The following is a 144,179-nucleotide window of genomic DNA, read 5'->3' as shown; positions in this document are numbered from 1 at the left end:
CTGGAATCAGAGCTATCTCTGCAGTAAATGTTTTTGAGCTTAGTTGATAGTTTTTGACCTATTTAGATGTATTTAAGAAAAATAATTGTCTTACAATGCTACCAGTTTCTTCTGTTCACAAGAAAGATTTTGTAGCTTTAATTAGATTTTGCATTTAAAACTGTCACTCTTACATTTATGTTAAATATCTTGAATTGTGCTAACAGGTGATGTAATTAAATTACATTTACATTACAATTAAATGAAAATATTTTCATTCATAAAAACTGAATGAGAATAGAAAAGCAAGAAAACATGTTATGCAGAGAAGAAGCTGCTATTGCTGAGACAATGTTTGGATGAACAGTATTTGGATGATGAACTAAACACATTTTTTAATCTTATGCTGTGAAACCCAGAGTGATGAACAGAACAGTTTAAGAATGTCTTGCCAGAAGTATTTAGTATGATCACCTTCTGGTTACGTCTTCCACTAATATGATGAAATAGGCTTCTTAATTTTATTTAGGTCAAAACTATCAGGATCAGGGATTTTATCTTTTTCTGTATCTGTATTGTGCCTACCACATAGTATTCTAGGTACCTACAATATTATCTATTACAAAAAATAAAATATAGTTATTAGTTAATAATTATAATATATACCAGATCACTGAATTACTTCTACCAAGAACTAAGTTTTAAAATTGGCTTTATTGAACTTACTAAAATACCTGCATTAACTCCAGTTTTATTATTTCTGTTTTTGGAGATAAGGTTAGAATTCCATAGCAACTGATTAAAAAGTTGCATTATTAATATAATACATGTCTCTTTTTCTCTAGCTTTTCTTTTCTTTTTTTCTGGTTTGTTCCTGACCTCCTTTCATTTCTTTTTCCAGTTTATAAATTTTTCCTCTCTTCTTGGCAAGTGGAACAAACTTGTGGCCTGGAGACTTTAAAACATACTCCTGTAGCCATGGATTTCACATACCTAGCCTCTGTCTGCACCACATTTCAACTGAAAAACTACACTGAAGGAAATATTTCTGGAAATTTTTATGAACTAAAAGAACTTTACAGCCATTTCTAATTGCCTGGTGCTGGTACTGAAGGATGAATGGGTGTCAGTAGGCAGGACACACCAACATGCCTCTGCCAGCTCTGTTAACACTTGTATGAGACACTGCAGAGATTCAAGAGCAGAGCAATGAGACAAAAAGAAGCAGAGCAGAGCACAGCTCTGCTTTGCTTTACTATCCACCCTTTTTTTTTTTTTTATAAGACTGTCAAACAGAGGGAAAGAAAGTGCTTTCGTTAAACAAACCAGTGAATGGCCATTTGTTGACCAAAATTTTCAGTCTTCCTCACTAGGCACAGCTTCCTTAACAGCCTTCACACGTGCTGGTGCAACACCACAGGAGCACCCAGCAGTAGGAGCTGCAGTTGCTCCACATCATCCATTGGTGGATCTGAAGTTCCACACTTCTCTAAAAGAAATCTATATTCAGGTGGGTGGCTACATCCCTATGGATCAAGTAATGAATTACTATTTCATTGTGGCAGTGCAGTGATAAGGAAAGCAGTCCATGACAATCTGATTTGATATATAGGGTATGGTTTTCTATTGTTAGATTTTATGACCCCCATCTACACTTTGAGAGTCCTAATTTCTCCCAACAAAACTGCCACAGGACATCCAGTAAAGTACTTTTCAAGAACTTTTTTCAAGGATCTAAGATCTTCAACCCAATCCTGCCTATTAGAGATGTATGAAGACATCACATTACTGACTTACTAATATTTATTTGGACATTTCCTCCTTTCTTTGGCTTCCATATTAGATTTCATTACAATCTAAGCCAGTCACTGAAATTCACAGTGAGACCCCTGTTCTGCAGGTTTTGAAGAATTTCATCACCACAGAAGTTTTAGATTTTTGCATTTTGCAGGACTTGTCAAGACATGTCTACAATGTGGCAGAAGGATACAATTATACTGCAAATGCCCATGAGTACAGATGTATATGAATACTAATGCAGGGTGCTCCAGAAGCAGGAGCTAATGTTAATGTCAGTAATGAAGTCATCTACTCCACAATCAGGAATGCTTTTCAGTCTACTTCCTCAGCTGTGTGGACTCTCAGAAGATAATGGCTGATCACACTTGCAGCACATTACAAAGTGTACCTCTATATCCACTAATAATCTAGAAAATTTAACAGTCATATTTGCTTAGTATTTGATTTAATTTATAGCTTTGTGCTAACTAACTCATTAAACAAATGGGATGATGCCTAAATTCAGAAGAATCTTACTGCATGTTCCTCTGCAATAATTTTGAGGTTGTATTGTTCCAAAGGAGATTGTTAGTCTGTTGAGATATCAGTTTCTTTCAAGACTAGAAGAAGTAGTTTAATTTCACAGACCTAGCATTATGCACCAGATCAGGGGGCTACCACCTCTTCAGTCCTTTCACCTTGGTTAATTCCCTCCAGTGCTCTCCAGCTTTGTCAGAAGCAGCATTTTGAGGTTAGAAACATTGTCCTGGAGTTTCTTGTCACGCCACCTCTACAACTGAACTAATAAAATAAGCAGCTGGGTTGAATTTTTTTCCCTGGTATCCACACCATCCTCTTTGCATCTGCTCCCCAGCTGAATAAGCTGCAGTGGTGTATGGTACACATCGTCAGGTTGAGCCCTGCCCTGGAATAGTTTCCTTTCCCAATGAGGCTCAACCACTTTTATTCTTGGACATACTGCATCTCTCCTAATCTCTTTTTTGAAAGAAGGCTAACAACTCATCTCAAATTTTGCCCACAGATTTCTCTACCTTCTTTCCATTCCTGGTAACTTTCACAGAGCAAGCGACTACCATGCTTACTTCAGTGAATAGTTGCAGTGAGTTTATTTTCAGCTTAGAAGTACATGTATCATATGTTATCAAGGAAAAAGTATAAGAGGAGGAAAGAAAGTTAGTGGAATTCATATTCATCTTCCATTTCCACAAAAGAGAAAACAGAGGGAGTCTGCCCTGGAAGCCTTTTAGAAGGACCAAAACAGGAACATGGGAAGAGGGCATGAACTGCGTTAAAGCACTCTCCGTTAACAAGCCCCTGAATCTGATTTAGAAAAAATGGTATGCTGATCTAAATAGACTTTTTCTCCTATAGGGATATCAGTAGGAAAATCCCAATAGAATTTAAAGAAACACAGAAAAAGGCCTGAAGATAATTTATAAGGAGTATTGAAAGTATTAAATTATTTGAGCTTGGCTAAACAACAACACAATAATATTTTCAGTTCACAAGTATTTTTAAACTTTATTTTTAAATGCTGTTTTCACGATGAAGTGAAGCTAATATGTGGACCACTCCTTTTAATACAGTATCTCCCTGGTAACCAGACCAGCAAAAACAGAAAAAGAGATTAAATGACCAATCATTCCTTCCATCTCTCATGTCTTCGATTTCTTTTCTGGATGGTTGATAAAGTTCCCGGACTCTGTGACTCCTGTGGGTGAAGCCCAATGCAGTGTTTCCTTTGGCAAGACTCGGTGTGTGCAGTTAGATGTTATGCTGCGCTGGTATCATATGGCTGTCTGAAGGAGAAAAAACCTCTTTGGAGTGCCAGCAATAAAGACTTGGCTATCACCAGGCCAAAACTGCATTATTTCCCTACGAGTATTTTAAGCCCTAACTTGCAGAAACATCAAGGAGATTTTGGGAAGATCAGACAACTGGTCCAGGAACTATGGAAGGAAACAGTTCCCTGGAAGGGGATCTAGCTTGCCAGCCCCAAATGAGTTACTCACAGCAATGCAGGAACTCAGAACAGATGATGGAGAAAATGCAAATATGTTACTGACTGAGAAAAATTATACATGCTCAAAATCTGTCTGAACTCAAATGTATGGTCTTCAAAATTATTCCAGTTAAAAGAAGGAACACCTTTGGCCAGGCATGTCCCTGATGCAACCCTCTTTGTGTGTGCTCAGTGTCCCTGCCCTTCTCAGTCTGAGACGAGGGCTGTCATGCACTCCCCAGATCCCTCGCAGTGTGCAGCTGCCTCTGTAGGGAATGTATTGCTCTTACACCTCTGTCTTTTCTGGCTACTCAGTTGCTCTATGAGAAGAAGCTAGTTTTAACCTTAAAAACTTAGATTATAGGAATTTCTTCTGAGACTGCCTCTAAACCTGCAGTACAAAGGAGCAACAGAGACTTTAAAAACTGCTCAATCAAGCATATAAGTTTATATGTATTTCATTTGTTTCCCTCACCTCGCATTCTCAGAAGTTTAGAGTTTCTAATTCAGAGCTCTCCCAGTTCAACAGCCTCTGGAGCTGCCCATTCCCAGGACAAGTTCTTTCTTTTCCAGTTATGACCAAAAAAAATATGACTAAATCATACTGGAAAATGAAATGAAAACTATAAAATACATTCTCAGTACTTATGGCCAGATTATTCAGCACTTGGCAGAGACCAATAAGGATATGGGAAACAGGCACAAAGAACAGCCCTAAATTTGGTAACAATACTTGCTTGAAAATCTTTGGAACTCTCAATTAGCTGAATTAGGTTCTCATTAGCCATATGCCTTTATGTAACACATGGTATGAAAAATGGCTATTCTTTAGTGAAGGAAAAAATAGGGAAATCCCACTCAGCTGAACTAATTTTCCAATTGCAGAACACCCATTTTAGTACCATTAGTTTCTTCAGTTTGTCAGCATGTTTTCCCTGCCTGTGCTCACATAAATAAGTCTCATTCTCAAAAGCAATCTGTGAGGCAACTCTTTAATGGCTGTTTCATCCAGGAAACCTCACATATTCCACATGTATCTCTTACTGAACTCCTTGAAGGAGAAATTAGGTGTCACATTCCACACAGACCTTGTTGGCCCTCTGAAATTAGTTTCACTCGATGAATAAAGAAAGGAAAACTTCCCCAATTCTGTTTATCCATTATGATCTCATGCTGTAAAATGGGCCCATCTTAGGTTCTCAGTCATGTTAATCTGGTAGTTTCAGATAAAAATATAATTACATATTTAGGGTTAATGAATTTTAAAATCCAAATAAATAATCAAATAAAGACTATTCCATTTATTTTGCAAGTATTAATGAGATTTATCTGGCACAAATGTAATCCCTTTGGTTCCCAACAGAGTAGAAATTGTCACTACGGAAAGCGAGTACCTGTTCCTGGATACAAACACCTACTGCCACACTGAACAGCAGCAGGCATTCATACCAAAGCAACACCTAGCCTCAGGTTCCTTGTATAAAAACATCATTTTGAAGGGCTGTAGCATAGGCCTTATGTGACTTCAAGCACTTTGTTCAGTCATCCCACTCTTACCCAAATAATAATGGTTTATGGCCATAAGGGCACAGAGAATTCCAGGGGCATAAAAATCAAAAGCTAGTTAGTGTGTACAGAGTATCTGCTCTGAAGAAAAGACAGCCCTAACTATTGAGGACAGGAGCCATTCCTACCCTACTGTTTGCACTAATTGTACTATCTCTAATAGTACAGATTCCATTGTTTTTGTTTCTTGTCTTCTAAAAATCTCAGCCCACACAAATCACAGCACCTGCCATCTTCTGACTAAGAAGGGGAAAATTTCTTGCCATGCACCATAGCATTTTGATGTTAGGACAAATTATAAATGAGTGTCTTAGTTTAGGGCAAATTAGGAAGGAAAACTCCAAATGGGGATTTCCCCAGGGAAATGCCCCTCCCCACTAACTGGTCCGGGAAAAGAAAAAAAATTCCTTAGAGAGAAGTGGAAAAAGCTGTTTATTTAACAGAAATTGAGTAATATTAAATAATAAAACCTCTTGCTGTTCGATGGGATGGCAAGTCTAGGAAGAAAAGTCCTTTTCATGTGGTGTAGCTCGGCTCGCTCAGGTTCTTATCAGTCCCTCCGGCGCTGGAAAGTGCCGAGGCCCAGGCCCCGGTGGGCCACAGGCGTGAGCTCCCGGGGTTTGGCTGGGTGTTCAGTCCAGAGCAGGCTTGCACAGATCCAAGAAAATTGGGAAAAAAACAAACAAAGGTCCAGGGAACTCCTCTGCCTCAGCTAGCTAAAACTAACTAAAAGCCAGAGAGAAGCTCTGTCCCGCTGTCTGTCCGTGCTGCAGACACCACAGTCCAGGAGCGGGATGTGTGGGAGTGATGTTTTTCCTTAACACAAACTGCGCGCTTCTTCTTCCCCCTCTCTTGCTCTCAAAGCCAGTCTTAAAGGTGCAGAACTTAATATATAACATAAACCAGACGATTGGGGATACCAGTATCATAAAGTCACCCCAGGACATTCCACCCCTTATCCCCATATCGTCAACTTATTATCAAAATTAATATATATATATTTTAACCCTACAACACATACATTATATACAGACAAGGGCATTTATTCATGATTTTCACCTAACCATCAAATAATAACTTTTTAAAAACATCTGCATCACCTCATATATTCCCCAAAATAACAAAGCCATAACAAAGCCATAACAAAGCCATAACAAAGCCACTTGTAATAACTTCACCTGCTGACTGTGCTATAAGTATTCCCAGCAGGCTTTATTACTGAAATAGGTGTGGAAGAAAGAAACCTTTTTGGTGGAATATGCATTTTAGAAGAAACTGTAACTTGTGAATTTCTTTTGAGCACATAGAATTGTCTGACTCAGTGATGCAACTCTCCTTCTCGACATAAGTAACTCTGACATTTTCAAAATAATGTTTTGATTTTAAATGCAATGTTATTTCATTCCAAAATTTTCTTCAACTGTATGTAAAATATTTTAAAATAATACTCTAAAGTATTTTACTTTCAACACTTTTCCCCCAAATTTCTTATTTGCTAAACCTGTTCTTTCTTTTATGGATGACACAGAAGGCCCCAAAAAAGTAAAATCCAAGTCACTGTCATTTGCTCAACTCTTACTCTTGCAAAATTCACAGTACCATATCATAACGTCACTGGAATTGTAGATCACCACACAGAATACTGTAGAAAATAAAAATTGGTAGAATTGGCAAAAGGATAATACATTTTTAATCTCAAAAGCACAACCATGATTAAGTCTGTGGGATTAATTCTGATAATGACATTAAAAATAATTAGAACTTAAATCCTACTTAAAATAATTGTAGAGTTCGAAGAGATAATCACTGAATAAACCAGTTCTTTCCTAGAATATCTATCTCTCAGCTGAAGCAGGATGTTTTTTGAAGAGGGAAAACACTGGGTTCAGTGTATGCATTATGGAGAAAATTCACTGGCCTGGTTTATTCCACAAGAACATCCATGCCCATATTGATCCCCCGTGCCAGCAGTAACTTTGCTGTCCCTGTCACAGCACACACGACAGGATTTCCACTCTCTTGGCTCTGTTTTCTCAGAGCTGTGTCTTGGGCCCATCACTGCTGTCCTTCAGCACCAGGAACTGGAGCCACAGCCCGAAGGAGCGGAATAAGGACCAGTGATGGTGGGAGAGGGGCTGATCCCGACACCTTCCTGCTGGAGGGACAGACCAGGCACAGCAATTCCCCTCCTTATCCCTGGGTTTTCCTGCCAAAATCACACCCCCACAATGATGGGGGTGGTGGGGAATAAACAACTTAGTCAGACCCACACTGTGATAAAACTTGACTCCCTTTCTCTGTAGCAAAGAAAGTTCCACACGGAGCTCATGTGCAATACTAATAACGCCAACAGAGGTTAGGAATTTTCAGATGTCAGCTAGGCTGGAAAGGGATAGCTAAAAATGAAAACCTGCAATATTTTCTAGAAAAATACTGCCATTTATGAAGTAGACTACCAGAGATGGCACTATTTATGAGACAAGTGCTGGATTATCCACCTTACATTTATATCAGTAAACATGGTAGGACAAAGAAGAAGAAAGAGAAAGATAAGGATATGATGTTTATGACAATTTTACTCTAAAAATAGCTTTGCTTGCCATACACGAAGAATGGAAGATAATTTTGTGGAGCTACATGTGAAGCAGTGACTTTCACAGGCAGCTGGCTTTTAAAAGAGGGCTAGCACTATGAATGCTTGAATTTTTGTAATGCTTGATATATATATATCCTGACACCTATGGATAGTTATAGGATCAACCACCAGAGACCCTCTAATAGTTGAGCCAGTTTTATTTGTAAGTCTGCTCCCAGCCTTTTAGATACAGCTTTTTTTTAGCATTTTGGTGGTGCAGAAAAACCTTTAAGTATTTTCTTAATCCTGAGATTCTGCTGCTGGGCTCTGTTCCTGAACTTACACCTCTCAACACTGTTCTCCAGCTGTGCTTCCCTGCAGAGCAAAGAACAGAGGTTAATTTCTTTACATCTTAGGAGGGATTGTTCTTTGCAACAGCTACAGCCAAGGTGACAACCCAAATATTAACTCAGTTAAGTACAGTTCTTTTAAAAAAGCAAACACAGAGAAATGAAAATATTTATTTGTACTTACTAATTTTGTATCATGAATAAATGCTATTCATTGCCAGCTGAGCCAGCATGAAACCCCTCCACTGATCATTATTTTACTCTATGAGAAGTAATAAAGGCTACTTTCATATGATAAGAACTGTATGGCATACTTTAAAAAATTGGAAGATAAGTACAAGCAAAAAGATCCACAGTTAGGAAAATTAATCAGCATCTGAGAACTGGTAGTTCAAGGGACTCCAGTTTATGCATGGAGGAACTGAAATATCCAGGAAAGGATATTTGGTCCTATTGTACTAAAATGTAGCATAATCTCATTTTCATAACTGGTATTTCATAAACAGAGTGTTTGTAAATAAATAGAGCTTTAATAAATCTATTAAATACATCTAAAAGAGGGTTTTTTTCCAAATTAAGTATGGTGGCAAACATTTTTTTATTTCTTTAACTTTTTCTGCAGTTTTATGTGGTGAAACCATTTTTAGACACCAGAAGACATTTAAGAGTGGTGTGAAGTAATGTCATTGAAAGGTAAGGAAGTTTTCAGTGACTGTGAATGATTATCGTCACTGAAAACCTCTGAAGATTCACAGAGAGATGGGCTAAAACAAGTCTTGAATGTTCCCTCTGGCTTACAGCTTGTTTCTGGGAAAACTACAGAAACAGCCTTGCTTCTTTTCAGCAAGTCTTCATGCCTGGCCAAGAGCACTGGTTATTCTGTTCACAAGCAAGGTGCTGTAAAAAGTGGCTGCACTGACTGCCTAAGTCAGACATGAAGAAAAGCAGCAAAGGGGAAAAAAAGGTGATAAGGAAGGCAAAATTACTTGTTAGGCAGTGGATGATTTAAATAACTTCAAACTCCTACCTATGCTGCTAATAATGTTTGAACAATCCAGTGTTCCCCTTGGCTGGTCATGCTGTTTATGACTGAGAAAATTAAGGGCCAATGTGTCCAGAGATGACATGGTCCTGCACCACTGAAGTATGCTTTCCCCAGAATTCCAGGCTTTTCCAAAATCCCTTCTGTTGCCACTCAGCATTAAGAAAGGAATGGTCACTTTCATCCAAACCAAAACTTCTGTCTTGCCATTTCAGGTGTTCTGTTGACTTTTGCTTTGGTATAGAGCTACAGTAGCCTCATAAATTCATGAGTATCACTTGTGTCATGTCTTAAACTTAAAAGACATCTTGTTTTCACTAGTCTGTCAACAAGTTTTGTTTTTCAAATATTTTCTCATTAACAAGCCATAACAGAATCCAGTGTGTATTATCTGCATCAGACAGCTAAGGATAAAGGATAGCTGTATCCTAGCAAGACCCAAGAAAGCCTGCCTTAGGCAGAGGGCAATTCCTGACGAGTAAAACACGTTAACAGATTTCATCTCCCATATATTTGGCCTTAAATCTGTCCTGCACATGCTAAAATACCAGCACAGAGCACTGGAGTTACTTCTACAAAGCATTCCAGAGGCCAGGCCCGTTGGCTCTATATCCCCTGCGGTTGCACACATTTTGTAGGCACTGAATAGTCCGTGACCACTCCAACACACCGTGGCTGCACAGAGCAGGGAGGACTCCTATGCAACATCTGTTTCCCATCAGCTGATACACCTGCACCTCTCTAGTAAAGACCAGTGCCCGCGACTTGAAACTGAAGAGTTCAGTGCCCACCAAGCCCAAAACGCTTCACGGCCAGGAGCAGTATAGCCCCGAGAGACGTTTGGTTTCCAGCCAAGCACTGCCCGGCCATGCTGGCGGTGCCAGAGACCGCGGAGTGGCCGCTCAGAGCTGCGAGGCAGCACCGGGACCCCTCCGGCGCGGGGCCCGTGTGGGGATGGACGCTGCGGGCACACGGGGCGGGAAAGCGGCCGTAGAGACCGGCTGAGGGCGGCAGCCCCCTCGGGGGTACCACCCGAGCCGCGGGCAGGGGCCGGCTCTGCCCCCGGGGCTCCGGTCCCCGCTCCATGCACCGCCGCCGGCAGAGGGGTCGCGCCCGGCGCCGGGCAGGGCAGGGCAGGGCGCCACCGGGGCAGGTGGCGGAGGGAGCGCAGGGCCCGGCCGGGCTCCAGCTCCCCCGCTCCAGCTCCCCGCCTCCGGCCCGCGCTGCCCGCCGTGCGGGGGTGGTGGCGGAGGGGGGTCCCCGGCCGGCTCTATAAAAGCGGCTGCAATGGCTCTGCCGACACAGCCGAGCGGGCGGGGAGGCGGCAGCCGGGACCATGGCGACGGGCGGCGGGCAGCATCTGCCCGCCCTGCTGCTGCTGCTGCTGCTGCTCCGGCCGTGCGAGGCAAGTGCGGGGAATCGGCGGCCGGTCCGGCCCCGTGACCCGGCCCCCGCGGCCGCTCTGTCCCCGCAGGTGAGCGGCCGAGAGCCGGCGTGTCCCCGTCCGTGCGGCGAGCGCTGCCCGGCCGAGCCGCCGCGCTGCGCCCCGGGCGTGCCCGCCGTGCTGGACGGCTGCTCCTGCTGCCTGGTGTGCGCCCGGCAGCGCGGCGAGCGCTGCTCCGCGCTGCTGCCCTGCGACGAGAGCAGCGGCCTCTTCTGCGACCGCGGCCCCGAGGACGGCGCGGCCGCCGGCATCTGCATGGGTAGGTGGAGGCGGCGGAACGTCCCCGCATGTCGCAGCCCTCCCGGGCGGAAGAGACTCTTCCCGGGCCGGGCCCGCTGCGGGTGTCGCTGCCCCGCGGTTCTCCCGCCTGCTCTCCGGCGAAGCGGCCGATCCGCAGCACCACCGGGGCTGTCCCGATGCTGCGGGAGGTGCCAGTGCGGCCCCGAGGGGCTGGGGGTCCGGGGAGTATCCGAGTGCCCTCTGCTTCTGCGAAATGCCTCCCCTTTTCCCACTAGTGCTGGAGGGAGACAACTGCGTGTTTGATGGGATGATTTATCGCAACGGGGAGACGTTCCAGCCCAGCTGCAAGTACCAGTGCACCTGTCGCGACGGCCAGATCGGCTGCCTGCCCCGCTGCAACCTGGACCTGCTGCTCCCCGGCCCCGACTGCCCCTTCCCCAGAAAAGTCGAGGTCCCTGGAGAGTGCTGTGAGAAGTGGGTCTGCGACCCTGACGATGAAGTGATTTTGGGAGGTTTTGCTATGGCTGGTGAGGAAACTAAAATCAGTTATCATAGTCGTTGTGAGCAGGAGGTGATCTCATCGTGAAAATATCCACAGAATTGCCAGATCTAAGGCGCATTGCTTGCATGGTTGGGGTTTTTTCTGGTCTTTTTCCTGATTCAGAGTGACTAGTATGTATAGCAGTGGTTCTGAGTAAAGGCAGAGCTCAACAGGTAAAAGAAATATTCGGAGGATGAATATGCATAGCAGTTTAAAAAGTTAATTGAGCTAGTTCCCTATTTTTAAATTTCTGTTTATCTCCTACACATTAGTTCTGTCACCAGAAGAAAACAAGGACAAGATCCTAATCCTCCAAACATTCCCACACCAAAAAAAAAAAAAAAAAAAAAAAAGCTGCAGTCTTGCTAGTTGCTCTACAAGATTATGTTACAACATATTGTAACAGCTTAGTCTACAGGGTTTTCTCTTCTGAATTCTGCAGCTCTTACAAGTGGTCAGCAGGGCAGCTAAAATGCCAATGAATTCCAGCCTGTCTGTGCTAGAGTGCTCATGTTTATTGGTGGCATTAAAAACATTACAGAGTATTTGTAGAGGCAGTGGTTATAAACGCAGTGAATGGATTTGTAAGAAAACCCAATCCATTCCAAAGTTAAGAACTCAGGCTTTTAAAAAAGCTAGATAATACTTTCCCCTTTTCAGTTTTTCCCTATTTTCATTTTTTCCCTACTGAATTTTCTCCATCCCCTTTAAATTATACTATTAGTTCAACATGAATTTTCATAACTTTCTGTTGAGAGTGGAGGACACTGGATTCTCTTCCAGTCACTGCACTTTGTGATCTTAGGCAGTTACTTATGCCAAAACTCAGCTAATCCATTTAAAAAACAAGTGATAAAAGGGTTGAGGAAGAAAAGATTGAGCTTTTCAGTGTGCTATGAAGTGTTAGTTGTAAAGCACATTAGGTTAAACAAAAAGTTTCACACTTTTCTACAGCATATTTACCTAATATAGATATTATTATGACATAGCTTTAGAACAGACTTGTGACATATTTCCATTAGAAAGAGTGAAGAATAAAAATCTATGAGGGTTCTAAACTGGTTTAAAAGGTGGCAGTAATCCTTCCAGCTGTGGACTTGAGTGAACAGAATCTAAATGCTTTGCTGATTACACTGATATGCAACTTTCTGGTTTGGGGCTTTTTTTTTTTTTTTTAGATCTAGGAAGTTGCTACTCAGGATTCCTAAAAAGACAGCTTTTAAAAATTTCTAAATCCTGTCAAAAGCATGGATGTTGAACCTTGTTTTGTCTCACATGTTCCTTCCCAAATATGATAGAGCTCAATTAGATATTGAGGTTTCATGTGAGTTTTTCTTGTAATCAGGTTCTCTGGGGTTTTGTCTTCAGCCTACAGGCAAGAGGCCACACTCGGGATTGATGTGTCAGATTCAAGTGCCAATTGTATTGAGCAGACAACAGAATGGAGTGCTTGTTCCAAGAGCTGTGGAATGGGCTTTTCCACCCGCGTTACCAACAGGAATCAGCAGTGTGAAATGGTGAAGCAGACACGGCTTTGCATGATAAGACCTTGTGAAAATGAAGAGTCACCCGATAAGGTATGCTGCAGAGAGTGAGGCAAGGCAGCAGAATCTCTTCAGCTCTAATTCCAGGGTTGCAATATTACGGTCTACAATGGTCCAGATGCAATTGTACATAAATACATCTTTCAGCACAAGTGCAGCAAGCTGAGTGTTTTTGGTAAAGCGTTAGACTTTCTCAGTAGCTTTGTGCTGCACCTCCAGCAGGTCAGGGGAGATGATTGTGCCCCTCTGCTCCACTCTGGTGAGACCCCCCCCCAGAGCACCGTGTCCAGCTCTGCAGCCCTCAGGAAAGATGTGGGTTTATTTGAGTTAATCCAGAGGGCCACCAAGGGCTGGTGCACCTCCCCTATGAGGTAAAGCTGAGAGAGTTGGAATTGTTCAATTTGGAGGAGAGGAGGCTTTGGGGAGACCCTACAGCCCTATCCAGTACTTGACAGGGACTTAGGAGAAAGAAGAGAACAGACTTTTAGTAGGGCCTGTTATGGTAGGACAAGGGCTAATGGTTTTTAAATTAAAAGGGGCAGATTCAGACTGGATACAAGGAAGAAATTTTATACTGTGAGGGTCGTGAGACGCTGGAACAGGTTACCCAGGGAGGTGGTCGATGCCCTATTCCCAAAAATGTTCAAGGTCAGATTGGACAGTGCTCTCAACAACCTGGTCTAGTGGAAGATGTCCCTGCTCATTGCAGGGGGTTGGACTGGATAACCTTTAAAGATCTTTTTCAACCCAAGCTGGTCTATCTTTCTATGATAATTTAAATCATCCCAAACAGATCACATGTATTGCATGTGCAGGTCAACAGTTCACATAGTCTCAACTTCTCCACAAATGCAACTGTACTACCTGTACCCTGTACATCAGAGTTGCTTCAGTGATACAGAATGGTTATATCAGATTTCTAGTCTATTGAGCATCTGGAACAGCAGAGAAATGTGTGAAATGTCTGCTTGATAAATTAAACCTTATCTTAATCCTTATGATTTTTTTTTTCCAAAAGCAAACCCAAAACTGATACTTTTGATCTAAAAAAAATAAATTTTATCTAAAGGAAAAGACTTTTTTACTTCTACACATTATGCAAGTGTTTCTATCAGGGAGAATAAATGCAGCTAGGTACAAAGCCCATCAATTTATGTAATGTTCTGAGTGTTGGAAAGCATTTGTAAGGCCTTTGCTGAACAGTATCTGCAGTTTTAAATACCGTTTTGTAAAGGAGATGAAACATGTGGGACAAGAATGATCAGAGGTCTAGAAAACATATTTATCTAGGGAAAACCAGATAGAACTGAACTTCTTCTGAATGAAAGGGAAGAGAGATGTGTTCTCATAACTGTATTCAGATACTGCAGCCTGTTTTGAGTCCATGGAGGATATAATAAGAAATGGCGAGTTTAGACCACATAAAAATTAAGACATGAGTGAAAATGTTCCAGGCAGTAAAAACAGTGAACTCTTGGGGTTGTCTGGGGCAGATATGAGGTCTCTATCATGGAAGACTTCCACAGACAAGTTAGTCAATCATTTGTTTAAAATAATATGGCTAGAGCTGGTTGTGCCTTGAGTCAGAGGAATGGGTGATGACCTTTGCAGTTCATTTTACTCCCCTTTTTTCCCCTTGCATCTAGTCCTGTAACTTGCTCATTTGACTCTATGGTTCTCTGATGGAACTACACTAGCCTGAGGAGTTTTTTGGTAGAGTATAGTTTCTTAATGAATGTAGACTGGGCTTGTCTCAGATGACAAGTGGATTTTAATTATTTGTCCTTCATTACTGGTCCAATAACACACTGGTGGTTGAAGAGCAGATGTGCAGGTGTCACCTGTAGGTAACTACTGAAGCAGTTTCAGAATCTTCTTGCTGTTGGATGAGTAAAGACAACAAATAATAATTTTCAGAGTAGGCCTGTATCTTTGCATGTCAGTTGTCAAATGCTGTCTGTCTTATGCAATGATATATCTATTGTCTCTTCATATTTCTCTTAGAAGGGGAAGAAATGTATCCGGACAAAGAAGTCTGTGAGGGCTGTTCGCTACGAGTACAAGAACTGCACGAGTGTGCAGACGTACAGACCCCGTTACTGCGGCCTCTGCAGCGACGGGCGCTGCTGCACCCCACACAACACCAAAACCATCCAGGTTGAGTTCCGCTGCCCCCAGGGCAAAGTCCTAAAAAAGCCAGTGATGTTGATCAACACCTGTGTCTGTCACAACAACTGTCCTCAGAGTAATGTTGTTTTCTTCCAGCCGTTAGATCCCACATCTAGTGAAGCAAAAATATGAAAAGTATGAATTGATAGTGCAAAAAGTATAAGCAGGTTATACAAAACTTGACCCACGATCAGGTGAATGTAACAGTTGCATATATGAAACTTCTAAAATATTTTTCAGAATGGTCTTTCAAACTAAGTGGTTTTTTTCCCCCATAGCTTATTAAATACCTCATTTTACATTTGTCCCCTCCTAATGTCTTTTATTCACTTGAAGGAAATTTTGTACCTTGGACAGAGCCTTCTATTTTTCTTGATGGTGGCATAAAGATTACAAAGCCAACAGCTAGAATTACCCCTTGAGTTAAGGGGATCATGCTGCAAGTGGGTGTAAGACTGGGCTTCTCGAGAGTAAATGTGTTCCTTGAGGAATACGTAATACTGCATCACATAAGCTTCCAGGCTCTTAACTTCACTTTCCGTACTGCATATAAACACTCCAGCAGTGTTCTTTTTTCTTTTTAATGAAACTCTGTTTTTTGATGACAGTAAAAATCTTACTGATGAAAGTGTTACATTCTTGTGGCTTATACAGTACCTTCTGTTCATACCTCTGACTCTGAGGATTAAGATTGCACATAGCCTCTGAAATGACATAGGTAAGATCTCTTATCCTGAAGTATAGCAGGTTGATAGCTGACAGCAATTAAATTTCTTTTTGGTAACTTCACCAGCAGTCTAATCCAAAACCAACTGAAGTCAGTGTTGTATAAGAATTTGGTTCTAATCCATGTGTGTCTGTAGATGTAATTATTTGGATGAAAAATAATATATCTGTAAATTCCTCTGAAATACTAACTGTATCTTATGGTGCTTCATTTCTTAGGTGTACATGTAAATAGAAACTGTACATACTGTAATATACCTTTACTAAGTAAATAAACTTTATATGATTCAAAATATTTTTTACTAAAATTGTTTTTCTTAAACTACTAGCTTTTAATAGCTAAAAGCAATGGGAAGAAAAAGGGTTTGCAGACTCCTAAAAACAAAAGATGATTTCTCGTGTTATTCTTAATGTACCTCATCCTAATTGCTGCCTTAAAAGTCATGAAGTGCCTTGCTACAGGGAAGGATGAATAATTTGTGGGGCACCTATTAGAAAGGAGATTTCTTCCAGAGCAAGTTAGCCTAGAAGATAGGATAATGTAACTAAGGCTAGTGTGCCCTGAAATATAGTGGTGGTGGTGAAGAATGATTACACAATTCACATTTGGGTTCACATTTGGGTCTGAACAACTAATAAAGTATTTCATTGGGTAATGCAACACTTTAGCCTCACAAAATCAGCCTGTGACCATGTTTGTCTTAGCTACTCTATGGCAGTATCCTCAAGAAATAAGAGCCTGAGGGTGGCAGTTTCATGTGTATTAAATCATGTATGTAGCAGAATTGTGCCAATAGGTCATAAGTACAATTGTGGAGACATTCAGCTGCTTTGACTGTGAGACCAAGTTTAGCCTGGTGCATCTGTTAGCAACAGCAGTTGTACTTACACCACAACTGTTCTATAATTGTGTGGTAGGAAATAACTCTGTCTTGAGAAAAAAAGGCATAAAGACACAACATACTTGGCTTAGTGTTCTACTCCTCTGAAGGAGCTATCAAACTGGTTTGGTAATTCTTGAGACAAGGTGGAATTCAGTTGAACATTCAGACTCCTCATTTTAGCCAATGAAGCCTAAGGTAAAGATAACTATGAGCAAACATCAACAGCTGATAGGTTTTTAGTAACTTTTAGGTTATCCTTGAAATGATGAGGCCCTGGTGCTGATTCAGTTAAGGTTTGGATACATCAGGTACCTGGGAACTTGCATGTCTTTCTCCACTTACTGCACCAATGATGAATTTCTCTGTAGTCATTGCTATTGTTATCAACACATTTCTGCCTGCCTTAGGCTTTTCAAACAGCTGGAACAAGACTATGTTTGTGCATACATGCAACACTCCCTGCCCTTGCACAGTTTAATTCCTAGTCATAGAGTCATGGAATAGTTTGGGTTGAAGGAGACCTTTAAAGGTCATCTGTTCCAACCCCTCTCAAAGTGAGCAGGGACATCTTCCGCTGCTTGGCTTAGCTCAGAGTCCTGTACGCTGACATTGATTGTTTCCAGGGATGGAGATCTACCACCTCCCTGGGAACCTCTTCGGTGTCTTACTGCTCAAATTAAACAAAATTTCTTCCTTATATCTGGTTTGAATCTATCTATTTTTAATTAAAACTCCTTTCTCTCAGCCTTTCCTAAGAGGAGATGTACTCCATTCTTCTGACCAGTTTTGTGGCTCTCTTTTGGGGCCGGTTCTGGGGGTCTGTCCAACTCCTGGCCACCGCCTACTTCCCGGATAGGGGCCCCACAAGGAACGCCTGTCCAGGGGTCTCAGGCAGTTTCCAGCCAGGGGTAACCCATATGAGCTCAGCCTGAGGCTTCAAGTGATCAGCTCTTTTAGACGTGATTTCAGCTCTTGTAGTGATCAGCTCAGATCAGCCTGGCCAGCTCCATTCATGGGTTACCCCTGACATGTGGATGAGAGACAGGAGGCCGTGTAGCGTTCCACAGAGTCCTTTATGGGCAGGTTTCAGTGAAGGGGGCCAGTGATGACACATCCACTGAACTGGGCAAAAGCCAGGGTTTTTATAGGGAAGGGGAGAACTGGGAAAAGGACCAAAGGTTTAAGACTGGAGTAAAATGAAAATAGTTCACAAGGAGATAACATAGGGTCCCAAAGCAGGAAGGGGTCCACAGCTTAGTCACCATGACTAAGTAGTTTTGTTTTATCTTGGGGAACAGACCTCCAAGGTGGAAGCCTTTTGGAGGACTGGCCTCCCTCCTCTGACCTCTTAATGGCCACCCTTTGTACATTAAGGTCATCCACAGCTCTCCTCTGGACCTGGTCCAAAAGGTCCATATCTTCTAATGTAACACCTTCTGTGCTAGGAAATGCCAAGACCTAGACAGAACATGGCCAGGACTCTTCAACACACCTGAGACATGATAAAGGAGTAGATCAGAATCCAGGAGAGATGGAAAAAGGATTTTTTTTAAACCACTTTCACCCTGCATCTCCTCCTGCTTTCCCCCTCCACCCCAAAAATCAGGCTGGTTTGTGCAATACTTCTCTAATATAATGCAAACCATTTCTCAGGGTCACCTTGCAAATTACAGGCACCTTGGTTTGCAAGAGATGCATCAACTGTTGAGCAATGCAGCAATAATGTCTGGACAAATTTAAACAGTTTTTGGATTAATAAACCCAGCTAATCCTGAACCAGATGCAATTAAAGAGGAATGCAGTCGACTACTGACTTCCTATGAAGTAAAATTGTTCACTCACTTTATTTTGACAGTTCCTCAGTTCCATCCACACCCAAAGTAATTTATACTTCTGCATCAGCTTATCATTGTTGCGTTGCTTCTCCTCTATCCTTCTGTTTACTCTTAATGTCATTCATATTTTTATGTGATTCCTTAAGTTTTACTTTTATTGGATCATACATACAAAGCCCAGGCACCAAGGAAAAGCAGTTCAATAATAGCTTCCACTATGCAGGCAAGTTATAAAGGGATATGAATCCACCACCCTTTGTACATTAAGGTCATCCACTGCTCTTAAGTTTGTGGGTTTTCTCCCCCTACAAAGGCAGCAGTTTTATTTCTGATATTTTGGAAGAGACATAAATGCAGCTTCCTGCTGGGATTCTTCTTGTGGATTGTCCATCACTTCATTTGGAAAGGGGAATATGTGCACTATGGCATGGAGCTCAAGAGCAACTTGAGTAACTCCTTTTGCCTATACCATTTTCCCAGCACTTTAAACTACAATCTGCACTTCAGTAAACCAGTGCCAAAATACCCTTGTAACCTTTCTTAGCACTGATGTACCTGATTTTTACCCCTTTAACCCATTTTGTGAAAAGGCAATTGCATTGTTATGAGCACTGCAACCTCCACAAAAGAGAAGTGCTATGGTGTTCAAATCCTTGTTAGCCATCTTTATAAACACCAGAACTACAGCAGTCTCAATGTCTTTTTATGTTACTGTAGCAGTTCAGCAGGAAAAAATGTATTTTGGAAGGAGACACAAATGTTTCTTTTGGACAAAAGGAGCCAAAGATCTGATCCAGTTTTACTGTCTTTTAGATTATATACAAATACCAATTTGGTGGCTATTTTTACCTCAGCTCTATTGATAACATCTTTTCATCTGCTTCCAGTTTGGTTATATGCATTTATATTTTTACTTTAATATGAACAGTTACTACCTTAATCTTTGGGCTAATTTCAGCCAGTTCCTGAAAAAGCTCTTAACACTGATTTAATTAAAACACAACAGTGGTGTGTCAGATCTGTGAGATTTATATAAGTAAACTTAAATGATACAATCCTGAACAGGTATAGAACTGTGATTTTCCTAAAGAAGCAAAGTTAAATTACACAGATTAAGAAAAATTAAATTATTCAAACATCAGCAATTCATTTTCATATCTCAAATATTTCATATCTGAGCATTTCAGAGAACATCACTCAACATTCTAAGGATAGGTCCATACAGCAATGTGTACTGAGTATGTACTGATGGAACAAGTACAAAATATGCTGGTTGACTTGTTCATCCGATGTTCTCTGAACAAATGTGCTTTTCCTTTGCTATTACCAGTTAAAGACTGCCCCCAAAAAATGTCACTTAACATTTTTTGGTGTTAACAACTGGTAGGCTAAGTACACCTTCAATGACGGATGTTGATGGCACCCAGTGTTACACCCCACAGCACATGCAGCCTGAGATGTTTGTAGCCACTTCCAGAACTCACATCTCTAGGACTTCATCAAAGCAGCATACTTCTTGCATTTCATCTGCTTTGAATTTCTCTAGGGCAGCAGTCAAAGACATTGAGAATATGTCTTTTTTTTTTGCCTTCACTGACTGTGTAAGATCAGATGAGAGCCTGCTCACTGATGCCTGACACCGGAGTGAAAACTTCAAAATTAGTAGAATTCTACAATTGATTTCACTAAGATCATGGCCTCACCCTTTCTGTTTCCCAGTATAACTCCAGAAGTAGGATAATGTATAATAAAATCTTCAGGAAAAATAGAATATTGTTATTTTTTTTTTCTTTCTAGTCCAAGCTATACTTTTTCTTTACCCTATTTTCTATAATTTCTCAGTGTATGAGAAGATGGATGGAAAAATATTTAGTTGCTGTTTCTGATCCTAGTATTTACGTATTATGATAAATGTGATCTTCATGAAATAGCATTTTATTTATCTCCTCTGAGAACTTACTACACTGGAATTTATTTATTTTTTTTTAATAAGAAAATAATTATTTTGTACCAAAGCTTTCTGTATTGTCTCTTGTTTCAAAAAAATCATTCTTATGTCCACCATGCTAGATTTTGTAATATGAGCTGTCTATTGAAGACACAAAATTTAGTGTGACCTGAGGGAAAACTGTGCTCTGATTTTCCCTTTATCAATCCCAGTTTGTGCATTACACTTGTTCTATGACTAGAGATACTACGCTCATATCAGTCAAGAGATTTAACATGCAACTGCATGGAAGTGTTTAGTTGCAGGTATCTAATAAACATTTTTAATATTAGTTTAAATTGCTGATGTTAAAATTTTTATTTCTATAAATATGTAAAGTTAGAGATAAGTCTGTTACTTTATCATTAAACACGTGGTTAAAATCTCTTATTCTCCATGGACTGTAGAGGGAGCTCAGCATATTTCTGGCCAGTGAGCTTGCTGGAGAGCACGAAATTAATCTCACACTAAGCCTCTCCACTCAGAGAAACAGTACTGAGTAGCCATTGCTGGCAAATTGACTTAACTGAATTATTTGTATGTTAGAAACAGGCAAAAAACCACTCCTATTTATTTCCCAAGTCATAGATTTATTCTGCCTTGGACATGCAAATCGTCACACCAAAATAAAGAAAAGTACTCCACTGACCTCAGTGCTCACAGATATTAATTTGGTTGTTGTTATTTTCAATGTCAGAATAAAGTATTTTCCCCAAAGCACTGCATTTCAGTTCATACATGGACAACTGCATCTCTGGTGTCATGTTGTCTCTTCTCTTCTGTAGCCTCTCATGCTATCACTGTGTGCCAGGACTCTTTTCCACCCTCTTCCATATTTTTTCTGTGTTTTCTTTATCCTGCTCCTTATTATTACTTCCACTGTGCCCTCAAGTGTAAATTAAGCATGCACATGCATATCCCTTTCCAGAGGCCTTACCTATGCACCCATGCATCCATGCATCCTGCCTTTTCCATTTCTCCATGGGACTTGCAGCCTTCAGGATACATGCTGTGTCCATTGCAGTCCATTTGATTGTAGCTAATGAGAGCTTTTTTTTAAGTATGTAAAATTTATTTTTTCTTCTGGTAAAAGATAAAGAATATTTAGAAGGATATACTAAATTATTTTCTAAAGAAAATAAAAAGTGTTAATTGAGGGAGATTTGCTCTCCTACACCTCTGGGTCTGGCTCAGTTAATATCCAGGCTCAGCACTTCATGTTGCTTGATTCATAGAAATTCAGAAATAATCCATCCGTTAGGCCAAACAAAGGCTTGAGGCTACACATACCCAGGACTGTGCTCTGATCATCAGGACAGAAGAAAAAGTATGCTAGACCCTGTGGGAGGATCTCTATTTTGGGTTGTTTTGGCTTTTTTTCCCTCTCAGTTTTAATTAAAGAATTGAACTTTAATATAAAGTTGGGAGTTTGTGAAAAGATGCAAAACACAGAAACCCTTACATAGACTGAGGCAGAATTAAATTCCTTGAACTGCCTTTGTATGATCATTGAAATGATTGAAAAGTTGGACCCTCACCACTTTGCAAAAACTGTACTTTCAGACTGTAACATGTTAGACTGCCCACCTCAGAAATAAAATACACCTCTTTGGGGAAGAAAATCAGAATTTTAATATAAGGAAGGTATTCTGCATCAAGTATTTAGCATTCTGCAGCTTATATTCTCACTCTGTGGGCTGTGGGTTTGCAATTGTACATTAAACTCTGTCATTCTCATAAGAGCACCATGCTAAGGGCTGCCTTTGCCACTGCTGCATTTCTTAGAGGAGAGATAGAAGAGCCCATCACTTGGGGCCAGAATTACAAGCAGTATTTCGCTTCAAATTTACAAGGAAAGAAGAGTTTCGGCGGCCTGGCTCAGTTCTCCTGCAAACCAAGGAGAAGGGGGACACCTGGTGGCTGCGGGTCTTTCGGCCTTGCCAAGGACAACCTGCTGAAAGCAGGGATGCATCCGGAAAGGATGAGGCCAACTGATGTTGCTGATGAAAACTGTCACTGGTTAGGGAGTCAACAACAGCGGGGAAGGCCAGAAGTATGATTTTTAAATGTATCTAAATTTTTATTAGCGTTATGGCAGGGCCCAGCCCCTTCCAGGACCTTGTTTGCTTTGTGTAGATATACAACACAGAAGTTTCTCATCCCAGGCTTTCCAGTTAAATGGGAAAGACACAAAGGATGAAGGGGAGGTCCTTCTCTCTAGTTAGCACACAAAGCACTAAAAGCTCAGAATATATGAGCAGCTTCCTCCCCACTTCACACAATTTGTGGTAAACCCAGGAAATGAGCCATTTCTCTTAAGTCACCATCTACAGCCTTAACCACAAAGGCTCTCCTCCTGCTCCTCCTCCTGCTCCTCTTAGCTTTACCCTTTCAAGTCTGCTCTGCACTTCAGAGGATCAGGATGCAGAGGAAATGAAGCAATATGCTTTCTTTTCAGAGAATGGGAGGGATCTCAGGCTCCACAAAAGACAGGCCTTTAGAGAATAGAAGGACAATGAGCCCAGGGAAAATGATGGTCTCAGGAATGGTGATTATTTGCTCCACAGAGAAGATGTTGCTCTCTTTGTATGATGCAGATGTACTTAAGACAATCCTATTCCATCTGATTACACACCCCCTTGTTTCAGGTTACAAAGTGTCTGGTGGAATATGGCTTTGCATCTCTTCTTTGGGATGTTTGTGAAGGAAGTAGCCATCCCTCACCTGCACTAACCATTATTCAGGGTGGCTGCCAAATCTTTCCCCTTCCAAGCTGTAGTGAACATTTTAGTTTCCATATCAGAGTGAAAAAAATCACAGAGGGAACCGGTATCTGCAGCCCATGCAAAGTGACAGAACTCCAACTCTGTCAAGAGACAAGGAAGGCCAGGAGCCCCAGGGCTTGGCAGTGAGTCCATGCCCGGCCTCCCAGGCACCTGGAACACATAAAAAAACCCCAAAAAACCAAAACCAAACCAAACCAAACAAACCAAACCACCACCACCGCCACCACCACCACCAACAACAACAAAAGTTTCTGCTGCAACCTTCAGACCTGTCAAAAGTGGGAGTGGAGAGGAAACGGCAAGGAAATTGTTTTGAGAAATAGGAAAAGCCTCAAGACAGCTGCAGCTGTTACATGAACTTCTTTGAGGTTATCTGTGTTCTTCTATTTAAGCTTATTTGGGCTTTTGGTTCCTGGAAAGAACTGATATGTTCTTGCTTTATTTCACATTTGTTCACCATTTTAAGGCCTCTCCCCAACTAAAAAAGAAAAAAATCTCTTGAAATGCAAGTACTGAACTTAACCCAGCTTTTCACCATTTCCATGAAAAGAGGTTTGCCAGAGGTTTTCCAGATTTACCACGAGGGGGAAGCAGCTGAAAAATTATGACATCTTTTCTTAGAACTCTTTTTTTTTGTTGTTTTTTGTTTTTGTTTTCTGGGGTTTGTTTTGGTTTTTTTTTTTGTGAAAAAACACTGGGACATCCACAAAAAGAGTGCAAGCAAATCTGTTTTCAGCCTTAAGGAAAATATTAACCTTTTTATATCTATTATCAATTCATATACTTTTACAGTTTTTTTGTTGTTTTTTTAAATCTTATTAACTGCAGTTAGGATAAAATTTAGCTTTTCCCAGAAGAAGGATATGTGCTAATGGAAATTATCTTTTTGTTTTTATATAGAAAGTGAAATAATAGCAATTGCTTCTCCAGAACTTAAATGAACCCACAAACACATGCTGCATGATTCATATGAAGTAGATAAAAAAATCTTTCTAAATTTCACATCTTACACTTCACATTGAATTACACAATTCATACTTGTGCTGAAAAATAAGCTGTTTTCTCTATCTAGTAGAATAATCTACACACTCCAAATCCTTTCCTCTATGTCTTAAACAGGATTTTTAAGGTTGTATTTATCAAAACCTAAGAACATGAAAAGACTTAAAGTGATAACTGAGGTCATCAAAAGCCTTCCACTACCCACAGCATGACCAGACAAGGCAGAGAAGAAAGCCAGATGAGGCAGAGAAAGGTTAGGTCTCCAGCAGATCAGTGGCAGATCTAAAATACAAGGGACTAGTAATGTGTCTCTTGGATGACTTTTCTTGTTGAAGTGATGAAAATGAAAGGAGGTTTCTCTCTCAGTTTCTCTAATGACTGTACTTCAACAGCCATGAAGAATTTTAAGACCAAGGTCAATGTGAGCAAAGAGCTATGAAAAGCAGCTGGGGTACCTTTTGGGAACACTAATTATGAGCCTATGAGAAATGGGTCTTTTCCCCTGTGTGAGACATGAATCTATCAAAGATTGGTATTCAATAGCAAGCCTTCAGAATAGGCCACCTTTGAAAGCTATAATGAATAACCTCGAAAGAAGCCCTTGTAAAATCTTAAACATGCACAAGATACTAGCCAAGGGCTTAATAAAATACACAAGCCCCACATGCAAAAAAACAGGCAAAACAAACAGAAAGCTATGGCAACTCCAAACATAACAAGATGGACCTCATAAGGAGGAATTAACAGCAAATCTCTCAATAACTTGCCTTTTGTGGCCAGAGGTCTGCTATCTCCCCAGGGTACAGAGCACAGAGAAACCAAATTAAACTGTGGTTATCTGATGTCTCTAGTGAGATCCACTTCATCGCACATCAGAGCTCAGTGGGTAGCTGAAGTCCAGGACCGGGAGTCAGAAAGTCTGTGTTTGGTTCCCAGCTCTGCCGCAGGCTTGCTGTGTAGCACTGCTCTACTTACTCAGCCTTTGTTTGCCTCAGTTTCCATGGCATAAAGAGACAAGGATTGCAACAGTGCTGCTGCACAGGGCGATGCTGCAAAGCCTAGACCAGGGCTGCTAGCATATCACCACATCAAGGGGGGTAACCCCTGTCAAAATGCTAGTTTCTAGATGTTCAGCATCACATGTTTTTGAGTTGAAGAGTGGCTTTCAGACCAGCCTCACTCTATGGACAGCGGATTAAATGATTGCTGGAAGATGTGGCATTTCTTAATTGCAGGAGGTTAACGTGCCCAGATGTGGAGCAGTGTGGTGAGGGGAGACCACACAGCAATACCATGTCCCAGGAGGGCCGCATTGCACAGCACAGCACTAACAAGGCTGGAGAGGAGCTGTGGTCCCTCAGAATCCTGCTGAGCTGCTTGACTCTGTTTTTCCAGATATTAGTGACCATGACTTGCTCAAGCTGTAGCTGTGGGAGCAGTCTGCTGAGCCGCAGAGAACTGGGACCATATCATATGGCAGTGATGATAGGGAACTTCTGTGCAACCTTTGTAAAATGTCAGCACTGAAAAGGTGTCCTCATCCCTATGGTTACATGACACAGCAGAGACAACCTCAGACAACGCATATTTTTGTCCTCCTGTGATCCTTGCAGTTTACAGATGGCGTCTCATGGCCTGGGGCAAACTCAGTTTCATAGAAAAGAAACCTTGGAAGAAATTCTGAGGCCCTGGTGCGGATCTTTAGCACCACTTGGCAAGGTCTCATCCCGTTATGCATGGTTATTTCCCATATTACTGTGAAACAAGAATCCTGCATCCACCCTGGTTTCTGGTGGAGGTGAGAGAAACCACAGGGAGAGAAAATTGCAGGAAGCCTGTGGTAAAAGAGGGCTGCAGCCAAAGGCAATGGGAATGCACTTGGCATGTGGGAACATGGGATAACAGTGAGCTAGATCCTGGCACAACTCTGGGATTTAGCCCAATGCATATTCACTACACACGGAAGAAAGCCAACAGAGACTCTCCAATGCCAGGACATCAGACAACTAGCTTGCAAAAATTACTTCCACAAAAGGAAATATCTGAATTAAAAACTAAATTCATTTAAAAGAGAATAATTAATGTTATTGCAAATTCAATCCTTCCTAGTCTAGAAATGTCACTAATAAAGCTGCGTGTGTGAAGTGTGATTCAAACAGGTTCCCTTATCAGACTCACTCTTTATCTGCTGTAAGAGTTGAATCATTATCATCATAAAAAGGTTTGTTTTAGGAGAGGCCTTAAAGATCATCTAGTTCCAACAACCTTCCATTAGAAGGTGTCTTGATGCCATGAATAATGAATTATATTATTAATCTTGTTGTTACAATCCCCACAGAAGAAAGTAACCAGGACATCACATCTTACCTGGGATATGTGGTCAAAATAAGTACTGTGTAGCCCAAGAGCCAATCTCTGAAGAGGCTGGGTGTACTGGAGGAAACTCCAAATGGCTCAATTGAAATAGCAGGGGCCAAGGCACTGAGAGCTGATTTTCCCTTGCAAACAGGCAGAGAACTACAATGTATGAGCCAAATGATCTATGCTTACTCTGATATAAGATGAAATCAGCCAGGCAGGAGTGGAATGGCTGCAGTGGAGATGTGCTTCTTGACTTCAGACCAAATATGGAAAGGCCAGTGGATGCTACAGCCACCTTGGACCATCCTAGGAGCACCAGTCTCTAGGCATTTCTCTCTGCCAGATCCCCAGTTTGTACCTCCAAGGTCTTGACTTCCTACTAACCCTTAGAGGAAAGGTTAAAGGAAGCCAGTAAGTAACTAACTTGTATACAAAATTCTCCTTAACATCCTCAACACAACAGCATCCTTGTACTCAGACCTTACCTGGTTCAAAGCACTTCTACCTTCTGTAGCTTTGAGATTTGTGTTCTCTCGTGAGAGTATAAATTAAGACTTGAATTTGTCCCTTTGGGGAAAAATGAATGAGTGAAGTAACTTCAGGCAGCTTTCTTGCATTTAAATAGCCAAAAATACTTGCAGTGATTAATAATCATTAAAATAGGCAGTGGTTATATGGACTGTAATCCACCAGCTTGTGTCACAGGAACTGCTTTCTTTTTACTTTTAACATCAGCCACCAGAAGCCATCTTAGCTTCTATGATCTCTCAGACCCTCTTTTTACCCTCTTGCATTTTTGACATGAGCTGTCATAGAAGCTGCCTGGGGCCTTTGCTTTTACAAAGTCATTTTTAGCTGTTTCTAAGTTTCAGATGAAAATGTCATTTACATTTCACTTCTAGGAATACAACAAGTATTGGAGTACAATAAGACAAGAAGACAATAGGAATACAATAATACAAGATAAGGAGACTGGGAAGCCAGAAGTGACAGAAATTTATTAATAAGTTATCTGGGTCATGACCCAGCAGAAAAGATCCCAAAGACCATGGGAATCTTCATAAATTGTTCTGTATGCATAATGGAGCTCTGGACAGGGGACAATTCTCATAAATGACTTTGGCAGCTGAGATACAGGCAGTGAGGACCAGTCCTCCAGCCTCCAGGGCTTTCTCCATTGTGTGCCATTTGCAGGTCTCTCTCCCACTGTTTGATGCTTTTGAACTTGTTTGAAATTTGCATCCAGCAAATCATTACAAGAGAATTGTATCAAGATGTGTTTTAATAGACTTTATATTTCCAGGCAGTCCTTCTATCCACCTCCCAAGTCCCAGAATTGTACTGAATACACAAATAAGAAACAGGGTTGTGAAATCACCTCCAGTGTGATGCAGCCAAGGCTCAAAAGGCTGTGTTGTTCAGCCTGACCTACATCAGAAGGAAATGTAAAACCTGATTCCTGATGCCCTCACTGCGCTGTGGCAGTAAGCCAGTCTGAGCACAACCCTGTCACTGCATCTTACAATCTCTCTGCAGAGTGGTACTGCTTTTGATCTGCTTCCTGTAGGTCTTGAGAGCTTGAATAAAAGCCAATATTACCAAATTTTATTTTTCTTTTTTAATGTAAAACCTCAATATTTTAATTGTGGTAAAGAAAAAGACAACAGCATAAAAAACCCTAAACAACTATCTTCTCTTAAATTATATCTGTAATACATAGCCAAAAAAGGTTCTACAGCATCTCACAGGCTGCAATGACATTGCCACCAGAAGAAAATTGTCCCTAACATGACCATGTTGTAGACACTTCTGAAGTTTGAACAATTTTGGCTCTGAGTTTGTTTCAGTTCTGAATTTTACTGTTTCAGATCGAGAATCAAGAAGTATCAGATGGCACACACAAAGCAGGTGCTTTCCTTAACAGAAATTGAAAGGCTTAGAGCAAATGGTTTCTGACTAAGAGAAAGGTTAAAATCTCAGCATAGATTTTCTCCAAGTGTTTATAAAATACTTATATCACCACTTGGAAAGCAAATTAATTACATGTGCCTAGCACGATGGTGCTTGTACTTATAGCACTAGTGCAATATAGATCATGATGAAATATAATGACAATAGATCCAATCTGGAATTAGCCTCCACACAAACACCTAACACTCTTGTTACTGGGATAGTACTTGTGCCTAAAAGTCCAGCCTCTGGGGGTTTGAAAGTTGCAAAGCCATTCAGATCCAGCAAGAAAACCACTGTGTTTGGGTCAACCAGAGAGCATTCTGTTTTGGGGCAAATTTAAACAAGATATTGGTCTACATGGGGAGGCCATACAAAGTGGTTTTCACACAGCCTTGCTTTACTGTCCCTAAATGCTAGGACATGCCAATGTTTTTCTTGCAGGAAGGTGCAGATGCTCAGGGAGCCTGGCTCACATAGCACCAGGAGAGCCTCAGACACAGTCCTGGTCAGCCTACAGAGAGAGCAAAGCAGTAACAAGGGAGATTTGGGTTGCCTGGGGACTGGAGGAGCAGAAACAGGCTGAAACTTTCTGGTATATGATGCAAAGCTACACATCTTAGGGATTAGGAGTGCTTTACATCAACATGATATTGTGATTTGAGAACAACAGAAGAGGAGAATGACTGACATGTATTACAGCTGCTACAGTAAGCCAGGCAGGCATATGCATAGGATAAACATTTCTGTGGGTACAAAATAAAACTGATATTCCAGGTTTTAATCAGTACAGGTAAAGGATTTTTTGTTTGGAGGAACAGGATTTTATATGCATTTTTTTCTTACATATCCATTTTCATTAAGGTTGATTTTACAGCTAGAGGAGCTGGAGTGGAGGAAGCAGGCAACAGGAATGCATGCCTTACAAGACAATATTAGAAGCATCTGTCTTAGCCTGGAGCAAACACTCATGGACAAAAAACTAAGATTACTCTCTATAAACACAAAAAAGTAGAAAAGCTCATTCAAGAGCACATGGGCACAGGCTGGCAATGAAGTTAAGCTGGAAGTTTACAAAAGGGTTCCTAATGGAAAAAACAGTATATTCCAGTAGGAAAGGAAAAAGCACCAAACCAAACTTATTTCTAGGACAGTGCTTGTTAAAGACCTCTGAACCTTCTGTTTTATTGCAGTGGCAAAGGACTTCAATTTCAAGTTGGGTTACTTTACTGACCTAGGCATTGGAGAGACCTGGCTATGCACAGTCTCACCAAAGGGAGCAGCTGGACTTCACTGGCACCTAAAATTAACTGGGATGCCAAAACTGGGATTTGCACCTCCTAAACTATTTCAGAGGTGCCAATTTTGGTTTGGGACCACCAGACGGCAGATTCTGCCACCTCTACACACACAGTAACAATTCTGCTTTCCTTCAGGTGACAAGGGCAAGGGTGCTGCTCTCTCATGTGTTTTATCTTAGCAACAAAAACATTTGTTTGCCAAGCACAATATCAGCACCTGTTGGGAACTCACCCTGTTCTGTGTTCAGTGGGGAACAAGTAAAGCAAGAGGAGGTCAAATGTCTCTGGACAGACAGAACCGTCCCTGCTGTTCCTGCTGCTGTCCCTGCTGTCTAATGTCACCAGGCATTGGATAAAATATGAGAACAGCTCTTGAGGTCGAGAGTCCAGGCCATTTCCTTCCCAGCTAGATGCCCTCTAGCCTGAACTAAAAAGTCATGTTTGTGTTCTTCCTCTCCTGCAAGGAATGCTGATTTTTTTCCCTGCAGTTCACCTAAGAACAATACAATTTGCACTGTCCAGAACAGTCTAGAGCTGGTCCCTAAAAAGCTGCTGTTTGAGGGGAGCTGTGGTTTTGAATGAGGGATGCTGTTGTAAGGCATGGGAGGAGAGCCAGCCCTGTACCCTGCATCTGCTCAGCTCCCACTTAATTGAACAAAATGTGAAAAACATCTCTCTTCTTTTCCTCCCAAAATACTACAGGTTTTTGGACAAATACATCTGGCATGTGAACACAGTAGTGCATATGAAGTGATGAGCTAAATAAATCATAAACTGGGAAGATAAGGCCACGAAGAAACATTTGTAATACTTTTGTAATAATCTGTAATCATAATACTCTTATTTTTAAAACTGACAAGCAAATCAGGAAACACAGCTCCCAACACATGAACGGAGGGGCCATGCTGTAACATTTAACTTCAAACAACATAACACAAATAGACTGTTGATCTGCATAATTGTTTAAGCCAGTGTTTTCAAACTTTTGGAGTAATGGGACCACCATTAATGCTAAGACCCTCTTGTGGACCACCATGTACCCTGTATCATCAAACTTTTAATTGAAAACACAACTGAAAGCTGTTCAGCTTGGTTCTGCAGTCCATCTGTGGACCACTTACCATAAGATTGTGGACCACACAGTGGTCTGCAAACCACAATTTTGTAATTATCAGTCCAACTGACTCAAGACCAGGCATGTGCCAGAAAAAGCAGTGGAGGGGTACTAATGTCATTACAAAGATATTACACATAACAAACCATATGGCTACAGGACGTTTTACACCACCCACAGCTTTCCATGTGGGAACACTATTCCAGTTCTTGATTGTCTTCTTGCTAATGTCTCACATACAGTGTATTTTTTGCAACATATTCTGGGATTTGTTTATATGTATGAGCTTTATGCCACAGCCAGTAGCTACAATTAAGGCATAATTATAAGTGGTAGGGAAGGGAGGAGAACTTGGCTACCAGTAAATTTCACAATCAATGGTTCTCCTGCTACTCATAAAAAAGTTTAATTGCTCCCCTTCTTGTTTGCTTCATTGGTTAACTAGTTATGGGCCAGGCTGGTTTTTTAAAGTCTCTGAGTCCTGTGAGTCATACTTGAAGTCCTGGTTCTCCTCCTCACTTATAGGAGGTGGAGCAGTGCAAACCAGAGATCTCTAGCCACAAATGACTGCTCCGAGTCTTGCCCAAATACAGTCTTCTTATATGTTTTGGGCATCCTTGAATTCTTGGTTTATGTTTCTAGGTTAATCCAAACTCTAATTACACACTGAATAGCAGATACTTGTTTAACCTGCTGTAATACATGTACACACACATACTCACATACACAGAGGGTTTATCTACAGGACACAGTGAGGTGCTGTGCAGAAACGCCTTAACTATCTATAGATGACCTTGCTGAGGACTACACAGCACTGCACAGAGCCATGCTCTGAAGCCCAGTGCACCTTAAAAGCCAACATTTTTGTTCAGGGTGTAGGTGGATACCACAAGGTAGAGAATCCCAAGTTGTCTCTAAGCAAGTTTACTCAGTACAAATAGTGTAGCCATGACCCCATGAAGCAGTGTAGGGATATTGTGAGGGACATATTCTTTAGTGCTAATTCATTTGAGGATTCCCATGATGCCTTTGCAAATGAAAACTCTCATTCTGTCCTTACTCTCTCATGGGCAGGTAAATAAATGCCAGGAAAGTCCTCAAGGCAGCAACAGGCTGAGATCATGCAAAGGCCAAAGAGGCAAGAAAACAGGATTCTAGCTGCCAGAAGGAGTAAGTGGGCCTCTTTGGGCTTCTTGACCATCCCTAAGGCAAACCCTTGCAAATGCATTTAAAAGCTCAGAAGAAATTGTTTGTCAAACTCATCTCTGGCACTTTCTAATTTGGACTAGGTGAGGCTATTTGGACAGCCTCTGTAAGCTGCTTGGGAAGCAAACTGCACGTTATCATTGGGATACAGAAAGGCTGGGTCAATCGCTCTAAATTGCACAGAAAATCAGTGGCAGAGCCAAAAACTGAGGCAAGGAGTGATGATTACATGTTCTGTTCTCTTGACCCCATGCCTCCACCCCAGTACTGCAAAAGGCAGCTCACTTAGGCAAACTCAGAGAGGGAGGGAGCAAGTAAGAGTAAGATTAAAAACTCTGGAAAAGAGATTGAAGAGAGGAAGATGTTGCATACCACCCCTAAAAAACTGACACATGGAAACAGCAGCAGTACTCCCAGGCCAAGCCTGTGGAGACAAATTTATCTCTTGTGCAACATTAGTGAAGAAAAAACACTAAGTTATTTCAAGAATGGATTTGAGCCAATAAACCAATGCAAATTTGCTGTGTTGTGGCAGAATTTTTTCTTATTCTTCTTTATCTTTGACCTTTTATTGGGAAAAAAAATAGAGCTGAGCAAAGCTGTACTCTGGTAAGGAAAATACATCAGTAGCACATGGCATCATGAAATAGAAGAGCCATGGATGTGTTTTATTCAAGGAAGATCACGCAGATATACTTGGTTTACACAAACACTAAGCTGATGCTGATGCTTGCCCATGGCACTCCACACCACGTGCTGTTCCAACACTGCTCAGTCTCCGTGTCTGAGAAATGAATGTGACATCTAATTAAACAATCCTAAGTCCCTCCCAGGGAAAAGAAAAAAAATCTCTTCTTTTGCTTCTATTGCTTCAAAGCATGTGTGAAGCCAGTGATGCTCAGAGGCATTCACAGCCCCGCTGCCATGCTCAGGGACAGCCTGCAGGAAGCTGCTGGTGCAGACTCTGAGCTCTGTAACACACGTGGCACAGCACAGGAGTGTGCTCCTCACCACACACCAGCTCCCACAGCCGGGCTGGCACACCTCCACCGGGGTGCTGATGGCAGGGCAGCTCAGCTTCCAGGAAGGCAATAGCTCCTTCTGCAGCCTTGCAGCTCTCTGAGAGGAGAGAGCCAGTCTTGTGTTCTTGACAGGGCTATGTGTATGAACAAGCATTTATACACTTTTTAAAAAAATCTTTCTCACAGATTGTTTTTGGGATCTGTGAGCTTATGGGTCTGAAATAACACAAAGTAGGTTTTACTCATGATACCTCAGGTCCTTCTTGGAGAAAGTACAGATAGAAGACCAGACCTAATCTCATTTTATTTCATCTTGGAAGTTCCTTGAGAAATTCAGAAAGCCTGTGAAAACCCAAAAACAAACAGAGAAAGAAAAGATAAAAACCTGAAAACAAAGAAAGAAAAAGACAAAGAAAGAAATCCAGCTTTATTTGGGTTCCCCTAAACACATTTGTCATCTGCTCAGCACTACTCACTGATGATATTTCCTCAGGTATCTTATGAATCACTGAGCTACATAAACTGATTGCCAGTCTCTAGGACCCTAAGTGGCTCATATTTAGTTCACCTCTATCCCCTTGCATTCTGCTCCTTATTTACTCTTCCCAGCTTCCTTCCATCTCTGACTATGCACATTGTGACCCTTCAGATAAGCAGACTTACAAACTAGTTTTTGTGCTGTTTCAGGGCAGGTTTTGGGTGCATGTTTCTTTCTTGCAGCTTGTCCCAGCAGCTGATTTGGTGTATGGTGGGATCTCCCCACACTTTCTCTCCTACAAACAGTTCCTCTGAAGCCTGCCATTGATTTTCACAGTAGAAGCAATGGAATGAACTCCCAAGCTCCATTTGGTTTTCACTCCAGCAGAGATCTTAAAAGGAACTCTTATTTTAAAGCCCTTCTGTGGGACTTACTGTCTACATCAGTATAGACAGGATCTTCAGATACATCTCCTGTCCCTAACACTAGGAGGTTAAAACACTTTACTGATGTATTGCCATGCTTACACTGAGCTCCTCTTGTGTCTTAAATTTACATGAATATCCTTGAACCCATGTGTCCAGGAGGTGCTGCATCTGAAGGACCGCCTCAGAGAGCCAACATCTCTTGGACTAGCCCAGCAAACAAAGCTGTGGGCAGCAGCCCCAGGGCACTGCACCCCAGGCTGCCCCTTCCCCTCGTGCTTGTCCTTACCTCGAGTCTGTGGCAGTCCAAGACAGCAGGGAGGACCTTGACGCAGCACACCATGTCTTTCCCAGAAATAGCAATAGTGGCCTGCCTCTCCATGCCAGGCAGAAAAGTTCAGCAGCTCCTGACACCGCCAAGGTGGCTTGGTCAGCAGTCAGGGACTCAAGAGCCACAATTCAACCCCTGCAGCTGCTGTGGTTAAACCATCTTCTTAATTATACAGGAAAATGTGCTTGAAATCATGAGTTTCATTGGTTCAGTTCACCCTGCCTGAAACCAGAGTAAACTGGGAAAAAGAAAGTCATAGTTCAGGTCCAATTTTTCCTATCTGCACCAGCCTTATCAGGATGTGGGGATATTTGGAGACTGGGAACCAAAGGTTTTTCCTGAAACAGAGTCATAACCAAGATATTGCTTAAACCACACAGATTTTTTTCACAGTTTGTTGTGGTTCCTATTAGTTGCTGCTTTTTTACCCCACTCTTTAAGAAGCTAATGCCACTGATACCTGTGTTGAGTAAGCACTGAAGGTTTGTCTATCATATGCACAGATGATTTTTTTAAAAAATTTGTCATAGGTAACTACATCCAGAAATTTGGAACCAAAAACAAACTCTGAGACAGATCAACTTGCAGCTATAACAACAATTGCCCTTGCTGTGCAATGATGTTTAAACCATACAATATAATCCTTGCAAATGTAGGATACATTGCTTCAGCAGCTGTGTTTTTGAAGATATTGTAGATTTCTTACTGCAAGAAGACTGAAAATAACTTTTATCATACTGTTTGGAAAAAATATACAAACCTCTGGGGTTACTAATGATATGTAAATAAACCTGAGTGAGTGTTCTGGGGAAGGAGTAAACAGCAGCAGTGCTTGAGATCTGACATGGTAACCCAGGTAACAATACTCATCAATGCCTCCCCAGAGGAGGAAAAATTAGAGTGCAGAACTAGAGACACCACAGTTTAAAATGAATAGAGCCTTAAGCTAAACAGAAGGAAACAACCTCATAAGGTTGCAAAGGAGCTTTTTGCTCACCCTGTGCCATGCCTTCTTTCATTGTGCAAGGCTCTTATCAACTTTCATTAGTGATTCTTCTGGCATAAAAGTTTTCTCCCATGAAACATGCAGATTTTTATGGACCAAATTAAGATTATTAAATTAAAATCCTGGATGCCTGGAAATGAAATATGGCTGAAGAAAGAAGTCTGAAAGCACTCAAGAAACAATCAAGTCAGTTCGCAAAAAAAAAAAAAAAGCAAATAAATACTTTGTAGCTGGATAAACATTATGCTGTGCTAGCTTTCAGGGGCATGAGCTCACAACAGACACAGCAGAGCAAATTTAAAGTCTCTTCTAACTCAGAGGCAACCACATGGAGCTCTAGATTGGGGTCTCATGTTTTCTTTAAAAACATTTATTTTACTGAATTTATTTTACTGAAACATTTGCTACATTTGGAACCCAAGGCATGTGGCCACAACTAGTAAGCTGTGGAATGCTGATTGCTTCCTCTCACTGCAGGAATCCTGTGGGATTCCTGCAGAGGGTACCAGCATCATCAGGAGCACAGGAGACATCCCAGGCTGGTCTGCCATACCATGAGAGCTGTTGTTTGTGCCTGGACAGAGGCACAGAGGAATAACAGACCTCCTCAAATGGAAGAGTGAACTGAATGTGGGTCCTCTCAACATCAACAATTGCCTCCACCACTAGTTCACAGGGACAGGCTCCCATACTGACCCGTTTCCTGCCTCCTCTTGGGTCTGTCCTTCCAGACCACAACTCCTGTGGTTCTTTGTGATAGATGATCAAAAGGGGGTAGGAAGAAAATCAAACCAGGTTAATGCATTATTGCATAATGATAATAATCACTTTGGTGAGTCTCATGGCAGGCCCCACTCTCCTGCACCATCAGGTTGTGTAAAGCTGGAGCTCTCTTATGAAAAGCAACAAGTCACAGTTTCACAATTTTTCTTCCACTTTGTCCACAATTAGGCAAGGAGAAATATTAATTTGGCCTTTAACACGGATTTTCCGTTTTTCTCTCAGTCCTCCTTGCTAGTAGTGGGAAAAAGGCAAGCCACTTGATTATGCTAGAGAGCATCAAGAAGCACCTTCAGCTTGAGAAGCAAGAAAGAGAAGCCCCACAGACAAGAAGGAAAATACAACATGGAAGACTAAAGAGCACACAGCTCTTACAGGGACTGACATGTAACAACAGCCACAGAAACTCTGACATAAGAAATACAGACCCAACTGGAGGCAGTGCCAGCACTGGAGTTGTCTTGACAGTTACAAAGGAAGGAATTGGAAGAGCTGGTTTGCTTTAATTGCATGCAGACAGAATGAAATCCACACCAGCAATTCTATGTACTTAGTACTTTCAAGAAGTCAAATTACACAAAGATGAAGACAATTATGAGCCAAATTATTGCAGAGAAAGAATTTAAACAGGAAAAATGTGAGTGATAATTGGGAACTATTTAAACACAATTTACTAAGTGCCCCAAAAGGCACATTCTCACATTGCAGAAAAGATGTCAAGTGGAGTTAAAAACAGAAGCAAAACAAAACAAAACAAAAACACAAGCTGGCTTAGAGAGGAAATTAAATCAGCTTTTGCAAAAAAATCCACTAACAATCCTCCTTCACAATTCACCCAGCAACAAAATATTAAACAAACAAACCCCACATATATCATCATTAATAAGGAAGGAACTGCTGATAACAACCGTGTATCAGATACCAGCAAAGGCAGATGAAAGGAAACAATGGAATACAAAAGGGGGAGGGTTGGCCATTGAAATGATAGCAGGGAGGATCTTTTTTTTTCTAAGCATATCAGAGGAAAAAGGCCTGCTAAGAGTTGCAATTATTCACTGTTCGATGGTAAAAGTGGAAGAATCATAGAACCATAGTTCTAGGAATTTTTTGTTTTGATAAAGGTCATAATATTTTCACTGTGTTCTCAAATCTCCATCAGGAGATTTTGATTTAGAACTGAAGAATGGGGGGGAAATAATGCAACAGTAGAAATTCAATTTTTTACATGTTGAACATGTTTAGAAATGCTGACCCAAAGGAACACTGCAGTGCCTCTGAGGCAGACAGCAGGGTCCAGGGACAGTGCAGGTCAGGGAAGACATTAAGCTGGGCCTTTCCTGGCTGCATGCACAGCCCTGTCCAAACCACAGACCCCAAGTCAGGCATACAGTGCTCCCAGGGTCTCAGAGGATGCATGTGAGGCTGAAAAAGCCACATTTTCAGCTGTGCAAGGTGATGGAGATACTCTGTTGGAGATCCCTCTCCCATGTCACAGATTTGCCAGCCTCTATGCCCCGTACCCACAGCAGCACAGACTTCATTACAAAGCACCTCTGGGCACCGCGGGAGCCCAAAAATCAACACAAGTATGACCTAACCAAGGCCATATGTGTTGAATACTGAACCCAGCCCTCTGGACTGCATGCCAGTGCCTGGGTAGCAGTGGACCAGGCAGACATGGAGAGAATAGATGGAACCAGCAGAAAGTGCCTTTTACCCTTCACGTCTGTCTCCCCAACTTGGCAGGACCTGGGACCATACAGACACCCTTGGGTCTTGTAGGCTTTTTGCCAGTTCATTTAGCTTCGAATGCAGCCTGATACCCCAGCCTTGAAATACTATTGCCAGCAGTGCTGGTGCCCTACAAGAGGCATCTTTAAACTGATTCTAAAGTCCAGACTCCTGTGGTAACTTGATCTGTGGCATTTATGATGATTTCCAAGAAGTCAGGCCATGAGAGCAGTGGTTTTCAATTGCTGTGACAGATGCCATGTACTTGGCTCAGAGCTGGTGGAATATGTTACATCCTTTTGGAAGGATTTGGCTGAACAGAGAGAAATGGCAAACATCGTCCTGGCAAACATCCCTGCTGGGCTGTGGGTCAGCAGAGTCATTTGTGGGAAAGGCAGATGGCAGGTGACATTTTCTCTGAAAATCCTGGGAATGGGAGAAAACTCTAGGCAAGAGTATGTGGTGAGCAAAGGGAACAACCTCCTCTGGCAAAGCAGGAGCCCTTCAACAGAGCAGAAGGTGGAACATGCAGCAAGGTGCTTCTCACAGATGCCAGGAGGGGACTGGCAAGGCTGGATGCACCTGAAGAAGCTGGTATGACATGGCAGGACTAAGCCTAGGCTTGAAGGAAGGACCTATCCATAAGGACACAATGAGCAGGAGTGAGATTTATTTACAGACATTTTAAATTTAATCCAAAATGTCCTTGAAGGTTTCTTGTCGTGATTTATCTTCCAGTAAAGCCTGGCCATGGAGTTCACAAGCTCCTCTGGCATCTGAATGTACTCATTTTCAGAAAAAAGCACAGATCTTCCAAGAGCACTGCATATCACCCACTTTTCTGACAGCCAACATCACCTCAAGGCAAGTCTCAAAACCAGACTGTCTTTTCAGCCATCACTGCAATTCCTCTCTCTACAGACAAGTTTTTGCATTGAGTATTACTCATAGATAAAGAAAAAAGAAATTCCACCTATTAGAAGCCTTAAAACAATATTTTCATGGCACATCCTCCTCAGAATAATTTATATATATATATATATATATATATATATAAAATTAACAACCAAAGGATATTAAGATAGTTGCTGGCTAGAAAAGGAAGGAATGCAACCATAGAAGTACTTCTGCAAAACAGAATTTTGCTGCCTGTTTCTGCCACATTCAAGGACAGCACAGAGGGGAAGTAGTGGGAAATTACAATTATGTTGAACACAATGATCTTAAAGGTCTTTTCCAACATAAATAATTCTATGATTGTATGACCCTACAAAGCAAAGCTGAGGCCGTGGTTGAGGCTGTATCTGGCTGAAGCCCTTGCCCTGGTTCTTCCCTGCCCTCAGCCAATAGTGGCTTAGGACTGTGGATTTCATACATGCAAGATCCTTTTTTCCTTTGGTGTACAAGACGGTATTTCCAAATTTTGGTAAATCATCTGTAGAGATAATTGACAAACAGATATCCCCGGCTTGGCTTGCTCCAACTCCTCCCTGCCCCACTGGTCCAGAACCTGCTCCTGCTTCTGCCACCCCAGCTCCCAGGGAGACCCTTGGAAGGCAGTCAGGCAAACTTCTCAGAGGGGTGTGCAAGCCCTGCCAACAAGAGGATCTGGGTATATAGCCCTATTTTAATAAGTTTCTATACAGAAGTAGAGACTGAAGAACAAGCTCACTGAGCTTTTATTTTCAACCACTGTGTTGCTCATCTTCTGATGAGGTCCACAGCAGGGGCTCCCTTGGCCTCTTAGGATTTTCTTCCCTTCTCATGACTGGCCTCTCCTGTGAGCTCTCTCATCTCAGCCTTGTAGTCTGCCAAGGTGGCTGCAACAGCATTTCCCAAAGACAAAATTGTGTCTACTTTACTCCCAAAGTAGCTGGGCATCTCTTTTTTGGAAACTGTTCAGACACTTTTCCAGGTTTAAGTTCTCTCTAGGCATATAATTATTTCTCACTCTAAGCATTATTTCAAGGGACATTACTAATGAAAATGTATTACTTTAAAATATACCTTGCATTGCTTAATAAAATTTTAGCTGTGAGATTTTCTCTACTAAAAAGTTTAGAAAATAATAAGGATTTTAATGTCCTCAATTAATCTTCTAAGGTGAGAAACAAAAGGGACTTGATTTGAGCCTCTGCACTAAGGAAGAAACTCCATGGGCTGATGCCTGATTTTTCATATTCTGAGGTTGTCTTGTTTCCCCAACACATTACATTTACTGGTACATTTGAACACAACAGGTCAAAAATGGACTGAGCTGTATATGTAAAACAGATTAACAGGTGTATGAAAAGATGTCAGCTTAATATTTATATATTTAGCCTAGAGAATACATTTTACAACTTTAATACCTCTTACACATGTATTTTAACTCTTACCTCATTGAAAAGAGAGATTTTAATTCAACATTTAAAGATTATTTAAGAACTGTTTTAAGTGTCAAGTGCTTTAAAATCTTCCAAGGTTCAACAAGTAAAGTTTCATTTATACTTAGAAGAAATCAGCTAAGATGAAGGTACCACTTAAAATACAGGGTAAAACCATATTTTGTAAAGCACTTGCAAGTTAAGTGTGTGGGCTTAGAAGAGATAAAGAGGTTCTTTAACAAGCTTTGAAAATTGTGAGTTAAACCAGCACCAGCAAAAACACTACAGGGCAGTCAATAGCCCATATAAAGAATTAAAATGACAAAATCTATTTTGCCCTTTTCCACCCTCCCTCTTTACTTTGAAGAAACATTTTTCTCAACTTCAGAGACCTCAGACCAAGACACTTTATCTAACCAAAATAAAAGTAATTTTTTTTATTGTTCAATAATTTATAATATCAAACATCCCATCAAGAGACAAAGATTGCTTGCTTTGTTTGTTTCTTACTGAAAGCTCACTACCTGGTAGATCATGAACTACTAAATTCACTGAACATTAATCACTACTACTTTGCAGGCACTCTTAGAGATCTGTCTTTGTTTTCTCATTTCCTTTTATATGCTATTTTGGGTAATCAGTGAATATAAGAATTTACTGCAGGTGAGCATACTTAAAGAACAAAACAAACAAAGTAACTCCCTATACTCATGCATTTTGAAATAAACTTAAGTTAATGGAGCAAACAAATACTGCTCCAGCAAGCAGAAGTTATACAGAAATGCAATGAGCAAGTACCTTTGTACATATAATTCATAGGTGACAGACAAAATACTTACGTACAAAGACCAAGGCTGTTTTCAACTATACATATTATTTCAACTGTACAATTCCTGGAAAATCAATCTACATTATTTTTAGCACAGGTTAGGAACTGGAGTAATGATTAAGTGATTTGCCAGGGACATGGTTAGACAGACTTGGAAAATGGGAAACAGTGATTTCTTTCCAAAGGGAACACGTAATTTATAGTCACAGCTGGTATTGCTATGTAGAAGAGTTCAGTTTTATAATCTGTGGTGTAAGAGATCAAACAGATTTTAATACAAAGTCTCCTATTACCAGAGTAACAGGAATCATCTTAGATTTCAGTCAGGTCTGGGGCCTACTCTGAGGCTGCAGTAGGACACAGCAGGCAACACAAAAGATATTAAAGGATTCACAGTTTGTAAATACCTTTTCCTGCACCCTAATGTACTTCTCCCCCAAAGGAAAACCCAATATTGAAAAATACTTTGCAGCTTTAAACACATGATCAAGTGCTCTCAAAAATCAAGGGGATTTAAGTATAGAGATGTGAGCTAAACACGTATTTAAGTACCGTGTTGGATTACATGCACACACAAATTTGATATGACTTATTGAACCCACATTCCAATTACTGCAATATGTTTAAAGCCAAGGTTGTTGGTACAACATATCCATTGTACAATACCCCAGTATTTTGCCAAGGAGTTGTACTGTGAAGGGTTACATGTCTATAAAAAAGATTTAGGAAAGTGTAGAGATAATGAGAAGGGTTTTCTCCTTTTCTAGAGTCCGGCTTTGTCTAGAAGAAACACTTTTTAAATTTCACTATAATTAGAGCTACTTAAGGTCATGTTTGCTCCTCTATTTTCAGCTGACAAATTTGTCCAGGCAGCTTCCACACTACAGACTTGTTCCCTGCTGCCCCTGAGCTATGGCTTTCAGAGGCTCTGGGGCAGCTCAGGTCCCAGCAGATGGTGGATGTGCCGTGCTCATCCTGTGACCTGGGACGTACTGAGGAGCTGCGTTGATGGCTTCAGCACGTTCAGGGCATCCCAGAGTCACTGGGTGTGCCACAGCCAGTCTGTCTCTCACTGCACCCATCTTCTCAGATGCCAGGCTAGTTCCAGGAGACTTTCCTGGAAATTAACAGTATCAGGTGAATAGCATTGCTGGTTCTTCCTCTTGATTCAACCAGCCTTCGAGACTCAGGAGTTTTGAATAACTGGCCAGGCCAGAAAGAACAAGCTGTTATTTAATATGATTCAATCTGTTTTGCTGTCCCGGTCAGAGACCATCTATCCTTGAAAAAAAATTACACTGCGTGACATTAAATATTCATCTTTCCTAGAAAGGCCTGGAGCACTGAAATTCCTTTTGGTTTGAAAGGAACTTCTTGGGACTGTTTTACACTTATAAATGTACTAATTTGTACAGCTTGGGTAACCAGGGCAATGCCAAGTTTAAACCACAAGTGTAAAACCAATTTTTTCCCCTCAATAAAGTTTGTTCATAAATGGCTTGACAGTGTTCCAACTAGATAGGAAGAACAAAAAAGAATTCACTGAGGAAAGTCATGATCTAGAGATGATTCAGCATAAGACCAGGATGAAAGGCAGGAAGAGATTAAACACCTTTCAAAGGCAAATACTGTGTTTTACATTGCAAATAGAGGGCATCAAAGAAAACACAGATGAATCAGATAATAGCAGGAGCTTTTTCATTCAAATGTTAAAACATTTTGAAGAGATCCTGCACACTGACACTTGCAGTGAAGTGCTGCAAAAATGGCTTCTTCTGTTATTTCAGCCTTGAAAATATACCCACTGAAAAAGCAAAAAAAATAGTGAACAGAAAAACTGGCATTGCCTAAAATGGGCTTGTGAGGATTCAGTGAGAGGTTCTTCAGCTGGAAGTGAGGTGTGAAAGAGTAAAGAAAATGATTGATGCAGAAACAAAAGTTCCAAGAAGGAGGCCTTTGGGAAAGGGGAACAAACAGCCAGTGAAGTGGTTAAAACAGATCTTGGCTCACTTAAAGTGAAGTGAGAACAGGGGGCATTTGCAAAGGCAAGAATAAGATCATATTCTTATTCATAAACAAGGATTTTCCATTAATAATGTCTGGTGCGATGGAAGGTGCAGAAACTGCATTTCTGTCAGGCGCACATCTCAAGGCTGGTTGTTTTCTTTCACAAAAGTGTCGTATATAGGACTTACAAATATGTATAGATGTCAAAATATACACCCACTCTTTGCATCTTTTGCTTTCTTCTGACTAGAAAGTCTATTGATGCATCTGTGAAGGTCCCCTCCAAAAGAGAATGCTGGGCAGACCATCACTTCTATTTATTGCACCTGTTGGGCCCAGATTTTTACCCAATGATTATATGGGTTGAAATAAGTCCATGGAGACAAAGGTTGTTGAAGGTAGGAGATCACACGAATGACACAATCACATCATCAGGTCAGAAATATGTTGTCACTCCTGAGAAGAGTGTATTTTCCACACACAGAGCATTCCCAGCACTTGCATTAAACAAACACCTGGACTTAGGGAGCTGCTGAAATGCTTTGCTGAATAGAACTGTGCAGTGTCAGAATGTTATTTTCAGGCCTATGAGCAAGTAAGGAATCTTACTGGAGTCCAGAGAAACAGTCAGCACCATTAAAACTCAAGTCATGGCTAATTGAGCAATTAGGTATTCAGGCCACTGCCTTAAAACAATTATTTCAACACATGCAAAGTCCTCATGCTTTGGACTGAAATTCTCTTAAGCAAGAGAGAGTTAGAAACATAGAATCATAGAATGGTCTGGGTTGGAAGGGAACTTTAGAGATCATCCCCCCTGCAATGAGCAGGGACAGAGCTTATTAGAAGAAAGCACAGCAAAACAGTTTTTTAGTCCCGTCCCACTGCAACTGGTAACACATATCTGTAGAGAAATCCTCTACAGACGTCCTCTTTTCTACTTTTCATGAACATCAGTAGAAGTTCATTTTGTTAACAGCTGACAGCCCCTCAGCTGAGCCCCCATTCACCACTTTTGGGAGCATCTCCAGGATGAAGTGCCAGGGGATGGGCTGACCTGAGAAGACACATATGCCTAGGTGGTAAAGATGTCCTTTTGGGTGGCATTGCATTGCACTTGCAATAGCTGCCTCATAGAACTACAGGGCAGGCCTGCACCAATATGGGTAACTGGATTATTTTAAGGCATTAGTAAAGGTGATCTAAAACAATCAGGCTTCTTTGTGACTCAAGCAGATAAGGGCTGTGAATGATCAGCTCACCTAATTCTATCTGTCTCAAATGAAAATATCTTTAGTCCCCACTAGATCATCTCAGTCACTCTATCACTAATTACTACTCTTCTTTGTTTTCTAACTAGGCATATTCTGTATTGCTTCCTAACCCATTTCCAAGTAAAATGAGCCACATAAGTAGTTTTAAACCCTTTCATGAAATAAACTGTTCCTCCTGCTCCTGGAATGGGTTAGAGGGAAGCAATTCTGCAGGCACTGAGGAAAAAATAACCCTTGCCAAGAGAGGAGACAATAACTTCTTCAGCCAGTTCAGAGCAGCTGAGAGTCTGTGTCCAAAGCCCAAGAATATCACATGATCTGCCTCTTCCACACCAAGAAATTTAACATTGGGCTGGAGATGGTGGCTTGTTAAACCACTCTAGGAAGTCCCACAAGACTGTACCCTTAGGCAAAAACTAACACTAAATTATGTGGGGATGGACACACATATTATGAGTGCCTGCTGAAAAACTATTATCTTTGTGCAAGCTTTATTTGACAGTGTACATTTAATTATAAGAGTGGAAAATACAGTCCTCTCTATGGCATCCATACTATGAAACTAGAATTAAGCAAGGGTACTCAGGACATGAATGTAGGCATGTGCTCACATAAATCTAAATCTATAAGATAAATACAAATATTAAATAAGCTTCTTTTTCAGGAATCAGTTGCAACAGCTTATTTTTTTATTCAGAAGAGATATGCTTGCAGGTTGAAGAAAAAAATCAAAACAACCCAAAAAACAAAACAAAACAAACCAACAACAACCAACTAAAAAAATATTTTGGAAAGGAGTGGGTGGATTATTTAAATGCCAGTGAGGAAGACAAGCTTGTTAGGATAAGAATGATGTTGACACAAAAGGGATAAGAAGTATAAGAAGATATAATCTTCTTGAACACATTAAGACTTGCCATTTTTTATCATTACAGTTCTGGATTTAGCTTTCATATAGAGCAGAGAGGCCAACAGCTTAACCCCCGACTGCTTTTTGCAGTTCTTACTAGAGGTTTCCTAGACCAGCTGCCTTCAGCATCCAGTTGGGATGCACTGATCTCAAAAACTCACTACTGAAATTATTTCTACATTCTTTTGAGTGAAATTCAGAAATGAAACTTCTAAGACTGTGGAGTTTGGGACACTTCTTTTCCTGACAAGTAATGCTTATGATAAAAACAAAGCTCAAAAAGTCCCATCCCTTGTGGGAATTACACAGTGCATACTTGATGCTGAAATTTGGGTGGGATTTTCCATGAACCTCTGTATCTTCAAATGTAACAGTAGTGCAGCCTAGAAACTTCAAATCCTTTTCAAGCCCTTGTGGTATGTGCTGTATTATCTGACAAATGACAAACCTTGAAATATTTACCCTCATGAATACCCAAATGCCTTTACAAATTCCAGGGCAGAGAGGGAGAAGCTGAGGCTTTCAGACGCTCCCTGCCAGTCACTCTGTGTAGCAAATCCAGCATCTCCAGTGGACCACGCTGGGAGCTTCGATGCAGCCCACAGGCAGCAATGGTGAGATATAGCACAGCTGGGGGTGCTCTCCCCTTTAGTTATACAGCAGGAAAGAAACACTCAGCATTAGCTCCACTACAGGCAAAAGCAAAGGGGCTATTACTCCTCTTGTCCTTCTTCATTTTTACCTCACCCTTTCCTAGTCCCTCACAAACCTGCTCAAGATTGCTGGCACTTTTGCTTCTCATGAACAATGAAATGATGTTGAAAAGGAAGCAACTGACTGAGTGGAAACAGAATTTTCCTGAGGGGCTCTGCAAAGGCCACAAAATCAAGGTAATGTAAAACCTTTTCTACAGCTTCACCACAACATTAAAAATGAGCACACCAGAGCCCTCAGAATCACATATTTCTCCAACAAGGAACACAGGAAACTTGGAATTTGTGTTGATGGCATTATTTAATGCACAGCTGGAGGATTCTGAGACAAACTGATGATGAGAGCCTGACTAGATCAGAGCAGAAAGGGAGAAGCCCACAAAGAACAGCAAATAGGGAGGAGGAGTATGGAGGGAAGAAAGATGAAGTAATGGGCAGATTGTCAGGCAATACCTCAACCTTGGCAAAGAAATGTGGACAGCATCAAATAAGGGCCAAGGGGAGTGAGATGTAATGAGATTGACTGATGTAAAAGCTCAGGAAGCTATCTAAACTTTTTCCTTCCTTAACTGATTGAACTTTTCTCAATGAATATTCCAAAGATAAAGTTTAAAATGGAATTGACTGCATCAGATTTTGGGTTACAACTGGAAGAATAGCTCATGATTTTGACCACAGGAGGGCTCCAAGGTTTCATGAATGCGTATGGAAACCTTTTGAGAAAGGTAAGGATTACATGATAAGGCACAGAAGGTGGAAGCCACGGACGTGAGCTCTTAGTTCAATATGTGCATTTACAAGCCCAGCTGAACATGCTGCATATAAAGGCTTTTTTCTTAAACAAAGAAGAGAAACAAAAAGAACTATTTTACTTTTATACAAACTTCTTTTTTCTCTACTGCCTTAGAAGGATCATCATAAAAATGTCAGTTGTTAGATCCTCAAACAGCAGTGTTTCTTCTGGTGTTGCCAGTAAGGACATTCCTAGAATTTTTTTTTTTTTTTTTTTTCCTTCCCTACAAATAATACTTGGGGATTCAGTGCTTATCATATGGGAAAAGACTGTTCACATCTGCCCCAGCTGCAGCCCTGGCAGGTTAGATACAGCCCAGGAGAAGATAACACATCATCTGGGACCTGTTTCCTACTGTCTTTTTTCTCTTGGCTCTGCAGAGGTGTACAGTAAATGTAGTACAATCCCGAATTCAGCACGGGGCTGGTGACCATGGGGAAGCAGAGACAACTGTTCATGTGGCACTGCAATGGAGGAGGAAGAAGAAGATGTAGTTACTGTCAACCCACAACACCATGTCCATGCACCCAAAACACATCCCAAAAGCCAACTAGAAACATGGAAAAGACTACAGGTACAAATGACAATGTGCATCCAGCAGAGAGCAAGTGAAACTACAGCCATCAGCAATGTCCTAGAGAGGTGGTTAGGTGAAAGTGTGCTCAGTGAGCAGAGGTGATCTGTCACAGTCAGTGCTGAGATAGAACCTGAAATCTGGCTCATGTGGATTGTGTCTGAACGTTCTAGTCCCTGAAAAGAAAATAATGACATTATGAATAGTTAAATTTCTCTGTTGTTAGTAATGATCTAGTCAGTCATGGCCTGTCTGGAGAAGTTCAGGTTGATTCATCAGAACTTTGGCATTCTACCCTCAGTGACATTAAATGCCTTCAGACAAAGACACATACCTGGGTAATGGCCACCAGATTAAATACTCTGAAGAGGGTTTTTATCTGTAAAACTGGCCCTGGATTTTAACTGCACTGGAAAGGAAAATGGGGATATATCAGGATCTTCCACATCCTCTTCTCTTCAGAAGTGTGTAAGACCTGACAGAGCTGGTAGGCTAACACTAAAGCTATTTGGAGATGATTAACAGATCAAAGCTGAAATAAAACAGGAAGGTCAACAGAAAAAAAATTTGCTGTGTAAGGAGACAAGAGAAGTTTCCTACTTCAGAAGTGGACATAGAAGTGGTTGAACAGGTTGAAGGTCCAGGAGATGCTGGCAGAAGGGGACTGGGGCTGGAGATTTTTTGGTGGGTGTACAATGCTCCTGTTCCCTTTCCATCTAACCTCTTCTGATATATTAGTCCTCCACGTAGAAAAGAAGAAATAATTCCCTACTTGCTACACTTAGCCAGGAAAAAGAAAACTCAGGAAAATATCCCCTGAAAAGGATTTAATCCTTTTCTGTTGATGGTTTATGGTGCCAAATAATCCCACCTCTCTTCTAGTAAATTCCAGTTTTAGGGTCAATCAGTTACAGCTGTGCTAATCCACAGTTACTAACTTCTTTGCCTGCTGATGTCTCCATGGTGAAACCGCAGATGAAACCTGGGTGACCTCCATGCCTTTCCCTACTGTGTTTAGAAAACAACAGATAAGGTAACGCAGAAAGGTAAGGCTCCACAACAACTGTGCACATACCATGGATGCTGTAAGCAGGGCAGGGATTTTCCTTTGTGAGGGCAGGTCTGAATAAGTTATGTCCCAAACTCCTGACTTGTGAAGGGAAAGAAACCTGTGGGGTTTTTTTACCGCAGCTGACTGCAGTAATGCTGCTTTTTATGTCAACATACATTTTAGTGAATGTTAGTTTGTACTCTGTAGTGACAGGCTGTTTGCAGTAACCTTGGGAATACTGCTCTTATCTTGTATTTACACAACAAGTGCAAAGAAACGAGATTAGGTATTTTTCCACAATGTTTAAAAAACCTTTTTTTTCTCCTCTCTTGAACAAGGGCTGAACTTTAAACATTTCAAACACATTTCCCTCATTTGGAAGATGTACAGTTAACGTGGTATTAATCATTTACTGGCAGGTCTATCCTGGTCAGGTTATACTTATATTTTCATGACTATACCATGTCTCTTAGGTCAAGTGCAACTGTGGTCTGAGACTCCAGTATGGGAAATTGAAACTAGTCAAAAACCAGCCTGGACTACGACCACAGACAGGATGAACAGACAAGTACTGTGGCAGCTCTCTGGGGTACAGAAGGACTCTGGTAAGGAACCAGGCCTACCAAAAGCATTTTGATGCATGGGATTGATAGCAAAACAATTCAGCATTATTTATTGCTCCCAAAGGAAGAGAGTTTTGCTTCACTTGCCCTGTATTCAAATTTTATTTCAGCCACAAGATTCTGAAGGTTTTGCTTTACAAAACTTACTTTGTTCTCTCCCATCAGTGATAGCACTATCAGAAATTATTTCAAAGTGTCACATATTAAGCCCCACACAGGAGCACTGTGACCAGCTTTACAGGCCATACTATATGCATGCCCTTAAACAGACTGTCCAACCTCTCCATGACAGTTTCATCCATGCCTGTGGTAACATCAGCCTCCCAGATGTGTTGTGAAGTTTCATTTGTCTCTCTGTGCCAAACCAGCAGAATAAACCTGGCTGCTGTAAGTGCCAAACTCATTGGAAGAGCACCATACTGGAACAGAAAGGAAGTGGCAGCTCTGCAACACCCACTCCCTCCCTTGCTCTGGGAAAGCCTGGTTGTACACCTCTCTCACAAGGCAGAACAAGAGAATTTGCCCCTCTGTTGCTAGGGGCTTGCAGGTTTTTTTAAAAAAAACTATTAAGGGGAAATTTTCTCTATTGCACTGCAAGCAGTATCTCCTCTGTCTCCTGCAGAAATCTGCACAGATGTATAATACAAATGTAAAGGTAATTAAAGATGTTTGATGTGGATGTGAGACGGAAGGGAAGGATTGCTGGAACATCAGTTCCTGCTGCTACAAATTTTTTTCTTTCAGGTCAGGTCCTGCACTCTGTAATCACTGTCCAAGACAGGCACTGCCCAAGTTCCTGTTCTCTCCTGCAACTAGCAAGACCTTCAGAGGGAACCTCCTTCAGCTTTCCTGAAAAGGTTTTTGCTTCCTGGCTATGTGCAGGAATTAGAGTTATGTCACCTCTTGTACCTGACAGACTGATGTATAGGAAGAAACCAAATGCAAGGGAAACAGGGACTTCATAAACCTGCCATGCATGTGCATTTTCATTTGTAAAGTCTTAAAATCTTCACACATTCAGCTGACCAACTATTTGCATATAAAGCACTGAGAAGCAAGGGATCATGGCAGGACTGCTATGGAGCAGCCTCCAGAGACACAGCAAGATTGGCCTAATTACACATGGTTATTACTCACACTAAATCCCTGTGAGCCCTGGAACAACCTTCACAAGATGGCACAGACCTGACAATTAAATCCTTTCATTTTCTTGTTCATCTGGAGATGAAATTGCTTTATAGCACAATGCAAACTGATTTGCTGTTACCAAAACAGAACCAATATTCAAAAAAGTGCAAAACCAGTTGAATATTGTACCTAACCCCATAAAGAGGCTAAAGGCTGGACATGGAGAAAGTCTCTATCTAATCAAGCTGTTGGCTGACCAGGACAGAACGTATTCATAAGTCATTGAGTACTCTGGTACTGTCTGAACAGGATGGGGACTTTTGCTATAATTTTGCCACCATGACCATTCTGTTGGTCAGGTTACTTGACCTGCTTTCAGTGCTTATCTATTAAGGATATGTGACTGTGGAAAAGGGGTTAAAAAAAGTAACAGTTTCCTGTAGCAGGGTTATTCTAGTTACATAACTACATCTGAAGGATTTTTCCCAGAGCAAAAGGACTTTGCTAGGTGTGCAGGACACCACGGCTTTTGTTGTGGCACTGAACTGCCTCTAACCCACTGAACATGCCTCAAACTCATATCACCAAGTGCAAACAGTAACTCCCAAATCCTCAAAAATAGTGTTTGCTCAGCAGAAAAGTTCAATGCTCGTTCTCCTCAATGGGCCTTTTGCTGAAGCCAGAAAAATATCAAGAAAAGGCAACATGTAACAGAAACAAGTATTTCATCTCTTCAAAATGGTCAAACAGGATTGGAAAGCAGAAGGGTTCCTTCTGTCTGCCCCAAGCTAACATTCACCCTGAAGATTACCAAAGGCAAATTACAAGTTTCCTTTAAAATACCTGTTGTTCCTGCAGAGCTCACGTTGCTCAGAGATTTACAAGGCTTTAGAGCTTCTGTGTTAATAAGGCATCTTTCAATGGGAAAAGTACCCCATGCCATGTGCAGAAGTCACCACAAGTATTTCTCAGCTCAGTTATTTCTATTAATGCAGTAAAATAAAACACCAATACCATGCAAGTGCATGGAACCAAAGGCTGAAGAGAAGTAGGTAGGACAGAAGTAAATTACTAGTATTTACTAGTCACAGTAATAAACTCAGTCAAAAAAATGATGTTTCCCTACACAATAATCACCATTCTTTAGTGAAACCAAGAGCTAAACTGTCTCTCCCAATCATTTTCAATCACTAATTACATTTCAGAAACAAACTTCTCTGAACACAAGGTTATTTTTCAAAGCTTAAATGTTCCTTTGGTATAAATTTCATGTTATTTTGGGAGAAAATAAAATAATTACATAATTTGTTCAATTTGATTAAAAACCCAAACAAACAGAGCAACAGATTAATGTCAAAGCAAAACAGCAGTGGTGGTCTTCAGTTTAGTTTATGAACCACCACATTAAATCATCACTAAAGGTCATGTTGAAGGAATTAGGTCTTAAGAGAAAGCTCTTTTAAATCCAAAGGAAATACCCTTTGTAGTACATGTAAGAACATAAAGTTTATCATGGCAAGAAGCCCTGTTGAAAGCTCACAGGAAAATATTTCTGTGCTACCAGACAACCACAAGAGACGATTTTTAAGTTGCAAGAATAGGATGTTTCCCGTAGCTTTGTGCAGTTATTAGAATTTCCATCCTAACATTTTGGAGGTATTATAAAGTATTCAAGTTTTGTGCTTTTCTAAATTAAACAGAATTTGGCACCTAGAATAATATTTTTTTGTCTGGTCACAAGAACTTTATTATCTGTGTTAACATGATTAATTCCAGTTTACTACTTTCTCTTGGATGCTACAGGGATGCAAGTTGCTGTTGTGCTAGATTAATTTTACTTAGGAGACCCTGGCTACTCATCTGTGTAGATGGCTGAGATGCTTTCCAGCCACTCCCTCTTTCCTTCAGCAGTTGCAATCCTCAAGGAGAAAATAGACACAAACAATTTTGTAGAGAAAGGGAGATCTGTAAGCCCAAATGTAGCATTTACAATAGTGTCATTAGCAGGTTCAGCCTCAAAGGCATTCTAAACAATAATTTCTCTTTACATCAGCTATGTATGCTAATGCTCCATAACTTGCATCTTCTATAAAACCTGTCCAAGCCAAATCAGGCCATTATCCAGATACCAGCACACAACAGTGTCTATTCCACAGTCTCAGGACTCTGCCCTGTGACACTTGAAGGGGTTTGCCAGGATTATGAGACTGTTACTGCACCAAGGTAGCAAACAGAGTCTTGACTCACTTGACCAAGAAGGTGATGACTCTAAATCACGTGCACTGTATGGAGTTCACTGTACCACAAGATACATGTGCGGCATCAGACCTGGGGGTTTTCTTTGACAATGAGGGCTGACATTAAACCTCAGACTCAGACTAGAGGAACACATCTCAAGCTCTATCCTTTAGGACAAGAGGATAAAAATCAGATTTTCTCCTCCCAGATAAAAGTGCTGCATGTTAAGCAGTGTCACTTCCTTCAACATCTGTCTGTTTTCAATTTCCCCCAAAGTCAATGCAAAGGATCACGGAGCAGGTATTCCCTGGAACCAGCCCAGAGCAGCTGTGGTAGAGAAGGGGTGTGACACAGCCCTACCAGTGATAACAGATGTTATCACCCTGAATCCTTTCCACAGTTCTGGAACAGGACCAAGTGGCCTCAGGCATGAAGTACCCCTGCTAGCTCGTGACAGCAAGCATCCTCCCCTCCCAGCTCTTCCCCTATAACACAAAACCTAACCAGTTTGACCTAACCTAACATGACTGCTGAGGGTGTCTATTTTTTGGTCTCATTGCTGAGTACCAGGGCAGGGCACCTGGGCCCCTGGCAATCCTCTTACCAGCAAGCCTAAGCTCTAGAGAAGGGCTCTACCCAGTAAGAGATCTGTCAGCACTCAGCTGCCCACAAGCCCCTCTCAACATCCCTGCGAAAGGAAATCAAAACACATTAAAAAAACTGAATGTGTGGTTTATTATATTTAAGATGCTATTTGTCTATAGTGTTTAAATATGTCTGTCACACAGTTATCAGTAAATGAGTGTAATTTTACATGTTCAGTTTTTTGATACACAGTACAGGACTACAAGTATGGTAAAGGAGCATGAGAAATTAATATTTCCTTGATGCACGCATTAAACCTTGCAGCACCACTTAAAAGCTCAAAGGACTCAAAATGCAGTATTACAAGCACTACTAAATCAACCAAGAGACATACCTATATTAAACATTAGCGAAACAAAACAAATGACACAAAGGTTTAATGTTTAAGATTTGATACAGGATTAAAATACTAATATTTTTAATGTCCTGGCTTCAAATTAATAAATATAAAAACAATATAAAAATATACACCAGTTGATAAAAGGATGCACTGAGTAAGGTTAGAAAGCTAAATTTCACTTTCAAATGTATGCAGGTATGTCTTTAGGGAGAGGATTTCTGTGTAGCTGCGACTGGTCTTTCGGAAGAAGTCCAAGCTAGTGAGCTGTTCTATGTCACGAACACGTGCAGTGTGCATCTTAAGAAGATCTTCAACCCACTTTGATTCATCCTCTGAGCTCTGGGGAAAATAATAAAGAAGTTTTATAACAAGTCTTGTCAAAAATCATCTCCAAAAGCAAATGCAACATGTCTACACATTTGGTCAAAATTTGAAGACTCTCTGCACCTTATTCAAGAATGAATAAGGTAAATGAGTTACAAGAAAATAAATTTGACATTTAACACACAAGACAAATCTTACAGTTTTATTTCAGTACCCATTTTATGATGGGGTGGACACAAATACCATAATCATCTAGAAAAAACTAGCCTCAAGTTGCAGTTGCTTCAGAAAAACCGCCATAGGTTTTTCAAAAGATCCACTGGTCACTTCATGGTTTTTTCTCTCACAGAAAGAGCTCCATATCAATTACTTTTGAACTACCAAAGCCCAGACTCTAGGCTGTTTGGCTTTGAATTCTATGCCTACACATTATTATTGATTGACAGTTACATCATCTAACAGAGCAATATTTTAATCTTTCCATTTTACTTTTTAGGGAACCTTTACAATTTATTACACAGTTGGGACAATGGTTTATGTAGGTGCCTAAAAACTCTTGTGATTGGAACATACATATTATTCACTGACAGAAAAAAGAATTTTACCAAGAATTTCCTGAGACAAAGAAAAAAAAAAATCAGACAGGTTATGCTGCCAGAGTGATTTGGGTCAGGTTGTATTCTCTTAGGGGACAGCTGCCGCTTCATGCCTTGTGCCAGCACCAGCACATGTTTGAGTCACCCACAAATGAAGGTAACTGGCCAACACATCAGAAAATCAGCCCTGCAAAACACTGCAGTGACTTGTTGTAAGGCTGTTTGTGTGCCTTAACTGGCCCAGCAACATGTGCCATGAGCACTGCACCCAGGGCACAGCACAGTGGGGAGCAGACATGGGAAAAGGACAAAGCAAACAGGACTTTTCCCCCTTTGGTCCCTCTGGCTGGAAACTACACCACTGCTAGGGAAGAAAGGAACAGTGGGCTGTATCTCAGGTATTCAGACTTCATGTGTATGACTTGGAAATTTTGCTGGTAAAAAGTATTTCTGGGCCTGTTCCTGGAAATGAACCCTTTCGTGACTGTCTCAGCAATGTCCTCCTGCCAAATGATCCTCTCATGGATGAAGACTAAATTCCAGCAATGCCAGAGCCTATCCAGTGCAGGAGTTGAGCCACAGACTGGAAGTGGGTCATCCGACAGAAGGCAGGAGGGTGAGCGTGATCGTTTGCACAGAGAGGACACCAAGTCCCAGACTGGTCACAGCTGGCTGCTCTAAAGCAAGTGTCCATGACCCAGGCAGCACCTGCCTGGTTCAAAGCTCTCAGCCCCAAACCAGCTTTCCTGGCCGTTTCACTAACAACCTGAGGATCACAACCAGATCTAGAACAAGAAAAGAAAGATGCAAATTAAGAGGGAAGAGGAGGGAGTGTGTCCTGCTCACTCCCCTCTGCCTGCAGTGCCTTGCTCCGAGGATGCCACCTGGCAGCCTGTGGGTGTGGGAAGCCCCTGCTTCAGCCTGGCAATCAGGAATCTGCAAACAGGCCTCCATAGGGTTGTTAGTGCAAATGCAGCCACTGTGACATTTTTGCTTTCTTCAAGCCTTTTTTCTGAGCAGGAAATTTGCAGAGCTCAAAAGGAAGTTATGAGCGAGCTACAAAGCTCACTTTTTTTGAATACAAGCAGTCTGCAAAAGACCTGCAACATGAATGAGTCACAGGATGGGGAGGCTTGTTTAACCTAGGCCAGCAAGACAGCATTTGCATTACTCCAGAAAATCAATAACTGATCTATGTTTATTTTTTCCAGTCCACAACTGGCCCATGAAACCTAAGGCCCAGAAGCAAGGATTTTAAATATCACTATCAACTAACACAGTGTTACATTACCACATAACAATGAATGAAGTTTATACATTTAAAATGACAGTTTTCTCCAGCTGTAGTGCTTAGTCTCACCTCAAAAATAAGGAGAGTTTTAGAAGGAAAAAGTAACAATTGAAAACATGGAGATAAATAGGAATAAGTGATCAGTTAGGAGGCTAACACAAAATCCAATGGAAAAAATACCAGATATTCTGCACAAGAATCTTTCTGAATATCAGCTGGAAAGCTGAATATGGTGCATGTGGACATGTAGATGACAAACTCACTTATGAAAATAAATTTAAATGTTTTGCTGGAAGAGAAAACAGTGTCCTGGAGGAATTTTCTAGTAGTTTCTAGGGTTCCTTCAACTTCGGTCTTAGAAAGGATTTTTTGTAATGTTTTCACACACACTTCTTGTACCAAGGTCATTAGTTTCTAGCAAAAACCTCAACAGTTGGGAACTGCTGTCAATGCAGAGGAAGACTGGAATAGCACAGTGGAGGATATAGATGCAGGAGCTCCCAGGACAGCATGAAATTTGGTTATCTAAATCGACAGACAGAAGAGAAGGACCTGAGAGTACCAGTTGTGCACAAATGTGAGCCACCATTGTAACACAGCTATGGAAAAAGCAAATTATATCAGGGGAGTTGTGTCCAGAAAGAAAACCCTTTTCATTTTGAGATCTAAGCTTCAGTGCTTAGTCTCATTCATGATCCAGGTGAAAAAAAAGATGGGACTGGATGACATGCATAGGAAGTCTACCAACAGTCTCATCCTCTCTTACAAGAGCAAAAAAGATCCTGGGTCTTCCAGGAATAGGGAGAAGTTATTTGCCTTGAGAATCATCATAAATCATCTCTAGGGTAAATCCCAGAGAGGGGCTATTTAAGACATAGAAAAATGTTGACACAAGAATAAATGGGCATAACCTCACCATGAATAAACACAGTTTAGAAAAGGAACAAATTCAGATGAGAAGAGTAGTGGTATTCTTTAACAGCTGTGTGAAGAGAATGTGTGTACAGCTAGAGCAGAGCAGAGGGAAAGCTAATATTTCTGCAGACCTTAAAAGAAAATGGTGGAGAGGTTAAGGTAAAATTCCTACAGTATCCCATGCATTTCATCCACGAAGTATGGTGAGGTTTTATGCAATCAGTTCTTTGAAAAAATAAGATGGAATACCATGTGCAAAAGTAAGGCTGATGATATATTTCAATGGCAAAAATTTGCCTAACTGTATTTTCATTTCCACATTTTGGAGTGGTTCTTTGCTATATAAGAGGCATGGACCAATATCTGCTAATGACCTTGCAGAAGTACTGAAGTTCCTCTCAAACTGTAAATACATACACTGTATGTATTTACAAGTAGCATGACCTACAGAGAAAAGTAGCCTGATTTGAAATATAAGAAATCAAAGACTGGAAGAGACTATTATCATAAAGAGCTCATAAAAAATATTTCAGCGATTTAAGAGAACAATGACACACAATATAAAGAGGAAAAAATAAATTACTTTGTCATAAAATTACATATGGGCAGAGTTATAGGGGCAGAGACACTAATAACTGCCAAAATAGTAATTTCCAGATCACTAACTGGATCTTGATTCTGAGAAAAGCAGTCCAGGGAAAAGCCACAATGCACTATATGTAGAAGTTTCTGAGACTTCTGGTGGAAGACATCTCTGCCCAAAAGAGTTGCGATTCAAACAGGGGAAAGCCAGACCTGCTCAAGAGAAAGGGATACTGCTCCAAAAGCATGGGCTTGAAAAGCGGGCCCTGAAAGCAAGCAGTGCTTGATGAATGAAAAAGAAACAGTGTTCAAGGTCAATTGTGCTGAGAGCTGGAATGACTTATTTCTGCCTGTAGTTGGAATAGGAGTCTTAACTTTTTTTGCCAGTACAAAATTTACAACATTAATGCGTTCATTCAGGAAACAGTCTCCTGGCAGTCTATAGTGAAGTGTCTGTGTGCAGGAATCCACACAGCTGTGTAATGGGAGAACAAGTTCAGGCGGAAGGACAAGTCTAAATACAGCTGCCTGGGAGCTCTGCTGTCCTCGTGGAGTGCCAGAGCCCACGGGGGACCCAACCTCCTGCCACACGATCAGCTGCCAAGTGTGCACTTTCTGCAGTGCTGACCAGACCAAAGCCTTCACCAAGATTCTTACAGCAGATGATCTTACATCCTAAGGGCAGATAGAAAAGAAACGAGAAGGGTATTTGGCCATCTCTGTAATAAGAAGCCAAATTTTTCCCTTGAATCAAGGTGTTCTGGAAACAGCAAGAATTGGCATTCTACCCTTGGCAGGTTATAGTATATACTTTTAATACTGTGTGGGTTGGATGTAATCATGCTGACTGATGCACCCAGACTGCCGTAGCAGACAGATTGCGTTGTACCTGCAAATGGAAACTGACCTCCATAAAAATATCAGGCTGGATGCCAGCACAGTATGTTTATACATACAGCCTCCCCCCAGTCTGCTCTGAAATTACACTGACAAAATGTAAAATCCTACAGGCAAAAAACAATACTGGCAACCTACAGTATGTCAGTTCTTTCAGACAATTTTAGGTGCAGTAATAGATCCATATTTCTACTCCTATCATGGAGGAGTTCTTTTGTCTAATGTGTTAATGACTCTTAACAGAGGCACTACCCTGTGCTTCCTTTTCAAGACATTAGTGAACAATTGCCTCTAATAGTAATGGGTTTTCACAGGGACATGTTTACCACAGGGTTGCAGTAGTGCAACCGAACTTACGTTGCAGCTCTCATCATTGTCAGGCCGGTGGGGAAGGATGTATGAGAGAACAGAAAGTGGTCCATCACACTTGTCGGCTGGCTGAGTGAAATCTAAGCAGCTGGTTATGATGGCATAGTAATGCGTTGGAACAGGGATAGCACTGCCTTCCACAAACCTGGGGGAATAGAGCAAATATTTATCCACAAAGGATGAACTTGTGGGGAAGAAGGTTACACAAACAACATGGTCTTTCCTTTCCTACGTGTGAGGACACACATACATTGTTGAGATGTGTTTGATTCCTGAACACTATCGAAAGTGAGCGTCCAATTAGCACACACTGTGCTACAGAAATACCTCATGCAGTGCTGAAAGGCTTCTTCAGTTCAGAAACACAGAGAATGCATTACTGAATTAACAAAAGACTTGAGCATGTAACTCAACAGCACAGCTCTTAAGTTCTGGAGAATTTTAGAGACAATAGACTATGTGGAACCGAATTCAACTTCGTCTCAAGGATGAAAATTTCAAAGTAAAGGTGAGCAATTAACTGCTGAATTATAATTTCCTTATTTTTACCACTGTCCTACCTACATGAGCATTAAGTCCCAGTAACTTTAGAAAGAGCTAGAAAATTATGTCTCCTCACAAAAAAATTAAATAACGTGCAAGTAATTAATTGTTTAAGATAAAGTCATCATTAAGAGAAGCAACAGCAAACCAATGTACAGACAAACTCTTACTGTTTTATTTTGTCGGGTGTGTCATGTAAACCATCATAGTCATAGTCAAAGATTGGTCCACTTATAACATTGACTCCATTTCTTTCAGTGGCATATCTCTTCACCAAAATCCTTTGGAAATAGTTCCATACCTCTGTGGCAATAAAAAACCCAAACCAACCAATCAACCAAAAGTAATAACAAACCCCCCCCCCCCCAAAAAAAAACCAAAAAAACCAAAAAAAACCCAAACAAAAACCCCACAACATACCAACATTTGGATAAGTCAAAACATGTCAAAATTATAAAGTTTTTTCTTTCTGAAGATAAAAATCCAGACGATATTATTCATATGACAGTAGGAGAAATCAAAGACTAAGCATTACAGAGTTACTGCAGCTTCATTCAGTTTTGTCAATAAAGTTTCGTCAATAAATATTCAGACTTTGTTCAGAAATACATGGTACCACTCCCAGGCTGGCATTGTCATAGATCTTGCACAGAGATTCTGCTGTTCCTTCACCAAGCTGTAGAAACAGCTATTTACAGGTTTTTGATATCTCTAAACACTGCCTTCATCTTTGTTATCTACTTACAGGGAACTATGCTGGGGTTGTGCATTTTGGGAGTTTTTATTCATCCTTAAAAGGATAAAGTACCATAATTAAAAGCTAAAACCAAACATTTTAAAAGAAAGAGAAATACAAAGGTTGTATTCATTCAGTTAAATTCTCCTTCAATACAAAACATTTAACTTTTAAACTAAGTGCCATCAAGGATGACCAAAGTCATGTCATTACAGCAACTTTGGAAACAGCATGATATGCTTTCTCCCACCATGTTCTCGAACCTCCAGTGATATCCTACTTTTAGTTCTTCTTTTCCTCTTTGTTTTAACCTACAGCGGTGTGGGTAAACAAAACTTGTCAGACTTGCAAGACTAACACTTGTCTTGCCAGCTCAGACCATTAGGTCCATGGTTCCCTGGAGCTGGTAGCAAGGACAGCCTTAGAAAGCCCCCTTGTGCACCTTGTTCTAAGATTGCTCAGTGTCACATGCAGTCCCAGCTGGGGCTGATGCCCAGGGCCCCACCAGCAGCGGTCTGACAAGAACCTCAGCCTAGTAACTTGGCAATACCACTCCTCCAGCTGCTCACCCCTCCAGTGCATATGCCTTAATAATAAAATCAGTCTAAAAAGCAAAGATTCCCTCTTGCCTCACTGCCTAAATTTTGTATCTAAATCAGATCCCAGCTCCACTTCCCACTGCAACCACATACTGAGCAATGAGGGGCCAGCCCAGCGGTATAATTTTTGGAGCTCCAGCAAAGCAGGAGCTGCTTAAGCCAATCTCACAATGGAAAAGGTGGACACAGAATTATTGCCAGTGGGGATGGGATGGGACAGTGAATTATAAACACAAAGCAGAGGAGGGGGCCTCTGCAGCCAGCATTACCACCAAAGCCAGTGCAGCATAACACTGCCACCTCCTATTTAACCTGTTATGGAATAAGATCCATGTAATGAGCTTATACTTGGCTCTCAGCACTGCAACCTGCACACATGGAGTAGTTTGTAATTCCCCAGGAATGACATTAGTACCAGAAATTTTTTGTAAGGAATCCTTCACCCACACGTTTTGAAGAAGGCCACTAGACAAAATGAGCTGCTAGAGGTGGGTTGTTCTCCTGTGATTAGCATTTCAGCCAAATACTTAGATTAACATTAGCATTAAGAGTATTTTTATGAAGTGATTCAGGAGTGGGAAATCCCCAATAATTTTTCACTCTTTAATCAGTCAAATGCTTTTGCTCAAATTTCCAGCAAACATCACTACTTGGTCCTACACAGAGGTTTTTCAGTTAAAAACACTCTTTTCTGGTTAAAAAGAAAAAGACTCCCATAGACTTTGATGCTTATCCAAACCTCTCTGGCCTAAAATCTGAATTGGAAATCTCACAACAGGCTCTTGAGATTCTTCCAAGGCTTGTCAATCCCTGCCAAACCAAAAATGCCACCAGAATAGCCTGATGGTTTTCCTACCTCTTGGCAAGACTAGAGAGAAAAGGGATGTGTAGACAAAAGAAATGTTAGTAATATAACCCTACAGCACTGAAAGTTTCAGACAGGTTTAAATCATCCCTCATTTTCCATAAATTGGTTTTCTCTTCTATTTTCTTTATAGGTAATAAATATATTCATTCTCCCTCTAAGGGCACAGAGAGAAAAATAAAACATAATCACTTGTCCCTGAACTACAAAATACCAAGGGCACACTCCCAGGCTTGTGTACACTCTCAGGCTCCAGTTGCTGCCTAAGTATGTTCTGCACTAGCTTGGGCTACTGACAAGAGAATCTGCAGGGTCTTATAGAAAGTGAATTACTGTGGCATAAAGCACAGCTGTGGACCTACAGCATGGCTGTGCACCAAGGAAAATAAACCTTTCTTAAAACTTAAGCTTTTCTTGTGATATTTTGCCTGCCCATACCTAGCACTATGCAGGTGCTCACAGGTTATTAGCTGCTGGCTACAGGTAACTGAATTTTATGTTCTAAACTTCTCCTATCAATTCATTCCATAATCCAACACAAAGTAAAAAAAAAACAAAAAAAACTTGCTGGTAAAGAGAAGTATAGTCATGGAAAGAGCACTTACTTTTGAAGGCAGGATACATTGGAATGATATTTGTTATTAGAAAGGCATCGTATTTTGCTTCTGCAGAGGAACTTAATTCTGAAAATAGGGAAAGAGAAAAATACTAATAAGATGAAATATAAGAACTTCAGAGAATATAAAAATGTTTGAAAATGGCTTAAGAAATTAACCAAAGGGAAGACCATAATCTAAACAGCAATCTGAATGCTATATTTAGAAGTGCACACTACGTACACAAAATTTGTCTTTAATGTAACAGCTGAATATGGAAAGGACAGATTTTATCTTTTCTTCAACAGTCACTCAGTTCAAAATATTTTCATATAGCTTATCTGTTTGTGCTGTCTTAAAAGGCAGAAAGGTCTGCAGGCTTTTATAAAAGACACCAACAATTTCTTGGGAGAGGAGCATGGGATTATCTTCTAGTTCTGAGCGAACCTCTGCACCATTCCATTTCAGAAATCCACCATGAAATATTTCAGCCACTTAGTGAGGAAGGCAGAGCAATGTAGTTCACAACTGTGAACAGTTGTTCCCCTTCAACATTTACCAATCCCAGATCATTGATCCAACACTGAAGCAAAGCAAGTACATCAGGAGAATTGAGGATACTTGTTTACACAGGCTTTCTACTATCACTATTTCTACAGGATAGTAGAAACTTTTACAGTATGCAAGAGTCTAATAAAATTTGGATTTATAAATAAAAAATTGTGTTTATCTTACTGGTGTTTGAAATCAAAATTACTCTGTTTATATCTGATGAGATTTGCCTGGAGTATGTTCACACCAAAGGTTTTCCCTAACAAAACAAGAAAATTACAAAACCCCTAGGTACTAAAAAGCTCTTTAAACTTACGAGGAGGGAAAAGGAATCCATAGGAGAGCTGTTTGTCGCCTCTGTAGGCAGCGCAGCTCTGGCTGTTTCCTGGAGAAATGCGGAGGTCAGGCCTCACACAGCTGGCCAGGTGTTCTGGGACACCTGATACCTCTGCCTGCATTGAGGAACATGGAGACAACAAAAAAATGTCATTTCAGCTTTTACAGATGAAAGGAAACTATGTCATGCAGTTGACAGACTACACAGAAGGCCCTGTGTGCAGTAAAATAAACCACTTGACTCTACAACCAAATCCTGCTCCTGCATTGCTGCACAGCCCCTTCCTCAGGGAACAGAAATCCCCATGGGAGATAATTCAAATGAAGTTGCTCATAATAAAGCAAATCCCCAATGAACAAAATTTTTTTAAAAAATTAAAACAGGAGAAGAAATATACAACCCTTCCACCTTAAAATTCTTCTGTCATGAAGGAAATAAAACAATTTGGGCACTGTTTACAATGGTACTTGACATAATTTCTGATGGGAAAATCTCCCTGGGGAAAGGAAATTTTAAGACTTCAAGAACACAGATACCAAAGAAATTCCCCCAAGACTTTTAAAGCACATTCCAAGAGTAGAGAGAACACTAACCTGTTTGGAAATAGTGTAGGATGTCCAGAGAGGCATCAGGAATGTTTCACTGTAGCCACTTTCAAAGTCGTGGTGATGCAGGATATTGTATTTTGTGCGGTACAGTACTGCAGGGCGTCCATATAAAAGATGCTTCTCTAAAGATCAAAAGAAATTACATTTATATTTACTACTGAAAGTCTTAAGGATGAAAAAAAAAGAGGAGGGGGATTAGCTTTCCATCAGGTGCTGATTTTTCAGTTAATGGGACATTAATGGGACACTGACCACGAATAACTATGAAGAAAATCTTTTGGCAGAGAGAGAAAAAAGAAAAACAACTCTTCAACTATTCTGGCTGCAATCCCCATTCCAGGCTCATAAACACACTTTGGGATTAGAAGTCCCTTCTACACTTGAAAGCTTGTTTGTGTCACAGGGTGGAGAGAGGGTGTTTTTCAAAAAACTGGAAACCCATCAACGATCTTTGTGTCCACATCTCAGTCACACATGAGGAGATAAGCATTTTCTTTTCATAGCTTTAAATCAGTCCCTAATCTATCAGTCCTGCCACTCTTTAGCAGACTTTCTCTCCTTCCTGTTTTCTCTAAATACTGTCTCAAAAGGGAGGCAAAAGTGGTTCCTCACTCAAAGAGCAGTTTTTTTCCCACTTGGCTGATACAGATTTGTTCTGAAGACTGATGTGCTATTTTTTGTCAGCAATATCAAAGAAACAAACTAAGAAAATAACCTTTTCCTAACTTTGGCTACAAAAAGACGCCTCCAGCTCTGTAAAAACAGCCCTTCTTCTGTCTTGGTGATACGTTATGGTTAAATGTCCTCAGATAACTCTGTCAAACTTGTTTATAAAAAGACAAAAACATTGAAAGAGATAGAAGAAAATAAATTTCCTGGATAATCTTGCATTGTCCTGTACAGTCCATTGAATTTGATAACATTTTGACAAACACAGTTGGCTTGGTTTTGGAAATTAAAACATAGAAATGAGGAAAGTGGCCTAACACAGTTCCTAGATAAGTATTTAACCTGAAAGAAAAGGGCATGTTTTATTAATGCTTGAGTACAAACAGAAGATGTTTTCTAGGGCACAAGGAAAAAAATAGGAAAGGCCCAGTCTAAGGACAAAGATGATAAACTTGCTTTATTCAAGAGAAGCTGAAGTCATCTTCTGTCTGTGGATAACAACATGGTGCACTGTGTTGTAAAATGCACCCTGAAGTGAAACAAAACTTGCATGAAGCAGAACTTGTTTAAATAAGGACACATCGTGCCATTAAACACAAAACTGACAAATGAGCAAGTGCAATTGGTTTAAATGCTTACATCTTAAAATACACCAAAAATACTATTTTAGATTACTACAGTGAAGAAGAATGAAAACCAGAAACCAAAATAAAGATGCTGAGATTTGAACTGTAACAGTGAGGGTGCTTTTTCCTAATGCCATAAATTGCCAGAGGGAGGAGTACCTCTTCATTAATTGGGAAAATCAGTTGAACAAGATGAAAGCTGCAGAAAGGCAATTTAACTCACAAAGAAGAGGAATAAGGTCACCTTTACAAACTAAAGGATAGCCTGCATTGCTATGCAATAGCTCTCCTATTGCTATTGCATCTCACAACAGAGAAACTGAAAATACCTTCATAAGGGAATTAAAACAAATCTCCTTAATCATCTGAACAATGCAATTTGAGGTACCTCAAAAATCCATGTCTAAACTGAAAGCTTCAGAATTTGCTAATTTGGGCAATTGTTATGGTAAGGGAAATGCTGTGAATTGTTATGCTGAACTCGATCACCACTGTGAGAAGGAAAACTCTGCTTTGGTGAGCCTTTCAGTCAGTAGTGCTGCTTAGAAAAGCAGTTCCCATCCCCTCCTGTTGCTCCACTTTAACCTGGACCATGGCCCTGATGCAGCTGAGTGCATACAGAAGTCAGCTCTGGCACACAGCAGGAACTAGTGTCCAGGAGAGCTGGGAATGCTTTCTCCTGGGAGAAATATTGACTTGAACACTAAAGAGGAACAAAATTACACTGAGTAGCTTGAACTAGCAGAGAGCTTGTGTAACCTGCACACTAAGAGCCAAGCATTAAGACTTAGTCAGGGATTGTCAAAGCAGCTGTAGCATCCTTTCTAGGTGAAACCTAAGCCTGGATAACTATGGTAAAACCCAGCACGCAAATACAGTCTGGTTTGTTCCCCATTTACAGCTTCAACAGAGTACTGCCTCGGGCACCCTCTCCTTTCCTCTTTTCTCTGCCTTCACATCTGAGCTTAAAACTTCTAGAGGTGATGGAATGGAAGAGTTAAAACTCACATCCCTTTGAACAATATTCTAGTCTTGGTTCAGCAAAAGGTAGTGTGTACTTTCTCAAGTGAGCAGCACTTTATCTTGCCCACGAATCTCATGTGTGTCTGTGGGCTACTTTGACAGTTACTCGAAAAGACAGTTTGCCACATGTTAACTAAACCACACCAGGAGTTGCTCTGGTATTAATGCTGCTAAGTAATTTACAAAAGAAAATGAAAACAGCTTTCATTAACTAAGGCACCACACTCTTACCTTCTGTTCCTTTGACATGAAAGCGCTTGTTGAGTTCATCCAACTTGTTCTTCTCAAGAACAGAAAAAAAAGGAACGAGATTAAGACCACTGGAGCACTCTGACATCTCATTTTACTAGCATCTAACAAAACAAAACTAGTTCTACATGACAGTGAAGATTTTCTTATCTCCTCTTTTACAAAAAATGTTAATTTTTCCAAGGGGGCACAAAGACTTCAGAGGAGGGACCTGGCGAATTCTTACTGATCAAACCCTCTCAAAACAAATAAAATGGCAAAACTACTCCTAATAGTGGAGCTTCCACAGATCCTAAACACCTACCTTGTCATCACATGTACACCCTATATCAAAATCTGATGCAGAAGGTAGAACTACAGGATACAGTGGTTTAGCAACTTCATCTGGCACAGTTGGTTTATAAACATTGGCTCTCAGCAGGTGATTTAAGCTTCCGTGGGTGCCATTATTGGGAGCAGGCTTTAATCCAAGCAGATCTATGAAACCACCAAGGGAAAATGAATGGTGGTTAGACTCCAAACATGTATTCAAGCAGCAACTCTATCAAGCCAACACATTTATTAGCAATACTGTAATTAGTAATACTGTTTACACCCACAGCATGTTAGTGAAAGCTTTTAATGTAATAAAAATATTTATTTTTTTTTTATCCAAATCACAAATTTGTAAATGCCACATGAATAGTATCTTTGCGGTTATGACAAAATGTTAATTTGCATCGAGAAACTGGAAAAGTTTAAAACTGGACAAAGTTTTATTATAACTACTCCTTCAGCTTCCAGTACAAACCTACAGTCAATGTGCTGACCTCACACCAAACCTGCAACACAGTGATTTCTAACTACCCCTTAGGTATTACATGTTTGGGGAAAAAAAAGTGAATTACATCTTTGAAACACTTTAAAGTTCTTTTGTGAATTACACCTTGAAAGTTTGATCATTCTAGAAAATCAGTACTAAAGAAAAGACCCTAATAATATCTGTACACATCATCGGATTCTTCTTCATGGCTTTGGTACAAATTCAAGAAACATAATCATACCAGGAAATGCCATAGAAAACTAAGTGATCAACCTGAACTGCTGCATGAAACATGCAGATGCAGAAGCAGTCTCTGAATCTCTTCCTAAACAGCTGAGGTGTGGACACCATACATTGTAGAGATGTCCATTTGAGCTCTGTCAAGCTGCAAACATCAAAACTATAGCAACCCCCTTTACTGGCCAGTTCCAGAGCTCTCCTGGCAAGTGCTTGGGAAAGGGGGACTAGGAAAAAAAAACACACTGAGAGAAAGTCAGGGCAAAAGCTCATGGGTACCTAAATGAAGCCCTGGTAAAATAAGTTGCTGTTTTTACAATTTCTCAAGCAGGCAGCTTACCACACATGACGTTGTAAAGTTCAATATTTTCAAAAGGAGGCACTTTGGTCTTGTACTTGAAGGTAGGGCCATAACCTATAAAGACAGTCTTAAAAAAAAAAAAAAAGAATATGAAAGAACAACATTAAAATTCAGGGGGTTTTCAGTGAAAATTTACATTTCAGAGACCTTCAATGACCCTCCCAGACATTGCTCATACCTGCATGCTGTTTATCTTGTTGTCATAGCCATGGTCTCCATGAAAGAAACATTTTCCTGTTGGTTTCTTGTAAACATCCATGGCTTTCCTAAATTGAAAAAGTATTAGAAATTTTCTCAAAGGTGGCTGACCTGATAATATCCTTCAGGCAGGAAGGATAAGGTTACAGGGCAATACATTATTTATCTTTCATGAGTAGCAGTAGCAGGGACTTGCAGGCTTATACAGCATCCCCTGGGTTTCTCCCTCTAGTCCCACTCTAAGAAACAACTCTTATTATTGATAAAAACCTTAGTAATTATTATTTTCTCAGATTTTCTCATATCACATAATCTCCTGCAGACTGGAAGTGTTGGACCATACCCTTCTAATCCTCAAAATGCCAGCAGAGGCTGTTCAGAAAGCATTTTTGGGAGGCTACAATGCCGCAAATGTCGTACAATGCTATAAAGTGCTTTCCTGTTTGCCTTCAGCCCAATAAACAAAGTGGGTAGCAGGAAAAAAAAGCTGAAAAAAGAAAGATTTTCATGAAGACAAGTAGCTGTGAATATAAGTGCTGTACCATAAGAATGCTAATTATCAGCTTGTTATTGAGATGGGGTTTTTTACAAAATATGTGGGAAAGTAAGTATTGTGTCATAGGAATTATAATCACCAGCTTATTTCAGAGTACTTCTGTACAGTTTTATGGGGCTGTGTGCAGGGAATACATATAGAGGACCACATAATCCTACAAATTAATTTCTTCATCTGCACTAAAATAATGCTCAAAACTTGATTTTGGCCCTATAAATTACTAGAGTTACAGCAATTAGGGCTGCAGCTACCATTTTCCTGTAAGGTCCAATTAAAATTGCACTAATGAATGAATTACTGGTGAATGAGATCTCTGAAAATTAATAAGTAAGCCAAAGAAAGACTGATGCAATTAATAAGAAATTACTAAATGCAAATCCACCTGGGCAATCCCATCCATTCCAGTAAAATTCTTAAAACTAAAGCTTTTATAGACCCAAAATTCAGAGTATGATTCTTTGAAATATATGTAACCCCAGCCACGGGGCAGCCTGCCAGCAGCCAGTGGAGTTATGCAAGAAAGCAAATGGGGTTTCTCATTCACTGCTTTGGCAGAGTGATCTTGCATAATTCATGGAAAGATAAGCACAGATGTCAAAAGGCACTTACAACACACTGTGTGTTTGCCTGGCAGCTATATGGGCAGAAAACCCTACCATAATTTAAAGCTCATAACAATCTACTGTGAGCCAAAAGCTGTGTCATCTTCCAAGAAGCACTGAGTCAGATTCATGCAAAAAAACCCCACCATTCTCATACTGTAATACACAACACGTGTCAAAGTATATTCAAATAGAAAACTGTGCATAATCCATAAACAAAGGCTACTCCTCTCCTGTTTACTCTATACATGTATGTGCCAACTAGTTTTTCCTCATTCAATTTTTAGCTAACTAATAAACACTGCCCATATTCTATAACCAAAAATTCAGAGTCATATGCCTAAGAGCAAGCCAAACCAGAGTTCTTGCCTGAGCTATAACATCCTGGCTCTCTGTGGATTTGTTCTGAAACGCAATACACTGCCAGCACAGCACTTTGATGGCCACTCACTCACACTCTTCCACATGTTCTGAGACATCCACTCACTCTGCCAGTATCTCCATTTTCTTTCCATTCACCTATTGCATCTGCTCAAACTCTTGTTCCCTAACATCCCCTCACCACATAAACCTGCCCCTTCCTCCCTGCTTCCCTGTTGGACTAAGCTTGCACCTCATTAGAAAGATTTAGCAGCATCTTCATTTGAGCTAATCAGTCAAAACCACCAAACTGCTTGAGCAAATCAGTCTGGGTTTCTACTTTTTATCCAGCAACTGATTTTCCCACACTTTAAAATATTTCGTGTTCTCTAATTTCCTCTTGGTCAGAGTAGAGGATCAGGATGCTAACAGACAGAGCAATCCTAAGCATCCCATTTCCTCAGAAGAAAAAACTGAAAATCAGGATGGAAGCAAAAGCAAAGGTTTACCTTGCCACGTGCCATTTGCGATCCACCAGTAAATGGACATCCTCAATTCTTCGGTTGTTAGCATAGTGCAAGCGTTTAGGCAGGTGCTGTTTCAGGTAAGGCTTGAAGTGCTGGTCAGGCTTTCGGCACTGAAAAATAAATGGTTACAAATAGCACACTGTCAGTTAGCTTAAGATGCACATAAAACCTTTGACTACAGAAATCAAGCTGTTAAGGTCATCACTGATGGTGTCTTGAAAACAAAGTGTACATCTAGAGTATGTAGTCCAGTCATTTCTGTGCAGTATTTACATGCAGCCAAGGCCCAGGGAGCCATTCAACGATATATTTGGAAAGTTTCATTCTTGTGACAGCCTTTATGAAACTATCAAACAAAATATCACACGTACTTAGTTCACAGATGAAGAATTTTATTCTAACTGGACCAAAGCTTAAGTTCCAGCAGAAACCTGAATGCTCAAAAAATACACCTCATCTGCAGGTATATTTAAAGCAATCTGGTTACAAAACTTGGGGGGGTTTGTTTTTTTTGGGTTTCTTTAATTTTAAGCACTTTTCTTCCATGAATGGAAGATTAGAATTGAAGGCTATCAAATGCAGCTTTTCAGCACTTTCAAAGTGTAGTAAGATGTTTACCCTAGAAGATTACTTTCCAGTTCTGAAGTCATGAATAAACAGACTCAATTCAGGGAGTAAAGACAGTTCAGGAGACTGTTTCTGCCCAAAAAGGTTATTAAAAGCTAGTAGAGCAGCAAACAGCAGAAAACATGATAAACATTAATCTGTGCTCATGAAGGGCACCATTTAACATTCTTTATTTATAATAATGATTGGTTGATTTTCCTGTCTAAAGAGTGAGAAAAGAAAGCTGAATAGAGCTTCAATCAAGAAGTGAACAGTGAAGTATAGACAGATACCTCCCAGTCCTAAACACTTACTGTAAGGTTGGCAACAATCACTTTAGGGTCATCTGTTAAGCAAAGAAAAAAAAAAAAAGAGAAAAAAGGATTAAAAATTTACAAAAGAAAAGACAAGGCTTACATAAGCATACTTCCTAATACTTCCCTGACCTTTACTAAAAGTGTTTTGTGTATATCATGGAATCACAGAATCATTTGGGTTGGAAAAGACCTTTAAGATTAAGTCCAGCCATTAATCCAGCACTGCCAAGTCTGTCACTAAACCATGTACCTGAGTGCACCATCTTTTAAACACCTCCAGGGATGGCGACTCCACCACTTCCCTGGGTGGCCTGTTCTAGTGCTTGACCACCCTTTTCATAAAGAAATTTTTTTCCTAATATCCAATCTGAACCTCCCCTGGTGCAACTTGAGGACTTTTCCTCTTGTCCTGTCAGTTGTTACCTGGCAGAAGAAACTGATCCTCACCTGGCCACAGCCTCCTTTCAGGGAGCTGTAGAGAGGAACAAGGTCTCCCCAGAGTCTCCTTTTCTCCAGGCTAAACACCCCCAGCTCCCTCAGCCACTCCTCATTAGACTTGTGCTCCAGGCATACCCTTCACCAGCTCCACTGCCCTTATCTTCACCCACTCCCTCAATGTCCTTTTTTGAGTGAAGGGCCTGAACATGAACCCAAGATTTGTGGTGTGGCCTCACCAATGCCAAATACAGAGAGACAATCCCTGGTCCTGCTGGCCACACTGTTCCTGATCCAGGCCAGGATGCCATTGGCCTTCTTGGCCACCTGGGCACACACTGGCTCATGTTCAGCCACTGTTGACCAGCACGCCCAGGGCCTTTTCCAAGGGCAGCTTTCCAGCCACTGTTCCCCAGACTGCAGTGCTGCAGGGGGCTGTTGTGACACAAGTGCAGGATCCAGGGCCTGGTCTTGTTGAACTTCACACCACTGGCCTTGGCCCACAGACCCCGCTTGTCCAGATCTTTCTGCAGAACTCTCCTACCCTCCAGCAGATCAACACTCATGCCCAGCTTGGTGTTGTCTGCAAACAGATTCAGGGTGCACTTGATCCTCTCATTCAGATCAACAATATAGATATTAAACAGAACTGGCCCTGATACTGAGCCCTGGGGAACACTCTGGGCCCAGCTATCAAGACAGTTTTTTACCCACTGAAGGGTGCACCTGTCCAAGCCACAGGCTTCCAGTTTCTCCAAGAGAATTGTGTAGGAGACAATATCAAAGACTTTGCAAAAGTACAGGTAAACATTTTCCACATGAGCAGGTCATCCTGTCATAGGAGATCATGTTGGTCAAGCAGGACCTGACTTCCTTAAACCCATGCTGGATGGGCCTGATCCCCTGGCTGTTCTGCATATGTGATGGCTTGGTGACATGTAGTTGCTCAGGTACTGTCCTCACTGTTTTATAATGTGAACCTTGGCTTAATGCTTATTTTGTTTTCTACAAACACATATTTTAAAGACTTTTGGCTGTTTTTCTTTAAAATAAAAAACTATCCCCAAACAAAATGACTTTCCTTGAAAAATTTTGAGAGCACACTTGAATGCAACAATGCACTCTGTTAGAAGGAGCAAGATAAATATGTAGCATTTTTTGGTCACTGTTAACATTTGACTGATTTCATAGGCTATGCTGAGTAAGTGGAAAGCCACATTAAAATATTCTGGATCTTTCTTTGGGCTATTAAAGGGATGTGCAAGATGTAGAAAGTCTAAACCCAGTAACAATCCATAGCAACTATGTTCTTCTGGGGGATGGTGGAAACATTTTTCAGTTATGAGAGGAAAAATAAACTAATAGAACATTTTGGGAATTGAAAATCTCTTGTTCAAATACTATTGTTTTGGCTGCTTAAGGCATGATCTTTCCGAGTTTTAAATGGGTTCTGTAGCATCTCAAAACACAAGCTGCAGGCTTTGGCATTGCACAGGTGTGTTTGCAATATTGAGACAGTATTATGGAACAATAAAGAATAAAGAATTTGGTAATTTGCCATTTAAGGAGATGAAACCCCAGTTCTAAAGGTAAGAAACATGCTTCTTTGTTCTACATTCAAACTGCTGATTTATAAGCAATTGCAAATATTCAAACTAGGAAGCTGCAGACAGAGGCCAAAAGAAGAAAATGCTATTGTGGGAAAACCAGTGGTATGACTCAGAGGTCAGACAGACAAGCCGATCTTTTTGAAACATATTGTCATTCATTCTCTAAGGAAAACTTATTTTTCTCAGCAATCTGGGAAGACAAGGATTGAAATATCTTTAAAAAAACCCAAAAAACTTCTCAGAACTGAAATTTGTTCTCAGTAGACTGTGGACTGTAGGAATTCAGTCTTATGTTAGTCTATAAAATTTGAACAACATGTGCACTATTTTCAACAAATCTTTACACACTCATCATATATTCCTCAAGCATAAATGCCCAGGTAAAAAAGTTTATAGTAAAATAAATGCATACACAAATCAGTATTAAGGGTGTTTTACCCAAATTCTTATGATTTTTGCTATTATTCTGGAAGTATTTAAACTTCAAAGATGGATCTTTCTATGAAATTTGTCCTCACCCAGAGCATATCTGAAATGTTATGATGGAACAGTTGGCTATCCCAGCTATCTGATCTTCCTCTCTATCAAAAGTTGTCACTCTTGGAAGCATATGGTGCAAAAAAACACAGGTACCTATGGTTTATTTATGAGTAAAGCAGTTTGCATGGTAGCTTAACTGCTGGCAAAGCTAGGTTTGCCCTTGAATGCTGAACTAGAGCAGCCAGGGTGCTGGCACAAGCCCTGTCCTTGTACTGCTGCCCTGGAGGCAAAAGGAGGGCAGCTGGTGTAATGCTTGAATTTCAGTTAGTTTCACCAGAGGACTCCTGCCTGAGCCCTGAGAGTTGCTGTCACAGATCAGTTAATCTCAAACACTAAGTCAGGGTAAACTTCTAAAAGCATGGTTCAAAATAGCAACAAGTTTTACTGACAACATTGGCCCTCAATGCATGCGCTGACCTACCTTATATCCTTCAACATCTCCAGTGTGTTGCTGTTTAGCAGCCAACATGACTGCTCATCTATGCCAAAGTATGATAAAACTACCGAATTCAAAATTAACAAGTCACTTTTTTCCTATTAGCTCATAAAATGTACCAGATGTTTTTTTTTTAACATCCAAGATGTGCTGTGCTGAGATTGCCCAAATACAGGTTTGTGTTGAAAGAGATGAAAAGTGCATGAATAAACTCACAATGACACATAAGCTGGTATGTGGAACTGTCTTGGAGTTCCCATTCCTCCTTGAAAAAAGAGTGGCATTTAACCCAGGACATTTAAGCCTTCTCTTTGACAGTTCTACCACTGTGGGGTCTGTGAAGTACAGATTGGAAAGGAAGCAAGTTGGAATCCACTGTCTTCAGTGGGATTCCCTCTGAAATTCCTGCCAAATTTACACCCTTTGGGCAGCATTATTTCAAGGAAGGAATAGAGTCTAGTTCTCAGGATATAAGAAGTACAATTAAATTAACTTACACTTTAGGTTATTGCTAGACCTAGGGCGAATTCGCCCTAGAGATCCAGGCAGCAAAATTATATCATCCACATTAGTCAGATAGTTGCTTAAAAATTCAGTTCTTTCACAAGTAGTGTCTTCCATCCCTGCAGAGAGAAAATGCAAAATTCATCCATCCTCAAAATAAACACATTTTCCAGAACGGCAAGAAAATGGAGACCCCTATGTATTACTTCATTTTGGATGACTAATCTTGTACTTTACAGCCATCTCATTCCAACATAATGCACTGGTAGGACTCAAACTAGGAGTGCTTATGTGAGAGAAATACCAGTCTCAGCATTGTAGGAATAGTCACCACATACACCATGTGTGCACTGACTCAACTCCAAATTAAACTCATGGAAAAATCAAAGTCTGTTTCTAGTTTAATGTACTTCTTTGAGGATTATTTCCTTTTAAACAAATGATTTTAAAAGGAATAGCACACAAAAGGTATTGTCTGTTGGTGGTCTGTTCTAAGGCAGCCACAGATAAACAATTTTCTCATGCAGATATTTGTGGTGGGGAGGAATGCACTGCCAGCCACAGGAGGTTCTCAGCACAAAACTGCCACCCCTAGAAATCCTTCCTGACCCTTACCCTTCTCTACCCACAGCCAGAAAGAAGGCATATGCCATTTTATTGCTGATGTAGCAGTTCATGTGAGAATGTCAGGAGTAAAGATCCAAAATTAAGAGGACCTTTGGTGGCATTGCTAAAAAAGTTACACAAATCCAGGTTTTCCTTTAACAAAATTTATTTTTCTTTTTATCTTTGCTAGTATTTACTATTTCCTATATCACCAAGTTTATTCTAATGTTTGAAGGAATAAGACCTACCAAATAATATCTGTGCTTTTAGATGACTACATCTGACCATGAAATATATTTTTACCTCCTTCCTCCATTATTTTGATGACTTTTCCATCTAAGTGGGGAACAGAACAATCTTACATTCCATAGATATAAGAAAGATATTCCAGTCTTTCTTCTAATAGGGTAACTTAACTCACTAATTGCCATGGAAATGCCTCAGTCTCTAGTCCTGTTTTTCTTATGTGCAGGAGAACAAGGCTATTAAATTTTTCATTCCATAAAAACTGAAAAGATTACCCTAGGCAAAATAAAGCTCTCCAATACATGAAAGAAGAGTTACATTTGGATGTGATATCAGAAACACCAAGATTTGTAAAGCTCTGAGTAAATAAATAAATCTCCAGATCACTGTTATGAAAGAGAAGTGCCCCTCCATGACAATTAACAGATGAGCTGAGTGGCCAGTCCACACCAACTGGCCTTTTTGGGGAGAGTTAAACTACCAGAAAAAAGATCAGCACAAAAATATCTTAAATGGAACTTTGATTTAGGTTACCTATTATATTTACAGCTACATTGCTTAAGCATTTATCTTCTGATAAATATTATGGTTTAAAATTTACCATGATCACCAACAAATATAACATTGACACATCGATGTAGTTTCAACTGTTTCAGTCCATCCATTAGCTGTCCTACTGTCTTGTCAATCTCTCTCAGGGGATTCACCATCATCTGTATAAATATTGAGAAGGGAAAAAAAAGTTTATTGTGTCATTGCAGTGTTCATACTTCTACAAATGGGGGTCCTTTGGCAAAACTCTGATGGGAAAATCATCCAGGTCAAGAGGCAAAGCCTTGGCTGAGCTGTTACTCCTACAATTATTGTACCATTTCCTTTTGTATATCCACACCACAATTTCATCATGAGAAAGCTCTGCTGAGATGCTGACACAAGACAGCCAAAGGTCTTTATGGCTGATCCTAGGCCTCCCATGAACATGTCTACAGTTGGTAAAACAATGTGTAGGCAGCAGAAAAACACATGTGACTTTGGGGTCCAGTTTGTTTCTTACAGATAGAAAGCAGTGCTTTTAAAAGAAAACAGTATTTTATGTGAATGATTTAGTCAAAAAATGAACATGAAATGAAGCTTTAGACTTGGGATTCACATGCCAAGTCACTTAAAGAAATTCACTTCAAAGGACATCTGATGCCAGGATGACAACTTGCACATCACTTGAGTAGCACATGGGGCTCAGAGGGAGTGTTCTTCAGCTTCAAAGCCAAGAGTTTCCAACAACTCAAATGACAGGCCTGGCAAAATTGTCAGCAGGCCCCAGAGGACACAGATACTGTACTGTGATTTCTTCATTTAAATTTCTTTTTCATTAAAAAACAAAACAAAAAATGAAACAAAACAAAAAGCCACAAACAAACAAAAATCAGAAAAATGCAAGACACAGGACTATGTTTTCAGCCTTAAGAAAATGAAACATTTTTTACCAGATGGCACAGAGAGGGGAAAAGTAAGATTTTAGGCAGAGGACTCATTTTGTTTTGATTTTGAGAAGAAAACATTTGTTGTCACTATATGGCAACTTCTTCCTCACTTATGTGTTTGATTTGGCTGGTTCAAGTATCCACAATAAAAAATCCTCCCAATGACAAATGATAACAAATGCTGGATGAGAGAAAATTAGATTTTGGCAGAATTTTCTAAGATAAACACCATGTTATTGTGACCCAGAAAGAGGTGGTTCAGAAATTCTCCCTCTGCCTGAGTCATTAAGGGATAGATGTTAAATGAGTCTGCTAGGTTACGAGACGGGAAATGTCAACTCCCACGTGGCACTATAAATACACAGAGAAGGGACTTACAGGAGGAGGAATCACGGTGGGGAACAGGAGGAACAATTTCTGCAACATATGGAAGTGGTTCAGACAAAGGGTGAAATTTTGAAATCTTTTAATTCAGGAAAGACTAAGTGGTCACTTAAGTTAAACCTTTGAAACCTTCAAGTTTGGAAAAAATGAAAATTGTCTGCTTCAGTATTCTTTCACTCTCCATTACAAAGAGCTGCTTCTACTAATGGGAATTCCATTTTTATGAAAGTCTATTTATATTGTGTCAATCATATAAGGAAATACAACTTTTACTCAGAATCCAAGGCATATTCAAGGAAGCTGGAAATCCAGGCAGAGTTCCCATTAATTTTTACTTTATTCAGCAAGCTTAAGTTTTCTTCTAAAAAATGATAATGATGATAAAAAGGTAGAGCAACAATAATTCAAAGATTTCAAGTCATAGTTCTGTTTAGCTACTCTCTTCAGCAATCTGACTTCCTCTTACAGTTCCTCCCAGATGTAACTTCCAAAGATTTATTGGCAAACAGATAAAGCTGTTGCATAAACCTTTCTTCACCTAATATCAAGACTTTGTAAGACTGTGCAGAACTATTTTATCTTCCAAGATTCGTAGATCTCTGGGTTGGTGCTACAATAAAGAGTTTTATAGCCTTGTGATAGTGCTGTGTGTGGGATCTGAAATATACAAAAAAAAGCCTGGCTTCTCTCGCAAGTTTTTCCATAGAAGAAGTCTGATTAGAAAGAAGGAAGGAAGAAAGAATCTTACTTTTAAATTTGTTTTAATAAGCGGTAGAATGTATCCTGTACTGCATTTCATTGATGTCAAACAGCATCAAAATATTAACTTGCAGATGCAATGGCAACTACTGTGTAATAGTTGAGGTTTTTTTCTGAAATAATGGTGTCAAATTTTCACAGTTGACTTTTCAGAAAAAGTTTTTTAGGGGTAAGTTTAGATTATCCTTTCATTCAGAGAAAGAAAAGCAAAAAAAAGAGCAATATATTTTCATGTCACTAGGAATGTTATTTCTACTCTATTTCATGTCAGCTTGGAATGGCAAATTGGCGAGTCATAGCAGTATCATCCATAGCAGTAATTAGTTCTCCTCTCAGGTAAATCTTAAAATGTTGAAAGTTCTCTGGGGGTTCTATATGTGATTTTTTGGCATGTCCCTGTCTGCCATGTTTTTACACTTAAATAATGTGCCTCAAAATAACTCTTTGAAGTTTAACTGTGCAACAAGTCAAACAACATTCCCACAAAAAAACCTCTTGAGAAGAATGTTTATAGCCTCTTGTAGGACACTGTGAAGTGTAAAGGCTTTTGTTTCTAGCTTAAAGGAGAAATACATAGATTGTTAGTGCCAGGTGGATAAAGACAGTACACTAAGGAATACTCTTCATCCAGTTGCACTTTTTCCTAATAAAGCAATTTATATTTGATGTTTTCCTTGTGAAAACAGACTTACGCACCACCTCTTGCAAATACACCATTCAGAAATCCAGCAATAAAATTCCTTACCCTCCAAAGTAACAAAATTACTTTAAAATGTGTATTTTGAAAACAAGTGTTCTTTCCCTTTTAGATTTTATTAGTTTTTTTTCAGGACATTTCCACAACCATGAGGACTAGACACAAAACCTCAAATAATCACCATGCTCCCATGAGCTGGAAGTTAATGGAGGCTACAACATATTGCAGAACTTGTAATAACTGAGAAAGTTTGGCAGCAGTGGTAGTGTCTTCCCAGAGATTTTTCTGACATTGCCTCCAGCTGATGGCTGGATTTAAAAAAATATAGGGATTATAAAGATAACTCTCCCTAATGCAAACAGTCTGAAACAAGAAAAACACAGGTCCCAGCAGGCTTGGTCTGGTTTGGCTGCTCTCCTCTGGGTCCTTCAGTACATTTATAAAAGTTTTGGCTGCAAAATCCCAACCTGAAGCATGGCGTGAACTCCCAAGTTGAAAAAATAAAGACAGCATAGTGCCTAAAAAGTGGCACTTCCATCATAAATTTTTGGAACTTACTTTCTTCCGACGAGTTTCCGTAGAATATTGATCCACTCTATGTACTTTTCTTCTTTTCTTTGGAGCTGCAACTGGTCTTTCCTGTCTCCTCTTAGGAGGAAGCTTTCTCTTAGGTCTCTTAGGCGGAGTAAGAGGGGAGCCATAACTACTCTCCTGTACTGGCAGGGAGAGATGTCTGGACTCAGAAAAAAAGCCTGCCTCAACTCACATCAGATAGTAAAGCTACCTGTGTCAGATAATCCTGAAGCATAAATGCTACGGCCTTATCAAATATTTAGGCTTTTGGACAATTTAGGATCTCTCCCCTTTTAAGGAGGAATTCACCAAATTGTACTGAAAGCGGAACAGCAGTTACAAGAGCAGACAGCATAAAAGCAAATTAAATTGGTGTTTCAAAAGATAGGTGGGGCTTCTGTGTTTGAAGATACATAGTTATATGGGGGTTATTAGTTATCAAATATTAATTCACTAGTATTATTGAGATTTAAGTTAATTTAAATTACAGCAAAATTAATTACACACAACTTAACGAGTGTCCAGGGTAGAGTACTGGTGGAAATGCAACATTTCACTTGAATGACAGTTCAGGTATGAGTATTAGAGGCTGTCCAGTCTCAATGACTTCTGCAAGGTTTCCCACACCAACGTTTTGGCTGAATTAGTGACATCAAGTACCCTCATCCATAGTACTACCACTACTGTGCGCCAGACCCTGCACCTCACTGAAGTCACCAAAACCCCATTTGCCACTATTTGGGGGTCTGCTGATCAGAGCTATGCAGGTGAAACTCAGTTAACATGAAGCTCATATCCTTCAAATTAGCTGGGTGGGGCACACTGGTGTCAGTGCATGAGAAATCTACCTGCTTATCTGCCTTATTACCAGCTTTATGGGCATTTTGAGAATTGAATTTCCTAGCAGCTTCAGTGTGGCATGTCACTGGGTAATGTCATTGTTCCTAAATGCACAGTTACCTAGGATAGACACTATCCCATTAATCAACCTGCTTGTAGTCTTAAACTGTCCCACTCTCACTGACTTTAACACAACTCGCAGGCTCTTGGCACTGCTCAGATGGTGTGAGAGGAGCTGACAGGTGACACCTAGCAGGAGATAAACCACAATCTGCAATGGAGCACGCTGAGTGGGCTGGGGGAGAGTTGGACATTTATAAAGCTATTTAAGTTCTACGTACTTAGGCAGCTTCTGCCAGTTGTTGAGTTACAGAGCCCCATAACCAGGGAAGGGGAAGAAGGGGATGTTACCATCTGCCATGCTGTTTCATTGCTTCCAACGCAAGCAGCTGGAAAGGAGATTCTAGTCCAGTCTCATTCGTCTTTCTCCAGAAAGGCATTTTAATAAAGCAGCACCAGAGTTTTCTGTTTTTAAAACGCTTCAAGCTTTGTGCAGTCCTGATGAGAGGAGCGGCAGGGAAAGGAAGGATTCTCATTTTACTGTCTCTGAATTGGCTCAGACAGAGCTCCATAATGCCAGAAACACGCGAGCACAGGAGACCCAGGTCTGAACACTGAAGTAGCTGTCTCAAGACAGCATGTTAGAGGAGCAGCAGAAATGGCTTAGCACTGCCAGACTTCAATTTATTTTAGAGCTCTTATGGTAGTATATTTCTAGAATATTTTATATTAAAAAAACAGCCAGGGGAAAAAAAAAAAAAAAAAAGCCAAGTTCTTATTAACCAGCCAATTCTTAGTCTTGCTTGAGAAGAGTCAGAACGAGTTATGGAGGAGGGAACTGAATCCCTCCCCTCTTACAGAAGGAAACTGTAACATCACAAGGGTAACTAGCCAGCCAAAGCTTTGCTTCTTGACCTGGATGGACCAACCTACCAGAGTTCAACTGCAGAAGCACAGAGGGAAAGAAAAAAAAAAAAGAAAAGGCAGAAGTAAATTAAAAGCAAGCATATATTTTATAACTCCCATAACTGCTCCTGGAAACATAACAGAACCCACTGAAATACCTCCTAAAATGTTTTTAAAGAAAAAAACCAAAAAAATAACACAAAACACCCCCACCCCAAAGCAAAAAAAAAAAAAAATCCCACCAAACCAAAAAATCCCACCAAACCCCAAAACCTAGACAATCAACTCATTTACACTGAAATTCATGCTAGTGGATATGCAAAGTTACACTTGTGGAGACTAGCTATAATATCAATTCCATTTATATAAAAAACACTGGCAATTCACCAATAAATTTTAAGTATATCTAAGTCTCTTCGCTTCTTGCTTTAAGACACTCTGCACATAGGTTTCTGATGCCATTAGACCTCTGAGACTGTACATTTAAAATAAATTTAGATTATTATTTTATATAATAAGCTCAAATAAATATTCTAATAAAGATTTGGAGGTTTTCAAGATAAAAAGCTATTCCTCAAACTACTAACTGCAGTAAGAAAAATCGGCATGAAATATTCGCTCTTCAAAATAAATAAGAAGCCCATTGTAAATGTAACGCTGAGTTGTTGCAAGCTTGTTTTCAAATATTTCATACTGTTTGGTAGATTTCCCTTTGCATGAAGAAAAACGGTCAGTAATACTCCAAATGTCTAACTGATGGCAGCCATATACAAGAAAAAAAATATTTCACAGGAAGTCATGCTCTTGGTATCAAGGAATTAGCTAAAAGGGATCCTTTTGAGGACTTTCTACCAGATGATGTAAATTTCATAGCTCCTAATAATTATATTGAAACCCAGTGTCAAGAGACACAATATAAAATACTTCCTCTAGCTTTTCTATCTCGAAACCAGGCCCCTAGCAAACCTCAGCATCTGTGTACTTACACAGCTGTATTCGTTTACTTACATCTCCATTCACAAAGTTTGGTCCACTGTTTGAAGTGCAAACCCAGACACGCTCTTCTGCTAACTCATCTGTTCTCAATTTGCTAAAAATTGATTTCATGGTCTTCTTGTGTTTAATACAAATGACATAAAACTATCTATTTGTAAAACTCTCATAAGCTATTATTTCACACTTATTAAGAGCTGAAGCTTTGCCTTGCAATTAGAGATCAACCTTCATATAACCATCCACAAGAACCCCCATACAGGAAGAGCCTCTGGGGGCTTTTTGCTTTTATAAAGTTTTTCCTGTTATGACCTCTTTGCCATACTTCACTTTTTACACTCTTATAAATTAACCTGAAACTAGATTGCCATATTGGTTGGATGCTAAGCAGATTTGTTAAACACCCCAATTTAAAGAACATTTTCAATGTCACCATCTTAATATTCCTCTTTTAAGTCCATGGAAAAAGCTCCACAATTCTGTTCATAAGGAAGTGGCTGTATCTAGTTAAATAAAAAATATTAACACTGCTTCTCTTTGCTTTCTTGTCCCATTAAGAACAGCCACCAGATGTAAACCAAACAAATAAGAAACTACTGCTGGGTACCTGGCTGCTCAAGGAGATCAGCATTGCCTTCCAGAGAGGATAGGCATCTGATTTACTCCTCACTTTTTGAAGATTGCAAACATTTGTTTATCCTTTGAAAATCTTACATTAAAAACTCTTGAAATCTTGTGATGGGAATCTACAGGCATGCATTTGCACTGAAACTAGGGGAACTTTGCAAGATGTCAGACATCACTGGAAATGCCAGATCACAGCCACTTGAAGCAGGATATTTGGGTACAGCATTTGCTTTCCCTCCCCACATATCCCTGACAAATGCATTATCTTTAAGTTCTTGTCACCTGGACAGTGTTGTCAGGGGAAACAACACCCATCAGTCCCAGCCAGCTACACAAAGTCAAACAAGAGGTTAAACTACTGCAGCATGTTGCACATAATTTTTCATTAAAATGCCTTATGGTGCTTTAAAACTTTTTCCAAACTCAACAGCATGGTCCTGAGGGAACAGTATTGGAAAAGCTTTCTGAACCCCTGTAGAGCCTATATGAAACTGGAACTAGCAGACTTTTATATTTCCTGACAGACTGGAATTATTACTTTGGCTACTGCTGGCTGTCAGCTTTTAAGAAAGCTTCTTTCTTCTCTGCATTTTATCTCAATATTTTATGTATTATATTTTAATTACTTTTCAGAAGGATAAACTGTTAGAGGAAAGTTGAATTATGCTGTTGCACACAAATATACTCCTGTCTTTGCCAAATAAATCTTTCCATTTGCATTATCATATCACACTGAGAAATAGCTTCATGAAAGGCACAAGCAGTTCCCTCTCCCAGAAGTGAATTTTACATGATAAATCCTATAGAAGATAATTTTGTTTTCTCTGGCAGAGGTGAAGAACACTGCAGAAATAGGTGGAAAAAAAAGTTGCTAAAAATGTTACTCCTGAGCAGCATCAATATTTCTGGGGGAAAAAAAAAAGTATTAGAGACACCTGCTTTTTCTGTAGTAAAAAATAAATCTGTGCTAACCTCTGAGTTGAAAGGACCATATCTGTGGCCAGCAGCATCTGGTTGCTCAGAGTAGAAGGCATAAACATAAGGCCTAAAAGAAAGAAAGGTCTTGTTCAGGTTAGCTTTCTTTTGACAGCACCACAAAAACACAGGCTAGCCAGGTCAAGTCAAATCAAGCCAGCTTTCCAGTGAGACTTAGCTCAGTGGAAAAAGAACTGTTTCTCAGGCAGAGAATCCTACAATTATTAGCAGTTCTTTGTTTCCATGGTATGATTAGTTGTTTTGCAGCTTTATTAGACACAAGAACACATGCAAGGAGGCACATGGGGTACCACCTGAGGACACATGCTCATTCTAAACATTGTAGGAGAAATCACAACAGCAGCTTGCCTGAGCCTTGCAGCAGCATGTGGGAACTTGTGTAGTAGAACCCACTCATAATTAAAATCTTAATATTTTCCTTGTGCTCAATGTTCAGTTCTACAACTGCCATTGCCTGTAAGGTTGTTAAACTGTATTAGGCTCATTAGGATAATAACAACCCAAGTTAATCCATGTAACTGCATGCTTTTTGATAAGAAATAAATTCATACCCTACATTTTTTTGGAAGAATCAAACTGCTGATGGTTAAAAGTTGATATGAAAAAAAACCCAAAACCCATATCAGACAAAGAAAAAACCCCCAAATCCCAAAGAACTCACACTAAATGCAAAACCCAAACAAATCCTTAAATAAGAGATGGCTTGTAACAGACAAAAAAAATTTCAGAATTAAATTTTTGTTTGCTCTTCAGGCTGCTTATAAAGAGAAGACAAACTAGCAGTTATCCAACAGCAGATGACAACAAGTGAATTACCTTTCATTGTCTGGAAGGGTTAACCACTGAAGTATTGTTAATATTCTGCGCTCATGGGGGATGACACTGGACCACAAAATACAAAGATATACATTGTTATCACAGAATACTAAAAACATCAACAAAATGTTTGAATGGACAGAATTTATTATGAATATAATGTATCATAATAGCATAATTTGCTTTCAGCATGCTGTATCTTCCTTGTTGCTTAAAACTGATTCTTAATTTGCAAACAGAATCATATCAGACCTCCTAAATGTCTACTTACTTCACAAGAAAGATGATTAAAAGTTCACAAATGTAATCAGAACTCAAAGCAGTAAATCTACCTCTTCAAGCAGGAGTGAATAAAAAATTATTAAAAATAAAGAAATAAAAATAAACAAAAAAATATTCACTCCTCTTCTAAGGAGTGAATGAAAGATCCATTCTGGCAGCTTTCACCCAGATTAAACTTTTTGTATGTTGCCACTGGATAGCTGGAATGGGTAAAATCCTCTATATTGCTCACATCAGTACAGGTTCAAAAAAAACCACCCTGCTCTGGTAGTCCTTTTTCCTGTTTCCAGACACTGGAAAATTTTCCATTGCCTTAACAGCAGCTACTGAGGGCTAGGCTGGTGTGAATCAGAACAGATCCATCTGAAACACCAGGCCAGCAGCACAGGGACTTCTCACCCTGCAGAACAGACCCTTTCTTTACTGTTTGTATAGTGATGGCCATTCTCACTCGGCTGTTGAGGCCAAGTTCACACTATGAGAATAACTAACCTTAGAAACAGCTGTTAAAATTCCAAATATCTCGTTTTAGGAAAGCTCTGCAGGTCAGTGACCACACAGTCATTTTAATACAGTGGCACAGTCAGTCCAGAATCCATTAGATCAATAGCAGAATCCCAAGGCAGGTATCAAACACTACCATCAGTCACCACAATGAACTGAATTCAGCACTCTTTGGAAACCACTGGCAGAGAAATAGAGATGGCAGCAGCCATTTGGAAATACCTTTGTTTTTAATGCCTTGTAGACAAACAGACCTCAGTCTCCAACTACACAGAGAACTTTTGGTTATAAAAAAAAACATAAAAATGAGAATTGATATTAAAATTTGCAAACAAGGTGAAATTTTAAACTGGAATAATAATTTTGGGTACCATCTAATTTTTATAATTTTATAAATTGTGCACTATGAAAAAAAATCCATTATTTCAACAACTCCTTTCTGACTAAAATCTTTTGAAAACTCTGTTTTCCTGAAAGAGTCTGCCTGAAAATTTTCCCAAATATATTCTGTACACGGAACGAAATAATGCAGTTTTAAGACATATATATTTCAATCATACATGAATTGGCTGCTTCACTCCCTTGCTAGAGCCATTCATATAACCTGTCCTTGGCTGCCTTTTTTACATTCTATATCCCCAAGCATGAATTGGCCAGGGTGTTTATGTAGACTATGTAGCTACAGAGCTCAGGAATCACATTAATTTCTTTGGTTTGCAGAACACCGGAGTGGAGCTCTGTCAGAATTCATCTTGCAAGCCTAAACCTATCATCAGCTTGGGGTGTGCTTTATAATTCACTCCACATGCCTTATCATATTTAAAACAGTAAAATGTATTATTTTTAAAGGAATCACAAGAAAAAATAGTCAAAACCCCTTATTACTTCAGTCTTGTAGCTTAAACATTTTCTTTACTCCTGCAGTCCTGCCAGAAACTGTAACAGAAACACTGATCTACATGAATTCCTCAAAAATTATTAAAATTCATTCATTTTTGGTTGTGAAGATATATTTTAGTGGGAATAAGGGAAAATAAGTTGGAATCATTAGATTAGACAATCATTAGACAAGAGAATAAACAGCAAAGATCCTCAAGGCTGCCTCTTGGGAAAGGGAAATGGGATATCTTGCTCAAAGGACAGGCTGTATTGTAAAATGAAAGAACCAGACTGTTAAGTTGGTGATGTCAATTGACGTAAGAGGACAATAGAATTCTTCCACACTCAGAAGACTAAGAAACATTGCTGCCAATACTAAGGGAGCAAAAAAACCCACATTTTAAAATGAAAGACAGTAATTTTTCACATAGTAACACATCTTCTCTTTAGACAACTGTTTAAAGTCAGTACCTGAATTTAAAGCAGCAAACCGTAGCATCAGCTTTAGTTATCAGAAACATTGCACAAATGAAACAATAGAGGGTTACAGGTAGAGTCTCCAATCTACTCAATACTTAGAGAAAGGAAAACTTAATAAACACTAACATTGAATTAATTCTGAATTATTAGTTAAAAATCTCTAGAAAACAGAAGCTACTTACATAGACCAGAAGAACGTGCCAGCTTTCACCCCTTGCTTGGCTGCAGTAATCCAAATCTAATGAGGAAAATATAAGAGGATTAGAATGTGCTCAGATCTCTAATGACTCTCTGAAATCAAAAGAAAATGTTTTCAAGACACATTATTCTACCCAGAGCCTAGAAGTGAAAATTGCAGTTTTCAGCCTCGGCTCTAATTTGAAAACAAGGAGTGACAAACCTATGAAAACTCTGTAGCAGTGGGTCAGCTGCTGTGCTGTAGACTTTCACCCCTAAATCTCTATGTTGCTTTTAATTAAAAGCACGAAGTTTCATGGCCAGGAATTCCTCCAGTATTTAATTTCATTTTCAAAACCCAGCCACTACTCACCTGACCCATTTAGGTTCAGGTTCAGGTTCCAGAGGATACTCATCTAGAAAGGAAAATACTTTAACACTAACCAGTATCTGCATAAGTGTCCCTCTTCCCAGTATCCTACAATCAGTAGCCATCAACAGAAAATGTGTTAAAAGAGAGCAAATCGGCCATAGAGAGTGACGAGGTGTTAAGACTGGAGGGAAGGACACTTTCCTACACAGATGTTTAAGAACTTTGTGAGCTCACCCGATGGGGTGATTGATGGAAATGATGGAAAAATCTCGGTGAAAGTTTCAAACCCTTTTTTCAATACTTCAGGTCCCTTGTATTTTTCTAGCTATAAATCAGTTTGCAGCAGAAAGTTCTGCAATGTAGTCACACACTCCATGAGTGTATTTTTAATTTTTCTTGGTTTAAAACCTGCTGGTTTTCAGTGGGGTTAGGGTACGTTCTTATGCTTCGAAACAGGTTATTAATTCTTTCTCTTCCCACTTCTATACAATATTCATGGTACTCCCCTCTATTTATTCCTTTTCAAAGACAAGCTTGTTTGATCTTTCTCTAATGAAAGCTATACCATACTACTGATTATCCTCATCACCCTCTTTTCTATCCTTTGACTCCATGCAAGGCAGAAGAATGAGAACGTTGGAACATCAGAAAGGTCCATAATCAAGGAAAGCAAACAATGAGTTTGTAGCTCTACAGAAGTAAATTTCTCTTGTAAGGAATGATCCAAATTATCTCAAAACTCATTTCAAAAGTGGCAATGGTTTAAAGGCCATCACTTTGTATAGAGCTAGATTATTTCCTCCCATTATTTATGCATACTGCAATGTATAAATTTCCTAAGGAGTTAAGACAAAATGTAGCTGACTTACATAATAATTGCAGTTTTTTGTTTATTTTAAATCAACTCTTTGAAAATACATTCAAAGGCCCTTTATCTTGCTCAAACATGCATTATAAACTGCCATCTGAACATGAATCATTCAAATGTCATGCCTGAATTATTCACACATCAATCTTAATTGAGATTGATTTGGCACAGTAATAAAAGATTATTTGCACAATGAGGCTATAGTTAACAGCAATTAGATTTGGATAATGTAATGTTATTTATGGGAAAATTGGTCATATTTGCCTTTCCATTGCCCTGGACACAATTCTTACCTCTCATCTTCTATTCCACCAAATCTGACTGAACCCAGTCCAATTAAATTAAAAACACAGCTCTAAAATTTTCATTTTATATTTATGTTTACATTTTATTCTAACTTTTTGATAATATATCCTCTGTTCCAGTGGAAACTACATCCAGACTAACACTATAGAAACAATGTTTTATTAAATAGGTGCAGCAAGATGAGGAGAAGAATGGCCACGGGTTTGGAGCCCACACTTTGTTTTCAGGTTTCTCCTCAAGAATCTGATTTCAGGCTTGGTTCATATTTACACACACTCAAGCTGCCACCAAGCAGGGAGTCCCCCAAATATCTCCCCCAGCCTCTCCAGCCCCAGCCTTCCACCAGCAACTCAGTTTGCACAGTGACAATGACCACAAGATGATGTGGCTGCCAAAAAAAAAAAAAAAAAACAAAAACCAAAAAGGCTTTGACTTTATATAGGAATTTGGGGGTTGTAGGTCAATAACAGCAATGTTGTTTTAATATCTCAGGACACTGAAATCGGAATTTCACAGGATGCTAGCTGTGATGGGATGGGACCAAAGGACGCAAGTGAACTGGAAAGACAAGGAAGCATGCCTACAACCTAGTGACCATATCACTGAGCCCACACACTGCAGTCAGAAACACAACTGCAATGCAAGGATGCTTGTTTGTGCCACATAAGTCAGCACAGTCAGGGTATATAACCAGCCTAGATACTGTCTATTCCCAGGTGAAAAAGGGCCCACACTTAAGGCGACTATGTTTTCCTTTGCATTGAAGATTTATTCATAGAGAAAAACCCAATCACGGCAGAGAAAGTCCAAGACACATTCAGCATGAAATGTGTTATCAGCTCCCACTGTTATGCTCTATCTTGTACTACTTGGAAAACCATTGTCCCCACAGCGGATTTTTTTTCTTTTAAAATGTTTGTGTTCCTGCAAATTCTAAATAATTTTGCAGGTATGTCCGGGAAGGTAGCAACAAACTAAGTCCACAGAACTCTGTGTTTGGATTTTATTATCTGTAAACTCTAGTTTCACTTCCTAGTGCTTTGGCCCACACGGGCCCATACTGTCCAATCTGCCTGGTTGTCTAAATGAGATCAGCCAATTTCTACCCTCAGCAGCTGACCCTGTCCCACGCTGCTCCTGTCTTAGCACAGCTGAGTTCACCTCTGACCCTGGGAATTTAAGCGATGATTTTAAACATGTGACAGAAGACACTCTCCCCCCAGCAAAACACTTGTCATCCTGACAGATGAGCAACTGGATCATTGATATATTGCCAAGGTACCCAGCACATCTGTGAGAAAGTGGTTGCTATATTTTTATTCTCGTTGAGCATAGTGTGCTTCATGAACACCTTCATTGTCACCTGAGAACAGCGCCTTTCTGCACTGGGGCAATGCACATAAGTGGAGATCACTCCCAGTTGTGCAGCCATAAGAGGAGTTTAAGTGCAGCCTAAAGGCACCCAGACTTCAGAGAGGGAAATGCTGCACCTGACAGTATTTCACCTCAGGAATGCAGCCATTTACACTGGCATTTGCTGTTTGGATGAGTACATTCGTCTGCCGCACTTGAAGTGCATCAATAGCTAAGACAAGGATCTGTTGAAGTTAAAAATCAGCAAATCAAAAGGTCCCTATCTGTCTGCAACATCAGAGTAAGTCTGAATGACTCCATCCTGACTTTGGCAGGCAGAATCTGATTCAACTCAAGCTTACAACAAACCACTACTTGACCTCAGCTGTCCTTTGTTTTTTAAAGGGAAGGAAAAAAACAGAAAAAAAAACCCACAAAAAACCAAACAGCCAACCCTTTGATTTATTTAAACCCAAACTAAGAAAATTCAACACTATCCACCATGATACCTAAAACTGCTACTCAGCAATATATTTGTGGATGTCTTCCAGCATGCAGAGAAGCAGCCATATCGGGGTGGAAGGATTTCTATTTGCATTGATCATCCTCTAAATAAAATACTCAAGGTGTTTTAGAGTTGAGATAGGGCTGATGAATCTAGCAGTAGCTGTTTCTACTACAAATACTCCTTAGTGGATAGGCAAAATTAGAGAACAGACTAGAGCAACTGCTGGGAGCGCACAAGTTTATTTACTACTTTGCCTATAGGATAATAACTCCAGTAGAAATGTTGGCAGAAATCTCTGCCTCTTTCAAGGCAGACTACAAGTTGTGCAAGAGGGCAGGATAGGAAAAAAAATTACCAGATGCCCTCTCAACCTTGTCCATTCAAACCAGTTTAAATTAAGAAGCAAATAAGGGTTATTTTTCTTCAAGGTCAGCACCATTTATGAGCTTAGGCAATTTATTTGCCATACGTAATTACATTTGGTTTAACTGTTAATATGTTAGAATTTTATAGTCAGCTGTTTAACCATGGCAAATGCTCACTCTTGGCTTGCATAGGGGAGAAGCCTAATTGTATTGCAAACTATATAAAGGCCATATTTCTGAATTAATTTGCTTAAACAGAGAAAAGGGGACTAAATATTTGAAAAATAATAAGAGGTCAACCACTCTGTCTTTATGCCATGCCACAGGAAATCAACAATATATAGCTTTTCCAACACAGAAAGACCTGTTAAATTACACAAACACAGATTCAAACCTACACATGTACACAGGCACATGTCCCAGTAAATAGTATACATGCTTTTCTAGATATATATGAAACATATCCTGTAAGTTTAATTACTTTTCTTTTTATATCCCCTGTGCTGAATGACAACAATTCTCCTCCTTTATTGATAGATAAAAGTAGACAAGGCTAAGCAATAGGTTAGGTGTCAATGCCATATGGAACATGGAAGTCCAAGGTTCTCCCTTCTTACTGCTAGACACACTTGCACAGAGGCCTGCAAGTACTTCATCCAGAGTTATTCAAGATAGGTGTGGAATTTTCTTTGAGAACCTGGTTTTAATCTTCCATGAATAAACAAGAGCCCACAACTTCACAAAGGCTGACATGTATTTGATGTGTCAGATGCATCAAAGGCTGACATAGCAATGGGAAATCCCTTCCACATCTAGGGAAAGATAGGAAGGAGGAAATCACAGCATTTCCTAGGAAAGAAATGTGTACAAGACTGGTGCAAGCATGTAGAATTAATACCATTTCTGCACCATTTGCAATTTGTTCTCTCAACAAGGTAAAATGTGGAGTAGCCGCTTTTCCACAGTTCTTATATGACACAAATGTTCTCCCAGACTTGGCAACTAAGCATTGCCTTCTTGCCCAGACAGAAGATTTTTGGTACAAGAAGTCTATTAAGTAAATAGACAGACTCAGAGTCCTGTTGCTTGTTCATGGCTCAAGCTGGATAAAAGGAAATTCTTATAAAACAGAATTACAGACTTCTCTCCTTCTGATTCCCCTACCAATCAACAAAGTGATTGCAAGACATGTTCAGGATGGAAAGGCAGATGACAACTTTCTGAAGCTCCTTCTGCAATTGTTAGACAAAATCAATAAAATTCCAATAATGGTTTTATTCTAAATATTGATATATAAATTTGGATGAATCAGGAATATCAAGTTAAGATGCAGGGTGATGATAGCTAATTTCCACAGGCATACCTTGAAGACTACAAGGACAGCTTCACCACATGCTGTCTGTAACCTAGGAATATCATGGCCATGTTTAAGGATTAACATCTCAAGATAGTCCTTTTTTGAGGTTTGTCGTCTTTAAAAGGTTCACAGTGGACTTAAAGCTACATACAAGGCACCCTAAACTTCCATCAATACTTTTATAATTATGATATTTCTGAAGTGAAAGACACCTTTTGGACCCAAACTCAGATCCAAGTCAGGTTGCCTTGTGAAGGAGCCTCTCTGTCCCCATTAACCACAGACCAGCAGTTTTCTACCTTGCTCCTTCTGACCTTGGAGAGGCTATTGGGTTATTTCTAAAGATCATGAAAGATCACTTTAAAAAAAACTCATTATATTGTCTGTAGTGTAAGCTAAAACTCACTACATCAAACCAAGACATGGAAAACTACTGCTTAACAGAAGCCAAAGACAGCTGGGGTCTAACTTTAGTGCCTAAAGTTACTTGAAATGAAAACAAGAATGTCAGTGCCATGAAAAATGAGCAGTAAATTTAGTTTCCCCCATGGGCCCTAATGCTCACCATTTCTGTGAGATGCTGTTGCAGGATGAGGAGTGGATTTACGGCCGTTTCCTATGAAACCCTTTTGTTTTGAAAACAAGGTGGTTTTAAGCTTATATAATAAATCAACATTGTATACTAAATCAGGAAGTCCCATAACCAACTACAGCACCCTGAAACATTTCCAAGCTACTTTCTCCCTGCTTTTCCCTTTCCTAATGCTATTAATTTCTCATAATTCCTGGAGTAAAAGCATTCAGGTACTCATCTTCCAGATCCCACTGATGTCTGTGGTAATCTGGCTGTTTTCCAGCAAAAGACTGAGTATTAGAACAACTAAAGAAAGAAAAATGGGAAGACCACCAAAACCACCCCACATTTTTATAGAACCATATACAGTAGGACAGTTTCCAGGAGCAAGGAAGTATTTCAGAGATTAACAACGTTAAATGACATTCTCTTCTAGGCAGTTTAAACCATAATACAATGCTGGGAGTCTCAGACATTTTTTTTTCTGCCTTCTTGCAGAGAAAAACAGTAATTTCCAATCCTGTGCAAACCACATCCCACTCTGCAGGTTTTGAGTATGTCAGTTTGAGACCCAGGACTTAAAAGAGCCAGCTGAATATGTGTTATGACAGACGGGATTCCTGTGATACGCAGACCAGATATCCCTTCCTACCCCCTTAATTGTACTGTCTTATCTTTCAATACCCAGCTATTTTGGGCAGTTCATGTCAATGTCATATTTAAAGAAAATTATAAAAAGGAGTTAGAAAATTACTGTATCTCACCAATACTCAGACAGAGATAACTTCTTCTCTTATAAAAATCTGCAGTTCTCTTATCAAATGTGCAATTCTTGTACATTCAGATAGAGTGTAATTTATATAATTTCTGCAAGAGATCTATCACCTCCTTATCCAACTATTGTGGCCACTTCATCAGGTTTGCCCAACTTAGTGGTTCCCCTCATATGATGTGTATGGGGATTGAATTATAGTCCTTCCTCTGTGCATTTGCTTCCAATTTTCCAAAGACATGTCCAGTTTATTACATGTGTGTTTCCTTTTTAACAATTCTTCAGAACAACTGGTTTATTTTATCATCCCTGCTTGGGTATGCAACACCCCCACACACACACACCCCATCCTCTGAGGGTTTCATCCAGCATAAAGTCACTCACTGTTGTGTAACTTTCTTGAACTCTTCTCAGATGACATTTTTCATCCAGAAAATCTTTTATTCCCTGCAGTAGCATAGGTGTGGGAATTAACAATGTTCCCCACACAACACAGCAGGTGATGAAGTATTCATAGACTTACATAGTACTTCTAAAATATCATAGTTTAAACATTTGTACAAGCTCCAGCAATTAGTTCTCCACTGACACCTACCTAACCATGATTAAGGTAAGATGCAGAATTAAATTTGCAATGCATAATTAAATTCCAGCTGCTTAATGAGTTGTCACACAGCAGTTGAGCCACAGGATTATCTGTGAGCTTGGCTCCAGACTGGAGCAGATTTTAACTGTGTGTGTCTGTATGTAGTGAGATAAAGAGGTTACACACTGCTGCTCTTTCACTGCTCTGAGTTTTGATCCTGACTCTTTGCCTCCATCTGGAAAGATAATAGGTATGTTCCTCACCCTCTCTTCTCCTCACCACCCATGCCAACACTTAACCCAGGTCACAGCTAGCCAAGGCAGTGCGTACACTCACTGACAGATTTTACAACAGCACAAATACCTCATTCTGGCTCAGCTACAGCCAGACACATCTGCCTGCAGCTCTAAATTGCCTTGTCTCACTTTTACTGTGGACTAAACAACATGCAGAAAACACACACTTGCTAAGCCTACAACTGTCTGAGTAATTCCCTTTAGCCTCTTGGGATCTGTCTTAAGAGATTTGGGGGATGATATGGATCAATTCAGCAAACAGATATGGCAGATTATGGTGTTCCCAAACCCCTTCTGATTTCCTCACCTCTACCATCTCACTCTGTTGTGAGGTTAATTCATCAGAAAGCACTTAAACCATAGATCCCTAAGCAACCAGTGCAATGAAAGGTGCATGCACCTTGGCTTCCTGCACTTAAAACTTACTAGTTTTACTTTTATTGTCAAAGCAAGCCACAACAGCATGCACTAATAGGGTAAAGTGCAGCAGAAGCAAGGGGATTTTCTTAGCTGTAGTAACACGGAGTACTTGGAAGGACTCAATTTCCTTGCCCAGAGTAAGGGCTCAGAGCTAGACAAACCAAGGCCAACACTAATCTGCGAGACTGGACATAGTTCAGCCTCTGCTGCTGTGCTTAAGGCAGAAATTAATTCTCAAGTTTCCACAGTCTCTGCAGTAAATCAGGTAACAGTGATTACTTGTGGACTTAACTAATAATTATGAAATTATGCCGTGCTATGCTGACAAAATATTTATACTAAAACTGCTCAAGAACATTACTAGGACAAAAACCTGAGAAACCCATAATGAAAAGGAAACATTATGCCATAGTAACGAAATTACAGTGCTACACTGCTGCCTCAAGTGAGGGTTTTATCCTAGCTGTGTCTAATTTATACTTATCAGTGCAAACACCTTTCTATAGTCAATGGATTTATTATTCTGAAAATCAAAAGCCAACTCAAAACATTACATTAAACTGATAGACAGAGAGGCAGCTGGTGGGGGAGGGGGGGTGGGTGGTACGGATTAGGTACAAATTGTTCACATATGGGTTTTTTTAATTATTATTATTGGCTACATTCCACAGCACAGGGGGAGGGGAGAAGAGAGAGGAAGAAAGAAGTAGGAGGGAATTTGAAACTTACTGGTTGACCTCCCCACCATCTGTGATTGAATTTCTCTCGCCCTCGAAGACTGAAGCTGGCATCAAACACTGGGTCATACATCGAATTGCCAACAATCCCATGTGATTCAGGATAGAGTCCCTTTGTGCAGAAGTAGATTAATTAGTAAAACCCTAATGCACACAAATCAGTGCTTCATAGCCATCCACAAATACAACTAAATTATTTTAAAATAAGTATCTTTGTAACTACACACCAGAAAATATTTTTACTTTTGGATAAGCACATTTCAATCTGGCTGTAGTAATGAAAGCCATAAGACATGACTGAATTGTGCTAAAAAGCATAAAAACTCCTGTTACTCAATACTTCAATGTCTTTCACACTGTTTAAGAGTTAGTTTGAAGTCATCAAAGAAAAAGCATAAATGTAAGAAAAGAAGATTGATTTGTACTTTCAGTTCCTGTTCATGAATGCCTTTTCTGGACACAGTAATTCATTCTCTGATTGCAAGAGTAACACTTTACATTTCTATTTTATAACATTTTATCTTCATGAATGCTTCTGCTAGATAAGTTATTTCCAAGAAAATAATTTAGTCAGGTCACCTAAAGCCATGGCTTTATATCACAGTTTGTCCTGCAATAAAAACAATTCAGGGAGAAGAAGGACTGAAAATTACTTTCTCTGGGCCTCTTCCCTCCCAACCTATTCTTTCTCCATATGCTCCTGTCTCATCCATCTAAACATTTGTGCAGTGGCTGCACAAAAAAAACCAAAAAAAAAAAGGGGAAAAATTGCAGCTGCAGGTGGAGAGGGTGGAGAGTCCCTTATGGCAGCTTTGGGAGCACTGTCAGTGTCACACAGGTGTGGGGACAGCCTGGCTGCCAGCCCTGCCACCGCAGCACGGCAATGCTGCTCTCACTGCAGGGCCAACACAGTGTCCACACACTCAGCAGCTGCACACTGCCCCGCTGACTTCAGCTGCTCCAGCACAGAAACAACTGCTGCTTGTATTCAGGGCAGCATTTCAGGGGTGGTTTTCTTTCCCCTAGGAAAACTTTGACCTGCAATTATGCAGCAGTACAAGTAACTGCAAAAGCAGGCATAAGAAAGCATAGGAAAGCTGTGACAATGTACAATATAGACAGATACAATCCATTTCATTGCTTCAAAATAAAATACTTAAAATACTTGTTCTTCAAAATTAATAAAATATTTAATATAAATAAATACCAAAAAGGATGGAAAATGAAGCAGTTATATATATATAACACACACACATACACACACACATATATATATTAAACCTTGTTTCACACATTTCTACTCCAGTGCAACATTTTACCATGAAAAAATCCTTCCCAGGGACTTACAGTAGCAAGGGTGTACAAGTTGGGGAATGTTTTTGTAGGGTAAACAGGTCTCATGTAAGGAGAATGTGTTCCACAAGATCCTGAAAAATCAAATGCAAACATGAGGAAGCAAAGCTCTTAGACATGGAAAACAGAACTAGAGAAAGTAATTTCTGTGTCTCAAAATGATGCATAAACTAGTTAAATTTTAACTAATTTAAATGAATTTTCTGCTGCTTAACAGCAGTCAGCAGTAAGGGCAGTAGTAAATCTACTTGCACTCCTTTTACTTCACAAGTAACAACTGGAATAATGCATCCAGATAACAGAACCAGCTATATATTCCCACAAAATGTTGGTTTTTTTCCCTGAGCTAGTCTTCATCCAGAGTCATTGGAACTCCCTTGTTAAGTAAAACAACATGAGAAAACACAAGTTTATTTTAAGTAATAAATACACCAAAGCTGCAGTTTCACACTGGACTTTGTGGCCTCAGCCCCCCCCATCACAGAATCATTTAGGCTGGAAAAGACTTTCAAGATCATTGAACCCAGCCATAGCTGGCTACACAAATATGAGGGCCAGCACACACACACAGGGGAAAAAACCCCAACATATTTCAAGGGTATTGGCACACACAAACCACCAAGCAATACAGAGAGGCTCAAATATGCAGACACACACCCAGTCCTCCACCCAAGGGAATGCCCATTCCCAGGAAGGTGAGTGCAGGGCATGTTTTCAGACAGTTACCAGGCAGCAAGTACAGCTTCTGTAGCCACTTATCCATACATATCTGACATTTCTGAATCAAGTGGAAAGTTTTGTGGGCACCTCCCAGCTAGCTTGTAAGCATGCATGATACATATCATGCATGCTTTAGTACATACATATGTACTAAAGATGAATTTCTTTGCTGACAAAACCACATGAAGGTCACTGATTTTGAGCAGCATTTCCCAAAGCAGCCGCTGTGTGCTGCATCATTCAGGGTGCTTTCAAGTTGATGCCACCTGATTTAAGGGGCACCTCTGCGGTTTCATCTCCATGCTGACCCTTCTGTTGATCAATGGACAATGAAAGTAATTGGGCTGCATTTGGTCCTTCATTTATTGACAGAAAATGGATGTACTCACTCAGTTTTTCAATATTGGGCATGACCTTGTTTCCTTTCTTCATATATGATGCACGGAAACCATCAACAGAAAAGATGATCAAAGGAGGACGAACAAACCTTAAGGCAAAAGCAGCAGGAATAAAAAGCAGCATTTCAAAATTTTAGTTTTTTTAATTTCCACTTGCTCACTGAGCCTCCAGGAAATCCAAAAGTTCAGTTACTGTATAAACTATATACAGACTAAGTCTTTTACATACTTAACAGACCAAGAGAAACTGATAATCCTCACATTTAGCAACAGTCAGTGTTCACTCAGTCAGTGAAAGGGCTGATATCCAACATAAAAGACATCTTCCCTGAGCAGCTAAAAACATATAACCCATAAAGGCAAATGCTTATAGAAGGTGATGGAGAAGGAATGGACAAATACCCAGCCCAGCACACAAACTCTAGTTAAAATCCACATGTCCCACAACAGTTGGTCTTCTTTCTCAAGCAGAAGTCCATGGGGCATTTGGAGCATGCTCTGTCAGGCACAGCTCATTCTAACATGCTAAAGATGACCGTATTTCACATTACTTTATTACTTCTTGAATTTACTACTGCTACTGAAAGTCAAGTCCAAGCCGGCAGATACGTGCCATGGATGGACACACCTGGACTTTCAATGTCATCTGCTGCAGGGGCTAGCAGCTGTCATTGTCACCTGGAGAAACATCTCCAAACTATCCTCCTAACAGCGCGGGCTGAGCTGCGACCCAACACAGCACCCAAGCAGATGCTTACCTTTAGGGATAATAGTGAGACAAATGGTTTCAGAAGTTACTTACTTTATCCATGTTACTCATGTGCTCAATTCCTCAGTAAGTCAAGCCTGTACCAAATTGCAGTTTGGAAATTCTTTCATTTAAGAACATAATGCTAAAAGTACTTTTTAAATTCCATTTAAAAAGAAATGGCCTGAACTGTGTTCACATATGTCTTAACCTGAATTTTACTGAAAGCAGAACAGCCTAGGCCTTTCCACTGACTTCAGAGGAGTCTGGCTACCTTCCCTATGCATGTAAGTGAAGCAGGCAAACCCAGCAGCAGGTAATCTGAAATCTGAAGACCAAGAGCTCAAACCCAAATATCATCCACCACTACTCACCTAGCAGCTCAAAGGCAAATGCATGACAATATTATGAGCCTAAATAAAGGCAAATGCATTACAATATTATGAGCCTAACTGTACAAATGTTGAAACCCAGGAAAGAATCCAACCCAGAGTCATTCAGCCTACATGACAGAGCCAGTGCAGAAATGTGGTGGGCAAAGGTCCAAGGCAGAGCTGGGGACCACTAGACTTGCTACATTTGCCTTTCCAGGTGCAAGCAAAACACTTACCCTGCTGGACATTCAGGAGCCTTTATCTCTTCACAGTCGTCATCCACCCAGTGTGTTTCTCCTACCAGAAAAATCACATTGGAGTATCAAAAAATAAAAAATATGAAATCTGTGGATACAGCTACAGGTTTCACAGAAAATATATATTAAAAAAATAAAGTCTACCTCCAGTTAATGGGCTGACTCATCATACTTATGAATAATGAGAATGTCTTTTCACAAAGTTGAACAAGTGATCTGATTATATTCTATTCAACAAAAATATCCAAACTAGCACTTCTACAAGAAGCTCTTAAAACTGGAGTTAAAAGTGTCCTTTTGACTGCAAGAGACAGTGGTAGCGCCTTAGACATAGTGGTCATCTATTTTAATTTTTTTTAATTTTTGATCTGTCAAAACAGGTAGTGCTGCTTCTGGCTGTGAATTCCCACCCTCCTCCCATCAGTTCTAATGGCTCCAGGAGCTGATTCAGCTGGCTAAAGGCCCCAAACAAAATTCATTCTGGGGAAGAAAAACAACTCTAAATAGTTTCCAGCTGGCTTGGAGAGGTGATCAGCTCATGGATCAGGTGAGACTTAAGCTAAAAAAAACATTAAATATTCTTTCAGAGCTAGATTAGTTAAAATTACTTTGTGTAATCAACTATTTTCTTAAGGTTTTCACTGCTGAATGCTGTCTATAGAGTGGCTTATGACTTGCACTTCTATGGGTCAATTAAAAAAAACAAATTGTTAACTAACCAGTCTACTTCCTGAACCTGGCACTATTAAAGGAACTGCAATTCAATTAAAAGAACAAAACAAAAAAATCATCAAAAAGACCTGCACGAAATGTGTGCTGCAGCAATTCCAACTGACCATGACAGGAGGTGGAGGGACAACTTCCAAGAGAAAAAAAACAACAAAAACCACGCTATCCTCAGATAGACAAAGGCACAAATAAAGAGGAAACACTGTTCTCACTTAAAGCTTAGTCCTATCAGAGTTCCAGGGTCATTGTGACAGTTTGTTATTACCCAATTAATAGAAGATCATGTACATTAGAGCTGGATACAAACAAATTCCTCTGTCTTGACCCTTGTAAGAGGAAGCTAACAAAAAAGGCAGGAACTGGAAACTATACCAGTATTTAAGTGGTCTCAGCTTTTGGTTTCTTTGGGAAGGGGAAGGACAATCTACAGGGATTTGTTGGAAAATACACATTTCATTTGGATTCCCAACAGCAAAATCCAAGGAAATAGAAAGGCCCATTTTCAGTGTATGGATGGATCTGGACTATTCTAATTTGGTGAATGTATGCATTTGTCCAAAATGGTGAAACAATTTCAAACTGTAACCCTTGCCCCAGTAAAGTTAATGAATGAAGAAAAAGTAAGAACTAGGTGAGATACAAAAGCAAAAACCTGTAGGGCTCATAACCAAGGATCAAGACCTGCTGTGAATGGCAGACACAGTAGACAGGCAGGATACGCTCTGAAAGAGCAGAGCAGTGGATGAAAATAAAGTCTTCAAAGCCCATCCACCCGCCAAGCAGTGCAGGATGTTCTGCAGCCATGGGGTGTCACAGTCACCTGAAGGCCACACCACCCACCTGAGAGTAATAGCCCTTGGATTCTTGCAACTGCTCTTCCACAAGATACAGCTATTAGGCCAAGTAATTTGAACAGGAGTTTTTGTGGTGGGGGTGGAGAGGTCTTTAAGACAGAGATAACATATCTAGGAATGCCCTGTTCCTTCTGAGACCATCAGATATCCCTGCAATCCCTGTGATGCAGCCAAATGCATCTGAACACTGTAGAGCTTTGCTTTAAACTCTTCTTCATCCACATTCACCTCTTCTCTTTCTACCATTATCTCTACAGGCAAAGATAATTTTCTTCAACATATTATTCACCTCTGCTATCACCCAGAAAATTAAAAATGTGATTCCCAACTTCCCCCACCTCCCTAAAAAAAACAAAAAGTAATGACACAACGAAGAACAAAAAAAAAAAAAAAATCAAAGCAAAACAAGGAGAGTAGCTCTTTTGGATGAAAACTCTTTACCCTGCCTTCTATTTGGATTGGAAAGATAAGAGGTAGAAAGACCAAAGACGTACCTTTGCAAATGACTTGGTAATTAGTACAACAATCTCCTCTACTTAAGCAGTCTTCAGAGCAGTGACAAGCATTGTCATCATTCCTGGTTTCTCCACAGCGATCTTTGGTACACTCCCAGCCCCTTGCTAAAATATTCACAATGTAAGCAAGAATGAGAGATTGTAATTAAAACAAAAAGTATTCATTCATGCTATAATGAAAACACTCTAGTCGTTAAAGTAGGTATGTCAACCAGAAAAAAAAAAGGACCCTTGTCACTTGCAAGTGCAGGAGAGTTCCTTGACAAACACGTGTGTGAGTATTTCTGCTACCCTCAGGTGTTGTATTCCAGACTTAGTACAATCTGAATGCCAGAAAAGGTGTGGAAAGGAAAAGTCAAAAAAGGATCTTCAAAGATAAATGGTGGAACCTGAAGCACAAACTAAGAATTCTGGTGTTTCCTGGGTAAACTTTGCTTTTCCTCACAACTACTGCGGTCCCCTGTTCAATCCACAGAAAATAAGAAAGTAGAAAAGAGACTATGTCGATGCAAAGTGATGCCTTACTCCCACCATCAGTTCCTCCCTCAGAGTACAGATCCAGCAGCAACCTCAAAGATATGAAAAAACAAGAACTGCTCTTCAAGGAAAAGCATGGCATGGCTGCTGTGAAAACTCCACCATTTCTTATCTTGCAAATTAATTTAAGATCTGGCTTGTCTAAATTAGGTGCTCTCTCAAGGGTAGTACATTGCTTTGGAACGGGCCTATGGTTTTAAACATATGATTTTCCACAATAAGGCCTACCCAAGCAACTGTAAAAATCACTTTAGACAGCATGCACCCAGTAAAAAGCCACACATCAGAGCAATGTCTTTTATCCCCTTTTCTGCTTCATTTGGGGCTTTTTTCTGTAAATGTGTAACATTTACAGATCACATGTGATAATTGCCTGAATAAATGCCTGTGGGAGTACATGACCGCTAACACAACAGCCCCAGGGGCTATACAGGTATCCATAGGCATATGTGAACACATGTGTCTGCTGTGGACAGGAGGGTAAGAAACTGAAATTCTGCCCTTTGGTAGCAGATATTGTGCTGAAAGTCTGCAAAAGAAGCCTCTCATTTTGCAACCATGTACAACAGGGTTGGAACAGCGTCAGCCTAAAATTCAGAAACTTATGACCTGGAACCAAACTTGTTTTTCATACTACATTAGCTCACTCTTTTTTGATACCAATCTACGAAAATTATATAATCATAAACAGAACTGAGGAAGTCAGGACTTTCAAGCATGGCACATCCATGGGCAATGATATTTTTAATCATTCAATTTTTCTTCTGGCTGTTTAGTAAATGTAATACTTCAGTAAAGCATGAAAAAGTTCAATGGCTAAAATAAAAGGCACCTGTGTCAACTCTGACCACTGTGCAAACACTAAAGGAGATGGGTACAACTAATAATGTAACTGCACTATGCTAAGAAGTAAAATATAACTCATGTCCCTCTTTGAAGTTTTCCTTGCCTATGACTCATGGAAGAAAAAAGCCAAAAAAGAAAGTGAACTTACTGCTATATTTCCATCCCCCAGGGTCCAATTAATTGAAGACAAATGTTTCTACCAGTGCAGTAATATGCATCCCAACACCTAGAAATCAGGGTCTGGGGCACAGGTAGCAAGCCCTGGCTGTCCCCTGCTCCAAGAGGACTGGCACTCCTTCAATGATCCCAGCTTCCAAAGCGCCCTCTCAAGTGAGCCATAATTACTCCAATATTAAGTTATCAGCTGGAAAAAGTATGGCTGACACAAAATGACCAATGTCCAGTTTTTACCATGACTTTTGATTGTAAACTAGAGGTCAGACTGGTGCCTAAACACTGATTATTGCTTTTAATTTAGTGTCCGAAGGTCAGTTTTTCTATGTGGTATGAAGAGTGCCCTGCTTTTTCTGACCCACAGTAAGGAGCAATAGGTGTACATTCCAACTGCTCCTTTCAAGGAAACATGGGCTGCATTTTCACAGAATCACTAGGTTGGAAAAGACCTCCAAGATCAAGTCCAATCCGACCCTAACACCTCAACTAAACCATTTTGGGCTCAGCTGAGCCTGCCTGGCCAAGGCAAGGTGAGGGGGAGATGCAGGTTATGCCAAGGAGTGCTGGTTTATCAAGCAGGTCCTGACCATGGGCAGAACCCAGGTGTCAGCAGCACCTGGCAGTGCAGGACAGGAGACCCATCATACCTGTCTTTAAGCACAGCTCATCAAAGTCGAAGCAGCAGCTGTTGTAGCTCTTGCACAGGTTGTCACAGCGGCAGCCAGGAGGCTCTGCCTCTTGAAGTTCAAAGCATCTGTTTTTGCAGGAGCCAGAGGTATTGATCCAGGGGGAATCTGACAGGACTGTGTGGAACAAGAAACAGGGCAACATCTGTCAGGCTGGCAGCAATGGGACAGGCAGCTCAGCCCTGAGCCACTCGAATGAGCAAGACCTTGGATGCTTGCTCTGGGAAAGGGAAGGAAGCAGGGAGAGCAGAAGAATCGCTAGAAGAAATAAAAGAAAAAAAAAAGAACAAATTCAAAAAAAAGTTGTTCTTTTGAGGAAAAAAAAAAGGAAGCAGCATGCTGTGATAGCATCCTGCAAAGAAACAGCCCTGGCTTTACCTCTGTAACAATCAAGAGATCATTAGCAGAAATGTATTGAAGTCTCCAAGGCCCCATTCCAGGAGCTGCAGCTATTCCACAGAAGCAGGCCTTTGTTTTCAGAAACCAAGTGACATTTTCATGGCTGGCTGGGCAGTTTACATAGGAAAGGACCCCAATTAATCTACATGCAGACAGCAGGACTTGGTTTGCTACACTGGAAGGTGTCAAATCCATGTGAAGCGTGAAAGAAAAATTTAAAATGCTCATAAATTAATGGAGAAATAAAGCAAGGCTTTTTGATGGGCTTCTGCAGAGCACCAAATTATAAAAAACTTTAAAAATACAGAAGTATTTAAGAAATCAATAATTATTATGTGTATAGGTAAATGGAGGACTGCCAGTCTGCAAACCATGAATAATGTATTAGACTTCAATAATCTATTTATTAGTAAGGCCCCTTAATGTCAAAGCTGATATATGTCTGCTCTTTTCTCAAAACTTACTATTTTATATACTTTATATATTTTAAAAGCTTTTCTTGTCAGAGGATCATACATAGCAGCTTATATGAAGCAGAAAAATTGTGTGTTGTTCTCTAGGGTTAATTGTATTTTATGAAATAAAGTAAGGAATGTATGCTAACCTTTAAATACAGAGGTGTTCCAAGGAAAATTTCACAACGCCTTTTGTTCCTTGAGAGACCTATTAAAAGCATTTGAAATTGTCTTGTGTTTTGTTTTCTTTTAGGCCATAGTTTGGTTTTGGGTTTGGCAAACCTCACCATGATTAGCAGTATGACTTTTAGAGGATTGACGCAATGGCACTTTTGGGAAATAACTGCTCTGATATTTTCTTATGTATTTTTCCCCCTACACTTTTACACAGCTGAGAGTTTAGTTTCCACATAAACTGAAGGGAAATCTCTTCCCAAATAAGATGACATTAACTGAACACTGTGAGAATGGATGGAAAAGATGATGAAGGGAGAGTTTGGAGGTGACATGGTAGCAGCTGATGTCTCACCAGCTCTCATCCCAAGCACTACTGCTCCACCACTTCCCTCAGAGTGGCACTGACTGGACATCAGCACAAACCACTTCAGGGGGTAAACCTGTCAGAAAATCAGTGCTACAGCAAGATCATAGGGAAGAAACCCAAATGTACTGTGGTTGCAGTTGTGGCTTGTGACAGTTACATGTCAAGGCACACTCATATAACTGCTGGAAAGGGTAGCAGCAGACAACTCCATCTTTCTGGTTTTGTGGGGTTTTATTTCAATCAGGTCAGCAGCACTCAGGGTAAGTAACATACACACAGTGAAGTTTCTCTCTATAGGTACATACCCTGCAAGCATGCTCTTGGTGAGCCATTAGTATTTTGGCCATCTGAAATTCCAAGGAGATAAAGATCATGCATCTATGCTTGCAATAAACAGATCAGTATTTTCTTTGCTTACATAAGTGGGTCGCAAAGCTATGCTAGAAATTAATCACATGAGAATTGTTTCAAATCATGTTAACATTCAAGATTTTCAGAGCTATGAAGCTGTGGTCCTTATTCTTGATGACAGCTGCTTCCTATCAAATGCTTCTGAAAATCTATTACCAAAAATATTTTAATGTTATTTAACCTCTTCCTCTACTTTCTCTTTTGGAAGCTAGGTATTGTATAATCACAGATCCAGTAAACTGCAGATTAAAGTATTAGAAACTTGAAAGCATTACATACCAGCATATAAACCTTACCCTGGGCATTACCCTTTTCATTTCAAAGGGCCAAGAGTGAGATCTTTTCAGAAGGTCAAAGAAAAAAAACCCAAACCAGCATATCAGCATGTGTTTAGGAATGAGGTGGTGTAAATCTGACTACAGATTATGTACGAGATAGTTAACTGCAGCTCAAGGAACGTCTACCTGTTGTAAAGAGCAGCTCACTTATACCAGGAAACCACCTGAACAAACTGCCCACAGAAGCTGTGCAAACTCAGAGATTGAACATTTTGAAGAAGGGCTGGGCCGAGATCTGTCAGAAGCACTTCTGTAACAACTGACCAGGTCTTGGGATATGGAGGTCTACATGGCTGTTCAACATTCCTTCTAGCTCCATCTTCTATAATTGCAAGTAGGGTTTCCATTTCATTCAAGAAAGGTTTAGCCCACCTACCTTGTCTGATTTTTTCACATCTCTTGACAACCACCTCATTAGTGATGTGGTGAATTATCCCAAATCATTTAGCAAATTCAAGTCACATATCCTGAGTCAATGTAGGACATTTTCCATATTGCAGCACAAAAGAGAACTTGCTGAATTTCTCCAAATACATTAAGATTGCTCCTTTGTTTCTTATGCTTGACCTTGCCTTTGCAGCCAGACCATGCTTTTCAGGTCGTGCACAATGCCATGGCACATGTACTGGCACATGCAAAATAGTTTGAAAATATATCATCAGGAGCTCTCTCCCTGGTGAGCACCTTCAAATTAACAGAAACCCCTGTAGAGAACAAACTTGCACAGTTTAAAATCCTTTTTAAAATTCCTGCATCCCTCCACATCTCCTGCAGTCAGATGGTGCAGCAGGCACAGGGACCTCAGCCTGAAGGTCCTTCCTTCCTTATTTTATACGTAAACCTTTTCACATTGTTTTCCATACATTCCTTTTATCACCACTAAGTTCAAAACAGCCATCTAATTGTCTTCTAAGTCATAGGTTAGAGAGCAAAGCTACATAGGGCAAAAGTGCCTTTGTGATTAATTTCAAGGAAGTTGTTACATTTCTATTTTAAGGGTGTTACATTTATCTTAGAAAGTGCCATATTGAACTATTTCTTTTGATTCTGTCTGATTACAAGGTTTAAAAGCAATAAAATCCATTCATTTGCAGTAGTGTTTAAAACAGGACTATACAATATAGATACGCTTACACAGTCATTATAAGAAGACTACCTAGTAAAAATTTGCCATTTTGGATCCCATATGGAACCTATATGGAACAACCAAATACTTAACCAAAACATCTGGAGCGCTAGTTCTGCTAGATGATAGTCAACTTGCTTTCCATTTTTGCAATGAGTTAAATCCATACGAAAAGTTAGATAAGGGAAAAAATACAACTGTTCCAACAGAAGGAAATCATGACTCCATTTTTAACGGCATGCTTAAAACTACAATGAGAAGAGACAGAACAACTACAGTGTTTCTCCTTCCAAAGCATTAAGTTATCCTATTGTGATCAAGAACCATGCTTCAAGAAATTACTAAGGCCATTTTCCCTGAAAGCGCTTAAAAAGATGGCTAGGAAATTCATAAAGCAAGTAACTTACAAAGGAAGTTACAGAAAAATGTGAGCTTTGGTTCTCTACTGTCTCTTAAAATTTTGGGTAAAAAATTTGTTTCAGTTAAAAAATTTGTTGGGTGCAAATATTCAACATCTCAAGTGTTTAAAGACATACATCTGTACACTGTAAAAAGACAAGAAAAAGGGGTGTTTTAGCCACTGTGGTGGTACTTTGGCATGCATTTGCACGGTACTAGGAAAAAGCATGATGTTTTTGGCTCACAGCAGAGTTCTATGCTAGCTAAATATGAAAATTTGCTTACAATTATGGTATACCTCTCGAGAAATAACAAATTGGTTTCTACAAAAATGCTTGGTGAAGAAAGTGTTTTGTCAACATAAAATAATTAGTTCTCAAAATCAAGACAGCTGGGAACAAATAAGCTAAAGAACAGTGAATTTCAAAAATAATTTATGCCAATTATTTTCTGGATATTTCATTGGACTGCTCTTCTGATGAAGTAGAATTGGAAGTCATGCAATTAAAAGTGACTAAGTAGGTTCTTTGATCACAGTACTTTCAGTTTGCTAAAAAACCCACACATGTCCAGCGTAACTTTTCACTGTCTATACTTTACTGTGACTATACTCCTTTATGCTTTGCTATCATACTTTTTTTCTCCTGCAATAAAAGTAACCAAGCTCCATAAACACAGAATGGACAAAATCCTCCATTACTTTTGTCCTTTGTTATTGCACCCTTGACTGAACTACTTCAATGCCAGATGCTGGGTCAATCCCACCTGTAAGCAAATTTTAATAGATTTCCAAAAGTACCCCATCTCCTGCCCTCTTCAAGAGATGTCTGTTTCTTCCTACTTTTCTGGAATGCTGAGCTAGTCCTCCTGCTATTGGAAGAAGCACATAGCTACTATTCCCAGCTCTGGAGGTGTTGAACAGTGCTGGCTGGCTCAGCAGTGTCAGCACTGATCAGCTGCAATGGAACTCCAATATCAGACCTCTGGGTCTTCAGTAAAAACCAGTTGAGCCCTGCCCTAGACAGTCACCAGCGAAAGCAAAGCAACTGGCACTCAGGTGTTGAACACTTGAAATGCAAATCCTTCCCATCCCTATTACACACACTACACATCTGTTCTGCAGTTAACAATCTAGAAGATTTTTTAAAAAAAATTTTCCAAGCAATTATTATTACTTCTATAATGATCAAAAGCAACAGCCACTATCTTCTTGATTACCTAAAATGCCTCTACTCAGTGACCAGCAGCCCTGATAGTGGCTGTAATTAGACACCAATTCCTCAAAGAGGGAGGACAGGAGGACACAGATACATTACCAGGAATGCAACAAATTCTGGCCATGGCAAACAATTTTATAATTCAAATTCACAGGCTATCATTACAGACAGGCATTGCAAATGAAACCCTTTCACTTCAGTTACGTTAACCAGCTCTATGTCAATGACCGCAAGTTTCCTTTCTCCTGCCAAAGGAGCAGAGACACAACTCAAGCCTGCTTTTTCTTGAATAAAAAAAGACTAGTTGTCTGGTTCATACATTTTTCCATTTGGACTATGCCTGAGATCACAGAACCCTATACCACCTCACAACACAAATAACAGTTCCTCCTGTGGCATGTTCTTGCTGTGTTCCAAAGAAAAAATAGAAGAAGGCAGAAGAAAAGCAGAGGACTCAGTGACAGCACATCTGCACGAGCACCTGCTCTGCTCTCCCAGCTCTCTCCACCGTCAGATGTCTGCCGTCTACTGTTCACAAACCATCATGACCTCAGGAGCCACAGAAATCCCAAAAGCTTTCCTCACCAGTGCCTCTTGAAAGCATTAATCAAGTTTCTAGAAACCGCTTCAATAGCTACCAAAATAAACCCACCACCCTTAAAGCCATCAGGGAGTTTCTCTTAGCGCAACAAGGAAGCTGTGCAGAGTACAAAACACTGCAAACACTTCAGGAGCTGATGAGACCAGTCTCTGTGAGGCTGACAGTGCTCAGTCCTAAAATAAGCTAAATTTTCCATAGTCACATGCACACAGAGCAAAAGTTTAAGTAAATAGGAGACCTATAGGTGAGTCCCAAAGGTCAACTGACTCAGGCTCAGTGAGTTATTTATTCTTCTCTATATCCTAGAGGGAAAAGGAACAAGAAAACTACTGTTACAGAGTAGGAACGGTTCCTAACCACATTCTATAACGTAAGGATATATGGTGATGTACAATTTATGTCTGTTACTGTACCTGAGACTGGGCCCTCATCCCATTCTTCAGATCTCCTAAATCGATTTGTCGTAAATCCCATGCAGACATTTACTCCAAAGGCAAAAGCAAATAAGGATATAACCTGCAAAAGTAAAATAGCAAAGTAAGCAAACTGTGCAAGAAGCAGAACTTTTGCACTAAGAGCACTATGCATAAAGGGCAGAGATAGTCCTCAGTACATTGGAGCTCCCCAGCACTGCAGTTCCCATCACTGAAGCAGCAGCTGACAGCGTCACCGTTGGAGAGTAACACAAACCAGAAGGGGTTTATGAATAAAACATCTCTTTCTGAAGCTGAAACGCTCGTTTTTGTAGGAACTTATTCAGGAGAGACGGGCTACTCCTCCTCTAAAAGCAAACACGCTCCTCTCCTCCCCTACCTGGTGCGAGTGGACGCAGCCCTGCTTAGCCATACCAGGGAATTCTTGAAAAGCCTGCGCCGCACCGTCGCCTTTTTTTATAGTGAGCGCAGAGCTCTGTTTGCTCGGGGAGTTCAGGCTATTAGCTACGAGTAATCCCACCTGGTGAGGTTGACAGGCTCGTGTGATTTGTCCAGGGGGTGATTTCATCATGTTTCACTCACAAATCGCAGCTCCGAGTGCGAGAAGCTCCAGGCATCATCGCTCGCTACGCCCTCCCCCCGAACGCACACCCGCGCGCTTTTATGTGGTTTCCTCTGGCAGAGCAGGGCTCGCTTGTGCCGCTGCGGCCAAGAGCTGTTCCTGCTCGTTTTATTCTCCTCACAAAAGTAACATGCTTAAAAGAGAAACCAAATGCGTCTCCATCTGGCTCAGAGAAGAAACGGGGGGAGGCTCTCTGGGGGCTGCGCGATGCAGAGCTCCCGCGGCCGCTGTCAGGTGTGGCGGCCCAGGGGGCTCGGCCCCGCTCGGCCCGCGGCTCTGGCAGTGCCCGGCTCGGGGCAGTGCCCGGCTCTGGGCATTGCCCGCGGTTCTGGCAGTGCCCCACTCTGGCAGTGCCGGCTCGGGGCACTGCCCGCGGCTCTGGCAGTGCCCGGCTCTGGCAGTGCCCGGCTCTGGCAGTGCCCGCGGCTCTGGCAGTGCCCGGCTCTAGCAATGCCCTGCTCGGGGCAGTGCCCGGCTCTGGCAGTGCCCGCAGCTCTGGCAGTGCCCGCAGCTCTGGCAGTGCCCGCAGCTCTGGCAGTGCCCGCAGCTCTGGCAGTGCCCGGCTCTAGCAATGCCCTGCTCTGGGCAGTGCCCGGCTCTGGGCAGTGCCCGGCTCTGGCAGTGCCCTGCCCGGGGCAGTGTCCCCGGTTCCGGCAGTGCCCGGCTCGGGGCAGTGTCCAGCTCTCCCTCCACCGCTGCTGCCCGGGCTCGTCCCTGCGCTGCGGAGCGGAGGCCTCTGGAAACCGGAGACACCTTCAGAGCGGGGGCGGGGGGCACTTTCCTACGGTGCTCTCCCGTGCTGCTGTGGCGAGTATCGATGGAAACACCAGCAGTTTCATCTGAATAGCTGGAAACCCCAGACTTCCAGAAAGGAAGGGAAGTGACACGTTCCCTCTGCCCCACATGTCCCCATTTTCATCAACAACAGAAAGCTTGGCTGTTTGGATAAGCACTTTTATTTACAAAGCAAATGATAATGCTGAACGGAATTACGGTTCAAATCAGCGGCTTAAATATTATTTGCCAAGGCAAATTATTTACCACTGTAGTTCGCCACTTTTTTTTCTCTGATGAAAGCTTCTTTCATGAAAGTGTTTACTAACAATTACATTTAAAGGGACAGAGTCAAGGTTTGTAGGCCCTCGGATGGACTGAGCTTCCCTTGGGACCTGTCCCATATTCTATACTGGCATTGAAAGACACAGTACTGTTTTCTTTAAAATATTTTGCAGTATTAAACACATACAATTTTGAACTTTGTTTAGAGGTAACTTTTACCTGCTGAAATAACTCCTCCACCATGTAGCTTTACAGGACAGTCTAAAAATACCTTCATTTTGCTGCCCAAGTGTCAGCCTGCCAGACTTTGCTAGAATCTGATCCTTTTAAATGCAGTTTCTTAACCGAAAGTGGCTCCATTGTGCAGCTGCAACTTTACATTGCAAGGCTCAAGGCAATGTAATTAGCTTGGAAATTCCTACACTAGGACATTGTATTTCTTTTCCTTGCACAGACTGAGACTTTGAATTCAAGACTCATCTTCTAATGTTCACTTTATCACTAGATGGGCTGAAAAAAAAAATAAGTTGCAACAGGCACTATTTTTCTACCAAAAAGCTGTGTATAGAGGTCTAAAGAAAAGTAATTATCAAAGGTTTCACCAACTGTTCCTATAAAATTCTTTACCCTTGGCCTCTGGTATATCCTGTGGTTTAACAACTTTATCCCCAAACGCTAGGTAAGTGCAGCAGTGTGCAACCGCAGCAGAAGGGAAACCTAAAGTGTCACAAATAAAATTGCAACAGTGTTGCCTATGTATCGTAACTAATCAAGTTCATCATTTCAGAGGCAAAATATGGGAATTGGCAGCCACAGCCTCTCCTCCAGGCTAGAACCTTTGGATCACCAAGGGACTCAGGAAAAAACACAACGGACTTTTCAAATTGGGTGGCAAATTCTGTGTGCCCAAACCAATACATGAAGTCTCTGAGATGCTCTCAATTTCAGAGCCTTTGTTTCTTCCTGCATGTCTTCCTAACACACAGATCCTCAGGTTTTTTTGAAAGAAGGCTCCTACATATGTTAAAAATGGCCATTCAGAAAAAATGCCTCAACAAATAAAACCAAAAACTACAGCATTATGAATGACTTCTGCCAATTTAAACATACATATTTCATTCTTCCATTCATGTAATATCTCTGGAGCTGGTAAACTTCACAATTTTACATAAATAGAAGAGCATATTTTATGTTTCCTAGTCCATGTTACAAGTGTATTAAATTAACTCACCTCCTCTGTAATGTCCTTTAGAGCTATAGATGATGACTCTGAAACTACTAATCTTTTTCATCTGTGTTATGTAAGACACATTTTCCAGTAGCTCTGAACTGAACACAGTCAGATGCATAATGTTCTTTTTGTCACAAGGATTGTGCCTGAAGCTATCCCACAGATTCAAAAGGAACCTATTAGCATAAATAAGGTCTAATAATTTTGTTCAGGAAAAATTTCACTGTTGGGATCAGTGGCAACTAATTTTTTCAGCAACTAATTGCCATTTTACTAATCAGAAAAGAAAGGACTAAAGCTGAATTAATGTATTTCTGGCCCACAAATTCAGCAATTCAGTGGAAGTTTTAAATAATAAATCAAACACACTAAAACGGAATTTTAACAAGGTCGTCAGAATATGAAATGCCTCTTCCTCAGTTTTTTCTGAATAAAAATTGGCCTTTGGCTTTTTAGGCTTGTATGATTACACTGATTATTTAACACGGGATGCAAAGCTTACAGCGAGGCACCAGATGGCGCCTCACAGGAGACGTTCGTGCTGGGACATTTCCAGTTACAAACGTTCACAGAGCCACAAAATCACAGGATCGTTTAGGCTGGAAAAAAACATTAAGATCGCAGAGTCCAACCCCATGTCCACCACTAAACCATGTCCCTAAGTGCCACAGCTAAACGTCTTTTAAATACCTCCAGAGACAGTAACTCCACCAGCTTCCCTGGGCAGTTTGACAACCATGAAGAAATTTTTCCTAATATCCAGTCTAAACCTCCCTTGGTACAACCTGAGGCCATTTTGTCTCTTCCTGTTATGCATTACTTGGAAGAAGAGAGCAAACTCCACCTGGCTACAGCCTCCTTTCAGGCACTTGTAAAGAGTGGTAAGGTCTTGCCTGAGCCTCCTGTTCCCCAGCTCCCTCAGTTTCTCCTCATCTGCTCCAGACCCTTCTCCAGCCCTCCCCTGGACATTCTCCAGCCCATCAATGTCCTTTTTGAAGTGAGGGGCACAAAAATGAACCCAGGATTCGAGGTGCAGCCTCCTGAGTGCCAGGTCACTGGCCTGCTGTTGGCTGCCTTGGCTACCTGGGCACACACTGGCTCATGTTCAGCCACTGTTGATCACCACTCCCGGGTCCTTTTCTGCTGGGCAGCAAACTGACTTGAGGGTGCCCTCAATCTCCTTGTCCAGATCATCATTAACAATATTAAACTTTCAAATTAAATTCAGAAGTACTGACCCCAGTACTGAGCTTTGGAAGCTGGACACCAACTGGATTTAACTCTATCACCACTCCCTCGGCCCAGCCATCCAGCCAGTTTTTTAATCCAGTGAAAAGGGCACCCATCCAGCTCACAAACAGACAATTTTTTCCAGAAGAATGCTGTGGGAAATGGTATCAAAGGCTATTCCTAGAGTTAATATAAGCAAGGCAGTACTTACAGTCTTATATAAAACTCATTTTTCTTGAGTAGTTTTTCTAGTGAGAAAAGGAATGCAGAGAAGTCAAGTATACTGGCTGAGTCAGAGGTTGGGGATGGAGTGAATTCTACTGAAATGAGTGTTTTTAGCTGCTGTCAGCTTTGCACTGGATGCATCGAGTGACTGAGGGACCAGGGTGAAAGCCTCCTGTAGGGCTGACAGCAACATGAAAGATAGAAAGGTTAAGGATTTCTCTGTAGTGTCTCAGAGCTCTCATCCTCCCAAACATAGCATCCACGTATTCTTGTGGCCAAGAAAAAGTCAGTTGAGTGGACAAAATAGCAAAGGAACAAAAAAAAAAAGGAATAAAATCTTTTGACAAACCATAGAAATTCAAGTAGTATCCACACCAAGCACAGGTACAAGCACTGGGAGCCCAAATGAACTATTCTGGCAGCCAGAGTGATCATGGGAAGAGTTGAGTACCTTACTGAAAACACCCTGAGTCTTAACAAAATCATAAGAAGCACAACATATTAGGAGATAGAGCTGATTCCTGTGTATAAAGGACTTTAAACCACGCTTTTACTACAGACTCAGAGAATGGTTGAAGTTGGCAGGGACCGCCGGAGATCATCTAGCCCAACCTCCCTGATCAAACAGGATTCTCTAGAGCACATTTGTAAGGATGGTGAATATAGCCAGAGAAGGAGACTCCACAGCCTCTCTGCTGTGGAACAGCTTGTTCCAGTGCTCAGTCACTCCCAGAGTAAATAAGTTCTTCCTCACATTCAGGTGGAACTTCAGGAGGCGCAGGACGGACTGCCGAGGAGCTGTACCACTATGCCCTCTGCTACCCCATGAGCCTGGGGAGACCCACAAACCAGGCTGTGCTCACATGAAAGTACACCCTCCTCACCGCAGTTTCTCAAAACACCAACAGTCTTCAGTTATCTGTCTGCTCATCACTGCCCCGAGGGGAATGGTATGCAAATCATAGTGCCTGGTGCCCTGGAGGGCTGTGCTGAGGATGACTTTCTTGGCCAGAAAGATCCATAAAACAGTGCCAGACCCTCAGGGACAATCGTGAACAAATTAAAGTCTTCAAAATTGCAGTTTGCTGCAGCCCAGGCCCTGAAGCACCAAGTGCCTCAGTCACATGTAAGACCATCAACATTTCTGAGCATCCTATGTAATGCCTGCAGGGTTCACAGGGCTGAGGGAAGAGCACCCAGACACAGCCCAAGCTCACCAAGTACCACCAGCAAAGCACGTTGCACCCCTCCTCACCTCACCCCACCCTCATGTATGTACGTGTCCTGCTCAAAACAGGGATGGGGGTTCACACCTGTCTGAAACTGAGTTCTGCCTACCCAGAGACAGAAGAGGAATCACTGAACAGGGGAGGACCCGAGTCCCTGTCTCTGCTTTACTCATTTAAATGTTAATATACTCTCTGGGATAGCGATGAAAACGCTGGTGAGCGGCCTGGTGAGAAAAAGGAGGGCATAATGCAGTAGAGAAGTAAATTTTCTCACACCCCACATCAGGTACAACAGCTTCAGTGGTTCAGTGAGGATTGTGGATTTGGTGGCAGCACTGCAGCTCCAGAAGGTGCTTATGATGCCTGTGGAGGGGTTTAAGCCCAAGTGTACCCTCCACACACAATCACCATTTGTGGTGGCATACACAAATGCAGAACAAGGTTTATAAGCGAGGTTATGTCTTCTGGCAGGACAGCTAGGTCAGCTGAAAGAGGAGAGGAGTTTCCAGTGAGCTGGAGAAAGCTTTGGGTGCCTGAATGGTACCCTCCTGTCTCTCTCCCAGCGGTACCACAGCTAATACACCACCCACTTCAGCACAGGGTATTACACCTCTCACTGCAAACCACACACGACAGCAGCAGCGTTAACACCAGTCCCAAATCTACGCCTTCCTTGTCTTCAAAGAAACTAACATATACCCAATTCAGTTTCTGGACAACATCACTATTATGAAGCAGCCCGAATGCTTCACAGTACAATGCACTGAGAATTGTATTTCTTAAGATAGTCATATATAAAAATTCTATCAGTTGCAGAATAAAAACTACTGTGATGAAAAATCTTCAGGGAGAATATATGAAGGAGTGAGACATGGAACCGCAGGGCCTATATGTGCTTTTAACACAGCCCACAAAAGGCTGTGTGTATTCAGGCTCTCACTCTTGTTCTCCACTGCCTGATATGGGTGTCACAGGTGCCCATTAACAGCTTTACATCCGTCTTTTTCAAAGAGCTGTAGATTTCAGTGGTGTGAAATCCAAACCCCCCACCCCCCCACAGGGCAGTCTGGAGGTTTCAAGGGCCCTGCATGGTACCTTGAATATGCCACACACAATCACTGTTAATTTATTTGAATTTTACAAGGGATACAACTTATTACATCCCACAAAACTCCTTTAAAATAATGAATCAAAGCTAAATGAGAAAAAAACCCCAACCAAAACAAGAACTAACAAACCACAGAGAAAAAAACTAAAAAAATTTTTTTAAAAATCCAACAAAAAAACACACAAGGACAGGAAAGCTACTTAAAGATGTAAAAAGCAGGTTTTCAAGACTTCAAATCATATTTCTAATTTCTTTTTGTAATTTCTATATACATCCTTTACCATGTTAAAACCTTTCTCAGTAGAAAGTAGCTTTGAATCTCTTGTGTATATAAAACCTCTTGTGCGGACTTCTACAATAACCCTGTAACATATCTCTCTGACTTGATTACATTTACTCTCAGCTCAGACTCTATTTTGGCACATTTTCAAGGTCAAGGCTTGGATATGATTAAAATATTGCCAAGGGCTAGTCTCTCCCCTACAAGTAAAATGTGGATGTAATTAATACTGTTTACTTCGTTTTCTTTGCAAACAAGAGTTTCTGTTTGAAATACTTTTTTTCATGTTTTCAGCACTTGGATCAAAAAAGAAATATTTTAATTAATATCTTTCTCCTAATTAATCTAAAAAAACACAACTGATATTTTCAAAACAGCAAAGTCCTATTTGATTTCAGTTTAAAGAGATATGTCACTAGAAATATTGTTCTCAACTAGCCTGCAGTTGAGGCTTTGGAAATGCTTTGCAGCATCAATACTTCTGCAGAAAGATCAAAGTGGGGTCAGGCTGGAAACAGAGGATTCCCACACAAGTAGGGACGTGCCTTCAGGTGGGCACTTTTTCTTCCTGGTTCTACTCAGTAAGAGGCTCTAAGGCTGAAGAATTGGCTGCTGTTATGGTGATGTGTATTTCCATCTATGAAAGCTTTTTTTTTGGCATGGTAAATAAATGCATGAACATAGAACATACCTTGGCAGTGTCGCAGTTAAGACAAAAAAAACCAAAAGCTGAAGGCCTTCTGGGCCTTGAACCTACTTCACATGAGTATGAGCCTGGCTCAAGCAGATCTATTTCAGCTGTGTAAGAACTGCAGGTCTACACCACTAAATGCGATCAGTCCAGCACAAAGAGAAAGGAAATCCTGAAGAAATTAGGATAGCTGATGAAGAAATGTCTTCTTAAAGAGAAAAACAACAATTATTAGACACCGCCTAAACTGCTTGATCTGATTCACTGGCCACATGAACGTTTATGTGGCAGAGGATACAACAGGAACTACCTAGGCCTTTGTTCATAGAAAAATGCATAAAATAGGGACACAGCAAACATGTTAACAAACTTAATCCCGTCTGCAGCCCTTTTTTGGGTGTACTGATTTATCTCATAGTTGAAAGACACTTTTTTTTAAGCTATCCCTAGCTCTTGAGAGAGGTGAGGTATTTCAATACCTTGGAAACAACTGGCTTTTCTGCCCTTTTCCTTCAGAACAGAAGTAAACCCAGCAAGTAGAATCCAGGTACCTAATGTCTACCACCAGTCCAGGCAGACCGGCAAGTCCTTGCTACCTCTTCCATCCTCTCACCCCAACCATTTCTAGAGATACAGTGCAAATCAAAACAGTTTTAAAACTTCCCTTCCTTTGACAAGTTTTACAGCTGGATGAGTTTCCTGCCCTGGTCCTCTGCCCTGGCAGCAGGGAGACACAGCAAGCTGCAAACTGCCACCGAGCCCCAAGCCGGGCACTGTAACTGGGGAGCAGGCACGGGAGCGGGAGGGGACAGGGACAAGCTCTGCTCTCCCCCCACTCCCTCTGCTCCCAGGGGAGCGGTGTCACCACAGCATTCACTGAACACCCTGCATTTCTTAATAGGCATCTGCTGCTGCCTGTTGTACTGGCAAAGCACAATAGAGTAAAACAATCACATCTTGCTTTTTGGGTCATTTCGGACAGATGGGCCACTTTCCAAGCATCACAAATTTTCCTAAGTTGAAACATGTCACCACAAGTTCAGTTGAAGGTCACTTTTTTTTTTTTTTTCTGATTTCAGCTGAGTGCAAGGATGACAAATGTAAGTACAGAGGGAAAAACATCCTGTTGGAACAGTACTCCCTGTTTTCTATGGGTGAGAAAAGTATAAGCAACATTTCAACAACAAAACAACATGATCCATTGCTGAATGATTTTTTCTTTTAAACCCATATCATAATGTGTAACTGAATAAATTTCAAAGTCTGCAGGAACGCAATATAAAAATAATGAAAAAAATGTTAGTAATCAAAAATATGCAACTCTGCATGGGTTTGCATAAGGATTATCAGGGGGTTTTAGGCAAATACTATTTCACTTTCTCAGCATAAAACTTTGGAAAGGAATAAAGTATTTTTTCTAATGGATTAAACAAGTAAACTTCAGGGAAACTCAGGTCAGTTAAATATTAATAGATTTTTTCATTATTTTAAAGGAAATAATCTTACTGAGATAAATTTTGTTCAACTCCTATTTTGGTTTTTTATTTAGCAAAACAAGACTTTCAGAAAGAAACAATTCATTGGTTTGGTGATTGCTGACTGCTGTAGACCTTCAGAGAAAGTTCCCCACCCGGGTAAATGTCCTTTTCACAGCAGACAAGAATGAAACCAGCTTAAAATTATACTTGTTGAAGATTTCCATGGCAGAGACAGATGTTCCTGGGCATCCATAGAGAGCCTGCAAAACTATTTAATTTGTTATGTTTTCACTGTCTGTGGCTAACCCTTCTCCAAGACATTGAAACCAAACAACTTTGATGGCAACATCTGATCCAACCCATGTAAAAAAGACTGGAGTAAACTGCTCTGGTGAAGAGAGGGGGGACACCTCCTTTGCCAGCTTCAGGGAGTGCCTCCAGTGCCTGCCATCGCTGCTCAGGTGTTTGAGCTCAGCATTTCAGTCTCTTGGGAGAGGAGGAACACTATGTTTAAATCACCTTTAAAACAAAAAAAGCCAACATACTTTAGGCAAGGATGGATGATGGAAAGAGGCAAGGCGCAGCAATATCTTCAGATGACAGCTGAAGCCATCAGAGGAGGAGCACCCCTAGCCCTGTGTGAGCCGAGTTCCTTTTCACTGAGACAAAGCAGGAGCACAAACTTCCTCTGTGGTAGCTTAAGATGTGAAAGCTGGTTTGAAAATGGGTGTGGGACAATAACCTCATGTTCATACCCCTGCTTGTTCGGAGTCTAAGCCCGCTGAAGTATCTGCTTGATTTTGCAGATAATTCCAGCATGGTTTTGGAAGGTACTGAATTAAAAAAAAAAAACAGCACTAGGAAAATTTTTGTTGCTTCCTACTTTGATGCATTATGAATAGAACAAATAAGCCAAATTCCAAACCCCATTGTATAAGGGTAGGTGGAAGGACAGACAGACTGTAGGACAGAAGGTACAGGGGAGAGGCATGGGAAACTTTTAGAGAAGTGACAGTTAAACACACAAACCAGGCTCAATACTGCCAACAGCAACTGCCAGGACAGCACAGTAGATGAGGGGTACCCAATATCCCATGACTGTCACAGCCATCTCCTGCCATCTGTGGGGAATGTTGGGCTGGCTTGGCAGAGCAATGGGAGGGCAGGAAAAGACATCTTAGTATTGAGGGTGAAAAGAAACAAAATATGTTAGGAGAACAGAGCTTTGGAGACTTCTAAAGGGAATCTCCTTGTTCCTGCTGCTGTGAGGTTTGGAAGGAGGAAAACATCCTTGTGATCTCTGTCCTATTTCTATTGCTCTTTCAGTTGTACTCTATTGCACAAGTCCATTTTATGTTAGGGAATGTAAAAAAAGTAGAGCATCTTTAGGTGCACTGAATTTATGTAGTCAAGCACAAATGACCTGAGTGGGTGCTTTGGCAGCCAGCTGAGACTGGGACCCTTCAGGTTGCTCCCTGTAATCAAGAACTTAGATTCTGTGGTACAATCCTGTCATTTACGAGGAATATACGAAGAAATGCTGCTCCCCTGAGCAGGCAAGGGAATACAGTTATTCTGGATATCCAAAAGGCACTTAAGGGCTTCTTACATTTCTCCTGGATGAAGGGTCATTCTCTCCAAGGGCATTTCACCCCATCTTACAGCATTCCTGTCTGAGCTGGAGGGGTGACCTTTCTGCCTATTGTCTTCATTGCTACTTTAGCTGTTCAGCCTCAGCATGGAAAGAAATAAAACCAGGCATTTACAGGTGATGGCAACTTAATTATTTACAAAATATTGTTTCATCAAGACATTTTCTCTTACCCTCATAATGACCATATTTTCATCCACTAGATGTTTATCACTGTCCCAGACAAAATTCATTTTGGGTGTGCAAAGAGCCTTTGAGGAATGCCTGAAATGACTGAGGAAGCTGTACTTCTAGCTGTACTACTAGCTGTACTGACTAGAGGAAGCTCCTCTAGTGTCACCTGGTGCAGGTACCAGATTGCAGCCACAAACTCATACTCTTCTTTCTCCAGAGATGGCTGAACTGAGACATATTTTCTCTTTATACAGCCTGTGAAGTCTGTAAGCATTGCAGTAGCCATCTGGTCCTGATACAGCTGAGTGCCAGTTCCCACCTTCCCACTCACACCTGAGGCCAATGCTGACACACCAAACCATGGGCTGGTGCAGCTGGAGGGGCAATGATTTGTTACAGTCGTTGGAGTTGCAGAGTTTCCCTGTCCCCTTTGGTAGCTCCAACACTGAATTTGGTGCAGGGCTGGTCCCCCTTTGCTGGTGCCACAACACAGGTTCCTCACCACCCTCCTGTCCCAGCTCCAATAACCCCTGTCCCATTCCCCCATTCTCCTGCCACTGGCCAGAAAAAGTTCTCAAGCTGTCAAATTCATCCACAGCACCAGGGACATACAGCTATTACTACTTAAAATATTTTTCATCAGGGCAAAATATACAGCAATAGGTTCAGATCAACAAATGTTCTGTGGATAGTAATTCCTACTTTGGAATTCACTTCAGTGTCTTTTCCCTTTTTAATGCTATTTGTTACAAATGCTGGTGTATCCTGCTGCATCAAAATCTCCTGCCCCAAGGACTAGCACTTAAATTAGGCAGTCTGGGTCAATTCTGCAGAACCCAGTTCCTGTAGTCAAGTAATTGAAAATTCAGGGTGTGGGATGAGGTGTCCATGGGCTGTATTCCTCCCCTCTGCTTTGTTATGCTGTTTGCAAAACAGCTGAGGGAAGTGTTCCTGTCCTGTCCCAGGTTTGCACAGGGCTCTCTGTAAAATCTGGAGAGATTCCCTGTGGAGCCCATTTCAGAAGTCCTGCCTTTGCTGCCTCTGAGAGCTTTTGCTATTGCACAAGAGCAGCACAATCATCCTTTCTTCAGGTTAACACATTTTCCCCTTGCAAATTATCCACTTCTGGCAAAAGAATGACATGGGGGGTTGGTTTGTGTGTAAACACAAGGGTATGGACGTGTCTGGGAACTTGTGGGCTAGTGCTGGCTAAGTGCATGTGTAGCCTGGCAGCCTCAGCAGCTCACCCTGCCGTGTCCCGGCAGCCACCTCCACTGCCACATGTGCCAGTATAGAGCCAGAAGCTTGAAATTTGGCATAGATCAAGAAGCCTGCATGAACAAAACATTATTACCCACGACAATCCATATATCCCAAGTTCTTTGAGCACCACAGGTATGAGAAGCAGGACTTCAGCTGAGCATGCCATTAACAGCAAGCAGCGGGGAACAGAAATCTGTGAAGGGAATAAAATGTGACATTTCAGTGATGGGGATGGGAGGTGGGTGCTGCACAAGGGAGGGTGTCAGGAGAAGAATGGCAGGAACAGCTCTGGCTGTGTCCCACCAGTAGTTTTCTGTAGGTTTCTACTGCAGATGACATGGGAGGAAAAAATTAGGTTATGGACAAGGATGGGCTTCCAAGAATTTCTTCAAAATAAAAAAGGAAAATAAAACTGGTGAAGAGCTAAGTGACAGCAAAGCCAGAGAGTCTTCAAAACTCAAAGGCTTTCAAGTTAAAGTTTTTAACTAACCAAAAAACTACATGGAAACAGAAGCCCAGGGGGTGAGAATCCAGAAACATGTGCAGTAGTGCATTACTTGGAGAGGCTGGGCCTGCCATGGACCAGACACAGCCCGTCCCACCACAGGGCATGGCTGAGGCCCTCACGAGCCCCTCATGAGGCCAAGATGGCAGCGCCTCGGGTACAACGAAAGAGAAAAGGGTAAAAAGTGCTGTGCAGGTAGTGGTGAGTGAGGAGGAAAGTAAGAGAAACAGCTCCAAGGTCACCGAGGAAGGAGGGGAGGAGGTGCTGCAGGCACTGGAGCAGGGATTCCCCTGCAGTCACCAGAAAATCCCTTAGAGAAGCAGGTTTGCCCCGGATGACCCTGGCCCATGGAAAGGCCCCAGGGGCAGGGAGATGTGGGAGCAGGAGGGAGCAGCAGAGAGGGGCTCGTATGGACTGGGCATCCCCCCAGTGCTGCCAAGGATGGTGGGGAGACGTGGAGGAACCAGGGATGAAGAACTGAGGAAAGGGGAAAGAAAGGTGATGTTTTAATTGTTTAATTTGCTTCCCACTATCTAAATCTATTTTAAATGGCAACAAATTGAATTATTTTTACCGAGTCTGTTTTGCCCATGACACTAATTGGGTAAGTGATCTCCCTGTCTTTATCTCAATCCATGAGTTTTTGTAGAAAGGCTTATTTTCTCCTCCTGCCCTGCTGAGGAAGGGGAAAGAGAGAGTGGGCATCTGGCAGCCAGACAAGGCCAAGCAAACACAGCTTCTGAGTAAAAATCTCAACAAGAAACAATGAAGTTAGATAGACAAAGGAGAAAGCTTTAGGACAAGACTTCTGAGTTACTTCACAAGAAAAACAGTATGGAAGGAGAGCATTAAGCCCCACAAAAAAAGAAAACAGCTGGCTAGGAACTGTATTAGAAGAGCAGGTATCTGAGCATACAACATATCTCCCAGTCATGGCTGTAATCCATCTGCAACAGGAGAAAAGTTCTCTCTGGCTTAGGGCAAGAGGACAGGAGCTGAACATACCTGCTATTATCTTGTATTTTTAATCTATTTTCATCCAATTTTTCACATGCAGCACTATCAACTAGAACTTCTAAGTAATTTGTCACTTCAATATTTTGAAATATGAAGGCTTCTAGGACAAAAGACCATTTACCATGAATCTTTCTCATGGAATTTAAACAACTGTACACAATAGGAAAATAGTTCTCCAATACTGATAGAGCCAATACATATTTATTTCTAGATTTATGTCTTTTTTGTGTACCAAAGTAACAGTGACCTTGTTCTCTTTTATTGTGTGTGGAGCACACACATTTTCATGGGTTTTGAGACAAAGAAAGGCTGTGAGATCATTTTGCCTGGCTCTCTACAAACACAGTTGTCATCTCACCCGGTGATGAGCACAGGGGAGGGTGCATCCCAGCTGGGCTGGTGTGGGTGGCATGGGGAGACCTGTGCTGGGAGGCACAAAACCCCTTATCCAGGAAAGTGTGGCATAGGTCAAAGATGCTGTCAGATTTCTAAGCACCTGAAAATCAATTTCTGTTACTGGTGTGTCAGCAAAATCAAAATAAAGTTGTCAAAAATAAGTTTCCATAAGTGGTCCATTAACCTGGGGATGTGCCATAAACTGGGCACTTCAGTAGCACATGGGAATTCAGACAAGCTAGTGTTAGCCCCAGTGCTGTCAGGAGCAGTCTAGTGCACCACTTCATTCACCTCTCACAGATATTCATTACCTCCACTTCTAGTTCAGCTCATGTCAAAGGATTCATTTGGCATCCTTTGGGAAAGGCTGCAGTGCAGGTGCTGCTATGAACAGCTCCAGCTTTCAAGAATGATGCTAACATACCTTTAGCTGCCTGGCATTCAAACTCAGCTGGTATCCTTGATGAGTAATTGGAAAACTCCTTGCTGCAGTGACATGAAATTCATTCAAAGTTTAACCTTCATATTACAACCTCTGAAATAAGCTAAAATTTTGTAGAATAAATATTACTACACAAATGGAGCACTATTTTGTTTCCTTATTATCTTATACAGGCCAGCCTCCTAGGAGGAAACATTTCTCCAGGCTTGCCCTTCATGATCAGCTCTTAATCTAAAAATGTCTCTATCTGTCCCTGAACAGGTATAGCAGGTCCTCTGTGCAAAGCCAGTCTTAGGGTCACAGTCACCTTTGGTTTCTATTAGGTATAGGCAACCCCTACATCTCTCCCTATCCACCAGGCACAGCCACAGCCCTCAGCCCACCTCCCCAGTACCCACCACACATCCCATGGGGAAGGCTGGAGCACTCCTGTAAACTTTAGGCAGGACCTCAAGACCCCTGAAATGCCCTTTTTCCCTTTTTTTGTTTTTCATCGGACAAGTCAGCGTCACACTTCCACTTGCAGAGCTCAGAGTTTCCATCACAGTCAGAGACATGGTGGCAATAAGGAACAGCATGCACAGCACTGACACATGCTGACAGGAAGCTTGCATAGAACAGCAGAAATTAGATATAAATCACAGTCAAAATCTAAGCAAATCAGAAGCAAAAGGAACTTGAAAGAAGGACCCAAGACTACTACTTCAGAATCAGAATCATCAAAATCTTTATGAGTCCATTATGACTAAGGGAAGTATGAGGCTTGTAGCATTTCATTGCTCCTTATCAACCTGCTTCTCTATTCAGAACTTTCCTGTTGTGGCATAGGGAGTTATGGAAAAAACTACAGGTACTTGAAGAGTTACTACCCTGATTAAAGAAATCCATATATTTCCCCTGGAGAAAAAGGCTTAGGGAGAGGTAGCTGTAACAGGAATGTTATTGAGACAGATTGCCTTTTAGCCCAAGACTTTGCCAGTGAAGCTCCAGACACTTGAAATTTTAATATAAATCAAAAGTGATGTAGGAGTTCTAAATTCATATTTATGTACTTGCATAATATTAATACTGTTGGTGGTAAATATAAACGAAACACAAGATACTTTGCTCATGTCTGTGCTGGATGCCAATTTTGATATTGCTATAAGGCAAGAATATATATGAAAAGCAGTTTATATTAGAAAGGTTAAGAGAGGAGACCTTTTCAGGAGACAAAACAAGCTATTCAAGAACAGTTTCTAAAATACATTTCCTTCTCTTTGCATTAAATATTTTCTCTTTTATTATGAATCAGAACATCACCCAACATCACCCCTGAATGCATTTTGGAAAGACTTTCACTTGCCAAATCCCAATCCCAGTTGCATTTTGCAAAACCATGTTCATGCTACTTCATTAGCTGACTTTGCTTGTAATGGTATTTACTTTGGCAAGCCAGGAAAACACACAGGGCAGAAGGGGAGTGCAGATGCTCCTACCGTACCAGTGGGTCTTTTTTCTCCATGCCTGAAGCTGCACTTGGCGCTGGGGTGGCCACGGCAGATGCGCTGGGCCGGAGCGTCCCGGAGCTTGGGTCTGCCCTGGCCCCAGAGCAGTGAGGCTGAAGTCAGGGTGCCAGCTGCCCTCCAGGACAATGGCTCCATTGGGACATGGCTGGGGGACAAAGGCGCTGCTTTCAGGGGTGATTTTATATGCATACATGTGACCTTTGCCTGAAATGGCTCTTTGGAAAGTGTCCCTGTCCTGAAGCTCTGCTTTCAAAAGCAGAACTCTCAGGCCTTGCTTAATCTGTCCTTTTTTTCCTCCCCCTTTTTTATTTTGTGCCACAGATGCCTCAGGAGAGGTCATGTGCAGATAACAAAGTGGTGCTGAGCTTTTTCTCATCATTTAATAGAGCTATTCAGTAATGGATAAGGTTACTTTTTTTCACTTTGTGAAGTCCTTCACCAGGATCTGCTATCTGGAAGTGCTTTTTCTGCTTTTAGGAAGTTAACTACAAACCCCAGTTTCCAATCCCATGCCTTGAGCCAGCCTGCACTGGCTGGCGCTTCCAGACACTTCCAACCTCTGGCCACCTTTGCTACAGTGAATACAATTTTAAATTTATGCATCCAGATCACAACGACAGGGTTTTTAATGTATTTGAGTGACTTGTTTATTACAAATAAATTTATTACAAATTAGTTTATTTCAGCTGTGATTTCTAAGTATTTTGAAGGCTTCTTACTTGAATGGGTATAAAATAGTGGCTGTCAATACACAGCATGCATGAAATCTAAATATCATGCTATCTGGGCTGGAGGTGGAGGGGTGAAGACATAATTTATCACCTTTACCTTGTGATATGGCAGTGAATGCTGCAGGTGAAGTGATGGGCCCTCAGAGCGATTATTTTTCAGGTCACAGGAAAAATTAATAGCAGTATAACTCTCAGGTTTACCAAATTTTCCTTTATAAGACCTTGATTTTTGCTGTTTATTGCTCTGACAAACTTATATTTGCACTGACATTTTTGTGCTGGAAAGATTTGGGAATTTTAAATCTATTTTTAGTTTACAGCAAAATACACTGAACATTTTTGAGATTAAAACAAAGAATATGTTCTTTTCTGTACAAATGTTAGCCAAAATTATCTGTCCTTTCCATGGACAGATCTCAGACATACAGGCCCTGGAGCAACAGACGAGATTTTGGGGACCAGGGAAGAATGGCCTTTGTCAAATGAATACATTCATTCATTGCTATCAAATTCCATACAAATTTTGTCAAGTTATAAATCTTTAAGAGATCCCTGTGTATGCTGAGCACTGTGTGCAACTTGCTCACACTTAACGGCTGAGCTTTCTGGAGATTGTCTTCTCTGGGTGTCTTTGAGTCACACTGCAGGTTTATCTCAAAGGAAAGGAGTTTTAAAATGTGCCCACAGTCCCAGCAGACCCAGGAGTGTGGTCATGTCTGTCTGTCTGTCATACAGCACTCCCTCAGCACAGTTGCACACACAGCCTGCATCTCTCCCATAAAAAGTGTAGTGTTGAGCATGCTGGGAAAGCAAATTTATTGTGCTGAAATAAATCCCAGCCCACCCCCCAAAAAACCCCAAACCCCACTTTGAAATCTCCCCAACCATCCTCCCTGCTCCCTACAGCCCTTTCCTTCAACATCAGTCTTTCAAGAGAGGGAAAAAGAGGATAGAATCAAAGCTTCGAGGAGCTATTGCATAGGTAGAAGTCCTGTATCATAAATTAAACAGGGCTGCTGTTGGAAAGATAGCGCAGAGCACCTAATAATACACAAAGAACACAGAAGCAGACAGATTTCAAGTGTTTGAAGAATATTAAAATTTCAAAGAATTTTAGATACAAATCCAGTTAGAGTACTGCAAGTAATGAATGCATGCAAATAAAAATATTCATATATTCTGCAGTAGCTAAACATAAAACGTCTGAATAAAGGGCGCAAAAAAGTACCAAAGAAGAAACAAACTAGCAAATGCACAGATCTCCACCTCTTAGCAGGCTATTCCCAACACTGTGCTCCCTCATACCTGTTTGAATTCCATGCAAAAAAAGATGCATCTCACTTGCCTTAGAAGCTAATGTGCAGCCTTCCCTGCTAGTGACAATCTTTTAGCCCCATCTCACTTAAATATCATTTTCCTTCTTTTTCCTTTGATTTTAGCTTATCGTTTTAAATGATTTATTACACCATGAAAAAGAATCTATACTACATAAGAGTATGAGTAAGAGGGGTTTAAATTTATTATTACAAGTTTTCTGCTGAATAAAGATATATCTACATTGTAAACTAAATGATTTCTCCACATTTTCAGAGCTAATATATACTTTTATTTGGAGACAATCACAAGCTTCCCTACTTAGTCTCACTTCAGCATGGTTTGCAGGAACTGGCAAGATTTAGCATTTCCCAATATATTCATTGCACTTGAAAAATATTTTGGTCAATCTTTACATCAGCTTAATATCACAGCATTCTCGGTCGAACAGCTACTCACTTTTGAGTCATACTCAATTAAAATAAATCTTGGGCAACTCTCACTCTGTATAAACACATTCAGGCTATTTAGCAAAACAGATGCTGCTGTCCCTAGGTGTCATGGGGAGCAGTGGGTATTGCTTTAGGTAATGTTTCCTCAGAATTAACTACCACAGTTCAAGCAGGGGCAGTGACCTGGGGCAGAGGGGCACACAGTGATGGAAGGCGATGCCTGTCCTGAAGGGCTTTGGAAATGGATTTCTACCCAAACCCACCTAATTTTAAAATGCGTATATGCAAAGAGTTATTTAAGAAGATCCCTAAAAGGTGATCTGTGCAGTGCCACCACCACTCTTTTCCAGGCTGTGGCCATCACTGCATTTTCACAGAATCATAGAATGGTTTAGCTCAGAAGGGACTTTAACACTCATCTAGTGAGAAATTCCTTCCTAATATCCAATCTGCACCTGCCCTCTTTCCATTTGAAGCCGTTTCTCCTTGCTCTATCACTACATGCCCTTGTGAAAATATCAAGCAGCCTCTCCCTGCAGCATACCCTCAGTGAGCTGTGATCAGAGATGCTGAATCTGCCTTCTGGACTTGGCTTTAGGCAGCAGCACAGCACAAGTTGCTCAGATCAGGGCAGGGCTGCACTTGCACAGATATAGCTGCACGTAAGAAATTTCAGACACCAAGGTCCCATTTCGGTCATGCAAAACATCCAAACTAAGGAAAACAAAAGTGGTAACTTTCCAGGTACACTGAGTTTGGAAGTCAGTATTCAGGAATTTGATTTTACAACAAATGCTCTGAGGAGACTACTCACTGTTAGGGGCATAGGTTCATGCTTTCACGTGTAGCTAAGGTTAATGAAAATGATAAAAAATATTATTTCTTTCTCAATATTCAGAACACATAGGAGAAAAGATGGTACAAGCTCAGCTTTAAAGCAGCTGTTCTCCTCATCAGAATCCGAAATCTGAACATCTCTTGATCTCATGCAATCAGAGGGAATAGCTGTATAATTAAATCAGGCCACACATGGAGCAGCTATATATGGATTTCTGGATCTAGCCTTAAGATCCTATTTTTAAAAGCTGTGTTTACAGATATCCCAGACTGCTAGAAATAATGACCTTTCAAACATAACTCCTTTTATTTCCTGCACTACTGCACCCATTTTAAATAGTATTGATGCAAATAAATTCATCAGAAAATTATACTTGTAGCTTGATATGCCATGGGTATTACAGCACTAAAATAAAACACCATAAAAACCAGTGCTTAAAAAAAATTGCACTGCAGATAGTCATGAATAAAAGAAGATTGTGACTTACAAGAAATATACAACCCCTCCTCCTGTTAATCTGTTCCATATTTGATCACTGAGTTTGCATTGCAGTTGAAAAATATCCCGGGGGACTACTTAGTGTACTGCCTAATCCAGCCATCCACCCCCTGCAAAGTACAACCTCACGCAGTTTTGTTTCATTAGGAGTTTCTCTGCAGCTCAAATGACCCAGCTCAGTTTCACCTCCAGAAAACAGGTCTGAGCATGAAGAAATAGCTTCTGTGGCCAGAACTGTGCAGAAATATGTAATTCTGTACCAGCATAATTGTGTGAGCTGAGCTAATGGAAAAAACGTACTTTGTCCAGTTACCTTCTAGGCATGGCTGGAGTTACTCTGTCTGCAATCTGAATGGATTATGTGGTCTTGTATCTCTGACTTTGCCTTGGCATATTTTCTTCTTCTTAACCCTTCATTGACAGTATTACATCTATGTAACAATTTTTTTCAAACTCGAAATGTTTATCATTTTTGTTAAAGAGCATTTTTCCTGCCATTAAATGTTTCTTTATTTCCATTAGACTTTGCTCACCAGTGGGGATGTTCCAGTATCCACTATCCTTCATCCTCAGTTAAAGCAAAAACGTACCTTTCCTCTGAAAAGTCATTGGGACCAGAGCTTCTAAAAATTATCTCTCAAAATATTAATCTTCTTTTCCTGGGCTCTGTTAACCACAGTACACCAGGCTACAAGCAGTTATAAAATATCACAGCTTCACAAACCCACACCAGCAGGATCCACCTCGTGAGAGTGTCTGCCATGCAGAGTTTGGGGTGGAAAAGAAATAGCCATAAACTGTAGCCAGGGGTAAATGTGTGTGGGGAGACAAAGTTTGGATACGTGAAGAATCATAAAGTCTAAACTGAGGCTTAGTTCTCCCTGACCAGCATGAAAAAATCTCTTCATGGGCTAGCTGAGATAGCTCACAGCTTCATCACTTTGGCCATCATGTGGGGCACTCCAAGCCCTGGATAAGGCCAGCGAAGAGCCACAGGGAAGAACAGAGCATTATCAGCATCAGCCAAGATCCTGTTCCGTGGCTTGAGAGCTGACACCATGGCTTCTTATCTACCTGCCTTATCACCAGGATATTGCTCTCTAAACCTTCAATCCTTCTCTTCTACTGGTTTTCTTGTCCCAAAGCCAATCCCTTATACCCTATCCCAAACAACATCTCTTTAATACAATTATAGCTCCACCTAGTTCCTAGTCTTGTACAGTATGTATGTGAAGTCAAATTCTACATCCTGAACAAGATGTACAAATTTCTTAAACAGTAAATCACAAATTGTAACTGGTGACCAAGTTAATAAAATTCCTAAAGAAGGGAACACAATAAATATCAAGGCTGCTCTTACCTGCTACAGAAAATCCAGTGTTGAAACCTGACTATAACAGCCTGACAAGAGATGCTGCACTAGGAATGAGGGTTATGAAGGTTAAATAAAAATAATAATATGATTACACACTCCCAGATGCTAACACCAATCCATGGGTGACAGTAGCCAACAAACATAGCCACAAATAGAGCCAACGTATCCTAGAGAACAGAGAAGTAAAGAAACTCCAGACAAGGCTTACAGAGGAAGGACTGATGACTTCCAAGAGTCCCACTACAGGGCAGGGGTTGAAAATACACATGGATTTGCAGGTGATACATCAAGACCAGCCTTTGGAGCACAGTCAGGAATTTTGACCACCCATCATCTACTGTGCCAGCAAGAAGCTGTTGGTCCAAGCTGTGACACGACCTGTGCTGGTGCAGTGTTTGTAATTCAAGATCAGTAGGTTGGCCACCATTACTGTAGTGCTTGTATTTTCATCTTCCTGAAAAGAAAGTTGAATCTCCAGAGAACAAAATCATCTGAATCTTTTTAGGGTAGGGGAAATTGAATAAATTTTTAAGAAGTTAAGAAAAAAATAAAAAAAAAAGATTCTTATTTCTTATCATCTCCAGTTGGAATGTAAAACCTATTTCAAGTGATTGAACAGCTCATCCTTGTTGTGTGAAAGTCCATTGTAAGAGAAAGCTACAAGTCCAACTGCAACATGGATTAGGAACATGGAAGTCTAGCGACTGAGAAGGTATCAATCACAGTGGTAGCTGCTCCTGCATTGAAATGTACTGGATTTTGGGGAAAAAGAACAAACCCAAGAGTGAACTGGTTTCTTTAGCTTTGGATGCTGCAGAGAGTAATGGCTGTTCATTGAAGGTTTTTGTGCTGCACAAATCAATTTTACATACAACTACTTGAGAATTCTAAAAGGACTTGTTTGTTCACAAAGCTTAGTTTATATTTCTGCTTACAATTTATACTTCTGTTTTTGATTTCTCACAACGTTTGTGTCCTTTTTCCAGACCCCCCTGCAAGGCTTTATTCACTAAAGCTTTCAGAGTTTTGTTTTTGTTCTAAAGTTTTTGCCTTCTAAGTTGTTTTTATTATGATGTACCACACTGAGTGCTATAACAGCCTGTGAGGGATAGTTTCTAAGAAGAATAAATTATGGGCATTAATACAACAAAGCACAGAGCTTTTGAACATTTGGTTTCAACGTGGAAAGATTCTCTTTCATATGAGAATCATGTTGAGGATTTTTTCTAGAAGACTTCTTTCTGCTACTAAGGTCTAACAAAGCAGTATTCTATTGAAGGCTTGTTTTTTTCCTTGCACAGTCATCGTTATTGCAGAGCTCTTCTGCTGTTTCTCATTTCACTGCAAGGTACCTATGTGCATATGAAAGGTACACTGTGCAGCGTTTGCTTTCAAGTTTTCCATTAAGTGGGGGGAAGGAGGGTATGGGGGTTTTGTTTGAGCTTCTTTTGTGGAGAGAGATTAAGGGAAGGATACAGAAACCAGGGGCAAAGTACTTATTTAAATAAATCCAGATCTCCCCTCTGTAAACACATGCCAACCAAATATACTAATTACAGCAAATTGGTTGTCTCTGTTCACAACTGGGCTCATGCTAAAAACTAAGAACACTGTAAGCATGAGTTAGAACATTTATTTGGACCTCCTTGAAAAGTCTTCCTTTCAGTAGGCTCAATCCTGCAACAGAAGTAATTTAGCTCTCATGAGTAGTCCCATTGACTAAAAGCAGGGCCTGGATTTACAGGGTCACCTAAACCAACAGAGGAGTTTTGAATGCAACATTTTCCCATAAGTCACTTCCCATTATACGCTTTTGCCACCTGGACTCCATCTCCTTAAATCTGCTTTATTGGTCCCATATGCCTTTATTCCATGAAGTGCTTGAGCTTTGATGGAATGGAAGGGACACAAGCAAGCACCAAGCAGCTTTCCTGAGCCAGTGCTGCAGCCGCGCTCCCAATTAATGCCTGCATTCATAGAGCTGTGTCCCCACACTGCACACAGGGAACAGCCTCCCACTTGTAGTGGCCAAACATGCTGGCTGTCTCTTCCAAATCTGCTCACAAAATCCACTGTGTCGTGGCTGCCTCCAGTTTGCAGCTCTGGGCTCACATCCTGTGCATGATGGAGCTGCCTTTTGCTGAGTACCACTGAGTGCTCGACACCAAGTGCTCCAGCTCCCATGGGGTTTGTTCCCTCCTAGAGCCCGAGAGCAGGATCTCACCTGCAGCCCTGCAGGTCTGGAAGCTGGCAGCCCCCAGCTGGCACCACTGCCCCCTTCTTGTACCATCTGTGGCTCCCACTTAGCTCCCAGAGAATTTAATTTAGTTCTTCAAAAGGCACAAAATACTTTTCCTCCCTGATTTTGGTTGGATTTGGTTTCTGGCTGTTTAGCAAACTGACTCACCAGATACAGCTCAGCCTCTGGGCTGATTCTCAGGAATCCCCACATGTGGAGTGGGAGGAGGACAGGACCACCACACTCAGGAGTCCTGTATTAACTAATTGTAGAATCATACGTGAATTAGGGAAATCTATCCTTCTGGCTGGATATCTCCATACACCTTGTCCATTTCGTCTGCATTTTACAATACAAAAAATGTAAGAAAATATTTTTGTGCAGATTTCCTGAAAACAATGGCAGTTTTGGGACTTGGACGAACTTTTAGCAGTACCTAAATGTATTTCAAAGCTTGCATGTTAACTATACACCTACTTTAAAGGTAAAGATGCATTTTGATTATATCATACTCCAGGTCAAAAAGGGGAGGTGGGAACTGCAAACTTTGTAATGTTTGACTTGAACTCAAGTGAAAACATCTGAACACCTTTGTGGGTGTTTGAATTCTCAGTGACATGAATCAAGGTAAAAGCAACTTGATTGTTTCTTTTTATCACTTTCCAGCCTTGGTACAAAACCAGGAATTCATTAATTACTTCAGACACCACTGGGGTTGGATTGGTAGGAGCAAGGAGCTCTGAGCTTTTTCCTTGTAAATGTAGTGCTGAAAAACTCCTGTGCGTTTCCTTCCTCACAACATGTCTCACAAGGGGATTTACAGCTGTCAGCAAGCCAATGCATCAAAATTTACAGCAGAAAATTTAGAGACTTATCTTCAGCTGAATTTTCCCACCGATAGCTATTATAATTTATAAAAAGTGTTTGCATATTTAATTAGCTGTATGATGAAATTAAATACTAGAGAAAAGTGGCCTAGATGAAGGAAGCAAGTCAATGGCACTGCATCCTTTCCCATCCCTGCAAAGGGTAAGCAGGACCTGAGTAATGACATCAGATTTTTTAGCTGTACCATGCTGCTCACAAGCAGCAGCAGGTAAGTGTATGGGAATACCAAGAAATGGATGTTTTTTTTCATGTCCTGAGGTTTTGTTTTAGTTCTTGCAGGTTCTCTTACTATCAACACTACTTCTGTCAATTTGTTTTCAACTGGACTCCCAAATGGCCCAACAGAGTCAAGGACCCATACTGTAAATTTAAGGTGCTGATCACTTGCTTAGCCACTTTGCACTAATCAAAGACTTTAAAAGCATTTTTTCCAGGGTTGATTTGTTTTGATTTTGGTTCCTTTTTTGATTTTAGCAGTCCACATGCACGGGGCAGGGGTCTGTGGGACTGGAAGAGAGAGAGGCAATGTACTTGAGAAGGAATGCCAAGGAGGGGGCCTGGGCCAGGTGGGAGCTGAGCACTTCTATTTTCTTTATGTCTCCTAGCACTGAATTTCTTCACAGCTCTCAGCTGCTTTCATGACATGGATGCCAGGGAATGAACAGCACAGCAAGGAGTCCCTGTAGGTGGCCAAAGCAACACAATTTGCTGTTACAGAGATGTACTTCTTTCTCAGACCTTTTTCAGCCAACAAAAGCTCAAATCCAGCTAAGGTGATGTCAGCTCCTCCCTCTCATTTTCTGGCTCATGCCCAGAGTATAATCTTGCTCCACATTTCAAATATGAAACCTTTCATTAAGGCTTTGAGCATTTCCAGTTTAAGTTGTTGCAATCTCTTCCATGTAGCCAGAAGAGCATATAAAACTCAGACACCACAGTAACTTGCCAAGTTGTGTTCAGCTGAGTTTCTTGCTTCCATTTGGAGTTAGCTGTAATGGATCACAGTACTGAAATAAACATATGTCAAACTGCATTAATGAAGAGTTGTTGAGCTTAGAAAACTCCAAAAAGCTCTTAATCACAGCCTAATTTCAGGTTTCAGGTATCTTTTTGGTTCATCTCAAAGTTCCAGATTCATTATTCTTAGTACCACTGCTGATTCTTATCACCACTTTTGGCTGAAAAGGTGAAAACACCTCCAGATTCAGCCTGCTATCTTGCTATTATCCCACCCTTAAATCCATTACCTCAGAGAAAAACATTTAATAGAACAAGCCTAGAGAAGACTGGCACAAATTAACAGGTGACAGCCAATACCCGTCCTTCTCCCACTTTCTCTTCTTGCCTCCCTGACAGTAATTTCCACATAAATTGTAGCATATAAAAGTTTTTCTGCAAAAAACACATTTTACTTTTTACAAGGTAGCACCTTCAGAAAACACATAATTACTACTGGAGCAGAATTTTGCTGTTTGAACAGTCTGCCCTCACAGATCTTCCAGCGGAACAATCAAATTTCAAAAGTAAAATTAAGCCCAAATGTACTTTAAGAGATTACTTTTTGAAATGGTTTTCCTCCATTTTAAAGGATTTGTAGAGCAAAATCGCATCTTGTTTCCATCCCAAGTCACCTGCAAGACATTCAGGAATACTTAATGCACAACAAAAAGCCAATTAAGGTATAAATGTAAAACATGCATAGTAGAAATAAAACAAGTAATCATTTTTTAAAACCAATTATTGAAGCATGTACTCTCCAGTGGAATTTCACCCATCTATTAATTCATACTTTAATTCATACTTAATTCATACTTTACCATATTTTACTAAAATCAGCAGGATCAATATGGAACTATGCAAATAAACAGCAATAATACAGCATCAAGAGGGTTCCAAGGGTGCTGCCTCTCTCTTGCAAAGCAACAGTCTGCTCTCTCTGATCCCTTATGCTTTTGCCATTCATCTCAGGTTGAAGGACTTAAGATGAAATTGTTAAATCAGAGGCTGGGGAGGATGCCAGACTTCCAAACCCAGGCTGTGAAAGGCCCCCTCTGTCCATTGCAGAGTTTCACAGGGACTGCAGACAGCAGATCTGAGACAGCCTTTCAGGCCTGTCTTTATCAGTCAAATCTCCTCTTGTGCTCTGGAGGAACCCCTGGAGAGACTTCAGCCCCTTGGTTGTGCTGGCACGAGGGGGCTTGGCTGTGTGCACCCCCAGCCAGCCAGACCCCAGGCTGCCAAACTTTCCCTTTACACAGGGCAGCTCTCAAGCAGCACCAGCCTACCTCTGCTTGCAGGACTTCTGATTCTCTAAAAAGTTTTGATACACATAAAAATAAGATATTTGTCAGGAGGTGAAATTAAGCCTCTTTCAGTTTTGTTACATTCCTTCTATTTTATAGGTAGGATTTTTCTTTTTTTTTTTTTTTCTTTGCAAAAGACATTATGATATAATAATCAACCACTGGAAGGAGTTTGCTTTTGATTGCTTTGGATGAACTGCCTTAGACAGACTGTGTCTGAAGTAGAAAAGATTAGTCCTGTATTTACTAACACGCCACAGGCTCAGGGAGAAAAGGGGGAGTAATCCCTCAAAAAGGGCTGTTTGTTATAAAACCCACCACAAGTAATCAATATACTCCAAAAGAGCAAAGGCAGTGATGGAGCAAACCCTTAATGTGAACCAGACCGCATAACACGCAACAATCAGCTTGATGGGTGAAGTAGTGATTTGGCAAATGTTCTGATGTTTCTTGCCGTGGGATTTCCGGACAGTCATGGTGAAAGTAAGTAAACATGCCTCATCAGAAATAGCATTTAGCAACAGGCCCAACAGTAACACACAGCTGGGCTGTTCATTCCGAGCAGTGATTCCTTCCTTTACCTGATACTAAATCTTACCCTCTACATGGGGCCACGAAGCAGCTTGAGTAAGAACTTTATATCAAAAATTCACTTGCATCAAAATAATTCTGAGATGGAGGTGCAACAACGTGATTGCCAAGTTCGGCCTTCCTAACAAAACCAAGAGGTTCCCTGAATTAATCCATATCCATTGCAAGTGTTTAAGGAAACAATCCAGGAGCTGGCACTTTCTGTCTCCCCAGCTCATGCACTTTCCATTACACAAAGAAATCCTGTATTTCAGCAACAGGATTAGCCAGGCCTTTCTGGGGAACTTCAAGCCAAAATAACTGCTTTGCATAGAAAACAAGAATAAGAGGGTTAAAATATATTAAAGGTTTAAAACATTGAAAATACTAATTGCTATTCCCATGTAGCAACTGTATCTTGAATTTTTTGTTTGTATTTCATTGAAGGAACTCCTCCCATCCCTGGGGAGCATGAACTGTGCAGAATGGAGAGAAGCAGAAAAGGGATGTCTCATTTTGTCAAGAGATGCATTCAGTCCCTTGAAATGGAGTATAATGTAATAATAATCACTCAATAAATCTTAATAAATCTTCAGCTCAAGAGCTGCTAATCAGGGGTTCTTTCAGTGTCTACAAATTCAGATGATCTCCTAATGTTCTTCTTTCTGATTAGCTGCAAACAGATGTGAGCTTTTTTGGTGACACCAAACTTGGTGGGGGGGGGAAGGTTTGAGACAGTCTCCTAGACTGGAAATCAACAGCAGCAATTGAATACAAAGGTTTGGACTCTTGGATAAAACATCAAGGCCCATGGGGAACATCTCTGCAGAAAAATCAGTATTTGATTCCAGAATTTGATATCTCCAAGATGGTAAGAGAGATTTCAAGAAAACAAGACCATCACTCAAAGTGTGACAGAGGCTGTTACAACATCATCTCCAACAGGCAATAACACTGAGTTTTAAACACTGAGTGCTGGGGCTTGATGCAGCTCCAGGAAAGCGCTATACTAAGCTTCAGAGATGTGCTAAATTTGGAATGTTTTCCAAAGAGAAAACCAATTATATTCACCAAAAATCCATCTAATATTTTACAGTAACCCTAAAACAGGCAGATTTAACAAGGGACGGCAAGTAGCCACTGACTTGACTCAAAGGTCACCTGTCAAATACAGTGATCAAGTACTGAGAAGCCACAAGCAGCACCAGGCTGAAGGGAGCATGAAGTATGGCTGAGAGACAGCCTCCTGCCTAATGCAAAAGGAACTCACAGCTGGTTTTGTGCTTCTCTGCTATCAAGGACCTGCTCAAGATAGCAACAATTCTGTGTTGTAGAAGACACCCAAGGTATGCCAGCAATTTTCCTGCACTTTTTAGTATATTCATATCTCTGCAACAACCAGCTTTAGCATGCTCTTAGGGTATCAGCATTATCACCAAATGCAAAATACGTCACCCAAAATGTACTCCAAGTCACTCAGACTAGGATAGGTTCTCAGCGCCACTCAGTCTGTCCTCTGGTCAGACACTGATTCATGTCTGTTGCTCTGGCTCATATATGTCCTGTTCAGGTGCTTTCTAAACAGGTGTTGGTGCTGTAGACCCTTGTTTCAAACAACATCAACCACAGCAACAAATACCCTTGCTTCATCTGCTTCCCGCATCAACACCGCACAGCAAACCCAGGCAGGGAGCTGCTCCAGATCAGAAACGTCGAGACAACTTGCTCTCAGACACATCACTTTCACAATGCTAAATGGTGCTGAGAAGAGAGGGGCACAGAACACACCCTTGCTGTTCAAATGCTGCAGAGCTGCACATCAGGGCTGCAACACCAGCTGAATCTTCCAGGTGCTGCCAGTGATACTGACAGCAGCACAACTGCTCAGCACAGTCACAGCATACAAATTCCTGACTTATTGTGGAGCACCAGTCAAAGCTTCTCTATGGACAAGATGATCAAGAAATGTCCTTGCAGTGGTGTCTTGCAAGCAGCTTCTAAAACATCTTGACAGCACTCCTTTGAGTAAAGGCAGCACCACTTGCAGATGAAACACAGAGATATCAACAAACTATTTCTACTACATTTTGGAGCCTATCTGAAGACTTCAAGGATGCCAGTTTCAAGAATGCACAGCATTATAAAGCACTATTACCACGGACTGGAATAGGCACTACCAGAGACTGGCCATACTGGATGTGTGCAGCACAGACCTGTTACCTTCAGATGAACCCATCAAGACTCAGCAGTTCTCCTAATCAGAGCTGGGCATTTCAAGCTGAGTGCTGAACAGAGAAGTTAAAAAATGACCTTGTCTAAAAATTATAGCTGAACAGACCTGGCAGCATCTCATAATAATTCTCTCTCTGGAGACACAAACAAGATCCAGCTCTCCAGAAAAAGACTGAGCTGATCTGAGCATGACTACATTTCTCCTGCAGCCTCATTCCCCACTCAAGACACTATGTTGATATTGTCTCATCATACTTGAATGCCAAGGTGCTGTGTAAAGTTGCCCACTGAGGTCTATTCGAAAGGACCTTATTCATATTCTCCAAAGAGAGAAATAATTTTAAAAATTATTTAAAAATTATTTTAAAAGACTGAATTTGAAGAAGAACAATTCCTAGTGTGCCGAGATGTGCTGCCTCCTTCATGGTTCAACAGCAGTACTGGAACATGTCCAGCTCACATGAGGTAAGAGATTGGCAACCACAGCTGTTGTAGGCTGTCCTCCCTTTGGTAACTCATACCTACAGAGGAACAAAACACACGTTTTAAACAAATGGATAAGAAACCTGTTGGCCAGGAGCAATCAGACTTCTGAACCTCTGGTTACAACCCAGTGGACAGTGGCTCTAAATTATTCTGTCTAGTCATCTTTGTCCATTGTTCCTTGATGCCCAGCTTTTCATCCTTGTTGCTATTGCCTCTCAGATCTTCCTTTGACTTTATGGCCTGTCACTGGTTCCCTTTCACAGTTCTCGATCCATTTGCTTAGCTCCCTCACTCCCTGGGCTAGCTTAGCTTTTTATTTCGTGTTTCACTTTCATCAGAGGTCTGTCCAAGCCAACAGACTTCACTCTGGAATGGCTGAGCCCAAAGTTCCCTTCTGCTGCCTCTGCCCTGGTGGCAGTGATTACGTGAACTGCTTCAGCCTTGTATCAAAGTTTTAACTCACAGAAATTCACAGGCTTTGGTTTTGCCATGCTGGAGTCTCTTCTGGAAATCAGGCAAGGGCTTCTAAATCATGTGAATGGTTTGGCCAGTTTTACCTCTCACATACACTGAAAAATGTGAGTCTTTCAGTATTTCAGGCAGATGTTAGTGGATGATTCAGGGAGCAGATACACATAGTTGCCAGCCATTGAGTTGAAGAAGCCCCAGAGAGAGTCCAAGAGATGATAAAGTTAAGCAAAACTGAGAGTTAATCCAAAGCTTGTAACTTGCTCTCAGCTCCCCTAGGAACACACAACACACACTGAGCAATGGATTCCAAAATATTAAGAAATAAGCTAGCGTGTAAGAAAAATAAGGATCTCCTGTTGAATTAAGGAGTTAGGTCATTAATGCTTGTTCATATTACATTACTCACACTTGAGAGACAAATAACTATCTGTTGCCTCACTAACCCACATATTTATTTGAACAAATATTTCCCAAGAAGTAGGGAGAGAGAACCATTTCAACAGAAAAGTTCTATATTATGGTCTTATCATAACAAGCCACTTCACAGTACGCTGATGTGTATCGTACACAAGCACCCATTGTGAAAAGCTATTAAGGTATCTCATTTTACAGTGCTGACATGTTGGTTCCTTCACAGAGGTCATTAACTCACAACGAGGCCTCTCATTTCTCTATGCCTTTCTAAGGTTTTGCTGTATTTCAGAATCAAACCTTAGTATGAGCATTATTAACTCAGAGTGTCACGACTGGTGCTACATAAAGTCAATTTATATAGAAATCCTGCAATCATTCAGAACAAATTTTATTTATTTATACATATAAAAGGAAATCTACAGTCTCTGAATGGAAAAGACATAGTACATGGTTAGGTCAACTTCAGATGCTTAAGATGTTTAACAGAATAGCCTTCCAAAATGGAAAAAAATACCCAGTCCTAAACAAAACTACTTACTTTCCTCTAGGCTGAAAAGGCTGCCCAGTCACCTGTTCCCAGGCCAGCCTGTAAACAATGCTGGACATGCGCAGTGTGTGGAGGTGAATTTCTGCCTATATTTTGATCAAACAGATCTCTAGTTGCTGCTGTAGCACTAGCATGACCCCCAGTCCAGAAAGCAGAGACATGCCAGGCACCGGTGCTGCTCCCTGTCCTCAGACACTCCAGTGTCACACAGTGTCACCCCAGTCACACAGCCCCAGAGGTGTGCCAAGGGCAGAACACTGCATCCATCTGGGCTGTAGAAAACACTAGAGACAGTCAAAACCTCTGAAAAAGCAAGACAGTAAGTTTTGGAAGTAGACAGTGGCAAATGACCAGAGTGTGCCCTTACCTGCACAAATGCATGTGCATTTTTACCATCTCTCTAACTGTCTCAAGGCCATGAGAAACTATTTGGTGCCATGTAGCCATGCCCCATGCAAAAATGTATTTCTATCTTCTGGTTCAGCTCTCCATCTCAATGAGGCTTGAAATCATGTCTGAGCTGGGGAATTGTTAAACAATAGTAGAGGAAAAGAAAATTAAGAAAATGGAGAGAAGGAAGAGGGGAGACAGAAGAGCAGATGGATGGGGCCAGGGAAGAGCTTGAGAGCTGATGGGATGTGAGGTGTATCCAGCTCCTGAGAGGTACACAGTGGTTCACCTCACAGTCCATCCCCTCCTCTGCCTGGCAAGGTGCTGGTACAGCACGTGCCGGCACATGAAATGTCCGAAACAGCTCATTTGCGTGGCTGATGAACACGAGTCACAGTGCAGAAGGTGGGCTGGAGAAAAAGTCCTGGCATTTATGGCTGCAGCTCAGGGGCCTGCAAGTGCTTTTTTGCCCCCTGAAAGGGCAGAGAAGTAATTAGTATGTAAACTGTATGTAAATAGAGGACCTGAGCAGTAATTTGAAGGAAGAGGGAGATGTTGCCTTCACAGACCTGAACTCTGTAGATAGAAAAAGAAACTAAGAAGTTCTGAATACTGGGATAGTCATGTCCCTCCAATGAATGTCAAAGGCTCAAGAATATTAAGTATTACACATGTAACAACTCGCCACTTGGCCCTTATTTTAACAGTAACAGCATTGTGGATGCCTTATACTAATTCATTTTTACATTTAATAGCAGTTACCAAGAAACACTCTAGGATTTACAGCTTTCCTCTGCCTAGCAGACAAGTAACTGCCAGGAGTTGCTTCAGGAGCCCAGCACGTGGAGCAAGATCACCTCAGCCTGAAAATCTGCCCACACTGAATCCTCCCATCATCCTTGGGTGAAGCCTCCATCATATTTAAGTACAAGAAAGGGAGATGAATGAGAAAAACTGGCACTCAAGCTGAGGAAGCTGGAAGGGACTCTCAATAGTGTTATAACATCTGCTTCAAATGTGGCACTGATTACCCAAAATTATCTCAGACTCTAGGGAAAGGTACAGGTCATTGCCTCAACTCACAGCCACAATCAGAAATATATACTGATAAAAATACAGCTCAAAGGCTGATTCCCAACTGTGCTCCTGTGCAGCCCAAGCATACATTACATATGTTTTTACAGAACAGCTAAATCAGGTTCACAGTATATTTCATTTTTGTAGAACAGCTGTAAATCGCATCTTTAGCTTTCTCTATTCCTGATAGCACAAATCACTAAAGGAAAATGAAAAGTGAATCACCAAGCTGTTAGTTTCTGTTGGATGACAGATAGTCATGATAGGCTACTTGACTGAAAAAGAAATGGGGATCTTGCTAGGTTCTCAAGGAATACAGCACTCAAGGACAATGGTCAAAAATTAAGCAACTGTTGTTTGTTATATACATTACCACTTTCTTGTTTTCATTTCACAAATTATTTTATCTCAAATTAAATTTTTAAACTTTTTTTTTGCAAAAAGAGTACTGTTTCAGCTGCCCTCTCCATACTCTTTGATGTTTTCATATCTCTTCATCACAGCAATAGTCAACAACCAGTTCCTTGAATTTCTTTATCAGTTATCCTACAGTGCAAATGCATTTCTCTTCCATGAAGAGATGTACAAAAAGCTTTTGTTCCCTCTCCTCCTTTGTGTCTTATCCTACTTATTAATGTTTCTATTAATGCTGAATGTTTCATAGAACACCTGGAAGATTTTTAGTGCTATAAAAACAAATGTCTCTTTGTTAAACTGTGACTCTCAAAAGCAACAGAAAGTGTTCAGTAACAAACCTAAGAATTCCAACATTATAAAGTGACATTTGAGATGGAGAAGCATTTTTTATACATACTGTGCCAAACACAAGAAAGATGCTTGCACAGACCCTGGAACTGTAAAACATCCACAAGGGACAAGGGATGTGTTTGGTTCTCAGAGAGGAGAAATAAGCTGTAGCAGCCTGCTGGCCACAGAGCTGGGAACAAACCATGAAAACCCATGACAAGACCCAAATCCCCATGTGTGGGGTATCAGCCTGCCCCTAAGCAGCTTAAACCCTCTGCTTTAGTGGATGTCTTTGAGTGATTTGTCTTTCTTGAAGCTTGGACATCCCTGTGACATCTATTACATCTATAAACTGGAATAAGACTTGAAGGCAAAGAAACAGTAGAGGAAAATAAGTGATGACAGAAGCAGCTCTGTAGTACCTAAAAGCAGCAGAAGCTGCCTTAGGAGGGTGTGACAGAGCTGATGGGAGACTTTTAATCTCTCCAAGTTTCTCTTCCCTGAGGTAACAGACCATCTCAGACCCTTCTTTTCCTCCCTACCTCAAGTTTTCACTGTACAGAAAAACTAGGAATTAAGTGACTAAAACTAGCAAGCAATAATGCATTGTCAAAAACTTCCATGACCTCTGTATCAGCCTGAAAAGTTATAGTCAAATAGTTTCAAAACTTTTAAGAAACTTTCTTCCCTCATATACTTTGATTCAGCTCGTGGGTGGGAAATGAGCTATGAAGCAGGTAAGTTTCAAAAGAGACTTTTTTTCCCCAGAAATATGGATTTGAAAAGGGGAAGAATCAGTCAGGTCTTGCAATATGCTTTCATTTGTACTCCACTTTCAAACTCTGCCTTTTTTTTAGGGAATATTTTACTTTAGAAGTTTAACTGGTTACTTACACTTCACAGTGTGCTTTATTTACAAAATATAGTAATATTTAGAAAATGAAAAGTGTGTTTTCAGAATAAATTGCTTCAGATGAACTCTTGTCAAATTCAATCCTGTGGGTAAACAAAAAAAAATACAACAACAATAATAATATTAATGATAATATAAAGAAAAAAGTAATTAATAAAGCTCTATTTGACCTGAAATGACTTTTGGAGTAATTTTTGGAGTGTCTTTTCCACCCTATCATTAAGACAAATTATTTTTTAACACAGCAAAGAAAAAATAACTGCCAGTCACATAAACTCATCTCACTCCAACCTTCCAAAATGTCCAAAATGAATCTGATTCAAAACAATCACTCAACCAATTCACAACAAAATTAAGACTCCCAAAGAGGTGCAGATGTGAAAACTTGAATTCTCCCTATTGTATGATTTTCTCTGAGCAAAGTCACAAGAAGCAGTAGAGCCAAATGAACCGGCTGCTGCTGCCAAAGAGGATTTTGTTCCTGCTCATGCCTCCCTCCCTCCCTCTTCCCAC

The 144,179-nt window shown here is 40.7% G+C and overlaps 2 protein-coding genes across 6 annotated transcripts; one reads left to right on the top strand and one right to left on the bottom strand.

Annotated features, from left to right (window-relative positions):
• The first annotated feature begins 10,635 nt into the window (after positions 1-10,635).
• Positions 10,636-16,230, top strand: CCN3 (cellular communication network factor 3). Its single transcript, XM_088057601.1, has 4 exons — positions 10,636-11,017; positions 11,274-11,525; positions 12,908-13,116; positions 15,088-16,230. Exons 1-4 carry the CDS (start codon positions 10,651-10,653, stop codon positions 15,382-15,384), a joined length of 1,125 nt encoding a protein of 374 aa, XP_087913727.1. The 5' UTR covers positions 10,636-10,650; the 3' UTR covers positions 15,385-16,230.
• A 37,169-nt stretch (positions 16,231-53,399) lies between these two features.
• Positions 53,400-125,278, bottom strand: ENPP2 (ectonucleotide pyrophosphatase/phosphodiesterase 2). Of its 5 annotated transcripts, none has more exons than XM_088054656.1 (25): positions 125,157-125,278; positions 109,052-109,154; positions 103,110-103,265; positions 100,885-101,010; positions 98,787-98,847; positions 97,420-97,517; positions 96,305-96,384; positions 94,950-95,069; positions 86,448-86,503; positions 84,121-84,186; positions 83,281-83,353; positions 75,590-75,701; positions 74,130-74,255; positions 70,609-70,640; positions 69,671-69,798; positions 67,624-67,711; positions 67,425-67,512; positions 66,350-66,522; positions 66,028-66,079; positions 63,464-63,600; positions 62,850-62,985; positions 61,991-62,068; positions 59,356-59,488; positions 58,631-58,787; positions 53,400-54,007 (listed from the first exon to the last, which is right to left on the bottom strand). In XM_088054656.1, the coding sequence occupies exons 1-25, from the start codon at positions 125,175-125,177 to the stop codon at positions 53,837-53,839; spliced, it is 2,571 nt and encodes an 856-aa protein (XP_087910782.1). In that variant the 5' UTR covers positions 125,178-125,278; the 3' UTR covers positions 53,400-53,836. The 5 variants fall into 5 exon arrangements, with proteins under 5 accessions (XP_087910782.1, XP_014112198.1, XP_087910775.1 ...); XM_014256723.2 differs by lacking the exon at positions 125,157-125,278 and adding an exon at positions 109,593-109,712; XM_088054649.1 differs by lacking the exon at positions 125,157-125,278 and adding an exon at positions 109,593-109,711 and having other exon boundaries at positions 66,028-66,076.
• Positions 125,279-144,179: the final 18,901 nt, after the last annotated feature.

This window comes from Pseudopodoces humilis, chromosome 1, assembly GCF_049639895.1.
Source record: "Pseudopodoces humilis isolate 2021_Gansu_Grassland_sample_001 chromosome 1, ASM4963989v1, whole genome shotgun sequence".
Lineage (NCBI taxonomy): Eukaryota > Metazoa > Chordata > Aves > Passeriformes > Paridae > Pseudopodoces > Pseudopodoces humilis.
The sequence above is the reverse complement of the archived record's forward strand: the minus strand, read 5'-3'. Positions and strand labels throughout refer to the sequence as shown.

What these genes read in the sequence shown, in the direction of transcription:
- CCN3 (XM_088057601.1), top strand. Translation starts at nt 10,651, where the DNA reads ATGGCGACGGGCGGCGGGCAGCATCTGCCCGCCCTGCTGCTGCTGCTG. An exon ending in GGCCGCCGGCATCTGCATGG is followed by an intron (nt 11,018 to 11,273) that starts GTAGGTGGAGGC and finishes TTTTCCCACTAG; the next exon opens with TGCTGGAGGGAGACAACTGC. An exon ending in ATGAAGAGTCACCCGATAAG is followed by an intron (nt 13,117 to 15,087) that starts GTATGCTGCAGA and finishes TATTTCTCTTAG; the next exon opens with AAGGGGAAGAAATGTATCCG.
- ENPP2 (XM_005516940.3), bottom strand. Translation starts at nt 109,643, where the DNA reads ATGATGAAATCACCCCCTGGACAAATCACACGAGCCTGTCAACCTCAC. An exon ending in GCTGCGTCCACTCGCACCAG is followed by an intron (nt 109,155 to 109,451) that starts GTAGGGGAGGAG and finishes TTACTTTTGCAG; the next exon opens with GTTATATCCTTATTTGCTTT. An exon ending in GATGGTGGGGAGGTCAACCA is followed by an intron (nt 86,504 to 94,949) that starts GTAAGTTTCAAA and finishes TTTCCTCATTAG; the next exon opens with ATTTGGATTACTGCAGCCAA.